The sequence below is a fragment of the Ovis aries genome, chromosome 22 (genome assembly GCF_016772045.2).
Source record: "Ovis aries strain OAR_USU_Benz2616 breed Rambouillet chromosome 22, ARS-UI_Ramb_v3.0, whole genome shotgun sequence".
Lineage (NCBI taxonomy): Eukaryota > Metazoa > Chordata > Mammalia > Artiodactyla > Bovidae > Ovis > Ovis aries.
Window position 1 is genome coordinate 15,880,121 of NC_056075.1, and position 123,418 is coordinate 16,003,538.

The following is a 123,418-nucleotide window of genomic DNA, read 5'->3' on the forward strand; positions in this document are numbered from 1 at the left end:
AAATAATGAAATTCATAGACTCAAAGAACTGAATGATGTTTGCTAAATCCTAGAGAGTAAGACAAAGGGGCAGTTGTTAATCAACAGATATAAGATTTCAGTAACACAAGGTGAGGGCTTCCTTGCTGGCTGAGCTGGTAAAGAATTGCCTGTCAATGCAAGAGACGCAAGAAGCACGGGTTTGATCCCCTGAAGAAGGAAATGGCAACCTTCTCCAGTACTCTTGCCTGGAAAATTCTATGGACAGAGAAGCCTGGCAGGCTATAGTCCATGGAGTCTCAAAGAGTTGGACATGACTGAGCACGCATGCACACAATGCAAGATGAGTATGTTCTAGATTTCTACTGTACAGAAGTGTGTCTGTAGTTACCAGTACTGCATTGTACCTTTAAAAATGAGTTGTAAGGTTATATCTCGTGTTAAATGTTCTTACCACAATAAAACAATTTAAAAAGTGCACACAAGAAGAAATATAGTCCAAACAGGTATTTATCTATTAAATGAACTGAATCAATAATTATTATATTTCAGATGAGAAAATCCAAGACTTTGGTTCACAGGTGAATTCTATGACATATTCAAGGAAGAATTTATACCAATTGTCTATAATCTCTTCCAGAATATAGTAGTAAAGGAAATTCTTACTAAATCATTTTATGAGGTTACTCTAATTCCAAAATCAGACATTGCAGACATTACATTCCAAAAGACATTACAGAAGAGGAAAAGTATGGACCAATATTCCTCATAAACTTAGATGCGAGAAGTCTCAGCATAATATTAGCAAATCAAATCCAACAGTGTAGAAAAGGAATTGTATGCTGGATCCAAGTAAGATATATTTGAGGTAAGGAAGATATGAAATCAATTAATGCATCTTATATGAGAATCAATGTACCCCATCACATCAACAGTAAAGAGAAGTCCCATGATTGTATATTGATAGATGTATAAAAAATCATCTGAGAACATCTAAAACCCACTTGCGATTTAAAAACTCTAAGCAGACCAAGAATGGAGGAGCAGCTTCCTCAACTTGATAAAGAAAATTTACAGAAATTCACAACTAACATCATTGTTAATGGTGAGAGATTGGAAGCTTTCCTGCTAAGATAGGTATGAGGCATGATGACCCCTCTAATTATTCCCATTTAGTATTGAACTGCGGAGAAGGCAATGGCACCCCGTTCCAGTACTCTTGCCTGGAAAATCCCATGGACGGAGGAGCCTGGTGGGCTGCAGTCCATGGGGTCGCTAAGAGTCAGACATGCCTGAGCGACTTTACTTTCACTTTTCACTTTCATGCATTGGAGAAGGAAATGGCAACCCACTCCAGTGTTCTTGCCTGGAGAATCTCAGGAACCGGGGAGCCTGGTGGGCTGCCGTCTGTGTGGTCGCACAGAGTCGGACACGACTGAAGCGACTTAGCAGCAGCAGCAGCAGCAGCAGTATTGAACTGGAAGACCTACCTAAATGCAGTAAGAAAACAAGAAATAACATTTGCACAGATTGGGAAGGAAGAAATGAAACTATCTTTGTTTGACAATAGTGTGATTATCTATGTAGAAAATCCCAAAGAATGAAAAAACAACTAAGAAGCAATTTTAGCACGTTCCCATGTACAATAGGGAACAAGCGATAGTCAGTTGCTTTCCTTTTTTAGTGAGTTAGTAAAGTCGCTCAGTCGTGCCTGACTCTTTGCGACCCCATGGATAGTAGCCTGCACCAAGCTCCACCGTCCATGGGATTTTCAAGGCAAGAGGGCTGGAGTGGGTTGCCATTTCCTTTTTCCTATATGCTAGCAATGGACATGAACTTGGGCAAACTCTGGGAGATAGTGAGGGACATGGAGGCTTGGCATGCTGCAGTTCATTGGGTTGGGGAGTTAGACATGACTTCGTGACTGAACAACAACAATATTAGCAATGAACAATTGGAATTTGACATTAAAAACACACTATTATCTACATTAAAATAAAACTTAAGTACTTAGAAATCTGACAAAATTTGCATAAGTTCTATTTGAGGGAAACTCTAAAACTCTGGTGAAGAAAACTAAAAAGATTTTTTAAAAATGGAAATTTCACATCTATAAACAGGAAGTTTTGATAATGTTTAGATTTCAGTTCTCCCCAGTTTAGTCTATAGATTTAATGTGATCCCGATCAAAATCTCAGCATGATTTTTTTAAGATATTGACAGTAAGATTCTTAAGTGTATATGAAGAGGTTAAAGACCCAGAATAGTCAACACGATATTGAAAAAGGAAAACAAAGTCAGAGCACTGACTGTCTCTGATTTCAGGACTCATTGCAAAGCTACCATGATCAAGACAGAGTGGTATTGATGAAAACAGAGACAAATGATTTAATGGAAAAAAGAGTCCAGGAATATTAATAGGTAGATGGATATAGTCAATTGATCTTTGACAAAGGAGCAAAGCAATTCAATGGAGAAGGCTAGTCTTTTCAATAAATGCTTCTGCAATTACTAAATGTTCTCTCACTCACACACATGCACACACACAAGTTATCTTATAACCTTCACAAATGTTAATTCAAATGAATCATAGACCTATGTGTAAAATGCAAAACTATAAAACTTACCGAAGATAATATAAGAAGACATACTAGATGTTCTTGATTTTGACAATGATTTTTATGTGTATCACTACAGGTAGAATCCATGGAAAGAAAAGAATAATTTGAATTGCATTAAAATTAGCCACTTCTGCTCTACTGAATGTTCTGTCAATAGAAACCATTGAGTGGGAAAATTATTTGCAAAAGATGTATCTGATGAAGGATCATAATCCAAAATGCACAAAGAACTTTTAAAACTCAACAATCAGAAATATAACAACCTGATTTTAAAATGGGCAAATCAGAAATAGACTCACAGAAAACAAACCAAATGGGAAAGGATGTGGTGGAGGGATAAATCAGTAGTTTGAGATTAGCAGCTCCAAACTAATATATCTGTATAAAACAGATAAATAATGAGGTCCTACTGTATAGCACAGGGAATTATTTTCAATACCCTGTAACCATAATGGGAAAGTATATGAAAAAGATATATGTCTCTCTCTGAAACATTTTGCTGTACACCAGAAACTAACACAACATTGTTTATCAACTATAATTCAATAAAAATAAAATATTAGGACCCACCCTAAAAATGGCAAGAATATATAGACATGGCAAATAAGCATGTGAAAAATGCTCAACATCATATATCATTAGATACTTGTAGAGGAAAACAGCAATGAGATACCACTACAGAATGGCCAAAGTCCAGACCATTGACAAAACCAAATATTGGCAAGAATGTGGAGCAACAGGGACTCTCAGTCATTGTTGGTGGGAGTGCAAAATGGTACAGCCACTTTGCAAGACAGTTGCAGATTTCTTAGAAAACTAAACACATGTTTACCATATGATTCATCAATCACATTCCTTGATATACCAATGACTTGAAAACTTACGTTCACATAAAAACCTGCACATGAATGTTTATAGTTGTTTTATTTATAATTACCATAAAATAAATTCTATTACTTAAAAAGAAAGATGTGCATCCACAATTATAGCTGAAATAAGGTTTGTATTGCTGAGCAGAGTGGGCACTTTGTTGTTCAGTCGCTAATTTGTGTCTGACTCTGTGACTCTGTGAACTTCAGCCACACACTCATTTCTCAAAAAATAAAAACAGCTGCTCTAAAACAAGTGATTGAACTTATTTCATCCGATATAAGCTGGCTTGTCTTTTAGAACATAGGGCTGTGTGAGGTAGGTAACATTACTGCTTCTTTTTGTAGGAAATAAAGGTTACACTGAGTCTTGTTCAGTTGCTAAGTTGTGTCCAACTCTTTCTGACACCATGGACTGCAGCATGCCAGGCTTTCCTGTCCTCCATCTCCAGGAGTTTGCTCAAACTCATGTCCATTGAGTCAGTGATGCCATCCAATCATCCAATGACTTTCTCGAGTATGAAGGTTACAAAATTGAACTTGTATGACTCTGATTTTAATGAACTGGTGCAGTAATCATTAACTCACTTGATATATCTGGAAAGTCATTGACTAGGATGAGTCACAGAATATTGAATCATGGTACATATGCAGTAAGTGTGGTGACCCTGGTGAACTGAGTGTTTGCTTACAAGGAGGCAGGCCTGACTCAGGAGATGTGAATTCCAGGCTTAGCTCTACAACCTGCAGGTGCTGTTTTATCTTTGGGAAAGGTAATTGAGAGAATCATAAGAGATAAAATGGTGTTAAATTCTTTGTTACATGAACTGATGTAAACCTGAGGAATAAAGTATTTTGTAATTAGGTCTTGACAAACACTTATTTGTTTCTTACTAAAAGAGCTTAGGAATAACTTCACTAATCGGTTCTGAACAAATATGATGATATGTTGTAGAACTCCTGTTTGTGAAGCATTGTCATTACTGTTCTAGTGTTAACCTTTCCGGTGATATTTAGATCTTCATGACCACTAACTGCCATCTCCTCTTCGGGTCTACATGTACTGGTACTGTGGGTCTGTTTAATGAAGTCTCTGCCTCCCATTCCCCACCAAATCCATACCTATTGTTCTGTGTACAATCTCCCTTCCCTGCTCTTGATGACAGATTGAAATTATAATGGAGTAATCAGAGTTCAGACATACAGAAATGGAGTCAGGCAGCTGTTGAGAATCTGGTCTCAGATGTGTCTTTACACCACTGAGAACCTGACATTTCTTTGACCTGTCCTAGATCCAAGGACAGGTCTAGCCCTATTCAGAGCAACACCTGCCAGCTGCATTCTTGTAGTCTTAAGGTCACCCCTTTCAACTGTGCAGCCATTTTGGACCCCGGTTTATCCATACTTAATAGGAACCCTTACTTGCCAGATCCAATTATACTTTTTAAAACACTTATGTAATTTTGAAGGTTTTGCCCTTATAAGCCTCACCTATTTTGTAGTCCAGTGGGGCACCATTCAACTGCTTCGTGAGTCTGTCTCATGCCACAGTCTTACCAAACCCCCAATAAACATCATTTTATTTCAGTCAGGTCTTTTCTAAAATTTTGGTTAACACTGTGTATACTCCATTTCATTTTTTTCTTATTCTGATAAAAACAGGCTTCAAAAGGCAACAGAAGTAGTTGTATCTCAAGGCAACTGGGAGGCATGAGCCATAATTTCTCAAGCCTTCCCCACTAAATTCTTAGAGATTGGGTCTTCCCTCAGTTGCCTGAGTAAGTTTTACCTCTTTGTTGAGGAACAGGAAAGAACCTCTATTTTTGATTTCTTCTCTTGAGAATTTGTGACTCTTTCCCCTTGGAGTTCAGGGACATCTGTTTATTGTGAAGCCTGTTATTTTGTGAACAATCAACTGTATATTCAGAGTAGCATGTAGGGGGTTTGATTTTGTTTTTCTGAAATTATTCTTGAGGCAGCTGTGGTATATATGAGAGAGCATCACAGTGGGCATCAGAAGGTCTCAGTTTAAATCCTAGTCTTATTAATTATTAAGTTGGTGCAAAAGTAAATTTGTCATTTGATACTGGAATAAATTCTTAAATGTGGGGAATCAAACCTGGGTCTCCTGCATTGCAGGCAGATTCCTTACATCTGAGCCACCAGGGGAGCCCCTGTTATGTTATACGTCATTTTAATGCACATTTCTTGCTTTGTGTTTTTGCCAATGACTTATCACTTGTGTTTATTTTATTTTCATTTTAGACTAGGGAAATGATGTTAGAGAAAAAGCAAATTCGAATGATTTTCTCATTTGAGTTCAAAATGGGTGGCAAAGCAGCAGAGACGACTCACAACATCAACAACGCATTTGGCCTAGGACCTGCTAATGAACATACAGTGCAGTGGTGGTTTGAGAAGTTTTGCAAAGGAGACAAGAGCCTTGAAGATGAAGAGCACAGTGGCCAGCCATCAGAAGTTGACAATGACCAACTAAGAGGATCATCAAAGCTGATCCTCTTAAAACTACACAGGAGGTTGCTGAAGAACTGAACATTGACCATACTATGGTCATTTGGCATTTGAAGCAAATTGGAAAGGTGAAAAAGCTCTATAATTGGGTGCCTCATGAGCTGAGAAAAAAAAACTGTCGTTTTGAAGTGTCATCTTCTCTTATTCTGTTCTGTTCCTTTCTATTTATATTCACTCAGTCATGACCAACTCTTTGCAACCCCATGGACTGTATGTATCCCACCAGACTCATATGTCCATGGAATTCTCTAGGCAAGAATACTGACTGGAGTGGGTTGCCATTTCCTTTTCTAGGGGATCTTCCTGACCTTGGGATTGAACCTGGCTCTCCTGCACTGTGGGTGAATTCTTTACCATTTTAGCCATCAGAACTACACAACAGTAGTGAAACATTCCTTGATCAGATTGTGACATGCAATGAGAAGTGGATTTTATATGAGAATTGGCAATGACCAGCTCAGTGGTTGGACCATGCAGAAGCTCCAAAACACTTCCTAAAGCCAAACTTACACCAAAAAAAGGTCACGGTCACTGTATGGTGGTCTGCTGATCCACTACAGCTTTCTGAATCCCAGCGAAACCATTGCATCTGAGAAGTATGTTAAGCAAATCAATGAGATGCACTCAAAACTGCAACTCCCTCGGCCGGCATTGGTCGACAGAAAGGGCCAGTTCACCACAGCAATGCCTGACCACGTGTTGCACAACGAACACTTCAAAAGTTAAACAAATTGGGTTGTGAAGTTTTACCTCATCCGCCATATTCACCTGACCTGTTGCCAACTGACTATTGCTTCTTCAAGTGTTTGGACAGCTTTTTTCAAGGAAAACACTTCCACAACCAGCAGGATGCAGAAAATGCTTTCCAAGAGTTCGGTGAACCTCAAAGCATGGATTTTTATGCTACAGGAATAAACAAACTTATTTCTCATTGGCAAAAAATGTGCTGATCGTAATGTTTTCTAAATAAAGATGTGTTTGAGGTTAGTTATAAGGATTTAAAATTCATGGTCCAAAACCACAGTTATGTTTGCACCAACTCCTTGGAAGGAAAGTTATGAGCAACCTAGATAGCATATTTAAAAGCAGAGACATTACTTTGCCAACAAAGGTCCATCTAGTCAAGGCTATAGTTTTTCCAGTAGTCATGTATGGATGTGAGAATTGGACTGTGAAGAAAGCTGAGTGCCAGAGAATTGATGCTTTTGAACTGTGGTGTTGGAGAAGACTCTTGAGGGTCCCTTGGACTGCAAGGAGATCCAACCAGCCCATCCTAAAGGAGATCAGTCCTGACTGTTCTTTGGAAGGAATGATGCTAAAGCTGAAACTCCAGTACTTTGGCCACCTCATGCAAAGAGTTGACTCATTGGAAAAGACTCTGATGCTGGGAGGGATTGGGGGCAGGAAGAAAAGGGGATGGCAGAGGATGAGATGGCTGGATGGCATCACCGACTCAATGGACGTGGGTTTGGGTGAACTCTGGGAGTTGGTGATGGACAGGGAGGCTTGGTGTGCTGCAATTCATGGGTTCACAAAGAGTCGGACACGCCTGAGAGACTGACTGAACTGAACTGAATATGACCTTTATGACACTGGCTGTTTCTAATCACCCAGAATCTTCCTTTCCCACACTGAGAATTATAAAATTACCATCTCTACCTTCCAATGTTTAATTTTTGGTGGAGTAGACTTGAGTTTTCAAGATAAAAGTCATGTACATTTATTTATATAATTACTTGATATATCTTTGGTCTTTTGAGATGTTTGAATTATCTTAATATTAATGACAAATTCCAAGAATGGTGATCTGGTTGAAATCCAAGAGGTATTTGTTTGGGGTTTGTTATGACTGCAGCCCAGGAGACACAGATCCAAGAAGCATTTAAATTGTGTTCTACCAGACTACAACCTGGGGAAATTTATAAATGCAAAAAACTGCAAAGGTACATAAATTTCTTGTGAAGAATTAGAATTGTTTGTATACTTATGGCTGATGCATGTTGATATATGGCAGAAACCAACACAATATTGAAAAGCAGTTATCTTTCAATTAAGACTAAATTAAAAAAAGAATTAGAATTGTAGATGACAAGATGTAAGGATACTTGTCAGCAAGAATTTTTTTGGGGGGTGTTCAAAATGGTTACATAGTTGTGAAGGGGGTGGAGAACTTTGAAAATACAAAATTGTAGCAAGCACCTGGTAGCAGATGCTGTTTTGAAATGATTGGTGGAGTCCTTGAGTTTGACATAGTTGGCAATTCAAGTTCTCAGTAATGCAGGAACTTATCTAAACACACACCTAATGACTGCGTGGCTTCATTATGGATGCCTGAACCACAGTTACTGCATTTTGATTTGTAAATGCTCTTAAATATGTCATCATTACCTATTTTATGTATAGGCAAATGTAATATCAGTAAGTACATTAAAATATTTTAAAATCTTTCAAATTCAAGGACAGAATATTCCAGTGTTGGAATAGTATTACAAAATAAACATTAAAAAATAAAATTAAAAATGCATAAGAAGAGACATTACTTTGCTAACAAAGGTCCATCTAGTCAAAGCTATGGTTTTTCCAGTAGTCATGTATGGATGTGAGAGTTAGACTATAAAGAAAGCTGAGTGCCAAAGAATCGATGCTTTTGAACTGTGGTACTGGAGAAGACTCTTGAGAGTTCCTTGGACTGCAAGGAGATCAACACAGTCAATCCTAAAGGAAATCAGTCCTGAATATTCATTGGAAGGACTGATACTGAAGCTGAAACTCCAGTACTTTGGTCACTTGATGTGAAGAACTGACTCATTGGAAAAGACCCTGATGCTAGGAAAGACTGAAGGCAGGAGGAGAAGGGGAGGACAGAGGATGAGATCTTTGGGTGGCATCACTGACTTGATGGACTTGAGTTTGAGGAAGGTCCAGGAGCTGGGATGGACAGGGAAGTCTGGCGTGCTGTAGTCCACGAGGTCACAGAGTCAGACAGGACTGGGCGACTGAACTGAACTGAACTGAAGATAAACTGATTGTCCTCAGTGTGAGATATCTCCAACTGGTCACTGATTTGAATTCACAGTTAGGAGCCCCCCCCTTTTTTTTTTCAATTAGCCATAACTGGACCCAATCCCAGGGCATCCCAGGTGGTACTAGTGGTAAAGAACTGTTCTGCCCATGCAGGAGACATTAGAGATGTGGATTTGATCCCTGAGTTGGGAAGATCTCCTGGAGGAGGGCCTGGCAATCCACTCCAGTATTCTTGCCTGGAGAATTCCCTGAACAGAGGAGCCTAATGGGTTACAGTCCATAGGTCACAAAGAGTCAGGTATGAGTGAACCGACTTGGCATGCACACACGGGCCCAATCCCAGTACAGCTAAACCAGCTAGACTGGAATTTCCAGAGTGATCATTGGACACAGAGAAAACAAGATTAAAGCACAATTTATTTTTATCATTGGGGCAAAGTCTACTCAGAATAGAGTGCAAAGTGGATGTAATTAATTGGTCTTTTTATATCAGGGAGGCCCAAGTTGAATTAGCAGGGACTGTCATAAAAGCTTTAGGTTTCAGGCTCACAGTCATCTGAGCGAGAAGAGAAGGCGCCAATGGATCTGGCTGTGGTCCTGGTGCTCTGTCTCTCCTGCCTGCTTCTCCTCTCGCTATGGAAACAGAGCTCTGGGAAAGGGAAGCTCCCCCCAGGCCCCACTCCTCTCCCAATTCTTGGAAATATCTTTCAGCTAGATGTTAAGAATATCAGCAAATCTTTAACCAGTGTAAGTAGATTTTATGCTTCTCCAGGGTCTTGCAAATGGTAAGTAAGTTAAGCCTAATTATGAACCTAATACATATATTTCTATGGGCACAGTCAAAATATGTAAATGTGAAGCAAATTACTTCCTGTAAATTTTGACACTTTTCTTGCCTTTTCAGGTATATCATTGTCATAAATAGAAGAAAAAGGAATGTGTTTTGCGAGTAGAGAAACACTTAGCTCTTTGTATGGTAAAATGAAAATAATAAAGTATTAAAAGCTGGGAGTGTTGCCTCCCTCCTTTGTTTCACAGCCATTTGCTATGATTTGGGGCTGATTTTTGGCATTTTGTGATTCGAGATTTTCTTCCAGAAGTCATATACTACGTAAGCCGCGTGTTTTGTCCAGAGTCAGGAAAATATAACTTTTTTGCAAAAGGGCATTGTGCCTGATGTAGAGGAATTGACCTGGGATCAAGACAAGCATGAGTGATTGAAAGAAAGAAGTCATCACTCAGAATTCTGCAGGAAGCTGCTGTCTGTACCCTGTGAATCCTGCAGGGTGCAAGATGCTGTTCTTCCATGAGATGCAGTCTCTCCAAGCACTGTCTCTACGGTGTTTCCTCTCTTTCTGTATTAGCCATACCAGTGGATTTCAAACGAGGCTGGGAATTACTGGAATTTATTTTTTGAAATGATAAATTTCTAGTATTCATCATAGGGCTATAGAATCAGAATGCTGTGTGAGTGATTCTGAAACAGTCAGTTGGCTGACGGTTTAAAGCTGGGCCTTGAGGACTGCTACATTCCTCTCAAGGATCAGAGGGTGATTATGAAGATCTTCAAACAGGAATCCTCCATATATTAGCCCTGGGATGCTGGAAATATACCAGAATTCCCCTACCTTAGTTTCCTTATTTATAGTGGGGCAAATGAACCTGCTGAAAGTGCTGATTTGAGGATTAATTATAATCTGTGTACCAGTTATTTGGACCATTATCCAGGATCTCAGGTCATCCATAAGTGGAATCTGTAACATCACCATCATACTTATGAATTGAATTAAGAAATATTTTAAGCTATGTGGCAGAATAAAAACATAATAGAACAATGATAACACATTTTGTATCAGGCACAATATTTATCAAGTATTGACTTCTTTTGCTATTACATGCATTTCCATTCCCAGCTCTCAAAAGTCTACGGACCTGTGTTTACTGTGTATTTTGGAATGAAGCCCACGGTAGTTTTGCATGGATATGAAGCAGTGAAGGAGGCTCTGATTGATTTGGGAGAGGAGTTTTCTGGAAGAGGCAGTTTCCCAGTGATTCAAAGAACTGTTAAGGGATATGGTAGGTGTGTATTTGCACATGTTCAGCTTTAATAATGGGTAGGGGTGGTCAGGGTGAAAAACGGGAATTTCAGGAGCCCCCCAGCAGAGCTTGCTTGTCTCAGTGTCCCAAGTGTCAGTTCACTCCTCCTTCCCTAGGGCCTCCCTCCTATTCTGTTTCCCCTCCCATCAGGAATCGTATTCAGCAACGGGAAAACATGGAAGGAGACCCGGCGCTTCTCGCTCATGACGCTGCGGAATTTCGGGATGGGGAAGAGGAGCATCGAGGACCGCGTTCAAGAGGAAGCGCGCTGCCTGGTGGAGGAGCTGCGGAAAACCAACGGTGGGTGATTCTGTGCTCTGTAAACTCTGACCTTAGCAGTCTTCTCTCTCTCTCCGGTGATGCCCTTGGCAACATTTCGGGGCAGCCACATCTTTCCTATGGGTGGTGGTTGTCAGTCTTCAGATGAAGTGGGGAGGGTGTGAAGCACAGACAGCCAGGGGCCTTTTGTGTGTCTGTGATTGTCATGTGTGTCATAGGATTGTCCCATGATGGTACACACAGTGTGGGTATAAATGTGCTTTAATAATGCTCTATCCTGAGGTTTGTGTTCAGTTCAGAAACCACAAAGTATAGTTTTGAGTCTTTTCCTGAAAAAAAAAAAAAGAACAATGTCTTTCCTGTAGCATTAAAGTGGGTTTTCTATTCCAGAGCGTTTTACCAGGGAATACTTGTTAATTGGACAGGGTGAGAATAACACTTATGGGGGTGTCACACTTATGGTGAGAATGACACTCATGAAACAGTGACATTTATGTTCATTTAATTGGACAATTTTTATACATACAGCCTCACAGATATGTCTGAGAGTCACTTCAGGGCCCAAGGCTACAATTCTAGCAAATAGTAATGACATTTAGGGATTTTAATCGTTTAGGTATGTCTTAATGCAGTTCTCAATTATGACTTCATTTAAATGTAACACTTAAAAAAATAACTTTACTGTGTATTTACCTTTACCGCATATTTGAGCTTTCTCCATTGTAATATTCCCATTTCTAGTTGCGGCTTTTTCTTTTCTCTTAGAGAAGTCTCTTTACTATTTCCTGTAAAACTGATTTGGTGATGCTGAAGTCTTTTAGCTCTTGCTTGTCTGTAAAATTGGTTGTCTTTATCGAATCTGATTGAGAAACTTGTGAGTAGAGCATTCTTGATTGTTGATTTTTTTCTTTCAATCCCTTACATTTTTTTTTTTTAAGTATGTCATGCCACTTTCTTCTGGCCTGCAGAATTTCTGTTGAAAAGTCAGCTGATTGTGTAATGGGAGTTTCCTTAATTTTAACTTATTAAATTTCCCTTGCAGCTTTTAATCTCTCTTTAACTGTCTGACATTTTAATTACAATGCATCTTGGTCTGTTGCTTTTTGGGTAGACCTGTTCAGGACTCTGTGTTTCCTGGACTTGGTTGTCTGTTACTGATCCCAGGTTAGGGAAGTTTTTAGCTATTTTGTCTTCAGATGTGTTCTCTGACCCTTTATCTTTCTCTTCTTCTCTTGGAACCTCTATAATGTGAGTGTATGATTGCTGGTGTCAGAGTCTCTTAAACTGCCCTCATTTCTTTTCATCCTATTTTCTGTTCCTTGTCAGTGATTTCTGCTACTCTTTCACCTCAGTGATCCATTCCTCTGTTTCATTTAGTCTATTCTTGATTCCTTCTAGTGTATTTTTCATGTCAGTTATTATATTCTTCATCTCTGTTTGGTTGTTCTTTATATTTTTCAATTCTTTCTTAAAATCTACTAACTTCTTGCTTAGTGTATCCATTCTTCTCCAAAGTTCTTTGATCATCTTTTTTTTTTCCATTTGAGTCATGTGGCATGTGGGATCTTAGTTCCCTGACCAGGGATCAAACCTGTACCTTCTACAGTGGAAACACAGTTTCTTAACCACTGGATCACCAGAGAATCCCTGATCATCTTATTGATCATTACCCTGAACTCTTTCTTGAGTAGATTATATATCTCCACTCCACTTTGGAACATGTTCTTCTGTTGCTCCATTTTTTCTCCCTAACTTGCTATTTTTATTTCTGTATATCTGGTAGGTTGGTTATAATTCCTGACCTTGGAGAAATAATGTTTTTTAGGATACGTCCAATGTGTCCCAACAACACACTGCCCACTCATCATTAGAGCTATATTGATCAGGATTTCCCGCATGTGGACTGTGTTTGTCTTTCTGTTGTGGGCTGACTACTGTAGGCAACCTTGTAGTCCTGGTTGACCTTGGTCAGATTGGTTGACTGTTCCTGCCTTGTACAGAGGCTGCCAGTTGCTGGTTGGCTGTGCTGTCCCAAGAAGTGGCCAATTGTGGAACCCTGGGGCATTCCAGAGGTAGTGCTGGTTCACTAGTGGGTGAGTCAGGGTTCATGAGATCCTAGGATTGGTGCCTGACCACTGGAAGGTAAAGCCACGTGCTGGATCACATGCTGGCCCAGGCGAGCAGAGCCAGATTCTGGAATCTGCCTAAGGGGCCCAAGGATCCCAGAGTTGGAATGGGACCATTGGTTGGTGAGACTGGTTCCTGACACAGCAGGCTGTGGGTTCTGGGGGAATTCAGAAGCTTGTGTTGGCCTGCTGGTTGTTGAGGCTGGGGCAACAGGAAAGGTGCTGGCCTTTTATAATTGGGTGGGTTGGGTCCAAAATCTACAGTGCTCTGGGGCTGGTGTCTGTCCACCAGTGGGTGAGGCTGGTGCTGAGCCTAGGCGGGTCTGAAGTCCAGCAGGTTGGCACTGGCCTGATGATAACTGGGCTGGTCCATAGACTGTAGGCCTGTGGGAGTCCTGTGACTGGTGTCCACTCACGTTGCAAAAGGCTGGTCACAAGGCTAGGGCAGGCCTACTCGTTGGCAGAGCCAGGGCCTAGCTGGTGCTATTGTATGTATGTGTAGTCAGTTGTGTCCAACTCTTTGCAATCCCATAGACTGTAGCCCACCAGGCTCCTCCATCCATGGAATTTTCTAGGCAAGAATACTGAAGTGGGTTGCCATTTCCTTCTGCAGGGAATCTTCCTGACCCAGGGATCAAACCTGTGTCTCTTGCATCACCTGCATTGGTAGGTTCCTTACCAGCTAAGCCACCATTAACCTACTGGTATGTGGACTGGGTCTGCATGCTGTGGGGCTGTCATTGTCCGGGGGCTCTTATCCACATGCTAATGGTGAGGCTTGTCTGACAAGAGCAGGCTTGCTGGTGGGTAGGGCTGGGGATTCTGGCACTGGTGCCTGACCAGTGGTGTTTGAGCTGAGTCCTTTGCTCTCTGATTGTAGGGCCCTGGGATTCCTGGGTCTGGTGCTTGTGCAGTGCTGTTTAGAGCTGAGTCCTGGTCCTCTGGTGGACAGGGCTGTGTACAGGGGTGGTTGTGAGGTCAGAGAATCTTAAGGCAGCCGCTCTGCTGGTGGGTAGCTGCTTGGCCTTGGGCAAGTCCTGGTGCCTACAGGCTCTTGGGAGGTAGGAGGGGGCTGGGTCATGATGCTAAGCCAGAGGGAAGATTCCAAAATGGCACTTGCCAGCACCAGTGTCCATGTGGCAGAACAAACTCCCCAAAATGGCTCCTGCCAGTATTTATGGTCCCAGGGTGAGCCCCAGGTGCCTCCGACCTCTCTGGGAGGCTCTTCGAGATCAGCAGGTAGGTCTGACCCAGGCTTCTTTCAAATGAATGCTTCTATGCTGGGTACAGAGCATGTGAGATTTTGTATGTCCTCTTCATGAGTGGAGTTTCTATTTCCTCAGCCCCCTGGGGCAGCTGAAAGTAAGCCCCGCTGACCTTCAAAGCCAAACATTCCAGGATTCATCTTCCTATTGCAGGACCATCAGGCTGGGGAGCCCAGTGTGGGGCTCAGAAAACTCACTTCTTGAGGCAGTCTCTGCAATTGTAATTTTTCTTGCCTTTGTGCTGTGCTTATGTGGGAGTGTGGTACTTTACTTCACCCCTCCTACTCATCTCCTTGTGGTTTCTTCTTTATATCTTTATTTGTTGAAGATCTTTTCTGGTGGGTTCTGGTTTTTTTTCATCGATGAAACCAGAAAAAAACCTTTTTTCTGTATATTGTTATAGTTTGGGGATGTCCATGAGAGGAGGTGAGGATCTTCCTGCTCTGCCATCTATGCCAATCTCCTCCCACATTACTTTATCTGTAATTGTTGATGGACCTTTAGAATGTTTCAGGGGAGTGCAGCTATCTCTTTAAGATCCTGATTCAGCTATTTTGTGTGAAAACTCAAAAGTGGGATTGCTGGGTAATATGGTAAATTTCTTTTTATTGTTTGAGGAATGGCCATACTGTTTTTCATAGTAAATCATGGACATTCTATCAAGTATACATAGGGTTCAATTTCTCAACTCCCTCATCAACACTTGTTATTTTCTTCCTCTCTCTCTCCTTCCCTCCCTCCTTCCTCCCTTTCTTTCTTTCTTTTTTGATAATGGCCGGATTGTGAGGTGCTACCTCTTGCTTTTGATTTTCATTTTCTAATGTGTAGTTTAAACTCAGACAGTTCTGGTTTTTTTTTTTTTCTTTTTTGTAATGCAAATACCTGATGTCAGCTGTGATTGCCAAGGCATCAGTTTCCAAACAGCATCCGTTTCAAAGGTGGTTATCTGAAATAAACACAAGCTAGCCAGGAGACTAAAAAGCTCTTCCCACTGAACCTCCTTTGTTCTTGGATGATTTCAATGACAAGCGTTTGGCTACTTGTTTTTCTCACTTTCAGTGCTTTGTATTTCCACTTTCTATGTTCTAAATTCACCCATAATGAGCCCTCGAAACCCTGTGCCCTGAACTTTACCCCAGTGAGAGCAGAACTCCGGGCCACTGTGTGAGCTGTCACTCTCTGTCACTCCACTCACAACCTCACAGTGTGTTCCCACGTGTGTTGGCAATATCCAGGTCTTGTTGGTAATAAAGTTCTATGTTTCAAAGTTTCCTGATGACTTTTGCTGAAGGACTTCTTGCAGTCATAAAAAGAATCACAAGGTCTAGTTTATCTATACCTTTGGTTATTGATAGGCTGAGACCAGCACAAAACATGATGATTAACTTAATACTTCCATGTGATTTTCTGTTGCTGCTCAGTGTTCTGTTGTTTTAACGTTATGAACCCTTTTTAGCATTTCTTCTAAGACATGTCTTTGTTGTTGTTGTTATTTAGTTGCTAAGTCATGTCCAGCTCTTTTGAGACCCCATGGACTATAGCCCACCAGGCTCCTCTGTCCATGGGATTTCCCAGGCAAGAATACTGGAGTGGGTCGCCATTTCCTTCTCCAGGGGATCTTCCCAATGCAGGGACTGAACATGCATCTCATGCATTGGCAGGAGGGTTCTTTACCCCTGAGACACCAGGGAAACCCTGTCATGTCTAGTGTGGATTAACTCCCTCAGCTTTTGTTTATTTGAGAAAGTGATTATTTGTCTTTTATTTTTGAAAAATTGTCTTGTCAGATAGAGTATTCTTGGTTGATAGCTTTTTTCTTTCCACGTTTTGAGTATATCATCCCATTGCTTTCTGGCCTGCAATGTTTTTGCTTAGAAATCGGTTGTTAGTATTATGATGGTTCTACTGTATCTGACATATCACTTGTCTTGCTGCTATCAAAATTCTCTCCTTGTCTCTGATTTTGACAATTTGAGTATAATGTATCTCAGTGTGAATTTCTTTTGTTCATCCTAGTTAGAATGTATTGGCCTTCTAGAATCTGTGTCAGTTTTTCACTCAGATGTAGGAAGTTTTTGCCATTATTTCTTCAAATAAGCTTTCTCTCTCTCTTTTCCAACAATGTGTATATGGATCCCCTTGTTGATATCCCGTAAGTCCCTTGTATTTTCTTTATTCTTTTAAATATTTTTTTTTCCTTTTGTTCTTCTGAGTAATAGCAAATGACCTACCTTTGAGCAAAAATTTTATGTGACTTATTGTATTCTTCAACTTGACAGATTTCAGTTGTTTTTAAGAAATATATTCTGTTTCTTGATATTCTCATTTGTTCATGCATCATTTCCTTGAGTTTGTGGAACATCTGTGTCACTTTTTTTTTTTTTTTTTTTGGCCTCACTGTGAGGCATGTGAGATCTTAGTTCCCAGACCAGGGATCAAACCAGTGACCTTGCATTGGAAGCACAACATCTTAACTACTGGACCACTAGGAAAGTCCCTGCATCACTTTCTGATAAAAACTTTGTTTAGATAAATGATATTACTCCATTCCTTTAGGATCAGTTTCTGGGATTTATTTTGTACATTGTTTGAGCCATTTTTCCTGCTTCTTTGTATGTTTCATGACTTTATGTTTAGATTCATTAACTTGAAAAAATAGCTACCTCTTCCAGATTTTATGGATCAGCTTTATATAGAGCAAAAACACTTAGCAAGCATCTTGGCTGGAGATTCTGGGGCCTTCTGAAACCTGTTTTTTTTTTTTTTTTTTGGTGGCCGCAACTACTGTGGGCTTGTGTGTAGAATTTCATGACTAGGAAAGCTTGCCAAGCTCATTCTCAGGAGCTAGTCCTCTCTTGCCCTCTTTGTTATCTGTTTGCACACTGAAAGCTCTGTGGTTCAACAGAAGCAAGCTCTTCCACCCTCCCTTTCTCAGTGGCATCCAAAATCTGTAGGCTCCCCTTCAATGCCCTGAATCAGGTTAGACAGTTACCAGTCCTTTGAGTTGCCTTCCAAAAAAACCAGGACACTGGATGAAACTCCACTCCTCTCCCCCCATTAGTGGATGAGCCTCAAGTAGTGCACCTTCTTTAGACTGTGTCAGGCCATGCTGGTCACAGCAAATCACTTCTCTCACCCTCTATTCTCAGTGATTCCAGACATCCAGACTATGCCAGTTCTGTCAGCACTTCAAGTGAGGCAGGACAGAAGCCGCTTCTTCAAGCAGCCCACTACAGCACTGAATGCATGCTTCATCCATCTCTTTCCTGGGTTAATCACAACCTGGGGCATTCTTTTGCCTCATCATTGAGGTTTGGGGGCGGGAGGTGTTGATGCAGGTGAAGTGATATTGCACTTCTTATCAGTTTTATTGTATCTGTTTTCAGCTTCGTAGTGGCCTATGGTATTGTGACTTCTTAAAAGTTTCTTAAAGTCTCATAAAGAAATTTTAATCCACATATCATTGCTAAACCAGTGTTTCTATGGGGAAAGGAAGGCTGGGACTTCCTCTTACACCATCATTCTGATGTCACTCCTTACTGTATTTTGATTCAAGTAATCTTTAATCACATCTATTTATGTGAATATTGTATCTCTCTATTGTGAATTTAAAAAAAAGTTAATTTATTTATTTGACTGCGTCAGGCCTTAGTTGTGGCACGCAGAATCTTCACTGTGTCATGTGAAATCTCACTGAAGCACAAGGGCTGCCCCAGGGCCTTTGGAATCTTAGCTCCCCAACCAGGGATCGAACCTGGATTCCTTGCATTACAAAGCAGATTCTTAACCACTGGACCACAAGGGAAGTCCCAGAATTTTCTTTGATTGTTTGATTGCACCAATTTTATTTTATAGATCTCCTACCAAAAAAGAAAACTTTTCTTCTAGTATAATTTCGTCATTGGAAATATAATAAACTTGATGTAAATGATGAAAAATTTAAATTTATCAAAGTTTAATATTCTGTTGGGTAAACAGAAGACTAGCCCAGAGGTCTACATAATGCAGCCTTGCTTAAATTAATTAATTTTTATGGTTATTGGAAATGAAGGTCATTTATTTCTTAAGCAAGGAAATTTTTTTAACATTGAAATGACACATAAAGAAATTCCATTTACCAATTAACCTTTTCTGGTTTCACTTATCTGGGATTTATGTTTGATATAAAAATTATATTTTATATTTACTTTGGACAAAAAAATCCAGTTCATAATAATTGTTCACTCATATTAGTTTTTCTTTTGCTACAGCATGGATTCTTCCTGCTTTTACACATTTGCTTTTTCACGTACATGAAGTCTACAATCTCTCTCTCTTTGGCTTCCTCATTGCTGATTCTACACATGACTCTTTCAACTATTCATTATATAAAAAACATTTTGAGGTCCCTAACTGTTCTCATTTTCCTATGTCACGTGTTTATGATACTCAGCACTGATAATGTTAGTAATTAAATGATACAAAAATGGTCTTTTCGGTGTTCTCATCATTCACCCTTCAAATTAACAGATGCCTTAGGTAAAAAAACATAAGAAAAGGCAGTGAATATGAATTGAATTTATTTTAAATTTTTTGGCTGTGCCATATGGTGTGTGAGATCTTAGTTCCCTGACAAAGGATCCCACGTGCACCCCCTGAAGTGGAAGCATGGAGTCTTAACCACTGGACAGCCAGGAAGGTCCCTGGATTGATTAAAAAAAATTATTTAAACACCATTTGCAGCAACATGGATGGACTTAGAGATTATCATACTAAATAAAGTCAGTCAGAACGACAAAGACAAATATCACATGATATCAGTTGTATGTGGAATCTGAAATGTGACACAAATGAATATATCTGTGAAAAACACAGACTCACAGACATAAAGAATAGACTTGTAGTTTCCAGCAGTGGGGGAGGGAAGGATTGGAGGTTTAGATTAGCAGAGGTAAACTATTATAAATATAATGGATAAACAACAGGGTACTACTGTCTTGAACAGGGAACTATATTAAATATCTTGTGATAAACCATAATGGAAAAAAAATAGAAAAATATATATATATGTATAACTGATACACTTTTCTGTACAGTAGAAATTAGCAATGTAAATAAACTATACATCAATACAATTTAAAGATAAATAAATAGATAAACCTTCTTTAAATAGGTTAACATGGTCTTTCAGATTAAGGTAAAAGTGATGTGTCAATTTTTGCATTTTGAATATTTTGCTGTTAAGGGATTTGTACAAGAAATATTGATTTAAAGTTTCTAACAGTTTATGTGTTGTTTCAGAGATAAAGTGTTTCACTCGTATGTTTTGGTGATGTGTTTAAATGTTTGTTATTCTTCAGGGTTGCCCTGTGATCCCACTTTCATCCTGGGCTGTGCTCCCTGCAATGTGATCTGCTCCATTATTTTTCAGAACCGTTTTGATTATAAAGATCAGAGTTTTCTAAATCTAATGAAAACAGTAAATGAAAATATCAAGATTTTGGGCTCTCCATGGATGCAGGTGAGTCCAGTGGCTTTTCTTCTGGAGGAATCATTTATTCTCTTTTCCCCGTGAGGTCCAGATCTCTATACACCAAGCTGTGGGGTGAAAGTGTGAAGAGCACAACCCTGCCCAGAGCTTAGCATCACGGAGTGCTCATCTGGGGCTGCTGGCTGAGCCCTTTAATGTTAGACAGGAAAAAACATACCCACAATTCAGTCCTGTTGACACTGTTCAGTGGTTTTTCTACCAATTTTCAAAGCCCAGTTACTATAAACTACTTTGGTAACATCCCCAAAGCATGCCCACACCAGTAGAAGGACTTCCAGGCCCTTATGGAAAGGCTTCCATTACTCACAAGTCTTGTCATTCAGTCTCCACCTAGTTACTACTTCACCATCTTAGTTGGCAGAAATACCTGCATTTAGGAAGGAGGAGAATATCTCCTTTGAGTGAAAGAGTGCTGCCAGGAAACACTGACTAGGTTAGGACTGTTTGATGCTTCAGTTGGCATCCTAACTGACAAGGTAATTGCTTTGGGGATGACAAAAAAAATGGGATTTTTTTTTTTTAAATTTTGGTGTAAGAAACACAAGCCAACATTACAGGTGTATCCTATACTGAGCTGACATGTTCTGCCTTCTGCCTAAAAGACAGTGGTGTGACCTTACAGTGGTCACTTAAGTGCTCTGGTGCTTAGTTACTTTAGCCCTAAAATGTTGAGTTTCATGGTGTCTTTAGGACCATTTCTGGAGAAGGAAATGGCAACCCACTCCAGTCCTCTTGCCTGGAAAATCCCATGGATGGAGGAGCCTGGTGGGCTACAGTCCATGGGGTCACAAAGAGTCGGACACGACTGAACGACTTCACTTTCACTTTCTTCACTTAGGAGCCTTTCAGTCCTATTAATAAAATACTTATTTTATGTTTGGGTCTATGAGACAGAGGTAGAAACATCAGGGACCAGCTCTGTGCTCTGTATCAGGCTGTGCAAACTCTCTTAACCTCTGTTGTTATCTACAAAATGTGAGTCATTGTCCTTTGTGCAAACCCTTATTTCATGGTTGTAGAGAAGAACTGATGTAAAAACCAGGGAGAATTGATGTAAAGATGTTTTCTTACTGGAAACATGATATGTAGGTATAGAAATGATTATTATTTTTGATTTCTGACCAGAATTTTCTCCTTGAAATACTTCTATCAGCATAGAAAAGTATGTTATTTGTATACTAAAAATACTCTTCAACATTTAGAGACCATATTTATTTTAATATTTATACTACAGTTTCCAACCAGGACTTGGCATGTAAGTTTTAGCTATTTATTTAATAAAACATAGTTTTCTCTTCTAGGTCCTCAATATTTTCCCTGTGCTCCTTGATTTTTTCCCATGGAGTTATAAAAAATTTTCTACAAATATTGCTTATGTAAAAAATTATGTTTTGGAGAAAACAAGGGAACACCAAGCATCCCTGGATATTAACAATCCTCGAGACTTTATTGATTGCTTCCTGATCAAGATGGAGCAGGTAATAGGTTAAAGACAGATGAATTATTTGATTACTTGTGCATTTTATAGATCATTGAATCTTCTGTATTTACCAGGGATGTTTCAGTGGTCTGGCAAGCAATGCTGACGAGCATTTTTAGTACTTGTATGCATGAATCTATGCTAACCATTAAGAAGATGTAATATTTGGTCATTAAATAAGTGAAATACCTTGATTTTGCTCTTTGGGTGCTAATTATCTACCCAAGGAAGAACAGAATGATGTCATAGGTGAATTGGACACTGATAACAACTAGTTAAAAGTAACAAAATATCATGGTATAATATGATGATGAACATGATCATAGCACACAGTGTAAAGGGAATAAAGAAGAATAACTAGATCTAACTGGGCTTCCTGCTTGGCTGGTAGTTGCAAATAGATCAACATACTTGCATCGAAGGACAAGGGGGGGAATATGAGATGGATGGATGATGTATGTATGATGCTGTTTTCATAGGCATGTGATGGCAAAGAGTAGGTGTGTGGACAGAAGAAGCCTTAATTGAGTGTAAAGTAAATGGATTAGCAAAGATATGGAGTTGTACGATTGTGAGCATGAACCCTGCACCATGTGTTGGAAAGACCATTTTTCCCACGTGAATTATCTTGGCAACCTTGTCAGAAATCAACTGACTCATAATTTGAGCATTTGTGCAATCTGGCATCTGTTTCAGTAATCTAAATGCCAGTTTCTACATCAGTGGCATATCATCTGGACATCTTAATTACTAGTTTTGTAATTAGTTTTGAGGTTGAGTAGTGTGAGACCTCTAATTTTTGTCACTTCATAAGATTGTTTTGGTTTTTCTGTGCCACTTAAATTTAGGATAAATTTGTCAGTTTATGCAAAGAAATCAGTGGTGATTTTTATAGAGATTGTGTGAAATCTTTAGGCCAATTTATGGAATAATGTTATTTGAAAAGTTAAGGTGAAATTCACATCAATTCAGTTCAGTCACTTAGGCATGTCTGATTCTTTGTGTCCCCATGGACTGTAGCACACCAGGCTTCCCTGTCCATCACCTACTCCCAGAGCCTACTCAAACTCATGTCCATTGAGTCAGTGATGCCATTCAACCATCTCATCCTCTGTGATCCCCTTCTCCCGCCTTCAATTTTTCCCAGCATCAGGCTCTTTTCCAATGAGTCAGTTTTTCAAATCACGTGGCCAAAGTATTGGAGCTTCAGCTTTAGCATCAGTCCTTCCAATGAATATTCAGGACTGTTTTCCTTTAGGATGTACTGGTTGGATCTCTTTGCAGTCCAAGGGACTCTCAAGAGTCTTCTCCAACACACAGTTCAAATGCATCAATTCTTTAGCACTCAGTTTTCTTTATGGTCCAACTCTCACATCTGTACATGACTCCTGGAAAAACCATAGCTTTGACTAGATGGACATTTGCTGGCAAAGGAATGTCTCTGCTTTTTAATATGCTGTCTAGGTTGGTCATAGCTTTTCTTCCAAGGAGCAAGCGTCTTTTAATTTCATGGCTGTAGTCACCATCTACTGTGATTTTGGAACCCAAGAAAATGAAGTTTCTCACTGTTTCCATTGTTTCCCCATCTATTTGCCAGGAAGTGATGGGACCGGATGCCATGATCTTCATTTTTTGAGTGTTGAGTTTTAAGCCAACTTTTTCACTCCCCTCTTTCACTTTCATCATGAGATTCTTTAGTTCCTCTTCTTTTCTGCTATAAGGATGGTGTCATCTGTGTATATGAGGTTATTGGTATTTCTGCTGGCAGTCTTGATTCCAGCTTGTGCTTCATCCAGCCTGGCATTACATGTGATGTACTCTGCATATAAGTTAAATAAGCAGGGTGACAATATACAGCATTGACGTACTCCTTTCCCAATTTGGAACCAGTCTGTTGTTCTGTGTCTGGTTCTAACTGTTGCTTCTTGACCTGTATACTGATTTCTCAGGAGGCAGGTCAGGTGGTCTGGTATTCCCACCTCTTGAAGAATTTTCCACCAACTGTGTGATCCACACAGTCAAAGGATTTGGTATAGTCAATAAGGCAGAAGTAGAGGTTTTTCTGGAACCCTCTTGCTTTTTTGTGATCCAACGGATATTGAGTATTTGCTCTCTAGTTCCTCTGCCTTTTCTAAATCCACTTGAACATCTGGAAGATCTTGCTTCAGGTACTGTTGAAGCCTAGCTTGGAGAATTTTGATCATTACTTTGCTAATGTGTAAGATGAGTGCAAATGTGTGGTAGTTTGAACATTCTTTGGCATTGCCTTTCTTTGGGATTGGAATGAAAACTGACTTTTCTAGTCCTGTGGCCACTGCTGAGTTTCCCAAATTTGCTGGCACATTGAGTGCAACACTGTAAGAGCATCATCTTTTAAAACATGAAATAGATCAGCTGGAATTCCATCACCTCTGCTAGCTTTGTTCGTAGTGATGCTTCCTAAGGCTTGCCTCACTTTGGACTCCATGATGTCTGGCTCGAGGTGAGTGATCACACCATCATGGTTGTCTGGGTCATTAAGATCTTTTCTGTATAATTCTTCTGTGTATTCTTGCCACCCTTTCTTAGTATCTTCTGCATGCCATACAATTAAGAGTGTACATTTTGGTCGTATTTAATGCATTCACAATGTTGTGTGATCACCAGTTCTTGTTTCAAAACTTTCTCATCACTGTACAGAAGTATATAATGTCTATTAAATGATTGCTGTTCATTCTCTCCACCCCATCATGTGTCAACTTAATCTGCTTTATGTCTCTATGATTTGCCTTTTATGGATTCATTGTATAAAAGGACTCATAAATCACCCCTTCTGTTTCTGGCTTCTTTTCACTCCAAAAATTAAGTTTTGGAGTATTTTCTAAGTTGTAATATGTATGAGCACTTTGTTTTTTTCATTTATGGCTGAATAATATTCAATTGTATGTGTGTACTATAATTTTTTATGCATCCACATAATGGTCAACATTTGTGTTGTTTTTGTTTGGGTGTTCTGAAAGATACTGCTACTAATATTTGTGCACAAATTTCTTCATGGGCACATTTACCTTTTTGTTTGATATTTTCCTTGGAGTGGAATTGAGAAGACATATGATATTAGTAATTTTATGTCTAACATTTGAGCAATAGCCAGACTTTCCAACAGTGGCTGCAGCATTTCTATTCCCGCCAGCAATGTATAGAGTTCCTATTTTCCCACATAATTGCCAGTACTTACTTTCTAATTTCTAACACTATTAAAGCTTGCTTAGGTAATGTGAAATTGTATCTGGTTGTGACTATATTTTGTGTTTCCTTAATGAACAGTGACATTGAATATCTTTTCTTGTTTGGAGAAATATTATCTAAGTCCTTTGCCTTTTTAAAACTGGGTTCCTTGTCATTGTTGTTGAGCTGTTTTTCCAACATATTGGTTGTCATTTCACATCTTTCATTATGCTTTTGATACATTAACATTTTAATTTTATTGAAATATGATATATATTAGACAGATACATATGTACACACATATGAATCAGCCATAGATATATATATGTCTCCGCCCTCTTGAACTTCCCACCTCCTACCCCATCCCACCCCTCCAGGTTGTCAGAAAGCACTGGCCAGTGTGTTAATTTGATACATGTACATATTATAGAGTGATTACCACACTAAGGGAAGTTGCTCGGTCGTATCTGACTCTTTGCGACCCATGGACTGTAGCCCACCACATTCCTCCATCCATGGGATTTTCCAGGCAAGAACACTGGATTGGGTTGCCATTTCCTTCTCCAGGGGATCTTCCCAACCCAGGAATCGAACCTGGGTCTCCCGCATTGTAGGCAGATGCTTTACCGTCTGAGCCATCAGGGTTACCACACTAGCATTGGGTTAAGTCCTCTATCTACTCACATAATTACTATTTCCTTTTTTTATGGTGAGGACATTTAACACTTTATTCTGTTAGTAACTTTCAAGTGTATAATACAGTATTATTAGCTATAATCACCATAATGTACATTAGATCACCTCAAACATATTCATCTCACACCTGGAGATTTTTATCCTTTGACCAATTATCTCTCTATTTCTCTTGGTACTCCCACTCCAACTCCTGATAGTTGCTATTCTGCTCTCTTTTTCTGTGAGTTTCTTTGAGTTAGACATTAAATATATGATGTGTGTGTATCGTATTTAAATTTTTCATCTATTTTGAGTTAAATTTTTTATATGGCGTGAGACAGGGTCCATTCAACGTCACTGTTCATTAAGGAAACAAACACAAACACAGGGTCATGTCCTGTGTTTTTCCTGCACCTCATTATTCCTGCACCATTTCACTGTCAGTGTAACTATCTCATAGTAACAAAATAATTCTAATTCTTCCCTTCCATCCCTTAATAGCATGCTGTCATTCCTTCCACCTGTATATAAGCATATATATATTTATATATGATGTTTTCATAAGCATTACTCCATCGAATACATTGTTGTTATTTTGAACTTTTAGCTGTTAAATCAGTTATGAATAAGGAAAAGAAAACTTTTTTATGTTTATGCATTCTTTTCTTTGTAATTCTTTATTTCTTTATGTAGATGTGGTTTTGATTGATATGATTTTCCTTCTCTCAAAAGAATTTCTTTTAACACGTCTAGCAAGATAGTCATGCTGGTAACAGATTACTTCTTTGTTTTTTTGATCTGAGCAGTTCTTCCTTTCTTTTTCTGTGGAAACATCATTTTGCAGGGTACACAGTCTTGGTTTGTGGTTTCTTTTTCTCAACACTTCAAATATTTCACTCCACTCTCTTCTTACTTATAAGGTATGTGAGGTAAAGTCAGAATACTTCTCATCCTTTTTCCTCTTAAGCAAGGCACTTTTTACTTTTGGCTTTTTAAGAATTTTAAACTTACCTTTGGCTTTTCGTAGTTTGAAAATATATGTCTAGAGTAGGATTTGTTTTTGTTTTTTGGCAATATTTTAATCAGTGTTCTTTGAGTTTCTTAGATCTGTAGTTTGGTGTATGATACTAATTTGGGGGAAATTCTGATTCATTATTGTCTCAAATATTTTTTCTACTTCTTTTCCTCTTACTTTTCCTTCTGGCTTTCCCAATATGAGTATGTTACACATTTTGAACTTGTCTCATAGCCCTTAGGTTTGCTTTTTCCTTTTTCTGTCTCTCTTTTTAAAGTCTCTTTCTCTGTGTCTTAGAGGTTTCTACGGTGGTATCCTCAAGTTCATAGATTATTTCTTCACTGTGTCTAGTGTAATACTAAGCCTGTCTCCTACTATTATTATAGAACTCTTCATTTATCCTTTCAATTATTTCAATGTTTGCTTCATTTATTTTGTGGCTCTGTTGTTTGGTGCACATAGGTGATGCTGTTATTGTTGTTGCTTAGTAGCTACATCCTGTCCAACTCTTTTGTGACCCTATGGGCTGTAGCCCGTTATGCTTCTTTGTTCATGGGATGTCCCAAGTGAGAATACTGGAGTGGGTTGCCATTTTCTTCTACATAGGATCTTCCCAACCCAGGGATTGAACTTGCAGGCAGGTTCTTTACTGCTGAGCCACTGGAGAAGCACACATATAGATGTGTAATTTATAGCATCTTGAAGAATTCACCTTTGTTGATCCAGTAAAAAAACACTCCATTCTCATTTGTTCCATTTAATTTCTTTTTGATTAAAATCTAACTTTTTTCTAACATTCCTGCTGTATTTGGTGACTCACTGCTTGCAAAATCTTTTTTTCTCTTTTTCATTCAACATATTTGTATCTTTCAGTCTTAAGTGGGTTTCTTATAGACAATATGCAGTTTTTAATTGAAAAGAATTGACATAAAATATGTTATAGATGTACAACATAGTGATTCAATAAATGTATATATTGCAAGATGATTAGCATAATAAATGTAGTTACCATTCATTCACACATGGTTATAGGTTTTCTTTCTTGTAATGAGAACTTTTAGGATTTACTTTCTTAGAAACTTTCAGAGATACAATACAGTATAAACTATAGTCATCATGCTGTGTAGTAGTTACCCATGATTTATTTATTTTATAACTGGAATTTTGTACCTTTTGAGTTCTTTTATTCATCTTGACCACTCCCCATCTCTGGCAGCCAATGTGTTCTCTGTATTTATGAGATCAGATTTTTAAAATATTTCACATGTAAGTTTGATCATATGGTAGTTATCTTTGTATCTGATATGTTTCATTTACTGTGATAACTTCAAGGGCCATCCTTCATGATATCACAGGTGTTAGGATTTTCTTCTTTTGCATGCCTGAATTATATTCTATACATGCATGGATATATTATGGATATATAATAGCTTATATATACAGTTTAAAATTTTGTTCTTTAAATATATGTCTTAAATTGTGAGTTTTAGTCAAAGTGACTAATCACTTTAATTAATTTTGAAGGATTAGTTTAATATTAATGGTTTTATTTCTGTTCTGCTGTTTTTTGCTTTAATGCATTTTATGATTGCTGTTTCTCAATTTTTCCATTATAGTCATATTTTTTGTTTGATCACTTTTGCAGGCACTTTTTTAATGCCCTCTTCAATTTTTTTGTGTTATTTTTCAATTGATTTCTTAGTACTTATAATGGGGATTACTGTTAACATCCTAAATGTATAGCAGTCCAGTATAAATTGCTTCCACAGTAGCTTCAAATTGCATATGTTAACTCTGCTCCCAACCAATGTCATCTCCCTTTATTTTGTTGATGTTGTAAATTTCACCTTTATATCTTTTCTACCTAGAACAGCTATTTCTAATGATTTTTATTCAATTTTTTATTAAATAATATAGAAGAGTTTTTATACTAGGATACAATAATATTAGCTTTAGTATTTACTTACCTTATTATTTTTAACAAAAATATTTATTTGTCATTCTGGGTTTGAATTATCATGTAATACATTTTTATTTTAAACTGAAAGGTGATTCCCTTTAGCATTTCTTGTAGACCCCGTCTTTTAAAAAAGAACCCCTTAAGTTTTATTTTGGAGATGTCTTCTATCACCTATTTTGTGGACAGATAGTTGTGCCAGATATAGAGTTTTTGGTTGACATTTTTACACTGAGGGCTTAATATCTTTCCATTGATTTATGGTTCCCACAGTTTCTGGAGAAAAATGATACATTATGCTATTGTGGGTCCTTTGTACATGATGAGTCACTTCTCCCTTGATGCTTCAAACATTCTCTAGTTTTGGGTTTTGATACGTCTTGCTCTGGGTCTTTTTGGCTTCAATATTCTTGGAGTTTGTTTAGCTTCTTTTATTCATACATTCATGTATTTCACCAAATTTTGGAAGTTTTCAGCCATTCTTTTTTCAAATATTTATCTTTTATTTCTTCTCTCTTTCCTGGGGCTCCCATTAAGTGGATGTTGGTATACTTGTTTGAGTTCCAGTTGTGTCTCAGGCTCTGTTCATTTTTCTTTCTTCCTTTTTCTTCCTGATATTCACAGGAAATTTCTGTTCTGGCTTCACGTTTGATGTTTTATTTTTGGGCTTCCTCCAGTCTGCTGTTGAAAAATTCTGGTAATTTTTTTTGCTGTTGTTAATTTCAGGTATTGTACTTTTCAGCTCTGAAGTTTCTCTTTGGTTCCTTTGTATAATACTTTTCTTATTATTCCCCACTTGTTTATATATTTTCCTGATTTGCTTTAGTTCTTGTATGTGGTATTCTTCAGCTCTTTGAGCTGGTTTAAGACATGAATTTTAAAGTTTTTATTGAGTAAATCCAATATGTCTGGGGTTCATCAGGAATGATTTGTGTCAATTTGTTTTTTACCTGTTAATGGGTCATGTTTACCTGCTTTTGGTATGCTTACTAATTTTTAAAAAATCAAATCATTCCTAGGAAAAACACAATCATCAGTCAGAATATACATTTGAAAACCTGACAATCGCTGTATCTGATTTGTTTGGAGCTGGGACAGAGACAACGAGCACCACGCTGAGATATGGACTCCTCCTCCTGCTGAAGCACCCAGAGGTCACAGGTATGATAACATGGTGGGCAGGGTGATTTCAGGAAAGATATTGGAAAGAGACTAGGAGTGCTTTCCACCTTGTTTCTCTTATGGTGGTCATTTAGTCTCTAAGTCGTGTCCAACTCTTGAGACCCCATGGACTATAGCCTGCTGGGCTCCTCTGTCCATGGGATTTCCCAGACTAGAATACTGGAGTGGTTTGCCACTTCCTTCTCCAGGGGATCTTCCTGACCCAGGGATCAAGCCCAGTCTCCTGCATTGCAGGCAATCCCTTGGATTGCAGGCAGATTCTTTCGAGCCACCAGGGAAGCCCTTAAATCTCTGTTTGAGCACCTTAATGTTTTTCAGATGTAGTGACGGGAAAGTAATGGGACATTTTTACATAATATAGCAGGATGACAGCAGTGAAGACACTGAAAGGTAGAGAAATCAACACAGCAGCATCTGGATTTCATGGGAGGTCATGTGTAGCAGGCATACCCAGCATGAGTTGGCTTGCAGTTGTATAATGGCTTTCTTATGGAAAGATCACTCTGGAGTTTCCTTATTCTGAAAATGCAGCGTTCTAAAGCCAGGGCACAGAAAATGGAAATTCTGCTTATTGAAACATGAATGGAAATCCTGGAAATTTTGTGAGATTGCCTTATGAAATTTTCAGTGTTATGAGTGCTTAAAAAAGTTATATTGACAAGGAATTGGTTTAAGATGTGCATATAAAGGAATTTTATTTGTAAGGAAGTTTATTTCCAGGAAAATATTTCTTACCAAAATAATAATTTGGTAGTGGTGGGGGTTGGGGTCAATAATTTTATCCTTTGCAAATAACTTTTTGTTAGAAATTAACCTTTAAAGAGTTAACAGCTGTGAACAGCAGTTTAGAAATACATATGATCTTCTGTTGTGTTAGGATTTCAGTAAAATGACCATAGCCTGTTAACAGGCCAGAGTTAGCTTTTTGAAACTGGAGAGGCAGATAACACATCTTCAACAAATTTTTGAAACACAGAGTATATTGAGAGGTGACAGTGAAGTCAGACAGAGAATGAAGTTATGGCCTACATGTCAGAAGAGAAAGTTGTATAATGAGAGTCATTTGTGTCCTTACCATCCTGTAAGTTTCAGTATTTAGAAGTACCAAAAATCAAAGAGGAGAGAGGGAGAAATAGGCTGATAAACGTAGCTGTCCCAGTCACGACCCTTTCAGTTCAGTTCAGTTCAGTTGCTCAGTCGTGTCTGACTTTTTGCGACCCCATGAACTGCAGCACGCCAGGCCTCCCTATCCATCACCAACTCCTGGAGTCTACCCAAACCCATGTCCATTGAGTCGGTGATGCCATCCAACCATCTCATCCTCTGTCGTCCCCTTCTCCTCTTGCTCTCAATCTTTCCCAGCATCACGGTCTTTTCAAAAGAGTCAGCTTTTTGCATCAGGTGGCCAAAGTATTGGAGTTTCAGCTTTAGCATCAGTCCTTCCAATGAACATCCAGGACTGATCTCCTTTAGGATGGACTGGTTGGATCTCCTTACAGTCCAAGGACTCTCAAGAGTCTTCTCCAACACAACAGTTCAAAGGCATCAATTCTTCAGTGCTCAGCTTTCTTCATAGTCCAACTCTCACATCCATACATGACCGCAGGAAAAACCATAGCCTTGTCTAGACAGACCTTTGTTGACAAAGCAATGTCTCTGCTTTTTAATATGCTGTCTAGGTTGGTTATAATGTTCCTTCCAAGGAGCAAGCATCTTTTATTTCATGGCTGCAGTCCCCATCTGCAGTGATTTTGGAGCCCAGAAAAATAAAGTCAGCCACTGTTTCCGCTGTTTCCCCATCTATTTGCCAGGAAGTGATGGGACCAGATGCCATCTTAGTTTCCTGGATGTTGAGCTTTAAGCCAACTTTTTCACTCTCCTCTTTCACTTTCATCAAGAGGCTCCTTAGTTCTTCACTTTCTGCCATAAGGGTGGTATCATCTGCATATCTGAGGTTATTGATATTTCTCCCAGCAATTTTGATTCCAACTTGTGCTTCTTCCAGCCCAGTGTTTCTCATGATGTACTCTGCATAGAAGTTAAATAAGCAGGGTGACAATATACAGTGTTGACATACTCCTTTTCCTATTTGGAACCAGTCTGTTGTTCCATGTCCAGTTCTAACTGTTGCTTCCTGACCTACATACAGGTTTCTCAAGAGGCAGGTCAGGTGGTCTGGTATTCCCATCTCTCACAGAATTTTCCACAGTTTATTGTGATCCACACAGTCAAAGGCTTTGGCATAGTCAATAAAGCAGAAATAAATGTATTTCTGGAACTCTCTTGCTTTTTCCATGATCCAGCGGATGTTGGCAATTTGATCTCTGGTTCCTCTGCCTTTTCTAAAACCAGCTTGAAAATCAGGAAGTTCACAGTTCATGTATTGCTGAAGCCTGGCTTGGAGAATTTTGAGCATTACTTTAGTAGCGTGTGAGATGAGTGCAATTGTGTGGTAGTTTGAGCATTCTTGAGCATTCTTTGGCATTGCCTTTCTTTGGGATTGGAATGAAAACTGACTTTTCCAGTCCTGTGACCACTGCTGAGTTTTCCAAATTTGCTGGCATATTGAGTGCAGCACTTTCACAGCATCATTTTTCAAGATTTGAGATAGCATGACCCTTTGACAGCTCCTTTTATCAGGTCATTCTTTCCCCAGTAGGATGAGAGGAGCTTTTTGCCTAGAGAAACTGAAACTAAGAGGCTTTACACTTAGGATACTGGTCAGAGACAGGGGCAAAGAGTGAGGTCACAACTTGGAGGAAAGGTTAGGGAAAAATCCTCTTTTCTTGAATTCAGGGACTTTTACCTCCTTTCTCCATCCTGCTTTCTGAATTTGAGCAGCCAGAGAAAAACTCCCGAGAGTGAGCACTGTGGAGAAAAGACCTCCAAATTTTACCATGCAGATAGAAAATTCTCTCGACATGTCTAGCAGAGTGAATGAAATAAAAATTTCCACCCATGACACAGGTCATGAAATTTCAGAACACCAGAATAAAAGAGAAAATAAAAAAAACTTTCAGAGAGATGTAGCATGTCATAGATAAAGGATTAGAGTTCACTAAGGCATCAGAATTCAAGTCAACTATCAGACTTTCATATTCAAATACCTGAAGTCATGTCAGAGGAAGTCATGGGCTTCAGGAATCTTGAGAACTCTTGAAGCAGAAAAAGTGTCAGGGCTGTTGCTAGATAGCAGGCCTGGTAAATGTCCACTTCTAAGTGGATCAGGTGGATAAAGCAGGTATGAAGGGAGATGCCAAGAACAAAAGACAAAAGGTGATGGATTGTTTGTGGCTTCCGAATAGTAGGGAAATTATTATTAGGAGTTTGAAACATCTACCTCAGTATTTGGAAAGAATCCTAAATCAGGGTACGGAGTTTTATGAACTGAATTAAAGAAACATAGTAAGGTCCAAGAAAGTACCAAAAGGAAGCATAATCATAGTTTTCTTAAGAGTGAGCATTGTTTATTTAGTCAGAATGATGTTAAAATGAATGTTTTAAGAGCTAAAAATTATGGTGTAAATATATTGAAAGTGGAGTAAGGGGATTTGTGTGTGTGTTTTGTATGAGGTGACTGTAGAGATGTAAATTCTCAACCCTCATACCAGGAAATCAGATATTGTTTAAAAATCTGTACGTAAAAAATAGAAGCAGGGTCATTGATTAGAAATAGGACAAAAATTTCAGAAGAAACCACTAGAATGTTGAAAGTGACAGCATTTGGCAATTGGAGGAAGAGAGCAGCACTGCATATTGCACACATATAATACCCAAATGCACGCAAACACATATAACTTACCTTTTCAGTCCACATATTATTTTGATATAACATTAATAGATTCTTGTTTTTTTCCCTCCAACGACTTTAGTTTCTTGACCTTGTGTTGTGTTTTTATTTTCAAACATTTTATCATTTCTGCTTCTATTATTGTGTATGCTAACATATAAGTCTGTTTAGCTATATCTTAAGTCTAGCTTGTCAGAGACTTACATGTATTTGTATTATGGCAATTCTCTCTCCATGTCGAGGTGCATTTCTGAGCATATAACTTAACTGTATAATGCTGTTGGGATGCCTTCATGAAGCATCATATATCCCTGAATTGCTGTGCAAATGTGGTGTGCATTTTTTTCTTCTTCAGTCTTGCTTATCTCTTATCAGCTAAGATCCAGGAAGAGATTGACCACGTGATTGGCAGACACCGGAGCCCCTGCATGCAGGACAGGACCCGCATGCCCTACATGGATGCTGTGGTGCATGAGATCCAGAGATACATTGACCTGGCTCCCACGAGTGTACCTCATGCTGTGAACTGTGACGTAAAATTCAGAAACTACCTCATCCCCAAGGTAACATTGGTTTCTCTTATATTGACCTCGGTGGTACTGAAGTTCCCATTTTAGAGAGTTTGTGTGCCATCCTCTATGAAAGCAAGACAAAAGAAGTATAAGTAATCATTTGTGTGCAGGCTTGATGAATTGTGTGTTTTTTTCCAGTTTAGTCTGTAAGCTTTATAACAGATTTGACAGCTAGCAGTGCAAGACTTCCAAATTTTCTGTTTCTTTTATTTGGTTTGATGAAAGTTAACTGTTTACATTTCCAATGAATCCTTTTTTTCCCCTTAGGTGCTTATTGTTGTTTCAAAATGCCTTTTCCACTTTGCTATCTGGATTGAAAATATAACTGATTTTATCATTTTAATAACTTTATATGAAGCAATCTTGCCAAATTTAAAATCAGTGTTTAAAATTTCCCTCTAGATTAACTGCAGTTTCTCTATACATTGTCATGCTGTCTGGGCTAATAACTTTCTTTTAACCTTGTTTTCATTTCTTATCTCAGTAGAATGGCAGTTAACATTTTACTATTGATAATGATTTTTATGTACATTTTGCTACATACTTTTTAAAGAATCAGAGTAGAAAATATGTTCTCATTTTTAATGCTATTTTTAGCTGTGTACATGTATATATATTTTTTCAAATCAATATCTGTACTTATTGGTATGGTTGTATACATTGACCTCACTTTTCCCACTGAATATACCTATTATAAATATATATATACACACACACATATATATATATATATATATGCAGTTGGATTTCTTTTGCTATATTCTGTTCAAGACTTTACTGATTATGGTATGAGATTTTTGGTTTACAACTTTTCTTCCTCAACATTTTTTCATTGGATTTCTGTTTTAAAAATCATGCTGGCATGATATAATTAGGTGAGAAATGTTTCATAGTGTGGGTATATATTTATTGTTTTCCTCACTTCTACCTTTGGCCACTTAGTTGTGTCTTTGAAATGCTTAGTTACTTTTGGTTAAATACCAATTTTTACAAATGAAAAAATGCAGAGTTCAGATGTTATTTATTTTCTTCCAGAAAGGGTCTATCCCTCTCCTCCTTGGCAGATGGAATGATGTAACCTCTCCCATTTTGAGTATTTTGAGTAAAATTTGAACACTGACAGAGACTAATATTAACTTTAGGAGTCAGCTTTCCTCTTTGAGGTACTCCAAACTTTGGAATATTGAGACAAATTTTTGTCTTAGCAGATTTCTCATGCTCTCTAACACAGAATATCTGTATATGTTCAGACTTTCTAGTTGTGTGCTGAAAACTTCTCTTATCTACTTGAAGCCAAGACATAGTATTATTAAAATTATAAAATGATATAACTAAAATTTATATTTTATTGAGGAAAGAAAGCAATGAGATTCTTAAGGTACAAGTACTAGTGCCAATCCTTGGAGAAGACAGAATTGATGATTTTACTAGATTGTGAGACTTGTCTCAGTGATTGCAGTTTTGATACAAGGGTTAGAACTTCAAGTCTACTACTTTTTTTAACCAAAGGACATACTGAGAGAAGACTTTTCTTTTGTGACGTTGGGGTCTAAGGTAATAATTGATCAAGCTTGTTTCTCTTCTTATTTCTACGTATGTGGGAAACACTGTACTAGAATGGAGTGGCCCATCTCTCACATCCACTGTATTAGGAAATGACCATTATATTGTCATACGTCTATTACCAAATACTGGGGATGACCATCCCCTTCTGCATAGTCCTCCCAGTGTAGAAACATAAATAGTGAGTTTCATTCTTGTTTAGTCACTAAGTCACATCCAGTTCTTTGTGACCCCATGGCCTGCAGCACAGCAAGCTCTGCCATCCCTCACTCCTTACGGTTTCCTTAACTTCATGCCCATTAAGTCGGTGATGCTGTCTAACCATCTCATCCTCTGCTGCCCTCTTCTGCTTCTGCCTTCAATCTTTCCCAGCATCAAGGTCTTTTCCAATAAGATTATTAGGAGGCTGATTCTGTTACACCTTTTTACCAATCATGTAAGTGATTAGTTTTATCCAAGGCTGGAGCCACTGGGCTAACTGGGAGAATGCTCTAAGATAGGAGTGTTACAGTATTTATGTCATACTTCAAAGTGTAAGTATTTCAGAATTTGAAGCTTTGAAGTGTTTGATGCCTTTTGTATCCTTTTGTACACTTCTGCTGTTGTAGCATGGAAGCAGTCAAGGACATATTAAACAAACAACAATAGCTATATCCCTGTCTTTTTGGAAGCAGAAATTTAGATTGTATATAATTCCCATGTGTCACAAAGTGTCTTCCTTGATTATTTTGCATTTTTTGTTTACATGTAAATTTTTTTTTAATTTTTATTTTTACTTTATTTTACTTTACAATACTGTATTGGTTTTGCCATACATTGACATGAATCTACCACGGGTGTACATGCGATCCCAAACATGAACCCCCTCCCACCTCCCTCCCCACAACATCCCTCTGGGTCATCCCCATGCACCAGCCCCAAGCATGCTGTATCCTGCATCGGACATAGACTGGTGATTTGATTCTTACATGATAGTATACATGTTTCAATGACATTCTCCCAAATCATCCGACCCTCTCTCTCTCCTTCTGAGTCCAAAAGTCCGCTATACACATCTGTGTCTTTTTTGCTGTCTTGCATACAGGGTCGTCATTGCCATCTTTCTAAATTCCATATATATGTGTTAGTATTTTGCATTTAAAATACTTAGGTCATTGTTTGTACTAAGACCATATTTGCACATAGGTTGATATTTGTTAGTATGTAAGACTGTCTAAAAGAACATTTTGCAATGCTGTAAGATTGATGTGTGGGATTGTTTTGTTTGTTTGTTTATCTAAAGAAGGTTTCCCAGTACAGAGTCTGAAAGATTTACCCTTATAAACTTCATAATTTTAGTGCTTACATTTAGATGATGGTTCATGCAGGTAATTTTTACTTATGACAAAGAGTAATGATTATGCTTCTTTTATTTCTCTATGAAATATGCATTTGTTTGAGCAGAGCAGCATTTGCTGAAAGTATTGCCTTTTGTACCTTTTTTGTTATCTTAAATGTTTTATTTATTTCTTATATAAACACAAACAAGGGAATAATAAAGAGTTGTATACCTTTTATATGATAACCTTAGGGGATGGAAGATTTCCCCAAGTTTGCATTAATTATTTTTTAAACATAGAACATTAAAAACATGTTCATATGTATGTTATACGTGAATTTGTATATTTACCTGCTTTTGCAGTGTTGAGAGATAATCAATAAACAATCTATAATAGGAATAGAAAAGAGTTTTATTTGAGCCAAACTGAGGATTATAGCCCAAAAGACAACCTCTCAGGTAACTCTGAGGAACTGCTCTGGAAAGGTATGGTTTATCCACACAGTTGTATACCTTGTCAGAGCAAAGAATACAAGGAAGCCAGAGATACATTCTTATAAGGTTTCAAGAAAACATTATCAACATATGCACAGCGAGTTGGTATGGCCTTGGCACCTGAGAAAGGAGTCTTCTCGTTGCAAGAGTTTCAACATTGGTGTCCCAGAAAGGAGGCATTTAATCTTTATTTTTAATATGGACATTCTTTATTTCTGTTTGATTCACATTTTCTTAATAATTAGTGTGTATGTTTGATAGGCCACAAACAGGATGTTCTAGTTAGCATAAAATTTAAGTTAAATTCAAGTTTATAAGCTAGAACGACTTCTCCATACCTCAGTATGTAAAAATTTCTTCCACAATATTCATTTATCAATCTATCCATCTACTTTTCTACACTTCTCTATTTCAGTATGTGTAGCTCAAAATAGCAATTTTTGTATACAGAACAATAATAGCAATTATACTGAAGAGTTATCATTGATAGAATAATATTATCTAGTGTACAGCCTATATTAAAAATTTCCTAATTTTTCTGGAATAAACTTTATGGCTTTTTTTCTTTGAAAATCAGTGTCCAGCCTGGAAACAAGATTATAATTTGAATATCTTTTCCTTGGTCTCCCTGTTCTCTCCTGTTACTAGTTTTGTTTGCCCTCTTTGTTTTCTTTTAGTACATTTTAACTCTGTGAAGGGAGAAGGCGATGGCACACCACTCCAGTACTCTTGCCTGGAAAATCCCATGGACGGAGGAGCCTGGCAGGCTGCAGTCCATGGGGTCGCTGAGAGTCGGGCACGACTGAGCGACTTCACTTTCACTTTTCACTTTCTTGCATTGGAGAAGGAAATGGCAACCCACTCCAGTGTTCTTGCCTGGAGAATCCCAGGGATGGGGGAGCCTGGTGGGCTGCCGTCTATGGGGTCACACAGAGTTGGACACGATTGAAGCGACTTAGCAGCAGCAGCAGCAGCAACTCTGTGAAGAGTACAATTTAATAGTCCTGTGAAATATACCTCAGGCTGGTTTTGTGTGATTGTTTTCTGGACATAGATTCCAGTTACGATTTCAACTATATGGGTGCTTTGTATTTCCCACTGAAATTCACTGGGGAGGTGAAGGTACATATATGAGTTATCCCATTATTGATTATGCAGTGTTGGTCACATGATAAAGTGGTATCTGCCAGATTACTCCATGACACAGGTCCTTTTTTCACATTTAATTGATAAAAGATTACCTGGTACTTTATAGATTTGTATCTTTCTTCTCAATCATTTACTCAACAGTTTTCGTGTTAATAGATGAAACTTGCTTAAACTAATGATCATAAGCTGAATTGCTGTGAAATGATTTTGTGAATTTTACAGTCCTTTCTGTGTTTCAAATCTAGGATTAATCTATGATGAAGTCTGCCCTATATTTTAAAATAAAGACAAACAATCTGCATGTCAATGGTAACCAATAATATTTGTTACTGTACTTACATTGTTATTATAGAAGGGGTTATTTTGTATTAGATCAAATGCCTGTTTGCAAAAACCATACAAACAGATAATTTGAGATATTTCAAGCACAATAGAGACTTCCATATTAAACCATAATCCACATATGAGATGAGTAAAAATTGAAATGATAAAGCAGCTGGTGGGGGCAGATACCATGTCCTACTGCGGTGATTAGCAGAATGGATTCATAAGTTCTAGGACCCATGTACTGAGTATTTCAGATGCTGCCAGTGTTCATTTTGGCAGCATCACCACCACTAGTCTTAAACTTATCCTTATTACTTGTTCTGTCTGACTCAAAATGCCACTGACCTTCTTTGAACCAAAATTAATCATCTATTGATCCTAAGATTGGACTAAGTGATTTTCAGCAGTTCTAGCTCTGTGACTTCTTCATAGTTTAGTTTATCTTCATCTGTTCTTTCCAGGGCACAGATATATTAACATCACTGACTTCTGTGCTATATGATGACAAAGAATTCCCCAACCCAGAGGTATTTGACCCTGGCCACTTCCTGGATGAGAATGGCAACTTTAGGAAGAGTGACTATTTCATGGCTTTCTCAGCAGGTAACACACATTTATTTTTTTCATTGCTTCAGGTGGACAAGTTTCCCTTGTGGCTCAGTGGGTAAATAATCCACCTACAATGAGGGAGACCAGGGTTCAATCCCTGGTTTGGGAAGATCCCCTGGAGAAGGGAAAGACTACCTACTCCAGTATTCTGGCCTAGAGAATTCCATGGACAGCACATGGGTTGCGAAGAGTCAGACACTACTGAGTGACTTTCACTTTCAGTGGACAAGGTGCCTTTGGGCATCCTTTGGAACTTCCATAGTGCACACTCTGGGCTTGGTCAAAATGCTCTTTTTCCATAATGAGACACTTTCCCTCCCTATGAGACATCCTCATTTTTGGAGTGGATTATTGGAGCTTTGGAGAGGTGACCCAGTTCTTTCTAATTCAGAAATAAAATTTAAGCTACATTCTGAAAATACAAGAGAAGTGCATCTTAGACAAAAGTAACTCTGTGTTATAAAGCTTTAAAACTTCAAGGTCGATGTAGATTTGATATACTTCCAGCAGAGAATAGAGGTTGTATAGAATGGAAAGAAAGACATTGGACCATCACCAGAAACAAAATACAACCAATATATGAGTATTTCTGGGAAAAAAAATTGATGGAACCTTGAAAATGTCAAAATGGAGTTATAATACACTTAATGAAGTATGCGGTATAGTGCTGATAACTCAATAAATATCTGCTGAGAGAAGGATACCTGTTAAGATTAGATGTTAGATGGATAGCATGAGTGTCTACCCTTTGTCCATCTGTCTATCTAACCATTTGCCTTCCATCCATCCATTCAAACATTCAACAAAAAGTTACTGCATAGTCTGTTTCTGGCAGCCAGAAACACAGTGTTCAAGGAGTATGTACTCTCTATGTTTGTTATTTTCAGGAAAACGGGTTTGTGTGGGAGAGGGCCTGGCCCGCATGGAGCTGTTTTTATTCCTGACCACAATTTTACAGAAATTTACCTTGAAATCTCTGGTTGACCCAAAGGACATCGACACCACCCCAGCTGTTACTGGAATAGCTAATGTGCCACCTCCTTACCAGGTCTGCTTCATTCCTGTATGAAGAATGCTAGATTATACAGTTTTCTCAGTGGTATTGTCTTTAACTCCCTTTCATGGGAGCATTGTTCACCAGTGTCATGTTAATCTTTCCTGAGAACACATCTCTGACCTCTTCTCATTCCCTGTGCAATTTCACTACAGAAATATATCTGCTATTCTCCCTATCCTGTAACATTTGTATTGCCCATCACATATGCTGATACATATCTAATATTAAGTAGTAGTGTGTACTTAGTTCCATGTACTCAGTATAAAGTAATGCACGATGATTAGTGTGTGCCAATGAGACCTATTTCTCCAGTACATGTTTCTAATAAAAAAGCAGAATCTGATGAGCCACTTCTCAGTCTTTCCTTCTTTTGTGCATAGTGCAAGTAAGAAAGGAAAAAAAGGCAAAGATGTCATGCTGGGCATTATAGTGATATACACAGAGGAGGACAGAGGGAATGAGAGCAGAAAATCTCCCTTGAATGCTTGTAATGTACTTATTTGAGATTTGGTTTAAATCCTGTAAGGAATATTGAGATCAGTGATAGTGAACAATTAAAAGTCAGACACAGAAAACTACAATTAAAAATCAGAACAGAAATCAATGAGATTGTGTATAAGAAATCACCTATAGCCAATCTCTCTCCAAAACGAGAGAGAACATAAATTTCACCAGTTGTAATTAAAAGAGGGACCATCTCTTTGATGCCATGGGTTTTGAAAGCATAATGGAGTATTATGAACAGCAGAAATAGAGAATGCTAAAATTTGTATGTAACCAAAAAGACCCTTGAAGAGCCAAAGCAATCCTGAGAAAGAAGAACAAAGCCAGAGGCATTATACTTTCTGATCTCAAACTATACAATGAAGCTATTGGACTGGCAAAAAATGTTGTGAAAATATTTATACTACCCAAAGCAATCTATGTATTTAATGTAATCCCTATCAAAATACCCTTGAAATTTTCCACAGCACTGTAACAATTTTAAGCTTCATGTAGAACAACAAAAGACCATGAATTGCCAAAGCACTCTTGAGAAAAAAGAATGAAGCTCCCAGATTTCAAACTATACTACAAGGCTACAGTAATCAAAATAGCATGGTATGGCATAAGCACAGACAGAGCAATGGAAAAGAACAGAGAGCTCAGAAATAAACTCAGGCACATGTGGTCAATTAACCTATGACAAAGGAGGCAAGTATATACAATAGTGAAAAGACAGTATCTTCCATAAGTGGTACTGGGAAAACGTGGCACTACATGTAAATAATGAAATTAGAACATTTACTTACACCATACACAAAAGAAACTTTAAAATTGATGAGAGACCTAAATGTAAGACCAGAAACAATGAAACCCAAAGAAGAAAACATAGAACACTCTTTGACATAAATTATAGCAATATTCTTTTTTTGGATTGGTCTCATAAGGCAAAAGAAATAAAAGCAAAAATGAACAAATGAACTGAATTAAACATAAAAACTTCATACAACAAAAGATGTCATCAGAAAAAAGACAACCTTCAGAGTTAGAGAAAATATTTACAAATAATATGACCAATAGGGGTTAATATCCAAAATACATAAACAACTCATACAACTCAATATCAAACAAGCAATTCTTTTAAAATGGTAGAAGATATGAATAGACTTTTTAAAGAAATGTCTTTCTGCAATACTGATGGCTACCAGGCACATGAAAAGATGTTCGACATTGCTAATCATCAGTTCCGTTCAGTTCAGTGCAGTCACTCAGTCATGTCCGACTCTTTGTGACCTCATGAATCACAGCATGCCAGGCCTCCCTGTCCATCACCAACTCCCGGAGTCTACCCAAACCCATGTCCATTGAGTCGGTGATGCCATCCAGCCTTCTCATCCTCTGTTGTCCCCTTCTCCTCTTGCCCCCAATCCCTCCCAGCATCAGGGTCTTTTCCAATAAGTCAACTCTTCGCATGAGGTGGCCAGCGTATTGGAGTTTCAGCTTTGGCATCAGTCCTTCCAATGAACACCCAGGACTGATCTCCTTTAGGATGGACTGGTTGGATCTCCTTGCAGTCCAAGGAACTCTCAAGAGTCTTCTCCAACACCACTGTTCAAAAGCATCAATTCTTCGGCACTCAGCTTTCTTCACAGTCCAACTCTCACATCCATACAAGACCACTGGAAAAACCATAACCTTGACTAGATGGACCTTTGTTGGCAAAGTAATGTCTCTGCTTTTGAATATGCTGTGTAGGCTGGTTCTAACTTTCCTTCCAAGGAGTGCCTTTTAATTTCATGGCTGCAATCACTATCTGCAGTTATTTTGGAGCCCCCCCCCCCCAAATAGTCTGACACTGTTTCCCCTGTTTCCCCATCTATTTGCCATGAAGTGATGGGACCAGATGCTATGATCTTCGTTTTCTGAATGTTGAGCTTTAAGCCAACTTTTTCACTCTCCTCCTCCACTTTCATCAAGAGGCTTTTAGTTCCTCTTCACTTTCTTCCATAAGGATGGTGTCATCTGCATATCTGAGGTTATTGATATTTCTCCCAGCAATCTTGATTCCAGCTTGTGCTTCTTCCAGCCCAGTGTTTCTCATGATGTACTCTGCATAGAAGTTAAATAAGCAGGGTGACAATATACAATCTTGAGGTACTCCTTTTCCCATTTGGAACCAGTCTTTTGTTCCATGTCCAGTTCTAACTGTTTCTTCCTGACCTGCTAATCATCAGAAAAATGCAAATCAGAATGACAATGAGAAATCACCTCACACCTGTCAAAATGGCTATCATCAAAAAGACTACAAAGAACAAGTGTTGGAGAGAGGAAGAGAAAAGAGAGAACTCTTGTACACTATTGGTGGGAACACAAAGTGGTGCAGGCACTATGGAAAACAGTAAGGAGTGTGCTTAAAAACTAATAATAGAACTACCATATGATCCAGCAATTCCACCCCTGGGTATATAGCCAAGGAAAATGAAAACAGTAATTCAAAGAGATACATGCAGCCCAGTGTTCATAGAAGCACTACTTATAAGTCAAGTCATAGAAGCAACCCAGGATCCATTAACAGACAGAAAAGAAGATGTAGTATAAACATACAATGGACTATTACTCAGGCATAGAAAGAATGAAATTCTGCCAATTGCAGGATGGTGAATGTTCCTAAAGAATAGTATGCTTACTGAAATAAGTTAGAGAAAGAAAAATACTATATGATAGCACTTATATGTGAAATCAAAAAGAATTATACAAATTTAGATTTGAGATTTCAAGGTAAAGTCATGTACTTTTACTTATATAGTTGGTTTTATATGTCTTTGGTTGTTTAAAAGGTTTAAATTTTATTATTGTTAATTATGAATTCCCAGAATGGAGATCTGGTTGAAATCATGAAGTGTTTATTTGGGATTTGTTTGGACTGCTGCTCAGGACACACAGATCCAAAAAACACTTAAACTGTATTCTTCCAGACTACAAAATGTGAAACTTTATAAAGGCAAAAATGGAAAATTGTTTCAAGAATTAGGATTGGATATTTTGTAATAATTGTTAAGGGAAAGTAACCTTTAAAAATTGTACAAAAACTTAAGAATTTTAAAGAGTAAGTATTTTGAGACTAGAAAAATAATCTTGGATTGCCTGGCACACCCAGTGGAATCACAAGAGTCCCTGAAGGAGGAGGTCAAGGGGATCAAAGAGCTTTGAAGATGCTGTGCTCCTGACCTTGACAAAGGAGGAGGTGGTCATGAGCCAAGGAATGCAGGTAGCCTCTAGAAACTGGAAAAGATAAGGAAATGGATTCTCCTGAGAGCCTCCAGGAGGAATGCAGCCCTGTCAACACCTTAATTTTCAGACTTGTGACCTCTAGAATTGTAATATAATAAATTAGTGTTATTTTGAGCCAGAAAAAAATATGAGGATTGGAGACGGCAAGATGTAAAGATTCTTGTTAAGCGAGGATTGGTTGTGTTTGAAATGATTGAATAGTTGTGAAGCAGGCAGTTTTGAAACTACAAACTTGCAGTTAACAGCTACTAGTCTATATCATTTTGAAAATGGCTAGTGGAGTACTTGAGTTTGACACAGTTCAGAATTGAAATAGTCAGTGATGCAGGAACATGTCTGAAATTACATCCACAATGATTTCCCACAGTTACTCCATGTTTATTTCCTTAAATATGTCATCATTTTGAAGGCAAAAGAAGAGGGCAGAAGAGGGTGAGATGTTTAGATAGCATTACCAACTTAATGGACATGAACTTGAGCAAACTCCTAGAGATAATGGAGGACAGGGAGTCCCGGTGTGCTATAGTTCATGGAGTTGAAAAGAGTCAGACATGACTTAGCGACTGAACAACCACAACTGTAATGTTGGGTTTCTGTGGTAGCTCAGTGGTAAAGAATCCACCTGCCAATGCAGGAGAGGCGGGTTCGATCCCTGGGTCAGGAAGATCCCTTGGAAGAGGAAATGGCAACCCACTTTAGTATTCTTACCTGGAGAATCCCATGGACACAAAAGCCTGGCAGGCTACAGTCCATGGAGTTCCAAGAGTTGGACACGACTTAGTGACTAAACCACCACCACCAGTGGCTTGCAAACAGTAAGTAAATTGCGCTCAACTAAAAAATAATAAATATTTTTATGGGCAAACTGTTAACATAAGTCACATTACTTCTATAAACTTTGATATTTCTCTTGCTTTTTAACTGTCACTGTCATAAATAGAGAAGCAATGTGCTTTTTGAGTAGAGGAACACAGCTTTTTGTATGACAGAATCAAAATAATAAAGTGTCTAAAGTGTGAGTGTTGCTTCCCTTCTTTGTTTCACAACAATTTGCTATGATTTGGGGCTGAAGGTAATTGGTAAATGAAATGGTTGGTGATAAAAAATTTCCTTGCAAAAGATGTGCACTATATAAGCTGTGTGTTTTGTTCAGACAGCCGTGAAAATAGAACTTTTCTGAAGAATCACATTGTGCTTGGCATTAAGGAAATAGCTCTGCATGCATCAGTGAAAGAAGTCATTAGTTAGAGTCCAGCTGGCAGCAGCAGCATTCACTGGGATTCTGGAGGAAGCTGCCATCTGCACCTTGTGGATGGTGCAGGGTGCAAAATGTTGCTCTTCTGTGGGATGCAGCATTCCTGGCACTGCCTCCATGATGCTTCCTTTCTTTCTGTGTTAGCGACACCAGTGGATCTCAAACTAGGCTGGGCATTAGAATTATTTGAACTTATTTTTTAAAATACAGAATTGTAGTATATTTAGTATTTTGTAATGGCCTATAATGAAACAGAATTTGAAAAAATAATATATGTCATATATATATAATTGAATCAATTTGCAGTACTCTTGAGACTAGTTGTTGTAGTTTTACAACACAGTATTATAAATCAACCATACTTCAAAATATAATCATAGTATTCATCATGCATGCATGCATGCTAGGTCAGTTCAGGCATATCCAACTGTTTGCAACCCTGTGGACTAGGGAATCAGAATTCTCATGGAAAGAATTCTATATGTAACTCTGAAGCAGTCAGCCGGCTATTCGTTTAACGGTGGGCTTTGATGATTGATATATTGCTCAAGAATCAAAAGTTGAACAAGAAGAGTTTCAAATATGAATCCTCTGTCTAGTCACTGTCGGGATTGGAAATTAATTGCTATTCCTTGACCTCAGTTTCCTTATTTATAAGTGGGGCAAATAAATCTGCTGAAGGTGCTGATATGAGGATTAATTGTAATCTCTGTACCAGTTACTTGGGCCTTTGCCTGGCATTGCAGTTCATTCATTAGTGGAAGCTGGAGCAATCACCATCATATTTATGTATTAAATTCAGGAACATTTTATGCTGTATGTAGCAGAATCAAAGCATAATTGTAGGATGATATTACATTTTGCATCGGGCACATTATAAAATCACATATAGACTTCTTTGGCTATTACAAGCATCTCCATTCCCAGCTCTCAAAAATCTGTGGCCCTGTATTCACTGTGTATTTTAGCATGAAACCCATGGTGGTCTTGCATGGATATGAAGCCCTGCAGGAAGCACTGATTGATCTGGGAGAGGAGTTTTCTGGAAGATACATTTTCCCAGTGAATGACAAAACTAGAAAAGGACATGGTAGGTGTGCATGTGCGCATGCTCTGCGTTGGCAATAGAGGTGAAACTGAAAGTCGCTCGGTCGTGTCCAACTCTTTGTGACCCCATGGACTGCAGAGTTCATGGAATTCTTTAGGCCAGAATATCGGAGTGGGTAGCCTTTCCCTTCTCCAGGGGGTCTTCCCAACCCAGGGATCGAACCCAGGTCTTCTGCATTGCAGGTGGATACTTTACCAGCTGAGCCACAAGGGAAGCCCAAGAATACTGGAGTGGGTAACCTATCACTTCTCCAGTGGATCTTCCCAACCCAGGGATTGAACCCTGGTCTCCCACATTGCAGGTGGATTCTTTACCAACTGAGCTATCAGGGAAGCTCCAGGCAATAGGGGTTGGGAGGATGGAAAAGAGGAATTTGAGGAGCATTCCATCAGAGTTTGATCCACCAGAAAGGCTGCCCACTGTCAGGTCACTCCTCTTTCCCTGCTAGTTTCTGTTTCTTTTCCTGGTGTAGGAATCATTTTCAGCAATGGGAAGAATTGGAAAGAGACCCAGTACTTCTCCCTCATGATCCTGCAGAATTTTGGGATGGGGAAGAGGAACATTGAGAACCGTGTTCAAGAGGAAGCGTGCTGCCTTGTGGAGGAGTTGAGAAAAACCAATGGTGGGTGATGCTGTATTCTGTAACTATGACCTTACACTGCTCTCTTCTCCAGTGACGCCCTTGGAAACATTTCAGGAGTGGCCACATCTTTCCTATGGATCATGATTGCAGCCCTTCTTTGGAAGGGAGGGGTGTGAAGAAGAGGAAGCCAAGGGAGCTTTTGTGTAGCCATGCTGATTGTCGTACACTCATGGTTGTGCACACAGTGTGGGTTTAGAGGTAATATACTTATACTTTCTCCTGAACTTTGTTTTCACCATCAGAAATCACAAAGAATAGTTTTAAATCATTTCCTGAAAAACTCAGAGAACAATATTTTTCATTGCATAAATATGGGTTGTCTATTTCAGAGCCTTTCAATAGGGAATACTTGTTAACTTGACAGGGTGGGAATGACCTCCACATACTCTTATGGAGCATGAACAAATGTCATGTCATATATTTATATGTTCAGCCTCACAGAAATGGCTGAGAGTATGTGCAGGGCCCAAAGCTACACTTCTGACTGATAGAATTGTTCTAGCCACACTTGCTAGAAAATATCAGCATTTCTTATTGAAAGGTTGCTACTGCAAACTGTGTGTTAGGCCAGGATTCATGACCTCCAGAGGAGAACTTTGACCTGGGGTCAGACAAGGCTTGACTACTTGGAGCTTTTGAATAGCAGAGTTTTAGAGATAGGGAAAGTATAATAGAGATAGGGAAAGTATAATAGAGATAGGGAAAGCTTCTGACATAGACATCAGAAGGGGACAGAAAGAGTGCCCCCTTGCAAGTTTTTAGCAAGGTGTTTTATGCGGGAGGAGAAGGAGACGACAGAGATTGAGATGGTTGGATGGCATCACTGACTCAATGGACGTGAGTTTTAGTGAACTGCAGGAGTTGGTGATGGACAGGGAGGCCTTGAGTGCTGCAGTCCATGGGGTGACAAAGGGATGGACATGATTGAGCAACTGAACTGAACTGAGCTGAACTGAACTGACTTTATGCCTGTTAGAAAGCTATTAATCAGATAAGAGAGACACCTCAAGGCTGAGGGAGTTTCACCAGACCCCTCTTCCACAGTATGCATTTTTGACATAGGATGGCACGATGTGTGTCATCATCCCTCAGCCATAAAACAATTGACAGGAATACTAGCTTGTTGAGCCATTATCAGCCCAAGGTTTGAGAAAAGAAAAAAAATTAGTCTTAGGCAGAACCATTTTGAAGAAAGGCAGATTCCAAAACATAGTTTCTCTAACATAGCTTAAGAAAATCATTTCCATAAGAAAAAAGCATCAGTTAGCTCAAGGCAGAACCAGGTGTGCCAACACAGAATTAGAAGAAGCCTCTTTTAATTTTGTGTCAGTCAGTCAGTCAGTCAGTTCAGTCACTCAGTCGTGTCCGACTCTGCAACCCCATGAACTGCAGCACGTCAGGCCTCCCTGTCCAACTCCCGGAGTTTACTCAGACTCACGTCCATTGGGTTGGTGATGTCATCCAACCATCTCATCTTCCACTGTCCCCTTCTATTCCTGCCTTCAATCTTTCCCAGCATCAGGATCTTTTCAAATGACTCAGTTCTTCGCATCAGGCAGCCAAAGTATTGGGGTTTCAGCTTCAGCATCAGTCCTTTCAATGAACATTCAGGACTGATTTCCTTTAGGATGGACTGGTTGGATCTGCTTGCAGTCCAAGGGACTCTCAAGGGTCTTCTCCAACACCACAGTTCAAAAGCATCAATTCTTTGGGGCTCAGCTTTCTTTATAGTCCAACTCTCATATCTATACATGACTATTGGAAAAACCATAAATTTGACTAGGTGGACTTTTGTCCACCTAAAAAGCAATGTCTCTGCTTTTTAATATGCTGTCTAGGTTGGTCATAAGTTTTCTTCCAAGGAAAAAGCATCTTTTAATTTCATGGCTGCAATCACCATCTACAGTGATTTTGAAGCCCCCCCCCCCCCCCCCCACACACAAAAGTCTGTCACTGTTTCCACATCTATTTGCCATGAAGTGATGGGACCAGATACCATGATCTTAGTTTTCTGGATGTTGTGTAGAGAGGGGAAAAACGTTCACCATTTGTAATTTATTTCTTCCTGCCACTTGGGGTCCTCTGGTCTTCCTACCTGTTGCGAAAGTGAAAGTCACTCAGTCATGTCCAATTCTTGGCTATCCCATGGACTATGCAGTCCATGGCATTCTCCAGCCCAGAATACTGAAGTGGGTAGCCTTTCCCTTCTCCAGGGGATCTTCTCAACCTAGGGATTGAACCCAGGTCTCCCACATTGCAGGTGGATTCTTTACCACTGAGCCACAAGGGAAGCCCAAGAATACTGGAGTGGGTAGCCTGTCCCTTCTCCAGAGGATCTTCCCAACCCAGGAATTGAACTGGGGTCTCCTGCATTGCAAGTGGATTCTTTACCAACTGAGCTTTGAGGGAAGTTACCCTCTCATTTCCTGTTTTCAGTACTCACTGCATTGATTTATATGTTTTGAATAAATATTTGCTATGTCATAATTCTCCAAAAATATCATTATAAAATGTTTTATTTAACTAGATTTCAACATTACCAACACCTGCTTACCTGTCTTCTCTAAATCCAATTTGATTCTCTTTTCAACTTGCAAACATTGCCCCATATTTACTGAATTTTGGTAACAAATATGTGGGAAGTATTATTTACTTCCCACACCAGATGTAATAACCTGTAAAGTGTTTGTCACATTGAGTCTAATTTTAAGCTTATATTACGAATTCCACTATTTGAAAATTCTTTATTCTGTATTAAGTGAAACAAAAGACACCAGATCAGATTTTACCTGTGACTCACATATAGATAAAGAAATATCCATGGCTTTTCCAAGTTACCTCTGCCAGTCTAGCTAAAATAAATGTTGTTTTAAGACTTAGAGCCCTGGGATATCTAAAGGAGCCTGGCATAGAAGCTACAAGCTACATGTTTCTTTAATCTATGTCCTACAATTTCTTCCCAACACCTTTCAAAAATTTATAGTAAAAAACACCTGAGATCTGCCATCTTAACAAGTTATTAAGTGAATACTACAGTACTGAATATTGCTAACTATAATCATACTGCTATACAGCTGGTCTCTAGAACTTTTCATCTTTTCATGCAATAAGAAAAGAAAAAGAAATAGTTATAGAGATTTGGAAGGAAGAAATAAAGCTATTTTTGTTTGACAATAATGTGATTATGTAAGTAGAAAATCTCGAAGAATTAAAAAACATCTAAGAAGCAATTTTAGCATGGTTTCAGTACTTGTTAGAGAACAGGCAATAATCAATTGCTTTCCTATTATGCTAGAAATGGACATGGACTTGGGCAAACTCTGGGAGATGGTGAGGGACAGGGAGCCTTGGTGTGCTGCAGTCCATGGGGTCACAAAGAGTCGGACACGACTGAGCAACTGAACAACAACAGCAATCACATTTCAGGTGTACAAAAATGGGAGTCAGGGGGCCATTGAGAATCTGGCCAAAGAACTGTCTCTGCACCATTTAGAACTTGAAGTTTCTTTTACCTGTATCAGACCCAGGGAGAGGATCAGCCCTATTCAGAGACCCAGCGAGAGGATCAGCCCTATTCAGAGACCCAGGGAGAGGATCAGCCCTATTCAGAGCAACACCTGCCAGTTGCACTCAGTCTCAAGGTTTCCACTTTCAACTCTGCAACCATTTTGGACCCCAGTTGATCCATGCTTAATGGGAACCCTTACTTGCCAGGTCCAATTATACTTCTTAACAGACAACTTATGGAATTTTATAGGTTTTGCCTTCATAAGCCTCCCTCATTTTGTAGTCTGATGGAAGAACTGTTCAACTGCTTCTTGAATCTATGTCTCTCAGGCTGCAGTTCTAAGAAACCCCTCAGAAACATGTTTAATTTCAATCAGGTCTTTTCTCAAATTTTGATTAACACTGTGCATACTTCATTCCATTATATCTGACAGAAGCAGAAGATATTAAGAAGAGGTGGCAAGAATACATGGAAGAACTGTACAAAAAGACCTTCATGACCCAGATAATCGTGATGGTGTGATCACTCATCTAGAGCTAGACATCTTGGAATGTGAAGTCAAGTGGGCCTTAGAAAGCATCACTATGAACAAAGCTAGTGGAGGTGATGGAATACCAGTTGAGCTATTTCAAATCCTGAACGATGATGCTGTGAAAGTGCTGCACTCAATATGCCAGCAAGTTTGGAAAACTCAGCAGTGGCCACAGGGCTGGAAAAGGTCAGTTTTCATTCCAGTTCCAAAGAAAGGCAATGCCAAAGAATGCTCAAACTACCACACAATTGCACTCATCTCACATGCTAGTAAAGTAATGCTCAAAATTCTCCAAGCCAGGCTTCAGCAATACGTGAACCGTGAACTCCCTGATGTTCAAGCTGGTTTTAGAAAAGGCGGAGGAACCAGAGATCAAATTGCCAACATCCGCTGGATCATGGAAAAAGCAAGAGAGTTCCAGAAAAACATCTATTTCTGCTTTATTGACTATGCCAAAGCCTTTGACTGTGTGGATCACAATCAACTGTGGAATATTCTGAAAGAGATGGAAATACCAGACCACCTAACCTGCCTCTTGAGAAATCTATATGCATGTCAGGAAGCAACAGTTAGAACTGGACATAGAACAACAGACTGGTTCCAAATAGGAAAAGGAGTACATCAAGGCTGTATATTGTCACCCTGCTTATTTAACTTCTATGCAGAGTACATCATGAGAAATGCTGGACTGGAAGAAGCACAAGCTGTAATCAAGATTGCCGGGAGAAATATTAATAACCTCAGATATGCAGATGACACCACCCTTATGGCAGAAAGTGAAGAGGAGCTAAAAAGCCTCTTGATGAATGTGAAAGAAGAGAATGAAAAAGTTGGCTTAAAGCTCAACATTCAGAAAACAAAGATCATGGCATCTGGTCCCATCACTTCATGGGAAATAGATGGGGAAACAGTGGAAACAGTGTCAGACTTTATTTTTGGGGGGCTCCAAAATCACTGCAGATGGTGACTGCAGCCATGAAATTAAAAGACGCTTACTCCTTGGAAGAAAAGTTATGACCAACCTTGATAGTATATTCAAAAGCAGAGACATTACTTTGCTGACTAAGGTCCGCCTAGTCAAGGCTTTGGTTTTTCTTGTGGTCATGTATGGATGTGAGAGTTGGACTGTGAAGAAGGCTGAGCGCCGAAGAATTGATGCTTTTGAACTGTGGTGTTGGAGAAGACTCTTGAGGGTCCCTTGGACTGCAAGGAGATCCAACCAGTCCATTCTGAAGATCAACCCTGGGATTTCTTTTGGAAGGAATGATGCTAGAGCTGAAGCTCCAGTACTTTGGACACCTCATGAGAAGAGTTGACTCATTGGAAAAAACTCTGATGCTGGGAGGGATTGTGGGCAGGAGGAGAAGGGGATGACCCAGGATGAGATGGCTGGATGGCATCATGGACTCGATGGACGTGAGTCTGAGGGAACTCTGGGAGATGGTGATGGACAGGGAGGCCTGGTGTGCTGCGATTCATGCAGTCGCAAAGAGTTGGACACGACTGAGAGACTGAACTGAACTGAGCTGAAAGACAGACTTCAAAAGGCAACAGAAAGGTTGTGTCTCATGGCAACTGGGAGGTTTAAGCCATAATTTCTCAAGCCTTCCACCTAAATTCTTGAGATTGGCTCTTCCCTCAGTTACTTGAGCAAGTTTTACCTGTTTGGTGATGGAGAGGGGGAGAATCCCTAATTTTGGTTTATTTCCTTGAGAATCTGTGACCTTTTTTTCCTTGGAGTCCAGGGATATCTATTTATTGTGAAGCCTGTTACTTTGTGAACCATCAGTTGGGTACATATTCAGAGTAATATTTTAGGGGTTTCGTTTTGTTTTTCTGAAATTATTCCTGAGGCACTGTGGTATATATGAGAGAGCATCACAGTGGGCATCAGAAGATCTCAGTTTGAATCCTAGTCTTATTAATTATGAGCTATATGACATTGGACATTTCTGTTCACCCAGAATCTTCCTTTCTCTCATTTGAAAGATACAAAATTACAGTCTCTACCTTCCAATGTTTATTTTGGTTGGCTAGACATGGGATTTCAAGGTAAAAGTCATATACATTTAATTATATACTTATATCTTTGGTTATTCAAGATGTTTGAATTAGGTTAGTGTTAACCAAGAATTCCAAGAATGTAGATTTGGTTGAAATCAAGAGGTGTTTGTTTGGGGTTTGTTAGGACTGTTGCCAGGAGACAGAGATCCAAGAAGCACTTAAATTGTGTTGCTTCAGACTACAAAATGGGGAAATTTATAAAGGCAAAAAACCACAGGGATAGATAAATGTTTTGCTAGGAATTAGAACTGTAGATGACAAGATGTAAGAGTGCTTGTAAGCAAGAATTGGATGGGTTCAAAACAGTTACATTGTTGTGAAGGGGGTGGAAAACTTTGAAAATACAAAATTGCAGCAAGCACCTGCTAGCAGATATTGTTTTGAAATGGTTGATGGAGTCCTTGGTTTGCCACAGTTGGGAATTCAAGTTCTCAGTAATGCAAGAACATGTCTGAACACACCCGTGATGACTGTGCGGCTTCATTTTGGAGGCCTTGTTATAGCCACGTGTTCCGGGAAACAAACTCACTCAGAAGGACAATGCAGATAGTGGAGTGCAGTTTATTACACTGGTGGGCCCAAGGCAGAGTCTCCTCTTAGCCAAGGACCCTGACCAGCATTTGTGAAAATCTTTTATACCCCATGTGTATGCACCTGAACCCACCACCCCAATTTCCTTGAAATTTACATAAAACAAAGGAAGGGTAAATACAATCACAGTAACCCCATCATTCATGTGTTAGGTGTTCAAACAGTTAATAATCAATAAGCCTGCGGTTACATCCTGATAGATAGGGGAAGAATTTATGACCTGTCCGGAGGCAGGGGTGATTAGAGTATGTTTTCTCTTAGGTGATGAGTAACCTGGATGTGATCTTCAAAATTCCCCTGTCCAGAGGGGGCATTATCCTTCTATTGCAGTTTCCATAGGCACTAAGCACAGAGTTCAGAGTCCGTTGGAGAGGTGGCCGAGCATAATCAGCATGAACAGGCCTAAGATGGGGTCCAGCTCTGTCTGTTTCCTCCTTGAGCCTGAACCATAGTTACTGTATTTTGATTTTTAAATGATCTTAAATATATCACCATTAAGTATTTTATACATAGGCAAAAGTAATATGAGTATAGTACATTGAAATATTTTAAAATCTTTCATTTTCAAGGACAGAGTATCCTAGTGTTGGGTATAGTATTACAAGATAAGCATTCAAAAGCCAAAAAGGCATATTGGTTGTCCTCAGAGTCAAATATTCCCAACTGGTCACTGATTTGAATTCAGAGTTATGAGCCCTTTTTGGCATAAAATTATTTCTTCCCATAGTTCTCAATCCCAGCTGCACAGTGGGACTTCTCCCACTCACTAGACCCAATCCCAGCACAGGTAAACCAGCCTACCTGCAATTTCCAGAGTGATCATTGGACAGAGAGAAAACAAAGCTAAAGCACAGTTTATTTCTATCATTGGAGCAGTCTGCTCAGAATAGAGAGCAAAGTGAATATAAGTGCATGGTCTGTTTATATCAGAGAGGCACAGGTTGAATTAGCAGGGACTGTTATAAAAGCTTTAGGTTTCAGGCTCACAGTCATCTGAGTGAGAAGAGAAGGCGCCAGTGGATCTGGCTGTGGTCCTGGTGCTCTGCCTCTCCTGCCTGCTTCTCCTCTCACTCTGGAAACAGAGCTCTGGGAAAGGGAAGCTCCTGCCGGGCCCCACTCCTCTCCTGATTCTTGGAAACATCCTACAATTAGATGTTAAAAACATCAGCAAATCCTTAAACAGTGTAAGTAGGTTTTCTGCTTCTCCAGTGTCTTGCACACAGTAAATTAAGCCTGATTATAAAACTAATGGGGCCTCCCTGGCGGCTCAGTGAGAGCCACCCTCTCCTCCCTGGTGCCTGCCAAGTAGGAGATCCAGGTTTGATCCTGGGTTGGGAAGATCCCCTGGAGAAAGAAACAACAACCCATTCCAATATTCTTGCTGGGAAATCCTACATTTCACTAGAGGCACACTGTCAAAATAGGTCAGTGTGAAGCAAATTACTTCCTGTGAATTTGACACTTTTCTTGCCTTTCAGCTATGTCATTATTGTAAGTAGAGGAAAACAATAATATGTTTTGTGTGTGTTTAGCTCTTTGTATGGTAGAATCAAAGTAATAAAGTATTAAAAATTGAGAATATTGCTCCCTTCTTTGTTACACAGGCATTTGCTGTGATTTGGGGCTTATTAAAAGTTGAGAATGTTGCTTCCCTTCTTTGTTACACGGACATTTGCTGCTATTTGGGGCTGAAGATAAAAAATGAAATGTTTTGTGATTTGAGATTTTCTTCCAGAAGTCATATTCTATATAAGCCAGGTGTTTTGTTCAGATGATCAGGAAAACAGAACTTTTCTGAAAAAGGCCATTGTGCCTGATATAAGGAGTTGACTTGGGATCAGGATGAGCATGAGTGATTGAAGGAAAGAAGTCATCAGTCAGGATTTTGCAGCCAGATGCCATCTATACCCTGTGAATGCTGCAAGATGAAAGCTGTTGTTCTTCCATGAGATGCTATATGGCCAGGCACTGCCTCTATGATGTTGTCTGTCTGTATTAGTAATACCAGTGGATCTCAAACTAGGCTGGAAATTATCTGAATTTATATTTTAAAATTACAGATTTCTAGTATTCATCACAGGGCTACAGAATCAGAATTCTAATGACTGCTGTCATTAGCTGATTCTGAAGCAGTCAGTTGGGTTTTGGTCCAAAGGTGGGCCTTAATTATTGCTATGTTTCTCATCAAGGATCAGAATGTGAATAAGAAGAGTTTCAGATTTGAATCCTGTGTATATAGTAGCCCTGGGACACTGGACGTGAAATAAAATTCCCTGACCTCAGTTTCCTTGTTTATAAGTGGGGCAAATAAACCTGTTGAAAGTGCTGATATGAGGATTAATCATAATCTGTGTACCAGTTACTTGAGCTGTGGCCCAGCATCTCCATCCATCAGTGGGAAGTGTAACAATCTCTATCATATGTATGTATTAAATTCAGAAATATTTTAGGCTATATGGCAGAATAAAAACATAATAGTCAGATAATAATACATTCTACATCGGGCACAATGTATTATCAAATATTGAGTTCTTCGCTATTACATGCATTTCCATTCCCAGCTCTCAGAGGTCTACAGCCCTGTGTTCACTGTGTACTTTGGCATGAAGCCCATGGTGGTCTTACATGGATATGAAGCGGTGAAAGAAGCTCTGATTGATGTGGGAGAGGAATTTTCTGGAAGAGGCAGTTTCCGAGTGCTTGAAAGAACTACTAAAATTGATGGTAGGTGTGTATTTGCACATGGTCAGCATTGGTAATGGGTAGGGGAGGTCCATCTGTGAGCCTCCCAAGTGTCGGCTCACTCCTCCTTCCCTAGAACTTCCCTCCTAGTTTCTGCTTTCCTTCCTGGTAGGAATCATTTTCAGCATTGGAAGGAGATAGAAGGAGACCCAGCGCCTCACCCTCACAACCCTGCAGAATTTCGGGATGGGGAAGAGGAGCACTGAGGACCATGTTCAAGAGGAAGCCCACTGCCTGGTGGAGGAGTTGAGAAGACCCAACGGTGGTGTTATGCTCCAAGCCCGTATCTCCGAACCGACCGAGAGAGCAAGTCCACCACAGTATTGCAAACGCAAGAAGGGAGTTTGTTTATTCCTAGCGTGCTAGGGCCCAAGTCTCATCCCACACAAGGGAATCTGACAAGAGCCGCGAACAAAGGAGTATGGCGGCTTATATACAGGCAGTTCTTTGTCTCAGTTACAGGAGTAGCTGGCGTTACATGATTGGCCAGGCAGGATGAGCGCATATCCTGTCTCTTTCTGGTAAACATGACTCAGGTCCTAGAGACCGTCGTTTGGTCCCTAACATTCCCCCCTGTCCTTAGATCATATAAAGGAATCTTCCTCTCGGTCCTGAGACACAGTTTGATATTGTTGTCGAAGCACAAACAGCTGTACGGTATTTATGCGTTCCTTTACAAAGGCTACAAGTCTATTGATAATGCATGGGCCAAAGGTAAGCATTAGTAAAAGTACTAACAGGGGTCCTAGCAAGGTGGAGATTAAGGTAATCAGCCAAGGGGACTGTTGAAACCAAGATTCAAACCATCCCTGTTGAGCCTCACGTTCTCGTTTATGTTGGGCTAGTCCTTCTCTCACTTTGGCCATAGATTCTCTAACTATTCCTGTATGATCCGCATAGAAACAGCACTCTTCTCCTAGGGCAGCACAGAGTCCCCCTTGTTGCAGGAAGAGCAGATCTAATCCCCTCCTGTTTTGCAGAACTACTTCAGATAGAGAAATTAGAGATGATTTTAAATGACTAATAGATTGCTCTATACGGGTAATGTCTTCATCTATGGCCGCTCTCAGGGAGTTAAATCCTTGGCCTTGCAGGGACAGAGCTGTTATTCCGGTTCCAGCCCCGGCTATTCCAAGACCAAACATAGTTGCTATGGTTATGGCGGTAAGAGGTTCCCTCTTAACTTTATAAGTTCTTTTTGGAGGATTTAGAGTTAATTTTGGGGCCCAATAATCATATATTGCTTTCTCTGGTCGGTACAGAATCTTTGGCATGACAGCCACCATAACACAGAATTCTTCTTTGGGGTCAAAGATTGAGCTATGCAGGCATGGAGTTAGCCCCGTGTGTGAACAGACCCACAATCCCCTCATTTGAGGTATTAACCATTTAGCTACAGGCAAATCATCAGGCTCGACGACATGCACACAAAGTGGAGACTTTGCTGGTAACACCGTGCCCATGCATAAGCCCTTTCCCCATACCTCGTTCATCGTCAGACCCACCTTTCAGTCCCCCCAATGACACTGAGGAGGATCGGTGCTGTTGGCCAAGTCATAAGAGGCATTGAGGCCTACTGCTTCGTAATAAGGGGGAATTAAGTTGTAACATAACCAACAAGATTTAGTTGCCTCAGGATGGGTCTGATTCAGGGTGGCATAAGCTGCCCTAATCAGCTTCCATAGGGGATCGATTTCAGCGAGTGCTTCTGCTTCGGGACTCACTGCCAAAGATGTTGGCATGGAAGTCGTTAGGCGGGGGGTTACAGCCAGCTTTTCTACTTTGTTGGGCCCGATACTGTGTACAAGAATTGGCTCTAAGACCTGGCTCACTACTATAATCCCTTTCCCATCAACCCCAAACCCTCCTGATTCCCTCGTCTGTAGCCCCCAAGATAGGCCAGAGATCCAGGTCCCCTCTTTTTTGCTTTTTTCTGGATTGAACCTTATTCTGACTTGTGCATAATTGCAACTTTCACAGCTAAAAGTTGGATCTCCAAGGACCCTAGGGAGGGGCTTAGTGAATGAAAAATTAAGTAAATCTCGATTTCTTACTTCCCAGCGCTGAGGTCCATCATTAGAAGTAACACAATCCCAAGTTTTACAATAAGAGTCTTGTGCCCCCCCCCACACACACAGGTCTTCCAGTCATGCCTGGGTGCGCCTGGGCATGCCCAGAACCCTTGTTCTCTGAGATAACCCCTAGCCCAAGGCACATTTACCATCGGCTTAAGGTCAAAGTACAAGTCTGGCCACCATGTGTTTGGTGGATGTATTGTGGTAGTGGAGTTTAGCACCTCTGGTGTTAGTCCATTTTGCAGCTTCCAGGTGATTTTGACGGGTTGATGCGGGTTCACGCTGGCAACTCCGGAGCAGAGTAACTGGGTCATCCACAAGAGGGCCCAGCCGAGTTGTCCTGGTCCTGTTGGCGCCTTCGAAGCTTTAGCCTCAAGGGGTTGGACGGGTGCAGAGATGCTTCCCATTCTTTCTTAGCGTCTTCTTGCTCTGCTGAAGCAGCTGGGCGTATGTGGTTGCAATGCACCCAAGGCCCGATACCGTCAACCTTTAGGGCAGTTGGGGTGGTAAGAAGAACAACATAAGGACCCTTCCATTTGGGTTCTAGTGCCTTGGTTTGGTGCCTTTTGACCCATACCCAGTATCCTGGGCCAATGTCATGTGAGGGAATAGTTCCCTTATTTTGACCCACATGTATTTCCCGGAGCAGTTTCCAGACACGAGAGTGCACCTTGCTTAAGGCCATCAAGGCCTCTTGGAGTTGCCCCAACGTGGGAGGCAGTAGTTTCTTCCCTTCAAATATTGGACATACGGGGGAGGTCTCCCATACAGAATCTCAAATGGGGTCAGATTAAGTTGATAAGGAGTATTACGCGCACGGAAGAGGGCGAAGGGAAGGAGGGTCACCCAGTCCCCGCCAGTCTCTATAGCCAGTTTAGTTAAAGTTTCTTTTAGAGTCCGATTCATTCTTTCTACTTGCCCTGAGCTCTGTGGACTGTATTCACAATGTAACTTCCATTTAGTCCCCAGGGCTAGGGCAAGGCTCTGAACTATTTGACTCACAAAGGCAGGTCCATTATCAGAGCTGATGGTCACTGGCAGGCCAAACCTGGGAACTATTTTTTCTAAAATCTTTTTTGCCACTATCATCGCGGTTTCTCCCTTTGTAGGAAAAGCTTCTACCCACCCTGAGAAGGTATCCACCAACACTAACAAGTACTGGTAACCATACTTGCCTGGCCCTACCTCGGTGAAATCTATTTCCCAGTGTTGCCCTGGTCCTTCTCCCCGATACCTCAGTCCTGCATGTTGTCCTTTCCCTGGCCTCATCTGTTGACATGCCTTACAAGCATGCACTATGTTCTTTACAGTTGTCTGGTGCTGGGGAAATCGCAGGCGCGCAGTTTGAAAGAGCATCAGAGTCTTCTTTTCTCCCAGATGAGTAGACAAGTGCAAATGCTCACATAGTTGCCGTCCCAACTGAGCAGGGAGTATCAAGTAACCGTCTGAGTCTCGGTACCATCCATCTTTATCTTTTTGAAGGTTGGTGTGTTCTTGGATCCAAGCAAGGTCTGTGGATGAATACTCAGGGGTTGGGGGCAAAGTTTCCATACCTGGAGGTGGAAGTCTGATCGCCAACACAGGGGTGATGAAATCTTTATCAGCTACTTTTCGAGCTGCCAGGTCTGCGGCACGATTCCCTTGTGCCATGGGGCTGTCACCCTTCTGATGTCCAGGTACGTGTACTATTGACACAGCCCGAGGCATCTGTACAGCCTCTAAAAGTCTACGGATTTCAGGCAAGTTTTTAATTTCTTTTCCTTCAGCTGTCAAAAACCCCCATTCCCAATATATCAGGCCCTGGATGTGTACTGTGCCAAAAGCATAGCGACTGTCAGTGAAAATAGTTATTCTTTTTCCTTTGGCTCTCTCTAATGCTTGAATCAGGGCAATTAACTCTGACTTTTGTGCTGAGGTATCCGGGGGAAGGGCCTCTGCCCATATCGTCCGTCCAGAGTCATCTACTACTGCGGCTCCTGCCCGTCTCTGTCCATCTTTTACATAACTGCTGCCATCTGTGAACCATCTTAGCTCACTGTTATCCAGTGGAGTATCGGTTAAGTCCTTTCGCATTGCTGTTACCCCGGCCAGTATCTCATCACAATCATGGAGGGGGCTATTTCCCCCTGGATTGGGCAAAAGAGTGGCCGGATTTAGAGTGCAGGGTGTTTGGAAATGAATCCGTGGGGTGTCAAGTAGCAAGGCCTGGTAGTGCGTCAAGCGGGCATTAGAAATCCATTTACCTGGGGGTTGCTTTAAAACTCTCTCTATGGTATGAGGAGTGTAGACCAAGAGTCTCTATCCATAAGTCAGTTTATCAGCATTGTGGACTAAGAGCGCGGTGGCCACGATGATACAGAGGCAAGGTGGCCATCCGGCTGCCACTGGGTCCAGTCTCTTGGAAAGGTAAGCTACAGGTCGCTTCCATGGTCCCCATCTCTGTGTTAGTACCCCTTTTCTTATCCCCCGCTTTTCATCTACAAATAATTGGAAAGGCTTAGATGGATCAGGGAGGGCAAGGGCAGGAGCCTCTAGCAAGGCTCGCCTGAGCTCTTGGAAGGCCTCTTTCATTGGCTCAGTCCATTTCCAGTCCTTGTTTTCTTTGGTCCCCTCATATAGGGGCCTGGCCTTTTCTGCAAACCCCAAGATCCATAACCGGCAATATCCCACCGTTCCCAGAAATTCTCTCACTTGTCTAGGGTTAGCCAGCTCAGGGATCTGGAGGATGGTTTCTTTCATAGCCTGTGTTAGCCACCTCTGGCCCTGTTTTATCTTATAACCGAGGTATGTAACCTCTTGCTTGGCAATCTGGGCCTTTCTGGCACTAGCCCAGTAACCTAAAGTCCCCAAGGTTTGGAGAAGGTCACCTGTTGCCTCTTGGCACTCTTTTTCTGTAGCCGCCGCCAGCATAAGGTCATCAACATATTGTAATAAAACAATGGTAGGGTGTTCAACCTGATACTCACGGAGGTCTTCGTCCAGGGCCTCATTAAATAACGTGGGCGAGTTTTTGAAACCCTGTGGTAAGCGAGTCCATGTCAGCTGCACAGGGGTCTGACCACCGTCTTCCTGCCATTCGAAGGCAAAGATCTCTTGGCTTGTGGGGGCAAGAGGCAAACTAAAATAGGCATCTTTTAAATCTAAAACAGTGTACCAAAAGTAGTTTGGAGGCAAGTTGCTTAGCAATGTATAAGGGTTAGGAACCATAGGATGAATATCATTCACCCGTTTGTTGACTTCTCGTAGATCTTGAACCTGTCTAAAATCAGTTCCCCCAGGCTTTTTCACAGGCAACAGGAGAGTGTTCCATGGGGACCGGCACCTTTTCAGGACCCCAGCGTCTATGAGGCGTTGTATATGAGGAGTAATTCCTTGTCGAGCCTCCTGACTCATGGAATACTGTCGTACCCTCACCGGGGAAGCACTGGCTTTCAGTTCCACAATGATAGGGGGCCTCTGTTTGGCTAGTCCCATTCCTGCAGTTTCAGCCCAGGCCTGAGGGTATCTTTGAACCCATGGTTGCACTTCGGGGCTTATTGTCGCTGGAGCCTCTGGCAAGTAGAGTCTGTATTCATCTTTTAATGCCAGAGACAAGACCTGAAGAGGATGCCCGGTCCCATCTAAAACCGACACTTGTCCGTGGTCGAAATGAATTTGGGCATTTACTTTAGACAATAAATCCCTTCCCAACAAGGGCGCTGGACACTCAGGTATCACCAGAAAAGAATGGGTCACCTGGTGGGCCCCCAAGTTCACATGCTGTTTTGTAGTCCATCCATATCGTTTAGTCCCGGTTGCTCCCTGCACCCAGCTACTTTTCTTAGACATGGGTCCATCTTTTTGGTTTAAGACTGAGTATTGGGCTCCCGTGTCCACCATGAAGCCAACCGGTTTCCCCTCCACATTTATAGTTACCCAGGACTCAGGGAGGGGCTTCGAGCCCTGACCCCCCTAGTCGCTATCTTCACCCGCGTAGAGGATGTGACTGTCTGGAGAGGGAGTCTCGTTTTTGGGGTTCTTGGGCTCCTCTTTTAGATTTTTCTTGGGGCATTTATCTTTCCAATGTCCAAACTCTTTACAAAACGCACATTGTTTTTTCTCAAGCTTACACCTTGCCGTTTTTTCTTCAGTTTTTGAGTCCAATTTTTTCCCTTTCTGGAACCTATTTTTGTTTTCAACCCCAGCAAAAAATATCTGGGCCAGCTCTTTTTGATTTTTACGGTTTTCTTCAGCTCTACATTCTCTTTCTTCTCTTCTAATGCGGTCCTCTCTCTCTTCTGGGGTCTCTCTATGATTAAAAACCCTCTCGGCTGCCCTCACTAGATCTTGCAAGGATTGTTCATTTAACCTCTCTATCTTTTGTAATTTTTTCTAATATCAGGGGCTTCTTGATTTACAAATGCTAACATAACTGCTGCTCGTGACTCATCTGCCTGTGGGTCCATAGGGGTATACTGTCTAAAAGCTTCCATTATCCTTTCAAGGAAGGCTGCTGGACTCTCATTTGGTTCCTGCCTCACTGAATTTATTTTGGCCAAATTAGTTGGCTTTCTGGCGGCCGCTCTAAGGCCGGCCATAAGAGTCTGACGGTATACCCGGAGACACTCCCTACCTTCAGCGCATTCGAAGTCCCAGTTGGGTCGCACCAAGGGGAACCCCTCCTCAATGAGGTTAGGCTGTATTGTGGGCCTCCCATCCACCCCTGGCACATTCTTTCGAGCTTCCGACAGGATCCACTCTTGCTCTTCTGTAGTGAAAAGCACCTGTAACAGTTGCTGACAATCATCCCAAGTGGGATTATGAGTAAAAAGGATAGACTCTAACAGATCAATAAGACCCTGTGGTTTTTCAGAGAAGGAGGGAGTCTGGGTTTTCCAATTGTACAAATCACTAGTGGAAAAGGGCCAATACTGATATGTCCGCTCTCCACCCTCTCTGGCTGGTCCCCCCCGGACCGGAAATGCGTGAACAGTGGAGGAGGGGACTTCTGGGTCTTCTTCCGCTACATTGGCCATTTCTCTTGTTTTTCCCCCAAGTTCCCTGGGCGGGGCCCCCTTCTCTGGGATGAGCTGAAGGCTTGGTTCTCCTCCTGGCTTCTCCCGATGAAACCTGTGAAAGCAAGGGCGGATGTGGATCCGCATACGGGGGTGGGAACAATTCGGTCTCCAGATCTATCAGATTAGGATACAGAGAAGATTCCTGGAATACTGGCTTTGGTCGATTTTCGTCCTTTTTTTCTTCTTTTTCTTCAGAAGCCTTCATTACTAATACCTGTGAGCTTGGTGAGGTTGGAGTTGGGGAAGAGGGACGGGGAGGTTTAGGAGGAGCGAGAACAAAGGGTTTAAGCCATTCCGGCGGGTTCCTCACTAGATCCTGCCAGACCAGAATGTAGGGAGTCTGATCTGGGTGCCCGGCAGGACTAGGAGTAAACACCCTCTCTTTAACTGCCTGGATAATTTGGGGATTGAAGGTTCCCTCTTGTGGCCATCCGACGTCAAAGGTGGGCCACTCGACAGAACAGAACGTCACCAGTTTGCTCTTCTTTACCAGTAACGAAAGATTCTGAGCTCTAGACTTGAAATCAGAGAAGTGGTTAATCATAAGAGATAAAGGAGTAGAAGCTGTTTGTCCCATGATCACAGAAAAGTACACTGGGAGCCAACAGAGCACACAAAGAGCAGCGCAGACACCACAAATAGACAAACAGATAACAAACACAAGGCGGCCACCGACAATGCACTCAATCTTACCTGCATGTTCACAGAGCCAGCTGCCTACCCAGCACTAAACCAGGCCCAAGCCTTATGCCGACGTAATCCAGTATCAGAGCCAGCTGCCTCCCCAGCACGAAACTAGGCCCCGGCCTTACGCTGACTTGCCTCTGCACTTTACAGCCAGATGCCTCCCCAGTAAGATACTAGGCCCCGGACTTAATCTGGGTTTCTGCAACGTTAGCACCGGTGCTCAGAGCTCTTATCTCCTAATGAGGTTACTCCCTTCTACCAGGAGAGTTGTCCTCCCTGGTGGGACAGAGATCCTGGACGAGCCCCCAGATGTTATGCTCCGAGCCCGTATCTCCGAACCGACCGAGAGAGCAAGTCCACCACAGTATTGCAAACGCAAGAAGGGAGTTTGTTTATTCCTAGCACGCTAGGGCCCAAGTCTCATCCCACACAAGGGAATCTGACAAGAGCCGCGAACAAAGGAGTATGGCGGCTTATATACAGGCAGTTCTTTGTCTCAGTTACAGGAGTAGCTGGCGTTACATGATTGGCCAGGCAGGATGAGCGCATATCCTGTCTCTTTCTGGTAAACATGACTCAGGTCCTAGAGACCGTTGTTTGGTCCCTAACAGGTGGGTGATTCTGTGTTCTGTTAACTCTGACCTTAGCAGTCTTCTCTCTCTCCAGTGATGCCCTTGGCAACATTTCGGGGCAGCCACATCTTTCCTATGGGTGGTGGTTGTCAGTCTTCAGATGAAGAGGGGGGAGATGGTGTGAAGCACAGACAGCCAGGGGGGCTTATGTGTATCTGTGATTGTCATGTGTGTCATATGATTGTCCCATGATGGTACACACAGTGTGGGTATAAATGTGCTTTAATAATGCTCTATCCTGAGGTTTGTGTTCAATTCAGAAATCACAAAGGATAATTTTGAGTCATTTCCTAAAAGAGTTAGAGAACAATATCTTTTCTATAGCAACTGGACATGATGGGAATGATCCTTATGGGTCATGAAACAGTGATATTTGTTATCATTTAATTGGACAGTTTTTATATGTACAGCCTCAAAGACATGTCTGAGAGTCACTTCAGGGCCCAGGCCTATCATTCTGGCAAATAGTAATGACATCTAGGGGTCTATTTTTGGGGGCTCCAAAATCACTGCAGATGGTGACTGGAGCCATGAAATTAAAAGACGCTTACTCCTTGGAAGAAAAGTGATGACCAACCTAGAGAGCATATTCAAAAACAGAGATATTACTTTGCCGACTAAGGTCCATCTAGTCAAGGCTACGGTTTTTCTTGTGGTCGTGTATGGATGTGAGAGTTGGACTGTGAAGAAGGCTGAGCGCCGAAGAATTGATGCTTTTGAGCTGTGGTGTTGGAGAAGACTCTTGAGAGTCCCTTGGACTGCAAGGAGATCCAACCAGTCCATTCTGAAGGAGATCAGCCCTGGGATTTCTTTGGAAGGAATGATGCTAAAGCTGAAACTCCAGTACTTTGGCCACCTCATGCGAAGAGTTGACTCATTGGAAAGGACTCTGATGCTGGGAGGGATTGGGGGCAGGAGGAGAAGGGGACGACAGAGGATGGGATGGCTGGGTGGCATCACTGACTCGATGGACGTGAGTCTGAGTGAACTCTGGGAGCTGGTGATGGACAGGGAGGCCTGGCGTGCTGTGATTCATGGAGTCGCAAAGAGTCGGACACGACTGAGTGACTGAACTAACTAACTAACTAGGGGTTTTAATCATTTACGTATATCTTATTGCAGTTCTCAATTATGGCTTCTCTGTAAATTCAGCACTTTAAAAAATAACTTTACTGTATGTTTGCCTTTGGCAGTGAGCTTTTTCCATTGTAATTTTCCTGTTTCTAGTTGTGGCCTTTCCCTTTTCCTTAGAAAAATCTCTGCTATTTCTTGTAAAGCTGGTTTGGTGGTGCTGAAATTGTATAGCCTTTGCTTATCTGTGAAATTTTTGAGTCTTTATAAATCTGGTAGAGTATTTTTGGATGTGGGTTCTTTCTTTTCATCACGTTAAAAAAATTTGAGTGTATCATGCTGCTTTCTTCTAGCTTGAAGAATTTCTGTTGAAAAGTCAGCTGATAGTGTAATGAGATTGGTGTAAGGTACAAGTACTAATACCAATCTTTGGAGAAGACAGAATTGATGATTTTACAAAGAGATTATGGGATTTGTCTCAGTAATCACAAATTTGATACAAGAGTTAGTACTTCAAGTCCACTTTTTTTTTTTTTTTTAACCAAAGGACATGCTGAGAGAATACTTTTCTTTTGTAACATTGGACTCTAAGGTAGTCATTAATCAAACTGGTTTCTCCTCTTATTTCTAAGTATATGAGAAACAATGTACTAGAAATCAAAATGGAATGGCCCATCTCACACATCCACTATATTTGGAAATAACCATTATATTGTCATACATCTATTCCCAGTAGACGCATGACCCTTCCAGTGTAGAAACATAAATATTGGGCTTTGTTGTTCAATTGCTAAGACATGCCTGACTCTGCAATCCCATGGACTATAGCATGCCAAGCTCCTGTGTCTTCCACTGTCTTCCAATTTTCTTGAATTCGTGTCCATTAAGTTGGTGTTGCTATCTAACCATCTCATTCTCTGCCACCCATTCTCTTTTGCCTTCAGTCTTTCCATCATCAGGGTCTTTTCCAATGAGAATATTGGGAGGCTGATTCTGTTACATGTTTTTATGAATTAGATGAGTGATTAGTTTTATCCAAGGCTGGAGCTACTGAACTAACTGGAGAGAATGGTCTAAGACAGGAGTTGGTAAACTTTTTCTGTATTATTCCAGAGTGTAAGTATTTCAGAACTTGAAGCCTTGAAGTGTCTGATGCTTTTTGTATGTTTTCGTACACTTCTGCTATTATAGCTTGGAAGCAGTCAAGGACATATTAAACAAACAAAAAGGGCTATATTACAAGTCTTTATGGAAGAAGAAACTTAGATTGCATAGAATCCCCATGTGTCAAAAAATATTATTCTTCCTTGATTACTTTCCATTTAAAATGCTTTGTCATTGTCTGTACAAAGGCTATATTTGTACATGGGTTGATATTTGTTAGTATGTAAGACTGTCTAAAAGAATGTTTTGCAATGCTGTGAGATTGATTTGTTAAATTTTTTTTCTTTTTAGTTTATATAAAGAACATTTTCCAGCACAGAGATTCTTCTGAGGTATGTAAGGAGACATCAGAATGATTCTTCTTATTGTTCTTTAATAAGTAAGATGCTCTTTTCCTCTTTTTTTCAGAATTTTAAATTTATTTATTTATTTTGGTAATTTGAAAATATATGTCTAGGTGCAGGAGCTTTTTGATTATGTTTTGCTTTTTTGATATATATTTTGTTAATGTTCCTTAAATTTTCTTAATTGGTGGTTTAGTATGTAATATTAATTTGAGGGAAATTCTCAGTCATTATTGTTTCAAATATTTCTTCTGTTCCTTTATCTCTTTTTTCTCTATTGCCAATCACGAATATGTTACACATTTTGAACTTGTCTCATAGTCCTTGGATATGCTTTTTTTTTTCTCTTTTTTAAAGGTCTTTGGTCTCTTTGCATTGGTGGTTTTTGTTGAAATTTCCTCAAGATTCTTTCTTCAGCTATGTCCAGTTTACCGAGAAGCCCATCAAAGGCTTTCTTTATTTCTGTTACAGTGTATTTATCTCTAGCATTTCTCTTTGATTCATTCTTAGGATTTCTATCTCTTTCCTTACATTCCCCATCTGTTCTTGCATGGTTTCTACTTTATCCATTAAATCCATGAGCAGAAGAATATAATCTTATGTTCTAATCTGATAATTCCACATCCCTGTCATGTCTGGTTTTGATGCTTGCTCTCTCAAATTCTGGTTTTTGCCTTCTGGTATGCCTTGTAATTTCTCGTGGAATGGTGAACATGATGTGCTTGGTGAAAGGAACTGTTACAAATAGTCATTTAGTAAGGTGATGGTGACATGGGAGGAGGGGAAACATTCTATTGTCCTATGAATCGGTCTCATACATTAAATGAAATTTTGCCTCTGGACTGTGAGCTTTACATGTGTTTTTCTCCTTCCTTAGGTGGGAGACAATAGGTTTAGTAGACTAGAGTTGAATATTTTTCTTCCCTCACATGGAATGCTAGAGCTGACTGGATTGAGTATTTCCTTTTCCTTCAGTCAGTTAGGCTCTGATAATACCCCAGCAGGTGAGGCTATTGATTTAGCTAGTTTCTGTTGAGGGCAAGGTTTGTTAAGAATAGAGTGCTCTGATATATTTTAAAAACACTCCTTTTGCCCTTCCCCTGCTGGAAGCATAAAGGATTTTTTTCTCCAGTTATACTTTGAGAACTTGCTAAAACTCCTAGAGATAAATCTCAAAAAAATTTGATGGCCCCTGGAAGATGGGGTCACCCTGTCTCTCAAAGTTGTTCATGCTAACCCTTGAGTGATTTATCTATTACAATTCAGATTTTTCCTTCCCTGATACTTGTTCTCATGGTTCTTTTCACTCACTGAAGCTCCTTTTGGTAAGTCTGACTCCCTGTATTCCCCTGTCAACCTCTCCAATCTAGGGGGCATTGGTGTTCCCTTTGTGCTCAACACTCTTAAGAGTCTTTGAAAAATTTATTTTTCAGTCTGCTCAGCTTTTTAATTGTTTTTAGGAATGGAGTTGAAGCTTCCAAGGTCTTTACATGTAGAACTATCAGATTCATTTTTCTACATTTATAAATTTGTGAATTTTTAATTTTTCATTCTGCTATTGATGTTTAGGGGATTCTCAGGTGGCTCAAACCATAGAGTCTGCCTGCAATGCAGGAGACCCAGGTTCAATCCCTGGGTCAGGAAGATTCCCCTGGAGAAAGAAATGCAACCCACTCCATTATTCTTGCCTGGAGAATCCCATGGACAGAGGAATTTGGCGGGCCATGGGGTTGCAAAGAGTCAGACATGACTTCATTTTCTTTCTTTCCTCTATTAATGTTTAGCCTCATTTTACTGTGGTCAGAGAAGATAAGTTGTATCATTTTTTTAATCTTTTTGAGTTTGTTGAGAATTGTTTATGATCTAACATGTGGAGAATGTGGTATGTACACTGGAGAAGCATGTATATTCTGCTGTTGTTGACTGAAGTTTTCCTTCTATGTCTGTGAGTATAGTTGATTCTAGTGTTCAAGTTTTTATGTTTGCTCACCAATCTTTTGTCTAGTAGTACTATACATTATTGAAAGTTGGATATTGAAGTCTTGCATGATTACTGTAGAACTCTGCATTTATCTTATTGGGTCTTTCAATGTTTGCTTCATATATTTTGGGGGCTCTGTTGCTTGATGAATACATATTTATAATCATATAACTTCTTGATGAATTCACCTTTTTAGTCAGTATAAAGGATCCCATTCTTATTTTTTCTCTTTAAACTATTTTTGATAATTTTTTTCTAATATCAATATAGCCAGTCTAGCTTTATTTGGCTACTCATAGCTTACAAAATCTCTTTCCTTCTTTCTCATTCAATATATTTGTATTTTAGCATCTCAAGTGAGTTTCTTTTACAACATACAGGGTTTTTTTGTTGAGAATAGTTGACCTGTAACATGTACAGTCATATAACAATTAGTTATAGCTGTACCATATAATGATTCCATATTATACAAAATGATTACTACAATATGTATAATTAACATTTATTACCACACATAGTTTTAGATTTTTTGCTTATAAATCTTAGGATTTACTCTCAGCAATTCAAATAGGCAGTATGTTATTAACTACAGTCATCATGCTGTGTATTACATCACCAGGACTTATTTATTTTATAACTGGACATTTGTACCTTTGATTCCCTTCATTCATTTTGACCTCTTCTCCCTTCGCTGGTAGCTACCAATGTGTTCTCTCTGAGATCAAGTTTTTAGAATATTTCACGTATAAATTTGATCACATGGTATTTGTCTTTCTGTATCTAATTTATTTTACTTAGCATAATAAATACAAGGCCCATCCATCTTGTCACAGATTGCAGGATTTCCTTCTTTTATATATGTAGTGAAATATTTCTATACACAGTTTAAAATTTTATTCCTTCAATATCTGTCTTAAATTGTGAGTTTCAATCAAAGAGATCAGTAATACTAAGGATTTATTTCTGCCCTATAATTTTTTCCTCTAATGTATTTTTAAGTTTTGCTTCTCAATTCCTTCAGTATAGCCTTATTTTTGTTTGATCAACTTTTTTCTAGTGTACCTTTTTAATTTCCATTCAAATTTTTTGTGTATTTTAAAATTAACGTTTCAGTACTTATAAAAGAGATTATTGTTGCCATTCTAAATTCATAACAATTCAGTGTGAACTGATTCCTCAGTAGCTTCAAATCACATACAGTAACTCTGCTCCAATTCAACTTCACCCCCTTATTTCATTGGTGTACAAAATTATATCTCTATATTTTGTACCTAGAATCATCTATTTATAATGATTTTTAAAATAAACTTTTACATAATTTAGAAAATGAAATGAGGCTTTTCTGCTAGAATACAATAGAAGCAGTGACAGATTTCTTCTTCTTGGTATCTAAAATCACTGGATGGTGACTGCAGCCATGAAAGCTATGACCAACCTAGATAGCATATTAAAAAGCCGAGCCATTACTTTGCCATGTAGTCAAGGCTATGGTTTTTCCAGTAGTCATGTATGGACATGACAGATGGACAATAAAGAAGGCAGAGTGCTGGAGAATTGATGCTTTCTAACTGTGGTGCTGGAGAAGGCTCTTGAGAGTTTTTTGGATAGCAAGGAGATCAAGCCAGTCAATCTTAAAGGAAATCAACTCTGAATATTCATTGGAAGGACTGATGATGAACCCAAAGCTCCAGTACTTCGGCCACCTCATTGGAAAAGACCCTGATGCTGGGAAATAGTGACAGCAGAAGGAAAGAAGGGTCACAGAGGATAAGATGATTGGAGGATGAATCATCTCAGAGGATAAATGGTATCACTGATTTAGTACACACGAACTTGTGCAAATTCCAGGAGATGGTGAAAGAGAGGGAAGCCTGGTGTACTGCAGTCCTTGGAGTCCCAAAGAGTCGGAAACGACTTGGTGACTGAACAACAACGATAGTGGTTTTTGCTTTTCTATTTGCCTACATGCTTATTTTTAACAAGGAACTTTATCAATCTGGCTTTGAATTATCATCTTCTATCTTTGGTTTTGTTAACCAGGAACACTTTAGCCTTTATTTTAGGGTGTCCTATATCTCCTATTTTATGGAGGGATAGTTTTGCCACATACAAAAGTCTTGGTGGACATAATTACCTTCAAGATTTAAAATATATCTTTCCACTGATTTTTGGCCTCTACAGTTTCTGTGGAAAACATGAAATGTTATCATATTGATGATCCTTTGTATATGACAAGTTACTATTCTCTTGATGCTTTGAACATTCTCTCCTTTGCTTTGGCTTTTGACAGTTTTATTAAAATATGCCTTACTGTGAGTCTGTTTGGTTTTATCTTTCTTGGAGTTTGTTTAGCTTTTTGAATTTATAGATTCATGTACTTTGCAAAATTTTGGAAGTTTTCAGTCATTCTTATTTCAAATACTTATTCCTTCCCGATCTCTCTTCTGGGACTTTATAAAGTGGATGTTAGTACAATTGATTGAGTTCCATGGGTCCTTTAGGATCTATTAATTTTTCTTTATTATTTTTTCTTTCTGATAACCACACTGCAAATTTTTATTCTTTCTTCAGGCTTGCTGTTTCTTTCTTGAGTTTCCCATTGTCTACTATTCAAACTTTGGTAAATTTAAAAATTTGGTTTTTTAGCTGTTAGTGGTCCATGCTTCTTCCTTTTTTGTATACTTTGTAACTTTTTAATTAAATTATTTCTAGGAAAAGCACAATCAAGAACTGGCATATACTGTTGAAAACTTGGCAAACACTATATTGGATTTGTTTATAGCTGGGACAGAGACGACAAGCACCACACTGAGATATGGGCTCCTCCTCCTGCTGAAACACCCTGAGGTCACAGGGTGACCTGCCAAAACACCACAGGTCACATGGTGGGCAGGGTGATTTCAGAAGAGATGAGAGAAAGATGCTTGAATGTATTCCACCTTGTTTCTCTCAGGAGACTATTTAAGTCTCTGAGCAGCTTCATTGTTTTCAAATTTAATGACGGGATAGTAATGTGACATCTTTACATAATATAAGAAGACGACTAAGAGAAGTGAAGACTCTGTGAATGGTAAGAACATCAACACAGCAGCATCTGAATTTCATGGGAGGTCATGTGTAGCAGGCATGGCCAGCATCAATTGACCTGGAGCTGCATATTGGTTTTATTATGGAAATGTAACTGTGATGTACCTTCATTCTGAAAATGCGATGTTCCAAACACCAGTGTCTGAGGACTACTCAGTTCAATCCTAGTTTGGAGAGCCAAGATCCTACGTGCTGTGGAGGGTTGCTAAAAATAAAAACAAAACAAAACAAAAAAATAAAGCCAGTGTTGGGGAAATGGAAATGCTCCTTATTGAAGCATAACTAGAAATCATAGAACTTTAATGAAGCTGCCTGATATAATTTCCACAGTCTAAGAGGTTCTCTAAAGAGTTAGATTGACAATAAATTGGCTTAAGATATTTATGTAAAGAAATTGTACTAGTCCATTTGTTCCTTTTCAGAAAAGTGGTTATTGCTAAAAAAAAATGCGTTTTGAGGAGCCAAGAATTTTATCTTTCACAAGAACTTTTTGTTGGAAATTAATTTTTAAAGGCTTATGGTTACGCATCATGGTTTAGAAACATACATTACCTTGATTAGTGTCAGACTAGCCCTGAAATGATTATATCATAAAAGAATTAGCCTTTTAAAGTTGGAAAAGAGGAGGTAAAGAAGCAGCCAACAAATATTCAACAAATTTCTGAAACACAGAGGGCATACTGAGGGGTGACAATGAAGACAGTAGAGAGGATGGAGTAGTTGTTCAATCACCAACTTGTGTCCAGCTCTTTGCAACTCCATGGACTGCAGCATGTCAGGCTACCCTGTCCTTCAGTATCTCCCAGAGTTTGTTCAAATTCATATCCATCGAGTCCGTGATGCTATCTACCCATCCCATCTTCTGCTGCTCCTCTCTCTTTTTGGCCTCAATCTTTCCCAGCATCAGGGTCTTTTCCAATGAGTTGGCTCTTCGCATCAGGTAGCCAGAGTATTGAAGCTTCAGCTTCAGCATCAGTCCTTCCTTTTAATATTCAGGGTTGATTTCCTTTAGGGTTAACTGGTTATATCTCCTTGTAGAGTCCCTTGGACTCTCAAGAGTCTTCTCCAGCGCCACAATTCAAAACCGTCAGTTCTTCAGTGTTCAGCCTTCTTTATGGTCCAACTCTCACCTCCATACGTGACTACTGGAAAGGACATACCTTTGACTATATAGAATTTTGTCGGCAATGTGATGTCATTTGGTTTGTCATAGTTTGTCATAGTTTTCTTTCCAAGAAGCAAGTGTCTTTTAATTTCGTGGGTGCAGTCACCATCTGCAGTGATTTTGGAGCCTAAGAAAATAAAATCTGTCACTACTTTCACTTTTCCCCCTTCTATTTGCCATGAAGTGATGGGACTGGATTCCATGATCTTAGTTTTTTGAAGGTTGAGTTTTAAGCTGACGTTATCACTCTCCCCTTTCACCCTCATCAAGAAGTTCTTCAGCTCCTCCTCACTTTCAACCATGAGAGTGGTATCATCAAATGAGGAGAAGTCATTTATGTTCTTTTAGTCCTTAAGTTTCTGAATTTAGAAGTACCTAGTTTCAAAAAAGATGGAGGGAGACAAAGGCTGATAAAAGTAGCTCTCCCAGCCATGAGTCTTTGATAACTCTTTTTATCAGGTAACTTTGATTCTCCAATAGGATGAGAGAGGTTTACTATCTAGAGAAATGGAATCTAACAGGCCCTACACTCAGGACGCTTGGCAGAGACAGGGGAAAAGAGTGAGGTCACAGCGTAGAGGAAAGATTAGGGAAGAATCCACATCTTGATTTCAAAGATTCTTAGTTCCTTTCTCCATTCTGCTTCTTGAAATTCAGCTGCCAGAGAAAAACTCCAGAGAGTGAGCACTCTGGAGAAAAGACCTCCAAGTTTTGCCACCTAGACAGAAAATTATTTTAACATGTCTCACAGAGTGAATGAAATAAAAACATCCTTCCCAAGACGCAGGGTCATGAAATTTCAGAACACCGGGATGAAAGAGAAAATCACAAAAACTTTCTGAGAGATGTAGCAGATCACAGATATTAGAGTTCACAACAGCATCAGAATTCAAGAGTAACTATCAAACTGAGCATTAATTTTTAAAGGGTGTTTTCTGTCTTGTATGCTTGTCACAGTTTTTATCCACTCTTTTCCCTTTCTCATCCAGATGCCTGAGTCATGTCGAGGAAGTCATGGGCTCCAGGGATTTGAAAAGCTCATGAAGGAGAGTGAAAGTGTCAGGGCTATTGCTACATAGCAAGCCTGGAAAATATCCACATCTAAATGGATTAGGTGGATAAAGAAGGTGTGAGGGGAGACACCAAGAGCAAAAGAGAGGTGATGGAGTATCTGTGGTTTCTGCATAATAAGTAAATTATTATTAGGAGTTTGAAACATCTGCTTCCATGTTAGAAAATAATCCTAAATCAAGATACAGAATTGTTTGAATTGAACTAAAATAATATGGTTAGGTCCAAGAAAGTACCAAAAAGGAACATAATCATAATTGTCTTACCAGGAAGCAATGTTTATTTAGTCAGAATGCTGTTAGAGTGAATATTCTAACAGCCAAAAATTGTGATGTAAATATATTTGGGAAATGGACTACGGGGATTTGTGTGTGTGTTTGTGTGTGTGAGTGTGTGAAATTGTATGAGTGTGGGATGGAGATGTAAATTCTCAACTCTCATGCCAGGACATCAGATTATTGTTTTACAATTTGCAAGTTAAAAATAGAAACAAAGAGTCATTATTTAGAAATAGGACGTGAATTTCAGAAGAAACTGCTAAAATGCTCAAGGTGGTGGCATTTGGCAATAGGAGGATAAAGTGATTACCATTGTAAACTATTCATGCAAAATACACAAATACAATAAAACACATATAAGTTAAATTTTAACCTGTATCATTTTGATATAAAATTAATATTTTATTCTTGTTTGTTTTTTGAAGGACAATATTTTTAAATTAATTTATTTTAAATGGAGGCTTATTACTTTACAATATTGTGGTGGTTTTTGCCATACAATGACATGAATCAGCCACAGTCTTACATGTGTCTCACATCACAACCACCTCCCCCCCCCCACCTCCCTCCCCAATCCATCCCTCTGGGTTGTCCCACTGCACCGGCTTTGAGTGCCCTGTTTCGTGCTTCAAACTTGGACTGGTGATCTATTTCACATATAGTAATATACATGTTTCAATGCTATTCTCTCAAATCTTCCCACCCTCACCTTCCCCCAGAGTCCTAAAGTTCTTTACATCTGTGTCTTTTTTGCTGTCTCGCATACAGGGTTATCATTACCATCTTTCTAAATTCCATATATATGCGTTAGTATACTGTATTGGTGTTTTTCTTTCTGACTTACTTCACTCTGAATAATAGGCTCCAGTTTCATCCACCTCATTAGAACTGATTCAAATGTGTTCTTTTTAATGGCTGAGTAATACTCCATTGTGTATATGCACAACAACTTTCTTATCCATTCGTCTGCCAATGTAATTTTTTGACTTTATGTTCTGTTTATACTTGAAACATTCCACCATTTGTCTTTGTTTTATCATGTATGCTAATATAGAGATATGTATAGATGTATCTTAAGCCAGGCTTGTAAGAGACTTATATGTGTCTGTACCCTCTCTATGTTTAGGTTTGTTTGTGGTCTTGTAGTTTACATGTATAATGATGTTGAAAGTGAAAGAAAGTGTTAGTCATTCAATTGTGTCCCTTTGCGACCCCATGGGCTGTAGCCCACCATGCTCCTCTGTCCATAGGATTTTCCAGGAAGGAATGCTAGAGTGAGTAGCCCATTTCCTGCTCCATGGCATCTTCCCAAACCAGGGATAGAACCCAGGTCTCCTACATTGCAGGCAGATTCTTTAACATCTGAACCACTAGGGCAGTCCATAATGCTGTTGGGACACCTTCATAATGCCTCATGTATCCCTGAATTGGTATGGAATACGGGTGTGCATTTTCCTCTTTCTCCATCCTTCTTACTTATCTCTTATCAGCTAAGGTCCAGGGAGAGATTGACCGAGTCATTGGCAGACACCGGAGCCCCTGCATGCAGGACAGGAGCCACATGCCCTACACGGATGCCGTGATCCATGAGATCCAGCGATACATTGATCTGATCCCCACCAGTCTTCCCCATGCAGTGACCCATGACATTAAATTCAGAAACTACCTCATCCCCAAGGTAAGACTGGTTTCTCTTATACTGACCTCATTGGTTTCATAGTTCCTATTTACAGAGTATGGGTGAAACCCTCGATGAACACAAGGTGAGAGAAAAAATAGTCTTGTGTGTGGTGGCTTGATGGGTTGTGTGTTGTTTCCAGCTTAACCTGTAAAACTTTGTGACAGATTTTGACAGGTAGCAGTGCAAGACTTCCGCATTTTTTGTTTCTTTTATATTGTTTGTCTAACCATAGCTGTCCACATTTCCAACTGAATGTTAGTATCAATTTGTCCATTTACCAAAATACTCTGCAGGGATTTTCTTTTAAAATGGTGACATTTTAGATCAATTTAGAAAGACTGAATATCATGATATGAACATGATATAGTCTCCCTGCTTTAAAGGGCTTTCTGTAGTGTTTTTCAATAATTTATTCCAGGCATTGGCTTGAATATTTTGGGGATAGTTTTCCCAAGGTGGTTATTGTAGTTATAAATTTTTAAATGCCTTTTCCATTTTTATATCTAATATCAAAATATAACTTATTTTATCATTTTTATGACCTTATATATAGCAAACTTGCTAAATTTAAAATCATTTCTGAAAATTTCTCTCTAGTTAATTGCAATTTCTATATAAATTATCCTGCTATCTGGGTTAATATCTTTGTATCATCCTTTATTTATTTCTGATCTGAAGGAGAGTTGAGATTAACATATCACTATTGGGAATGATGTTTTATGGACCTTTTGTTGTTGTTTTTTTTTTTTTAATCAAATTAGCAAAGTTTGCCTGGTGGCCTAGTGGTAAAATAATCCTGTTACCAGTACAGGAGATGCAGGAAAACCAGTTCAATCTCTGGGTCAGAAAGCTCCCGTGGAGAAGGAAATGGCAACCCACTCCAGTATTCTTGCCTGGAAAACCCTGCCACAGGAGCCTGGTGGGCTACAGTCCATGGGGACAAAAAGTGTTGGACGTGACTGAGCTGGAGCATGGACAGCATATATTTGGTAGACCATACCAGGTTGTTTTAGTTAATGCAGAATTCAGGTTAAATCATTGATAAGCCAGAATGATTTTACTATATTGCAGTATGTGAAAATTTCTTCAATTAATAACACTTATGTATCCATATCCAACCATCCATCAAAGCCTCCTTACTTCAGTATGCAGGCCTCAATAACAGTGATTATTGTATACAGAGGAATAATAGCATGTGTACACAGGTGTTATCACTGAAACAATGATATTATCTAATACACTGGTTAAGCTTAAAATATCCCAATTTTCTTGGAATAACTTTTCTATTTTTTTTTCCTTTGTAAATGAGGTGAGGGTCCATACTATCACTTATTCCATTATTATTTGTTATGCAGTGCTGCTCACATGATAAAGTGGTATTTGCCAGATTGCTCCAGAGCAGAGGTCCTTTTTTTTACATTTAATACACCAAAATCTATTGCATGGTACATTAGGGCTTTGAGAGTATAGTGTTTCTTAATCATTTACCCAACAGTTTTAGCTTTGCTAGCAAAACTTGTTTAAACTGATGATACTAACCTGATTGATATGAAATGATTTTTTTAGTTTTATCATTCTTCCTGTGTTTCAAATCTAGGATTAATCTGTGATGACATCTACTGTATTTTTGTTAAATAATTTTTATTTATTTATTTATTTATTTTTGGCTGTGTTGGGTCTTTTTTGCTACACATGGGCTTTACTCGAGTTGTGGCGAGTGGGGGTTCATCTTCATTGCAGTGCATGGGCTTCCCATTTTGCATGACTTCTATTGTGGAGCATGTGCTCTAGGGCCCAAGGGCTTCACCAGTTGTGGCGATTTGGCTCAATAGTTGTGGTTCCCAGGTTCTAGAGCACAGGTTCAGTAGTTTGGTGCCTTGGCTTATCTGCTCCACAGCATGTGGGATCTTCTTGGACAGGGTTGAACCTGTGTCTCCTGCATTGGCAAGTGGATTCTTTACCAATGAGCTACCAGAGAAGCCCTACCATAAATTTTTAAATAAGTACAGATTGTCTACATGGCAAGGGTAAACACTAATATTTGTTACCATACTTATTATCACAGAAAATCATATATCCATTTATAAAAACACTGTGAACAGGTAACTCCAGATCTCTCTAGCTCAATAGGGACTTCCATTTTAAACCATAATCCAAATATGAGATAAGTGAGAATTGAAATGATAAAGTATCTGGTGGGAACAGACACTAGTATCCAAATATGGTGATTAGCAGATTGGATTCATAAGGTCTGACACCCTAGGACCCAGATACCAAGGTTTTCAGATGCTGTTGAAGTTCACTTTAGCAGCATCACTGCCACTAGTCTTAAAGTTATCCTTGTTTTTATATGTTCTGTCTGCATCAAAATACCACTGCCTTTCTTTGGAGTTAGGATTCCTTATTATTAATCCTTAGAATGGACTAAATGATTTGCAGCATTTCTTCTAGCTTCCTGACTTCTCCATAGTTTAGTTTATCTTCATCTGTTCTTTCCAGGGCACAAATATATTAACATCACTGACTTCTGTGCTACATGATGGCAAAGAATTCCCCAACCCTGAGGTATTTGATCCTGGCCACTTCCTGGATGAGAGTGGCAACTTTAGAAAGAGTGACTATTTCATGGCTTTCTCTACAGGTAATAATTTTTTTTCCCCTCAATCCTTTAGAGGACAAGATACCTTCTAAGGATCAGTTGGGAGTTACATAGTAATCCTGTGGGGCTGGTAGAAATGCTTTCTCCATGATGAGGGACAGTAATCCCAATGCCCACGCATTTTCCCTCCCCATGAGACATCGTCATTATTGGGCTAGATTACTGGAGCTTTGGAGAGGTGACCCAGTTATTTCAAACCTAGAAATAAAACTTGAGCTGGAACCTGAAAATGTAAGAGAACCATATCTTAGCCAAAAAGAACCGTGTGTTATAAAACCTCAAGGTGTGTTGGAGGCTGATGAAGAGTAGGTATACTTAGTGCAGAGAAGAGACGCTGTGAAGAATGGAAAGAAACATGTGGGACTACTAAATTAGGATCAGAAAATGTAGCCAGTATATGTGACTTTCTAGAAAAAGATGGATAGAAACTTGAAAATATGAAATTGTGGCTATAATATGTGAATAATTTAATAAAGTGTTTGGAATAGTCAGTAAATATTTGTTGAAAGAGTGATATTTTATTTGCTATGGTAAGATGTCAGGTGGATAGCATATGTGTCCACCTTTTGTCCATCAGTCTCCCTAGTCATCCTGCTTTCCATCCATCCATTCAAACATTCATCAAATGGCTAAGTAAATAATCTCCCCACTCCAGTACTCTAGCCTGGAAAATCCCATGGACGAAGGAGCCTGGTAGTCTGCAGTCCATGGGGTCGCTAAGAGTCGCACATGACTGAGCAACTTCACTTTGACTTTTCACTTTCATGCATTGGAGAAGGAAATGGCAACCCACTCCAATATTCTTGCCTAGAGAATCCCAGGGATTGGGGGGGGGGGTGCTGGTGGGCTGCCATCTATGGGGTCGCACAGAGTCAGACACGACTGAAGCAACTTAGCAGCAGCAGCAGCAACAGCCAGAAAGACAGAGTTCAAGGAATATGTACTCTCTGTGTTTGTTATTTTCAGGAAAATGTATTTGTTTGGGAAAGGGCCTGGCCCACATGGAGCTGTTTTTATTCCTGACCACAATTTTACAAAAATTTAACTTGAAATCTGTGGTTGACCCAAAGGACCTCGACATCACCCCAGTTGTCAATGGGTTAGTTTCTTTGCCACCGTTTTACCGGCTTTGTTTAATTCCTGTGTGAAGAATGTTATATCATCTGGCTTCTTCAGTGATGTTGTCTTCAACTCCCTCTCATCTGCGGCATCATTCACCTGCTTCCCCTCATCTTCCTGGAGACTGCCTGCTCTGACCTCTCTTCATTCATTGTGCAATTTCACTGCAGAAATGTATCTGCTGTTCTTCATACTCTGTAACATCTGTATTGGGTTCCAGATAATGCACATAATTATCTGATGTTGAATAGTTCTACATGCATAGGACTATATACTCTAGCCAAATAAAACAAGATTACTCTCTGTACAATGCAGAGCTATTTCTGCTATGCCTGTTTCTAATAAAACACATATCTTGGTAAGCCATAATGAAGCTTTCCTTCTTTTGTGCATATTGCAGATAAGGGAGGAAAGAAAAAAGAGGCAAAGATGTCACATGGTCCTCATATGCACAGAGAAAGACAGAGGGAATGAGAGTAGAAAAGCTCCCTTGGCAGCATGTTACCATGAGTTACTTGAGGTTTGGACTTGAAAGTGAAAGAAATTGTTTTCAGGAGCATCTTCATCCTATAGGGATTATGGAGATCACTGAGTGTTGTTTAGTTGCTCAGTAATGTCCAGCTCTTTGCAACTCCATGGACTGTGGCCCAGGCGCCTCTGTCCATGGGATATCTCAGCCAGGAATACTGGAGTGAGTTGCCATTTCCTTCTCCAGGGGTTCTTCCCCACCCAGGGATTGAACCCTGATATCCTACTTTGGCAGGCAGATTCTTTACTGCCATGTCACAAGGGAAGCTCAAAGTCAAAGTAAGCCAGGAAAACTACAATTGAAAATCAGAATAGAAATCAATGAGATTGTATAAAGGAAATCACTAGATAGAATCAAAGAAACCAATGCTAGTTCTTTGAAAATTTGAATATAATTGATATATCTGTAGCTAGATTACCCTCAAAAACATGATGGACATGAGTTTGAGTAGGTTCAGGCAGTTGGTGATGGACAGGGAAGCCTGGTGTGCTGCAGTCCGTGGGGTTGCAAAGAGTCAGACCTGAATGAGTGACTGAACTGAAATGAACTGAACTGAATCCTCAAAAAGCTATAAGACAGAAATTACAGAAGTTATCATTGAAATGGGAAGTCATCTCTTTAATGCCATGCACATAAAAAAGATAAGGAAAGAGTATTCTGAATGGCTCTATGTCCACCAATTTGATGTCTTAATTGAAACGGGTCAATTTCTTAAGTACACAGTCTGACAAAATGTACACAAGGAATAACATCTGTAATGTGACGTTATAGGAAGTGCTAAACTACACTTTCCCCTGTGGCCATATTGATTCAAAGCAACATGAACAAATTCTTTTTGTAAAAAAAAAAAACAATCTGGAAACCAGTAGAAAGATTTATGTTCTCTTAGTGAGTGTGAATTCAGCTACATCAAAACCAGAAGGAAAGACAAGGACAGAGGCTCACAAGTTCAACAGCAAATTAGAAGGACTATACATCATAGCTATTCAGGATTTATCCCTGTCATGAAGGACTGCTTCAACATACAAAATTCAGTGTGATATACAACATTGCCACAACAAAGAATAAAAATCACATGATTTTTCTCAACAGATGTAGTAAAAGCATTTGACAGCCTTCAACAAGCTTTCATTACAAAAAACCTCAACAGACTAGGAATAATAAGTCCATATGAAGACCAGTACTTAGAATCATAGACTTCAAAAAGCTGAAAACTCTTTCTCTAAGCTCTGGAGCAAGGAAGGATGTCCACTCTCACCACTGATACATGACATCATATTAGAAATCATGGTTAGAGAAATTAGAAAAAGAAGTAAAAGGCATTCAAATCAGAAGGAAGAGCTAGTATTATATCTGTTCACAGATGACATGCTCTTATATGAAGAAAACCATAAAGATTCCGTGGTAAAATCCTGGTAAGAACTAATAAATGAAACACTTTATAACACCATACACAAAAATAAACTCAAAATGGATTAAAGATCTAAATGTAAGACCAGAAAGTATAAAACTCCTAGAGGAGAACATAGGCAAAACACTCTCCGACATACATCACAGCAGGATCCTCTATGACCCACCTCCCAGAATACTGGAAATAAAAGCAAAAATAAACAAATGGGACCTAATTAAAACTGAAAGCTTCTGCACAACAAAGGAAACTCTAAGCAAGGTGAAAAGACAGCCTTCAGAATGGGAGAAAATAATAGCAAATGAAGCAACTGACAAACAACTAGTCTCGAAAATATACAAGTAATTCCTGCAGCTCAATTCCAGAAAAATAAATGACCCAATCAAAAAATGGGCCAAAGAACTAAATAGACATTTCTCCAGAGAAGACATATAGATGGCTAACAAACACATGAAAAGATGCTCAACATCACTCATTATCAGAGAAATGCAAATCAAGACCACAATGAGGTACCATTTCACACCGCTCAGAATGGCTGCTATCCAAAAGTCTACAAGCAATAAATGCTGGAGAGGGTGTGGAGAAAAGGGAACCCTCTTACACTGTTGGTGGGAATGCAAACTAGTACAGCCACTATGGAGAACAGTGTGGAGATTCCTTCAAAAACTGGAAATAGAACTGCCTTATGACCCGACCCAGCTATCCCACTGCTGGGCATACACACCGAGGAAACCAGAATTGAAAGAGACACATATACCCCAATGTTCATCATAGCACTGTTTATAATAGCCAGGACATGGAAGCAACCTAGATGTCCATCAGCAGATGAATGGATAAGAAAGCTGTGGTACATATACACAATGGAGTATTATTCAGCTGTTAAAAAGAATACATTTGAATCAGTTCAAATGAGGTGGATGAAACTGGAGCCGATTATACAGAGTGAAGTAAGCCAGAATGAAAAACACCAATAAAGTATACTAATGCATATATATTGTATTTAGAAAAATGGTAACAATAACCCTGTATGCAAGATAGCAAAAGATACATAGATGTATAGAACAGTCTTTTGGACACTGTGGGAGAGGGGGAGGGTGGGATAATTTGGAAGAATGGCATTGAAACATGTATATTATCATATATGAAATGAGTCACCAGTCCAGGCTCAATGCATGATACTGGATGCTTGGGGCTGGTGCACTGAGACCACCCAGAGGGATGGTACGGGGAGGGAAGAGGGAGGGAAGTTCAGGATGGGGAACACGTGTGTACCTGTGGTGGATACATGTTGATGTATGGCAAAACCAATACAATATTGTAAAGTAGTTTCCCCAGTGGGGAAAAACAGGCTCTTCTACGAATAATGCTGGAAAAATAGGTACTCGTGCAAAAGAATAAAATTGGACCCTTATTTTACACCAGAGAGAAAAGTCAACTAAAAATAAATTAAAGACTAAATATAAGACCTGAAACTATAAAACTTTAGAAGATAAGATAGGGTATGATCTCCATGACACTGATTCTGACAATGATTTCATGCTTATGACACAGGCAGCAAAACAAGTGGGACAATAAAAACAAAAATCTACACAGAAAGCAAAACAGTCAAAAGGTTAAAAGACAACATACAGAACAGGAGAAAAATATCTGCAAGTCATATCTGATAAGAGGTTAATCCCCAAAATATATAGAAACACTTAAAACTCAATAGTAAAAGTTAGAAAACTTGTTACCCCAATTTAAATATGGGCAAAAGGCTAGAAGGGCCATACCTCTAAAGAAAAACAAGAATGGCAAGCAGGTGTATGAAAAAGTGCTCAACATCCATAATCTTCAGAGAATGAAAATCAGAACCACAATGAGATAGCTCCTTACATCTGTTAGGCTAAATATTATAAGAAAGAAAAAAGTGTTGGCAAGGATTTGAAGAAAATGAAATCCTTGTATGCTGTTGGTGAAAAGACAAAATGGTGCAGCTTCTATGGAAAACAGAAGAGAGGTAAATAAAAAAACTAAGAATGAAATTACCACATGACCTAGCAATCCCATTTTGGACTATTTAGTAAAAGAAGTAAAATCATGATGCTAAGGAGATATTACACACCCATGTTCAAGCTGGCATTATTCACTCTAGACAGATGTGGAAAATCCTCAATGTCCATCAGCGAATGGATGGAAGAAAAGTGGTATTTAACAAATGAATGTGTCTGCAAAGCTGAAACAGACTCACAGACATATTAAACAAACTAATGGTTTTCAAAGGGGACAGGGAAGTGGGCATGGATAATTTGTTGGTTGGGGTTAAGAGATATAAACTAGTACAAATAAAATATGTAAGCAACAAGAATATATTGTGTGGGCTTTCTGGTGGCTCAGCGGTAAAAAGCTGACTGCGATGCAGGAGAAATGGGTTGGATCCTCAGGTGGGGACTATCCACTGGAGAAGGAAATGGCAACCCACTCCAGTATTCTTGCCTGAAAAATAACATGAACAGAAGAGCCTGGTGACCTACAGTCTCAAGGCTGTAACCTTGGATGTGACTTAGCAACTAAACAGCAACCATAATAGAATGTATGACATAAGGGGTTAAACTTTAGTAAACCGTGGACTTTGGTTGATATTGATGTGTCAGAGTTGGTTCATTGAAACAAATGCACCACACTGGTGAGGGTTATTGATAGGAGGGGCTTTGTGGGTATAGGATGAGATATGTGGGAATTGAATACATGTTGCCCAGTTTTGTGTGAACCTAGAACTTCTTCAAAAATAACTTATTATTTTAAAGAAAAATATACAAAAATAGTTTTAGAATAGCTCCATTCTACAACTCTTGCCAAGACAAGGTGCATTCCTCTTTGGTTGTGGAGGCTTTAATGCTGATGCACTCCTGGTCATTTGGACATCAATCGGAATTCCATTAGATGTGTGATATTGCTAAACTGAGAGTCAAAAATGCTGAATTCTCAGATAAGGTCTTGTACTGATGAATTGGTGATAGTTAAACTCACTAAGCAGAGAAGGCAATGGCACCCCACTCCAGTACTCTTGCCTGGAAAATCCCATGGATGGAGGAGCCTGGTAGGCTGCAGTCCATGGGGTCGCTAAGAGTCAGACACGATTGAGCAACTTCACTTTCACTGTTCACTTTCATGCATTGGAGAAGGAAGTGGCAACCCACTCCAGTGTTCTTGCCTGGAGAATCCCAGGGCCGGGGGAGCCTGATGTCTATGGGGTCGCACAGAGTCGGACACGACTGAAGTGACTTAGCAGCAGCAGCAGCAGCAGCAAACTCACTAAGACATACATTGTTCACTTGAAAAATTAAAGATCAGATAAGCTGATCTCAGATTTGCAATTATTTGTCATTCTTTCATTCCATATAAAGAAGAGCCTTTCAGAAACCTTAGCAGGAAGACGGAGGTACAGAGCAAGGCACTCCTTACTCAAGGAATGAAATAGTTGCTAAAGGAGCATGACTGAGCTTATTTTATTCAGAATAAACTGCTGTGGTTCTATTAGTGTGAGAGGCAAACGAGTTGTTCATTTTTGTTCAGTTGCTAAGTCTCATATAACTAGTTGCAACCCTATGGACTATAGCATGCCAGGCTTTGCTATCCTTCACTATCTCCTGGAGTTTGAACAAACTCATGTCCATTGAGTCAATGACATCCAAGCACCTCATCCTCTGTCACCCACTTCTCCTGACCTCAAGCTTTCCCAGTATCAGGGGTTTATTCCAATGAGTTGGCTCTTCCCCTCTGGTGGCCAAAGTGTTGGAGGATCAGTACTTCCCATGAATATTCAGGGTTGATTTCTTTGGAATTGACTGGTCTGATCTCCTTGCAGTCCAAGGGACTCTTCTCCAGCATCACAGTTTGAAAGAATCATTTCTTCGGCGCTCACACTTCTTTATGGTCCAATTCTCAAATCCATACATGACTATGGGAAAAGCCATAGCTTTGACTAGACAGACCTTTTTAGAGAAGTGATGTCTCTGCTTTTTTAATATGTTGTCTAGGTTTGTCATAGCTTTCCTTCCAAGGAGCAAGCATCTTTTATGACTTGAGTCACCATCCACATTGACTTTGGAGCCCAAGAAAATATTATCTGCCACTGTTTCCACTTCCCCCCATCTATTTGCCATGAAATGATTGGATTGGATGCTATGATCTTAGTTTTTTGAATGTTGAATTTTAAGCCAGTCTCTTCACTCTCCTCTTTCACCATCATCTAGAGACTCTTTAATTTTTCTTTACTTTCTGTCATTAAAGAAGTATCATCTGTGTATCTGAGGCTATTGATATTTCTACAGCAATCTTGATTCCAGCTTGTGATTTCATCCAGTTTGGTATTTCATATGATGTCCTCAGCAGAGACGTTAAATAAGCAGGGTGACAGTGTACAGCCTTGACACATTCCTTTTCCAATTTTCAAAATATAGCAGCAATGTACTTTGTGAGTATATTTTATGGAAAGTGAGATACAATGCTATTATTAAGGGGAGAGAGACCTTAGATATACTTTGTTACAAGGTACTTGTGCTTCATATGAAATAGTACTGGATTATTTTAAAATGGACCTGAATTAATTGCATATTGAGAACTCTGGGGAAACCATCAAAAAGAAGTAATAAAACAGGTGTAAGTAATAAGAAAATTGAGAAGATGAGAGGTGTCAGCTGCATGGTAACTTAAAATGGTCCTCCTTTCTCTTCCCTCTTTAATAACAACCAATTAGAGATCTTTGCCAGCAAAGGTCCATTTGTGCATGTATGTGTGCTAAGTCATTTCAGTCGTGTCAAACTCTGTGAGACCCTGTGGACTCTAACTCGCCAGGCTCCTGTGTCCATGGGATTCTCCAGGCAAGAATACTGGAGTAGATTGCCATGCCCTACTCCAGGGGATCTTCCTGACCCAGAGATCGAACCTGCATCTTTTATGTCTCCTGCACTGGCAGGTGGGTTCTTTACCACTAGCACCACCTGAGAAGCCCCAAGGTCCCTATAATCAAAAATATGGTTTTTCCAGTAGTCATGTATGGATGTGAGACTGGGCCATAAAGAAGGCTGAGCACTGAAAAATTGATGCTTTCAAACCGTGGTGCTAGAGAAGACTCTTGAGAATCCCTTGGACAGCAAAGAGGTCATACCAGTCAATTCTAAAGGAAATCAGCCCTGAATATTCAGGGGAAGGACTGATGCTGAAGCTGAAGCTCCAATACTTTGGCCACCTGATGTGAAGAGCTGACTCATTGGAAAAGACCCTGATACTATGAAAGACTGAGTGCAAAATGAGAAGGTGGCAGCAGCAGAAGAGATGGTTAGATAGTATCACCGACTCAATGCCCATGAATTTTAGCAACTCCAGGAGATAGTGGACTGGCATGATGCAGTCCGTGGGTTCAAAAGAGTCAGACAACACTGAACAGCTGAACAATAACAATTGGAGATTTATCCATGAGTAAAATGCTTCAGTGGAAGCAGTGGGGCCACCTGTGCACCTGAAAATGGACAGACAGATCTCAGTAAGGGCTGAAGATGCAAAGGGGTTGGTGAAATTGCCCCATTACCCCTTCCTGCCATCAGGGTAGAAACATGGAGAGTGATGACCTTGGCAGATATCCACACATGAGAGGGAATTTCTAGAAGTCTAGCATGTCTGATGGACAAATCCAGTGTAGCATCAGAGCAAGAAGGATATGAATTTAGATGCAGTGGAGAGAGAACACCACAGACCCCTCCCCTCACCCCACTACCAGGGACTGAGCTGTGTGCTGGCAGCATCCTCTCCTGTGGAGGAGATGGAAAGCAGTGAGTGAGTGCCTGATCACCTTAGTTGAGTGGGTTGCAGCTGGAGAAACTCATTTCTTTCTAGCAGCAACCAGAGTGCTACAGCAGGCCCCCCATGACTGGGCCAGAGAGGAGAAAGTGAATGCAGTAGATAAGAATTTCAGAGGACGTTAGGGGTGATGTAGTCCTGCTGACCCTCTTTATGACTCCAGCAGGGAGTCTGTTCACAAGCCTCTGCTATTTTCTGGAAGGCAGAAAAGAAGTTTCTAGCAGCAAGTTTGGTTAGTTTTAAGAAGAGAAAACTCAAAAGATTAAGAATTCTGCTATAAAAGAGAGCAAGGAAGAGTGTGTGTTTTTCAGTAGAAAACCTAAGAAACAGCATCACCAATAGCAGCACCAATGATCTATACCACCATCTGAAGACAACCAGTTAAGATTATGTGATATTGAGTGGTTTGCCTTGGAAATGAATGAAGATCATCCTGTTGTTTTTGAGATTGCACCCAAGTACAGCGTTTTGAACTGTTTCATTGACTATGAGGGCTACTCTATTCCTTCTAAGGGATTCTTACCTACAGTACTAGATATAATGGCTCAGTTCAGTTCAGTCGCTCAGTCGTGTCCGACTCTTTGCAACCCTATGAATCGCAGCCCGCCAGGCCTCCCTGTCCAACACCAACTCCCAGAGTTCACTCAGACGCACGTCCATCGAGTCAGTGATGCCATCCAGCGATCTCATCCTCTGTCGTCTCCTTCTCCTCCTGCCCCCAATCCCTCCCAGCATCACAGTCTTTTCCAGTGAGTCAACTCTTCACATGAGGTGGCCAAAGTACTGGAGTTTCAGCTTTAGCGTCATTTCTTCCAAAGAAATCCCTGGGCTTATCTCCCTCAGAATGGACTGGTTGGATCTCCTTGCAGTCCAAGGGACTCTCAAGAGTCTAGATATAATGGTAATCGGCATTAAATTCACCCATTCCTGCCCATTTCAGTTCATGATATCGAAAATGTTGATATTCACTCTTGCCATCTCCTGCTTTTCCACATCCAATTTACCTTGATTCGTGGACCTAACATTCCAGGTTTCTATGCAGTTTTATTTTTTATAACATCACACTTTACTTTCACCACCAGACACATCCACAACTGGGTGTCATTTCTGCTTTGGCCCAGCCTCTTCATTTCTTCTGGCACTGTTTATCCACCCTTCCCCATTGGATATTGGATATCTACTGACCTGGGGGGGGCTCATTTTCTGGTCTTTCTTATGATGAGGGTGAAAGAGAGTAAAAAAGCTGGCTTAAAACTTAACATTCAAAAAACTAAGATCATGGCATCTGGTCCCATCACTTCATGGCAAATAGATGAGGAAAAATTGAAAACAGGGCAGATTTTATTTTCTTGAGTTCCAAAATCACTGTGGACAGTGACTGCAGCCACAAAATTAAAAGATGCTTGCTCCTTGGAAGGAAAGCTATGACAAACCTGGACAGCATATTCAAAAGCAGAAACATCACTTCTCTAAAAAGCTCTGTCTAGTCAAAGCTGTGGTTTTTCCACTAGTCATGTACAGATGTGAGAGTTGGACCATCAAGAAGGCTGAGTGCCAAAGAATTAATGCTTTCAAATTGTGATGCTGGAGAAGACTCTTGAGAGTCCCTTGGACAGCAAAGACATCAAACCAGTCAATCCTGAAGGAAATCAACCCTGAATATTCATTGGAAGAACTGATGCTGAAACTGAGGGACTGAACAACAACTATTATTGTAGAACTCTCTGTTTATCGTTTTAGGTCTTTCATTATTTGCCTTATATATTTTGGGGCTCTGTTGCTAAGTATATATACCTGTATAATTGTATTGCTTCTTGAGGATTTACTTTTTTTATCCAATATAGAGCATTTCCCTGGAGGAGGAAATGGCAACCCAGTCTAATATTCTTGCTTAGACAATCCCATGGGCATGAACTGGGTGGGCTACGATCCATAGGTCACAAAGAGTTGTACATGACTGAAGTGACTTAGCATGCAAAACATTTCATTCTTATTATTTCTTTTAAACTGTTAATTATTAAAAACCATTTCTTCTTAACCTTAGTATGGTCATTCCTGCTTTATTTGGCTATTCATTAATGCCAAAATCTCTTTTTCTCTTTCTCATTCGACATATTTTTGTCTTGTGTTTTAAAAAGTGAGTTTTGAATTGACAAAATGCAGTTATTTTATTTATTTATTTTTTTAGAACATTTTCTTTACTCTCAAGAGAAACTCCATACCTATTAGCAGTCATTCTCCATTTCCCCCCAACACCCAACCCTATGAAAAGGGCTGTTGTTTTCATTTTAGTTGCTGAGTCATGTTTCATGACCCTACGGACTGTAGCCTGCCAGGCTCCCTCTGTCCTTGGAATTCTCCAGGCAAGAATACTAGAGTTATTTTAAATTGAGAGTGATTGACATGACTTTAATTTCAGGTGTACAACATAATGATTCAGTAAAAGGCGATATTGCAAAATGATTACCAAAATAAGTATAGTTAATATCCATTGAAACACATAGTTTTAATTTTTTCTTGTCATGGAACTCTTAAGATTTACTTTCCTAGCAACTTTCAAATATATAATACAGTATTATTTACAGTCATCATGTAGTAAAGTATATCTGCAACACATTTTTATTTATTTATTTACTTTACAATACTGTATTGGTTTGCAATACATCAACATGAATCCACCACAGGTGTACATAAGTTCCCACTCCTGAACACCCCTCCTACCTCCCTCCCCATACCATCCGTCTGGGTTATCCCAATGCAGCAGCCCCAAGCATCCTGTATCCTGCATCCAACCTAGACTGGCGATTCGTTCCTTACATGATAATATACATGTTTCAATTCCACTCTCCTAAATCATCCCGCCCTCTCCCTCTCCCACAGAGTCAAAAATTCTGTTCTGTACATCTGCGTGTCTTTTGCTGTCTCGCATACAGGGTTATCATTACCATTTTTCTAAATTCCATATATATGTGTTAGTATACTGTATTGGTGTTTTTCTTTCTGGCTTACTTCACTCTGTATAATCGGCTCCAGTTTCATCCACCTCATTAGAACTGATTCAAATGTATTCTTCTTAATGGCTGAGTAATACTCCATTGTGTATATGTACCACAGCTTTCTTATCCATTCATCTGCTGATGGACATCTAGGTTGCTTCCATGTCCTGGCTATTATAAACAGTGCTATGATGAACATTGGGGTACACGTGTCTCTTTCAATTCTGGTTTCCTCGGTGTGTATGCCCAGCAGGGGGTTGCAGGGTCATAAGGCAGTTCTATTTCCAGTTTTTGAAGGAATCTCCACACTGTTCTCCATAGTGGCTGTACTAGTTTGCATTCCCACCAACAGTGTAAGAGGGTTCCCTTTTCTCCACACCCTCTCCAGCATTTATTGCTTGTAGACTTTTGGATAGCAGCCATTCTGAGTGGTGTGAAATGGTACCTCATTGTGGTCTTGATTTGCATTTCTCTGATAATGAGTGATGTTGAGCATCTTTTCATGTGTTTGTTAGCCATCTATATGTCTTCTCTGGAGAAATGTCTATTTAGTTCTTTGGCCCATTTTTTGATTGGGTCATTTATTTTTCTGGAATTGAGCTGCAGGAATTACTTGTATATTTTCGAGACTAGTTGTTTGTCAGTTGCTTCATTTGCTATTATTTTCTCCCATTCTGAAGGCTGTCTTTTCACCTTGCTTAGAGTTTCCTTTGTTGTGCAGAAGCTTTCAGTTTTAATTAGGTCCCATTTGTTTATTTTTGCTTTTATTTCCAGTATTCTGGGAGGTGGGTCATAGAGGATCCTGCTGTGATGTATGTTGGAGAGTGTTTTGCCTATGTTCTCCTCTAGGAGTTTTATAGCTTTTGGTCTTACATTTAGATCTTTAATCCATTTTGAGTTTATTTTTGAGTATGGTGTTAGAAAGTGTTCTAGTTTCATTCTTTTACAAGTGGTTGTCCAGTTTTCCCAGCACCACTTGTTAAAGAGACTGTCTTTAATCCATTGTATATTCTTGCCTCCTTTGTCAATGATAAGGTGTCCATAGGTGTGTGGATTTATCTCTGGGCTTTCTATTTTCTTCCATTGATCTGTATTTCTGTCTTTGTGCCAGTACCATACTGTCTTGATGACTGTAGCTTTGTAGTAGAGCCTCAAGTCAGGCAGGTTGATTCCTCCAGTTCCATTCTTCTTTCTCACGATTGCTTGGCTCTTCGAGTTTTTTTGTGTTCCCATACAAATCTTGAAATTATTTGTTCTAGCTCTGTGAAAAATACCGTTGGTAGCTTGATAGGGATTGCATTGAATCTGTGGATTGCTTTGGGTAGTATACTCATTTTCACTATATTGATGTTTCTGATCCATGAACATGGTATATTCTCCATCTATTAGTGTCCTCTTTGATTTCTTTCACCAGTGTTTTATAGTTTTCTATATATAAGTCTTTAGTTTCTTTAGGTAGATATATTCCTGTGTATTTTGTTCTTTTCGTTGCAATGGTGAATGGAATTGTTTCCTTAAGTTCTCTATTTTCTCATTATTACTGTATAGGAATGCAAGGAATTTCTCTGTGTTGATTTTGTATCCTGCAACTTCACTATATTCATTGATTAGCTCTAGTAATTTTCTGGTGGAGTCTTTAGGGTTTTCTATGTAGAGGATCATGTCATCTGCAAACAGTGAGAGTTTTACTTCTTTTCCAATTTGGATTCCTTTTATTTCTTTTTCTGCTCTGATTACTGTAGCCAAAACTTCCCAAACTATGTTGAATAGTAGCAGTGAGAGTGGGCACCCTTGTCTTGTTCCTGACTTTAGGGAAATGCTTTCAATTTTTCACCATTGAGGATAATGTTTGCTGTGGGTTTGTCATATATAGCTTTTATTATGTTGAGGTAATTTCCTTCTATTCCCGCTTTCTGGAGAATTTTTATCATAAATGGATGTTGAATTTTGTGAAAGGCTTTCTCTGCATCTATTGAGATAATCATATGGTGTTTATGTTTCAGTTTGTTAATATGGTGAATTACATTGATTGATTTGTGGATATTGAAGAATTCTTGCATCCTTGGGATAAAGCCCGCTTGGTCATGGTGTATGATCTTTTTAATGTGCTGTTGGTTTCTGATTGCTAGAATTTTGTTAAGGGTTTTTGCATCTATGTTCATCAGTGATATTGGCCTGTAGTTTTTTTTTTTTTTTTTTTTTTGTGGCATGATTGTCTGGTTTTGGTATTAGGGTGATGGTGGGCTCATAGAATGAGTTTGGAAGTTTACCTTCCTCTGCAATTTTCTGGAAGAGGTTGAGTAGGATAGGTACTAGCTCTTCTTGAAATTTTTGGTAGAATTCAGCTGTGAAGCCTCCTGGACCTGGGCTTTTGTTTGCTGGAAGATTTCTGATTACAGTTTCAATTTCTGTGCTTGTGATTGTCTGTTAAGATTTTCTATTTCTTCCTAGTTCAGCTTTGAAAAGTTGTACTTTTCTCAGAATTTGTCCATTTCTTCAAGTTGTCCATTTTATTGGCATATAATTGCTGATAGTAGTCTCCTATGATCATTTCTATTTCTGTGTTGTCTATTGTGATCTCTCCATTTTCATTTCTAGTTTTATTGATTTGATTTTTCTTCCTTTGTTTATTAATGTTTCTGGCTAATGGTTTGTCAATTTTATGTATCCTTTGAAAGAACCAACTTTTGGCTTTGTTGATTTTTTCTATGGTCTCTTTTGTTTCTTTTGCATTTATTTCTGCCATACCTTTTAAGATTTATTTCCTTCTACTAACCTTGGGATTCTTCATTTCTTCCTTTTCTAGTTGCTATAGGTGTAGTGTTAGGTTATTTATTCGACTTTTTTCTTCTTTCTTGAGGTATGCCTGTGTTGCTATGAACCTTCTCCTTAGCACTGCTTTTACAGTGTCCCACAGGTTTTGGGTTGTTGTGTTTTCATTTTCATTTGTTTCCATGCATATTTTGATTTCTTTCTTAATTTCTTCTGTGATTTGTTGGTTATTCAGAGGCGTGTTGTTCAGCCTCCATATGTTGGAATTTTTATAGTTTTTCTCCTGTAATTGAGATCTAATGTTACTGCACTGTGTTCAGAAAAGATGCTTGGAGTGATTTCTTTCTTTTTTTTTTTTTTAAATTTACCAAGGCTAGATTTATGTCCCAGGATGTGATCTGTCCTGGAGAAGGTTCTGTGTGCACTTGAGAAATAGATGAAATTCATTGTTTTGGGGTGAAATGTCCTATAAATATCTATTAGGTCTAGCTGGTCTATTGTGTCATTAAAGTTTGTGTTTCCTTGTTAATTTTCTGTTTAGTCGATCTATCCATAGGTGTGAGTGGAGTATTAAAGTCTCCCACTATTATTGTGTTCTTGTTAATTTCCCCTTTCATACTTGTTAGCATTTGTCTTACATATTGTGGTGCTCTTATATTTATAATTGTTATATCTTCTTCATGGATTGATCCTTTGATCATTATGCAGTGTCCTTCTTTGTCTCTTTTCACAGCCTTTGTTTTAAAGTCTATTTTATCTGATATGAGTATTGCTACTCCTGCTTTCTTTTGGTCTCTGTTTGCGAGAAATATCTTTTTCCAGCCCTTCACTTTCAGTCTGTATGTGTCCCTTGTTTCGAGGTGGGTGTCTTGTAGACAACATATATAGGGGTCTCGTTTTTGTATCCATTCAGCCAGTCTTTGTCTTTTGGTTGGGGCATTCAACCCATTTATGTTTAAGGTAATTGCTGGTAAGTATGATCCCGTTGCCATTTACTTTATTGTTTTGGGTTCGAGTTTATACACTCTTTTTGTGTTTCCTGTCTAGAGAAGATGCTTTAGCATTTGTTGGAGAGCTGGTTTGATGGTGCTGAATTCTCTCAGCTTTTGCTTGTCTGTAAAGCTTTTGATTTCTCCTTCATATTTGAATGAGATCCTTGCTGGGTGCAGTAATCTCGGCTGTAGCTTATTTACTTTCATCACTTTAAGTATGTCCTGCCATTCCCTCCTGGCCTGAAGAGTTTCTACTGAAAGATCAGCTGTTATCCTTATGGGAATCCGCTTGTGTTATTTGTTGTTTTTCCCTTGCTGCTGTTACTATTGGTTCTTTGTGTTTGATCTTTGTTAATTTGATTAATATGTGTCTTGGGGTGTTTCGCCTTGCATTTATCCTGTTTGGGACTCTCTGGGTTTCTTGGACTGAGGTGGTTATTTCCCTCCCCATTTTAGGGAAGTTTTCAACTATTATCTCAACTATTTTCTCATGGTTTTTCTTTTTGTCTTCTTCTTCTGAGACTCCTATGATTCGAATGTTGGGGCGTTTAACATTGTCCCAGAACTCTCTGAGATTGTCCTCATTTCTTTTCATTCGTTTTCTTTTTTCCTCTCTGATTCATTTATTTCTACCATCCTATTTTCTACTTCACTAATCCTATCTTCTGCCTCCGTTATTCTACTATTTGTTCCCTCCAGAGTGTTTTTGATCTCATTTATTGCATTATTCATTATATATTGACTCTTTTTTATTTCTTCTAGGTCCTTGTTAAACTTTTCTTGCATCTTCTCAATCCTTGTATCCAGGCTATTTATCTGTGATTCCATTTTGATTTCACAATTTTGGATCATTTTCACTATCATTATTTGGAATTCTTTATCAGGTAGATTCCCTATCTCTACCTCTTTTGTTTGATTTGGTGGACATTTATCCTGTTCCTTTACCTGCTGGGTATTCCTATGTCTCTTCATCCTGTTTATATTGCTGCATTTGGGGTGGCCTCTCTGTATTGTGGCAGTTTGTGGAGTTCTATTTATTGTGGAGTTTCCTCACTGTGCACGGGGTTGTACGGGTGGCTTGTCAAGGTTTCCTGGTTAGGGAAGCTTGTGTCAGCGTGCTGGTGGGTGGAGCTGGATTTCTTGTCTCTGGAGTGCAATGAAGTGTCCTGTAATGAGTTATGAGATGTCAATGGGTGTGGAGTGACTTTGGGCAGCCTATATATTGAATCTCAGGGCTGTGTTCTTGTGTTGCTGGATAATTTGTGTTCTATATCTTGCTTTGGAACTTGTTGGCCCTTGGGTGGTGCTTGGTTTCAGTGTAGGTATGGAGGTGTTTGATGAGGTCCTGTTGATTAATGTTCCCTGGATTCAGGAGTTGTCTGGTGTTCTCAGGATTTGGACTTAACCCTCTGCTTCTGGTTTTCAGTCTTATTTTCCCAGTAGCCTTAAGACTTCTCCATCTATACAGCACTGTTGATAGAACGTCTAGGTTAATAATGAAAAGTTTCTCCACAGTGAGGGACACCCAGAGAGGTTCACAGAGTTACATGGAGTAGAGAAGAGGGAGGAGGGAGTTAGAGGTGACCCGAATGAGATGAGGCAAAATCAAAAGAGGAGAGAGCAAGCTAGCCAGTAATCACTTCCTTATGTGCACTCCATAGTCTGGAATGGCCAGAGATGTTCACAGAGTTATACAGAGAAGAGAAGAGGGAGGAAAGAGACAGTGGTGGCCAGGAGGATAAAGGGGAGAATCAAAAGGAGAGAGACAGATCCAGCCAGTAATCAGTTCCCTAAGTGTTCTCCACAGCCCAGAACACACAAAGAGATTCACAGAGTTGGATAGAGAAGAGAAGGGGGAAGGAGGAGTTAGAGGCGACCTGATGGAGAAAAAGAAGAGACCAAAGGGAGAGAGAGCAGTCAAGCCAGCAATCTCGCTCCCAAGTTAAAATGGGTACTGATGATTGGGTTCTTAAAGTTACAAAATTGATAACAAATGCAAAAAAGCAAAGATTAAAAATCTAGAGTAGAGGTCGGATTTTCAAAAATACAATATTAAAGCAAAAGGAAAAAACCAAAGTCACAAAAATTGTTTAAAAAATATAGATATGAAGTTTGCTTTTAAAAATAGGGTCTCTCTCTCTCTCTCTTTTTTTTTTTTTTGCAAAGTAATGGTTATAAAAATAAAAATTAAAGGAGTAATAGAGGACTTAAAAATGTTTTAAAAAGAATGATCATTAAAAATAGTAAAAATATATCTAGGACTTTCTCTGGTGTTGTTGTTGGCAGTGTGTGGCAGTTCATTTTTGCATAGTTCCTTGGTTCAGCTTGTTTCTGAAGATCTATAGGCCTCTTCCTATGTAGTCGGTACTAACGACAGGGTTTTACTCTATTGCACCTGTCACTTCCAAAGCAGTTCCTTCTGTTTATTTTAGCTTCTGTTTGCTGGTCTCTTCAGTGTCTAATTTCTGCCCTGACACAAGGGGGCGGTGGTGGACACTTTTTTAGGCTCACTTGTTCAGTCGTGCTGTGGGGAGGGAGGGACACTGCAAACAAATAACACTGGCATGTTCTTGCAGTGCCTCAGCCACACTGGGCCTGTCCCTGCTCACGGCGCGTGTGCCCTCCCTGCCCACACTGCTCAGGCTCTAGTTGCTCTGCCGGGAACTGTCCGAGGCCGGCCCTGGGCTGCATGCACCTCCCAGGTCTAAGCCGCTCAGGTTCAGGCACTCAGGTAGTCCTCAGAGGCGCAGACTCGGTTGGGCCTGTGTTTTGTGCCCTTCCCAGGTCCAAGCAGCTCAGGTGATCAGGTGTTTGGCGAGCACAGTTGCTGCAACTTATCACCTCCCCCATCCCTACCACTCAGTTTTCTGGGTGTACATCCAGTGCACCTTCTCAGGCACATGTTGACTGTCCAGGATCCCAAGAAGTCTTAGTTAGCAAAGAAGCCTGCTTGCAGTTTGGTAGATAATGCTTCTCTGGGGCCGCGATTACCCCCTTCTGGCTCTGGCTGCTTTTCACCGGAGGGGGATGATCTGCAGCTGGCTATCTCTGTTCAGTCCTTTGTTCTATGAGCAGGCCTGGTGATGTCTTACATTAGGGCTTTTTGCGTAGCTCTAGTCAGTCCTTTGTTCTGTGAGCGGACCTGACTGTGTCTTAGATTAGGGCTTTTAGCATGGTAGCTATCCCACAGTTTGGTTTGCTAGCTCAAATTAGTTCCCTCAGATTGCCCTTGGGGCATTCAGGCCCGGCCCTTACTCTAAGCAATGCAGCCCGTGCCTCCCTGCCCAGCCCCCGCTTGCTAGTGGTGGGTGCAGGCATCTGTGCTGCTTCTCTGCTGGAGGAGTTACCATTGGGCACGTAATCTGTGGGGTTTAATTATTTATTTATTTTCCTCCCAGTTATGTTGCCCTCTGTGGTTCCAAGGCTCACCACAGACTCAGCAGTGAGAGTGTTTCCTGGTGTTTGGAAACTTCTCTCTTTTTAAGACTCCCTTCCCAAGATGATCTCTACCTCTTTTGTTTCTCTTTTTGTCTTTTATATTTTTTCCTACCTCCTTTCAAAGACAATGGGCTGCTTTTCTGGGTGCATGATGTCCTCTGCCGGTATTCCAAAGTTGTTTTTGCAGAATTTACTCATCGTTTAAATGTTCTTTTGATGAATTTGTGGGGGAGAAAGTGGTCTCCCTGTCCTATTCCTCCACCATCTTAGGACCGCCACCTAAAATGGGAATTATTGTTAACCTCTCTTAAAATATATATATATATATATATATATATATATATATATATTTATTTATTTATTTATTTATTTAGGTTGCACTGGGTTTTCATTGCTTTGTGTGAACTTTCTCTACTTGTGGTGAGTGGGAACTACTCTTTGTTGTGATATGTGGTCTTCGCATTGTGACAGTTTCTCTTGCTGCATAGCACAGGCTCTAGGTGTGTGGGATTCATTAGTTTCAGCATGCAGGGTCAGTAGTTGTGGCACACGAGCTTAGTTGCTCTGATTCATGTGGAATCTCCCCTGACCAGGGATCAAACCCATGTTCCCTGCACTGGCAGCTGAATTTTTAACCACTAGACCACCAGGGGAGTCCTGTTAACTTTTTAAATTTAGAAAAACCCAGTATGAATTGTTTTCACTGTAGCTTCTAATTGTATATTTTAATTCTGATCCCATCCAATTTCATTCCACTTTATTTCATTGGTATCACAGAATACATCTGTATATGATTTTTTTTCTAGAATAATGTATCTCTAATGATTATTTTTATGCATTTTTCTTTTAAATAAGATAGAAAATTAAAAGAAGGTTTTATATTAGAATATGATACTATTAACTTTTATATATACCTACATGGTTATTTTTAACAAGGAACTTAGTTTGGGTTTGAATTATCATCTAGTGGCTTTTGCTTTTAACTGTGAAGATGATTACCATTAGCATTTCTTGTAGGATCGATCTATTAATCAGGAACCCCCTTAGCTTTTATTTTGGGAATGTCTTATGTCTTCGATTTTCTGGAGGGATAGTTGTGCTAGGCATAGACTTCTTGGTTGATATTTTCACATCCAGGATTTAAACTATATCTTTCCACTGATTTCTGGTCTCCATAGTTTGTATGGAAAATGAACTGTTATCCTATTATGATTCCTTTGTATATGATGAAGCATTTCTCTGTTGATGCTTTAGACTTTCTCCCTTTTGCCTTGGCTTTTGACAAAATGATTAAAATGTGCCTTGCTGTGAGTCTATTTGGGTTTATAATTCTTGAAGCTTATTTAACTTCTTGGATTCATAGATTCATTTATTTCACCAAATTTTGAAAGTTTTTAGCCATTCTTTTACTTTTTTTTAATAAAGATTTTTTTGATGTGGATAATTTTTAAAGGATATTTAATTTGTTACAACATTGCTTCTGTTTTGTGGGGCTTTTTGGTTTTGTTTTTTGGCTGGGAGGCATGTGGAATCTTAGCTACCTGATCAGGGATTGAACCCTCACTCTCTGCATCAGAAGGCGAAGTCTTAACCACTAGACCAACAGGGAAGTTGCCATTCTTTTTTAAAATATTCATTTTCTATTCTTTTGCTCTCTCTTTTCTCATATTCCCATTAAATGGATGTTGGTACACTTGATTGAATTCCATATGTCTCTTCAGTTCAGTTCAGTTCAGTTGCTCAGTCATGTCCAACTCTTTACGACCCCATGGACTGCAGCATGACAGGCCTCCCTGTCCATCTCCAACTCCCAGAGCCTAACCAACCTCATGTCCATTGAGTTGGTGATGCCATCCAACCATCTCATCCTCTGCCGTCCCCTTCTCTTCCTGCCCTCAATCTTTCCCAGCATCAGGGTCTTTTCAGAGGAGTCAGCTCTTCGCATCAGGTGGCCAAAGTATTGGAGTTTCAGCTTCAACATCAGTCCTTCCAATGAACACCCAGAACTTATCTCCTTTAGGATGTACTGGTTGGATCTCCTGGCAGTCCAAGGGACTCTCAAGAGTCTTCTCCAACACCACAGCTCAAAAGCATCTTTTCTTCAGCAATCAGCTTTCTTTATGGTCCAACTCTCACATCCATACACGACTACTGGAAAAACCTTAGGCTTGACTAGACAGATCTTTGTTGGCAAAGTAATGTCTCTGCTTTTTAACATGCTGTCTACGTTGATCATAACTTTCCTTCCAAGGAGTAAGCGTCTTTTAATTTCATGTCTGCAATCACCACTGCTGAGTTTTCCAAATTTGCTGACATATTGAGTGCAGCACTTTCACAGCATCATCATTTAGGATTTGAAATAGCTCAACTGGGATTCCATCACCTCCACTAGCTTTGTTAATAGTGATGCTTTCTAAGGCCCACTTGACTTCACATTCCAGGATGTCTGGCTCTAGGTGAGTGATAACACCATCGTGATTATCTGGATCTTGAAGATCTTTTTTGTATAGTTCTGTGTATTTTTGCCTCCCCTTCTTATTATCTTCTGCTTTTGTCAGGTCCACACCATTTCTGTCCTATATTGAGCCCATCTTTGCATGAAATGTTCCCTTGGTATCTCTAATTTTCTTGAAGAGATCTCTGATATTTCCATCTTTTGTTTTCATCTATTTCTTTGCTTTGATCATTGAGGAAGGCTTTCTTATCTCTCCTTGCTATTCTTTGGAACTCTGCATTCAAATGGGAATATCTTTCCTTTTCTCCTTTGCTTTTCACTTCTCTTCTTTTCACAGCTATTTGTAAGGCCTCCTCAGACAAACATTTTGCCTTTTTGCATTTCTTTTCCATGGGGATGGTCTTGATCCCTGTCTCCTGTGCAATGTCACGAACCTCATTACATAGTTCATCAGGCACTCTATCAGATCTAGTCCCTTAAATCTATTTCTCACTTCCACTGTATAATCATAAGGGATTTGATTTAGTTCCTACCTGAATGGTCTAATGGTTTTCCGTACTGTCTTCAATTTAAGTCTGAATTTGGCAATAAGGAGTTCATGATCTGAGCCACAGAAAGCTCCCAGTATTGTTTTTGCTGCCTGTATAGAGCTTCTCCATCTTTGGTTGCAAAGAATATAATCAATCTAATTTCTGTGTTGGCCATCTGGTGATGTCCATGTGTAGAGTCTTCTCTTGTGTTGTTGGAAGAGGGTGTTTGCTATGACCAGTGTGTTCTCTTGGCAAAACTCTATTAGTCTTTGCCCTGCTTCATTTCATATTCCAAGGCCAAATTTGCCTGTTACTCCAGGTGTTTCTTCACTTCTTACTTTTGCATTCCAGTCCCCTATAATGAAAAGGACATCTTTTTTAGGTGTTAGTTCTAAAAGGTGTTGTAGGTCTTCATAGAACTGTTTAACTTCAGCTTCTTTAGTGTTACTGGTTGGGGCATAGACTTGGATTACTGTGATATTGAATGGTTTGCCTTGGAAATGAACAGAGATCATTCTGTCATTTTGAGATTGCATCCAAGTACTGCATTTCGGACTCTTTTGTTGACCATGATGGCTGCTCCATTTCTTCTAAGGGATTGCTGCCCGCAGTAGTAGATATAATGGTCATCTGAGTTAAATTCACCCATTCCAGTCCATTTTAGTGTGCTGATTCCTAGAATGTTGATGTTCACTCTTGCCATCTCTTGTTTGACCACTTCCAATTTGCCTTGATTCATGGACCTGACATTCCAGGTTCCTATGCAATATTGCTCTTTACAGCATCAGACCTTGCTTCTATCACCAGTCACATCCACAGCTAGGAATTGTTTTTGCTTTTGCTCCATCCCTTCATTCTTCCTGGAGTTATTTGTCCACTGATCTCCAGTAGCATATTGGGCACCTACTGACCTGGGGGAGATTCTCTTTCAGTATCCTATCATTTTGCCTTTTCCTACTTTTCATGGGGTTCTTGAGGCAAGAAGTGGTTTGCCATTCCCTTCTCCAGTGTATCACATTCTGTCAGACCTCTCCACCATGACCCGCCCATCTTAGGTGGCCCTACAGGCATAGCTTAGTTTCATTGAGTTATACAAGGCTGTGGTCCTAGTGTGAGGATATGTGTTAGCTCTTCTCTAACTTTTTGGTAGAATTCTTCTATGAAGCCATTTGGTCCTGGACTTTTGATTTCATGTTACAGTTTCAATTTCCCTGCTTGTGATGGGTCTGTTAAGATTTTCTATTTCTTCCTGGTTCACTTTTGGAAATTTATACTTTTCTAAGAATTTTTCATTTCTTCCAAGTTGTCCATTTTATTGGCATATAGTGCTGATAGTAGTCTCTTATGATACTTTGTATTTTTGTGTTTTCTATTGTGATTTGTCCATTTTCATTTCTAATTTTGTTGATTTGTTTCTTCTCCCTTTTTTTCTTGATGAGTCTGGCTAATGGTTTGTCTATTTTATTTATCTTCTCAAGGAACCAGCTTTTAGCTTTGTTGATTTTTGCTATGGTGTCTTTTGTTTCTTTTACATTTATTTCTGTCCTAATTTTTATGATTTCTTTTCTTTTACTAATCCTGGGGTTCTTCATTTCTTCTTTTTCTAGTTCCTTTTGGTGTAAGGCTAGGTTATTTATTTCATTATTCTTTTGTTTCTTGAGGTAAGCATGTATTGCTATGAACCTTCCCCTTAGCACTGCTTTTACTGAATCCCTTAGGTTTGGGGTTGCTGTATTTTCATTTTCATTTGTTTCTATGCATATTTTGATTTCTTTTTTGATTTCTTCTGTGTTGGTTATTCAGAAGCACGTTGTTCAGCCTCCATTTGTTTGTATTTGTAATAGTTTCTTTTCCTGTAGTTGACATCTAATGTTACCGCATTGTGATCAGAAAAGATGCTTGGAATGATTTCAATTTTTTTTGAATTTGCCAAGGCTAGATTTATGGCCAAGGATGTAATCTATCCTGGAGAAGGTTCCGTGTGCACTTGAGAAAAAAGGTGAAATTCATTGTTTTGGGGTGACATGTCCTATAGATATCAATTAGGTTTAACTGGTCCATTGTATCATTTAAAGTTTGTGTTTCCTTGCTAATTTTCTGTTTAGTTTATCTATCCATAGGTGTGAGTGGGGTATTAAAGTCTCCCACTATTATTGTGTTACTGTTAATTTCCCCTTTCGTACCTGTTTCATTTGCCTTACATATTGCGGTGCTCCTATGTTGGGTGCAAATATATTTATAATTGTTGTATCTTCTTCTTGGATTGATCCTTTGATCATTATGTAGTGTCCTTCCTTGTCTCTTTTCACAGCCTTTGTTTTAAAGTCTATTTTATCTGATATGAGTATTGCCACTCCTGCTTTCTTTGGGTCTCCATTTGCGTGGTATATCTTTTTCCAGCCCTTCACTTTCAGTCTGTATGTGTCCCTTGTTTTGAAGTGGGTCTCTTGTAGACAGCATATATAGGGGCCTTGTTTTGTATCCATTCAGCCAGTCTTTGTCTTTTGGTTTGGGCATTCGACCTATTTATGTTTAAGGTAATTATTGATAAGTATGATCCCATTGCCACTCACTTTTTTTTTTGGAGTTCGAGTTTATACACCTTTTCTCTGTTTCCTGTGTAGAGAAGATCCTTTAGCATTTGTTGAAGAGCTGGTTTGGTGGTGCTAAATTCTCTCAGCTTTTGCTTGTCTGTAAAGCTTTTGATTTCTCCTTCATATTTGAATGAGATCCTTGCTGGGTACAGTAATCTCGGCTGTAGGTTTTTCTCTTTCATCTCTTTAACTATGTCCTGCCATTCCCTCCTGGCCTGAAGAGTTTCTACTGAAAGATCAGCTGTTATCCTTATGGGAATCCGCTTGTGTTATTTGTTGTTTTTCCCTTGCTGCTTTTAATATTTGATCTTCGTGTTTGATCTTTGTTAATTTGATTAATATGTGTCTTGGGGTGTTTTGCCTTGGATTTATCCTATTTGGGACTCTCTGAGTTTCTTGGACTTGGGTGGCTATTTCCTTCCCCATTTTAGGGAAGTTTTCAACTATTATCTCCTCAAGTATTTTCTCATGGTCTTTCTTTTTGTCTTCTTCTGGGACTCCTGATTTGAATGTTTGGGCATTTGACATTGTCTTAGAGGTCTCTAAGGATGTCTTCATTTCTTTTAATTCTTTTTTTTTTTCTTTTTTCCTCTCTGCTTCATTTATTTCCACCATTCTATCTTCTGCCTCACTTATCCTATCTTCTGCCTCAGTTATTCTACTGTTGGTTCCCTCCAGAGTGCTTTTGATCTCAGTTACTGCATTATTCATTATTGAGAGATTCTTTTTAAAAATTTCTTCTAGGTCCTTGTTAAACATTTCTTGCATCTTCTCAATCCTTGTCTCCAGACTATTTATCTGTAACTCCATTTTATTTTCAAGATTTTGGATCATTTTTACTATCATTATTCTGAATTCTTTTCCAGGTAGACTCCCTATCTCCTCCTCTTTTGTTTGGCTTAGTGGGCATTTATCATGTTCCCCTACCTGCTGAATATTTCTCTTCCTTTTCATCTTGTTTATATTGCTGTGTTTGGGATGGCCTTTCTGTATGCTGGAAGTTTGTGGTTCCTCTTTATTGTGGAGATTGCACCCTGTGGATGAGGTTGGACGAGTGGCTTGTCAAGGTTTCCTGGTTAGGGAAGCTTGCATCAGTGTTCTGGTGGGTAGAGCTGTATCGCTTCTCTCTGGAGTGCAACGAAGTGTCCAGTAGTGGGTTCTGAGGTGTCTGGGTTTTATGTGACTTTTGGCCACCTGTATTTTAAATGTCAGGGTTATGTTCCTGCATTGCTGGGGAATTAGTTTGGTATGTCTTGCTCTAAAACTTGTTGGCTCTTGGGTGGAGCTTGATTTCAGTGTAGGTATGGAGCCTTTTGGAAATGCTCCTATTGATTAAGGTTCGCCAGAGTCAGGAGTTTTCAGAATTGAAACATGTACCCCAATGTTCATTGCAGCACTGTTTATAATAGCCAGGACATGGAAACAACCTAGATGTCCATCAGCAGATGAATGGATAAGAAAGCTGTGGTACATATACACAATGGAGTATTATTCAGCTGTTAAAAAGAATACATTTGAATCAGTTCTGATGAGATGGATGAAACTGGAGCCGATTATACAGAGTGAAGTAAGCCAGAAAGAAAAACACCAATACAGTATACTAACACATATATATGGAATTTAGAAAAATGGCAATGACGACCCTGTATACAAGACAGCAAAAAAGACACAGATGTGTATAACGGATTTTTGGACTCAGAGGGAGAGGGAGAGGGAGAGGGAGAGGGTGGGATGATTTGGGGGAATGGCATTGTAACATGTATACTATCATGTAAGGATCAAATTGCCAGTCTATGTCTGACGCAGGATACAGCATGCTTGGGGCTGGTGCATGGGGATGACCCAGAGAGATGTTATGGGAGGGAGGTGGGAGGGGGTTCATGTTTGGGAACGCATGCACACCTGTCGTGGAGTCATGTCAATGTATGACAAAACCAGTACAGTATTGTAAAGTAAAATAAAGTAAAAATAAAAATTAAAAAAAAAAGAAAATTAAAGGAACAATAAAGAACCTAAAAATAAAAAAAATTTCAAAATGATAATAACAAAACATATCTAGGAATTTCTCTGGAGCTGTTGAAGGCAGTGTGGGGTCAGTTCAGTTTCAGATAGCTCCTTGTTCCAGCTTATACTTCTTCTCAAGGTCTATAGGCCCCTTCCAATGCTTGCTGCTGCTGCTAAGTTGCTTCAGTCATGTCCAACTCTGTGTAACCCCATAGACAGCAGCCCACCAGGATCCCCCATTCCTGGGATTCTCCAGGCAAGAACACTGGAGTGGGTTGCCATTTCCTTCTCCAGTGCATGAAAGTGAAAAGTGAAAGTGAAGTCTCTCAGTCGTGTCCGACTCTTAGAGACCCCATGGACTGTGGCCTACCAGGCTCCTCCATCCATGGGATTTTTCAGGCAAGAGTACTGGAGTGGGGTGCCATTGCCCTCTCTGCTTCCAATGCTTAGTCAGTGCTAACTACAGTGCTTTAATCTGTTGCACCTGTCACCTCCAGAGCGGCCCCCTCTTTGTGTATCTTGGCTTCCTCTGTTTGCAAGTCTCTACAGTGTATATTTTCTGCTCTGACACAAGGGGGCGCAGAGGCCACTTATTTAGCCTCACTTGTTCCATTGTGATGTGGAGAGGGAGGAACACTGCAAACAAACATCACTGGCACGTGCGGGCAGTGTTTGCAGTGTATGAACCACACTGAGTTTGCCCAGCTCTCGGGGTGTGTGCTTTCTTGGTCTACACTGCTCAGGCTCCAGGTTGCTCTGCAGGAGAACTGTCCAAAGCGGGCCCTGGGATTCACACACTTTCCAGGTCTAAGCTGCTCAGGTCCAGGTTCTTGGGTACTCCACAAAGGCACAGACTCAGTTGGGCCTGCGTTTTGTGCCCTTCCCATGTCCAAGCCATTCAGGTGACCAAGTGCTTGGCAAACACACTGTCCCAGGTGGTCTGTGCATCTTAATCACCTCCCTAGTCCTGGCCACTTGGTATCCTGGGTGCACCACAAAGGCACCATCTCAAATATGCTGTGTGTCTCCTCTGGTGAGCTGATCTCAGGCTGCGACCCTCCTGGCAGATGTCAACCATCCAGGATCCCAGGAAGACTTGGTTAGCGACTGGAAGCCCGTTCACAGTTTGGTGGCTAACAGTTTGGCCATCTCTGGGGCCGAGATTGCCCCTCGCCTTCAGGCTCTGGCGGTTGCTAGTGGGGGCGGGGGGTGGGGCGCGGTGGTGGGCTCGTCTGCAGCCAGCTAGCTGTCTCCTTTGGTATTCGCTCAATCCTTTGTTCTGTGAGCAGGCCAGGCTGTGCCTTAGGTTAGAGCTTTTTGCGGTAAGTTTTTCTCCCCCCCCCCTTTTTTCCCCTCTCTCTGGTTATCTTACAGTTTGGGTGGCTATCTCACGTTAGCTCCCTCAGATTGTCCCCAGGGCGTTCAGGCCCAGTCCTTACCCTAAGCATGCAACCCTTGCCTCTCTGTTCAGCCCCGCTTGCTGGTGGTGGATGCAAGTGTCTGGGGCTACTTTTCTGCTGGGAGTTTTGGTTAGGCATGTATTCTGTGGGTTTTTTTTTTAATTTATTTTTTTTTCCCCTTCCAGCTATGTTGCCCTCTGAGATTCCAAAACTCCCCACAGACCCGCAGGTGAGAGGGTTTCCTGGTGTTTGGATACTTCTCCTCCTTCACAACTCCCTCCCCAGGATGTCCCTAACTCTTGTCTATCTTTTTGTCTTTTCTATTTTGTCCTATCTTCTTTCAAAGAGAATGGGCTGCCTTTCTGGGTGCCTGGTGTCCTCTGCCAGTGTTCAGAAGTTGTTTTGTGGAATTTGCTCAGCATTCAGATGATCTTTTGATGAATTTGTGGGGGAGAAAGTGGTCTCTCTGTCCTATTCCTCCGCCATCTTAGGACTTCCCCAACCTCCCCCATTTTAGGAGTTTTATGGTCATATTTATATCTTTAATCCATTTTGAGTTTATTTTTGTATGTTTTCTCATGATATATTGGAAGATAACATAACAACTTCTTTTTCGTTATTTTTAATCGATTTAATAGAATAGTCTATTTGAAAATATAGCAGCAATGTATTTTGTGAATATATCTTAGGAAAAGTGAGATAATGAAAAAAAAAATGATACAAGTAAGGGGAGAGAAGTCGTAGACATATTCTGTTACAAGGTACTTGTACTCCCTATAAAACAGTATTGAGTTATTTTAAAGTGGATTTGGATTAATTGTAAATGTATATTGAAAATTCTAGCATGCGTGCACATGGGCTGTCGCTTCAGTTATGTCTGACTGTTTGTGACCACATGGACTGTAGCCTGCCTGGCTCCTCTGTCCATGAGATTCTCTGGGAAAGACTATTGGAGTGGGTTGCCCTCCTCCAGGGAACCTTCCTGATCCAGGGATCAAACCCACATCCCTTAAGTCTCCTGCATTGGCAGGTGGTTTCTTTACCACTGGACCACTAGGGGAGCCCTAGGGAAACCATCAACAAAGAAGTAATAAAGCAGGTATAAGTAATCAGAAAAGACAGAGGATGAAAGATGTCAGCATCGTAGTGACTTAAAATGTTCCTCCTTTCTCTCCCCACTTTAACAACAACCATTTAAAGATCTATCCATGAATAAAATACATCAGTAGGAACTGTGGGGCCACCTGTGCCCCTGAAAATAGACAGACCTCAGTAAGGGCTGGCAATGCAAAGGAGTCAGTGAAACTGCCCCATTGCCCCTTGCTGACATCAGGGTAAAAACATGGAGAGTGCTGACTTTGGCAGATATCCACAGATGAGAGGGAATTTCTAGAAGTCTAGTGTGTCTGAGGGACAATTCCAACCTTGCATCAGAGCAAGAAGGATATGAGTTTAGATGCACTGAAGAGAGAAGAACTCCATCAAACACCCCTCCCTTTGCCCCATTGCCAGAGATTGAGCTGTGTGGTGGCAGCGTCCTCTCCTGGGGAGAAGGTGGAAAGCAGTGAGTGAGTATCTGGCCACCTTAGTTATGTGGGATGCAGCTAAAGAAACTCATTTCTTTCCAGCAGCAACCAGAGTACTACAGCAGGACTCCCATGACCAGGGGAAGAAAAGCAGATAATTTCAGAGGATATTACGGGGGACACAGTCCTGCTGACTGTTCATGACTTCAGCAGGGAGTGTGCCCACAAGCTTCTGGTAATGCCTCGCATTGAGGGTCTCCCCACAAGGTCTGCAGGCACTACCACTGGCTGGAGTGCTAAATCCAGTACTTGCACACTATAGTTGCATACTAATGTCTGTTGTCTATTGTAGTGGTGTGGGCAGAACTAGCAATCAGAGCACTCTCAGAAAATCAGACCAGAGTGTGTTGGACAAGTGAGAAACTATAAAATGAAGCTTTAGTCCTATCTTCTGGAAAACATAAAAGAGGTTTCCACCAGCAAGTCTGGTTAGTTTTAAGAACAAGAGAAAACATAGAAGATTAAGAATTCTGCCATAAGAGAGAGCAAAGAAAGAATGTGAGTTTTCAGTACAAAACCTAGGACACCTCAGATAGAGTAACACCAATAAATAATACCACCATCTGTAGGCAACCAGTTAAGATTTAAGAAGGTGTCTGCTACTTCAAATATGAAAGCAACAAAAGAAAACTACAAGAACATGATAAATGAAGGCAACAGACCATTGCCAAAAGAAATCAGTGATTCTCTAACAACTACGGAGAAGGCACTGGCGACCCACTCCGATACTCTTGCCTGGAAAATCCCATGGATGGAGGAGCCTGGTAGGCTGCAGTCCATGGGGTCGCTAAGAGTCAGACACGACTGAGTGACTTCACTTTCACTTTTCACTTTCGTTCATTGGAGAAGGAAATGGCAACCACTCCAGTGTTCTTGCCTGGAGAATCCCAGGGACGGGAGAGTCTGTTGTGCTGCCATCCATGGGGTCGGACTTCACTGATGCGACTTAGCAGCAGCAGCAGCTAACAACTGAGCACAAATTCATGGACTATTATGATCTAGTCACTAAAGAATTCAGTATAGCTTTTTGGAAAACAGCAAATAGAATTCAGGAATATATGAGAAGATTTATAGCTTAGGACCAAGTGGGATTTACTTTATGTATGTAAGATTGATCCATCATTTGGATCAATTAAGGTTCAATAGCAACAGGTTAAAGAAGAGAAATCAACATGATCATAATCATAGATGTAGAAAACAATTTGGCAAAATCAAAGTCATTCAGGATAAAAATTCTCTGGAAAGCAGGAATAAGGAGGGAACTTCCTTGACTTGATAAACAGAAGGACACTTACATGCAAACAAACAAACAAAAAAAAGGTCTACACACAAATGTTATATACTTTACAAAAATTAACTCAACAATAGATCATAGAACTCAATGTAGAATGCAAAACTTTTAAAAGACAACATGAGGAGAACATCTGATTACTTTGAGTTTGGTGATTATCTTTTAAATACATCATTAAAATCGTCATCCATTAAAGAATTGATAACTTGGATTTCATTAAAGTTAAAAACTTCTGCTTTGTGAAATACACAGCCAAGGGAATAATACGATAAGCAACAGACTGGGATAGAATGTTTGCCTAATGCATATGTGATTTGTAGTTGTTCTGGGACATGCCAGGCTTTCCTGTCCTTCACTATCTCCCAGAGTTTGCTCAAACTCATGTCCACTGAGTCAATGATGTGATTCAACCATCGCATTCTCTGTTTCACTCTTCTCCTGTCCTGAGTCTTTCCGTGCATCATGGTCTTTTGCAGTGAGTTGGCTCTTCACATCAGGTGGCCAAAGTATTGAAGCTTCAGCTTCAGCATCAGTCCTTCCAATGAGCATTCAGGGTTGATTTCCTTTAGGATTGATTGGTTTTATCTCCTTGCAGTCCAAGGGACTCTCAAGAGTTTTCTACAGCAAGACAGTTCGAAAGCATCAATTCTTTGGCCCTCAGCTTTCTTTATGATTCACCTCTCACATCCCTACATGACTACTGGAAAAACCATAGCTTTGACTAGATGGACCTTTGTCAGCAAAGTGATGTCTTTGCTTTTTAATATGCTACCTAGGTTTATAACAGCTTTTCTTCCAAGGAGCAAGCATCTTGGTGGCTTGCTTGGTGGCTGCAGTCACCATCTGCAGTGATTTTGGAGACCAAGAAAATAAAGTCTGTCAGTTTCCTTTTGGCATGGCATCCGCTGATGCCATGATCTTCATTTCTTGAATGTTGAGTTTTAAGCCAACGTTTTCACTCTCCTCTTTCACCTTCATCAAGAGGCCATTTAGTTCTTCTTCACTTTCTGCCATTAGGGTGGGGACATCTGCATATCTGAGGTTATTGATTTTTCTTCAGGCAATCTTGATTCCAGTTTGTGATTAATCCAGCCCAGCATTTCCCATGATGTATTCTGCATATAAGTTAAATAAGCAGGGTGACAATCTACAGCCTTGTCATACTTCTTTCCCAATTTTGAACCAATCAGTTGTTTCAAGTCTAGCTTTAACTGTTGCTTCTTGACTCGCATACAGGTTCCTTTGGAGATAGGTAAGCTGTTCTGGTATTCACATTTCTTTAAGAATTTTCCAATTTGTTGTGATCCACACAGTCAAAGGCTTTACAGAAATAGATGTTTTTCTGGAATTCCCTTGCTTACTTGCACATGAACATTTATAGTTGCTTTATTCATAAATGTGTGTGTATGAGCAAAATGATATTTATGTTTATTCATTAGCAAAGTGGTTATAGTTACCTTATTCATAAGTTTATGTCAAAACTTGGAAATACCCAAGAAATACTTCAATTGGTGAATGTATAAACAAACTGTGATACATCAGTGCAATGGAATACTGTTCACTCATAGAAAGAAACGTGGTATCAAGCCAGGAAAAGATATGCTGAATGTTACTAACTGAAAGAAACCTATTGTTCAATTCTATAATGTTCTAGAAAAGGGAAAACTTTGGAGAAAATTAAAAATCAGTGGTTATCAGGGTCTTGGGTAGATGGATGGATGAAGAGATGAAGTACAGACAGTTTCTAAAGGAGTGAAACTGTTCTGTATGATTTTAGTGGTGAATACATGTCATTACACAGTGGTCAAAATCCATAGAAGTCTCAAAATTAAGAGTGAATCCTAATGTTATTTATGGATTTTTGGTTTATAATGTATCGATGTTGTTTCACCAATAGTGACAAATATACAACCCTGGTGAGGGTTGTTGGTGATAGCAGAGACTGTATTGGGTGGGGGGAGGTGTGGTGTGAGAACTATGTACATTCTGGTTAGTTTTGTTGTGAACCTAAACTGTTCCAAAAAAGAAATTATATTAATAAAAAACATCCTTAATCCACAACTCTAGTCAAATTAGTCTAACTGGTTTTCATTAGTCTGTGACAGTGGAGGGCTTGATGTTGATGACCTCCTGATCATTGGAAAAGCAATGAGTATGCTATTTGATGTGAAGTGCCAGCCAATGAACTGAAAGTTGGGAAACGGGTTTGTAAGACAAGGTCTTGTACTAACACAGTGATGACACTTTATCTCACTGTCACCAATTGCTCTTTAGGAAAAATAAAGATTAGACTAATCTCAGAGATTCCTTATATTTCTAAGTTACATTTGACTCTTTCATTCCATAAAAAGAAATGAGCTTCAACAGAGGGGAAGAGGGACAGAACAAGGACAATATTTCCCCAAAGAATAAAATGATTGCTCTAGAGAAAGTGACCAAATTTGTTTGATCCAAAATAAACTTGTGTACATCTTTTACAGTATAGAGCTGTGTGAATTAGGCAGCAAGTTACTGATTCTCTTTGTCCTAAGTAAATATTACACAGAGTCTCAGAGTCAGTAAAGTTTAAAGAAGTTCATATACACAGCTAAATTTTTCTGACCCTCATTTTATTCAACTGATGCTGCAATTATTAACCAAATTGATATATTTGGAAAGTCATTACTGGAATGAATAACAAAATACTGAGTCATAGTACATAATCAGTAAATGCAGTGCACCTGGAGGACTGAATGTTTGCTTAGAGAGAAGCATGAGTGTCTCAGGAAGAGGTAATTGAAAGAATCCAAAGAATTATCACTGATATGCCAATTCTCAGTTACATGAGGAATAAAACATGAATCCATGTAAACATTAGGAACAAAACATTTTATTATTAGGTCTTGACAGAAACTTATTTTTTTCTTTACTAAAAGTACTTAGAAATAAATACACTTATCACCGTAAACTAATATGAAGTTATCTTTGTAGAACATATGTTTGTAAAGTACCAGCATTTGTGATCTAGTGATGTTTACCATCCCAGTGATATTTAGATCTTCATGACCACTAACTATCCTCTCCTGTTCATGTCTGGTAGTTCTGTGCTGAGCATCTGTTTAATGAAATCCTTACCTCCCATCCTCTACTGAATCCACACCTGTTGTTCTATGTAAAATCTCCCTCCCTTGCTCTTGATGACAAATTGATATTATAAAGGAATAATTACAGTTCAGACATACAAAAATGGAGTCAGTGGGCTTTTGGGGATGTGGTCTTGGGTGTGTCTTTGTATCACTGAGAACTTGGCATTTCTTTGACCTGATCCAAACCCAAGGACAGGACAAGCCCTATTCAGAACAATGCATACCAGCTGCATCTTTGTATTCTCAAGGTCTCCCTTTTAAATTCTGCAACCATTTGAGACACCAACCAATACTTACTCAGGACACTTCTTTCCACTGTCAATTATACTTCTTGATAAACAACTCAAGTGACTAACTGTAACCTTGCAATCTTCACACTTATAAGCTTCCCCTATTTTGTCCAGGGTCAAGTATTTCTTGTGTCTTTGTCTCCTAGGGTACAGTACTAACAAACCTCCAATAAACATTTTTTTTTTTAAATTTCAATCAGGTCTTCATTTTCTAGAATTTTGGTTAACACTGCGCATACTTCATTCTATTATCTCTGACAAAGAGAGACTTCAAAAGAACAGAAGCAATTGTGTGTCTGAAGGCAGCTAGGAGGGTTGAGCCATAGTTTTTCAAAGTTTCCGCACTAAAATCTTGAGATTGGCTCTTTCCTTAGTACCTGAGCAAGTTTCACCTCTGCAGTGATGGAGAGGGGGAGAATTCCTATCTTTTATTTACTCTCTTGAGAATCTATGACCCTTTAATCCTTGGAGTCAAGAGGCATCTATTTAATATGCAGTCTAGTTTTTTGTGAACAGTCAGTGGGGTGTACATTCAGAGTAACATGTTTGGAGATGATTGAAGAAATTATCATGAATTGAGATACAGGGAAGTCATTCTACTTACACATGATTTAACCTGAATTTTATGATAACTTGAAGAGCCTGTCTTATGGCTTTAGGTTATCATATGTTGTACATCTACTTTAACCATTAATGAAAAGAAGATAAAATTCAGAAGTAAAGAATGTTCACTTTGAAAATAGGGGTAAAATGCCTCCCTTCCTATGGTACTCATACTAGTAGTCCATTGAAGACAAGGTTTCCTTCTCAGATGCCGAGGTCACACTAACTCATTGTGTACATGCTAATCTGTCTCTTTTCAAATCTTGAAGGTATGTACCCCTGTCATGTTTGATGTATGACCTTTCCTCTGTTGAGATATAAAACTGTGATGAAACCATCCTTGTCTGGAGCAGTTTCTCAAGGCTACTGAGAGACTGTCTCCTGGGCTATAGTTCTCAGTTTGACTCAGATAATACTCTTTTCTATTCTGTATTATGGGCTTCCCTTGTGGCTCAGCTGTTAAAGAATCTGCCTGCAATGTGGGAGACCTGGGTTCGATCTCTGGGTTGGGAAGAGCCCTTGGAGAAGGGAAAGGCTACCCACTCTAGTATTCTGGCCTAGAGAATTCCAAGGACTGTATAGTCCATGGGGTCACAAAGAGTTGGACATGATTGAATGACTTTCACTTTCACTTTCATTCTTTATCATAGACTGCTTATTGCTTGTTTATTATTATGAACTGCCCAGGTTGGCAGGTGCCCAAAATGCTACTGAGAATTGTGGAGAAATAACTCCTGAAAGAATGAAGGGATGAAGCCAAAGCAAAAACAATTCCCAGTTGTGGATGTGACTTGTGATGAAAGTGAAGTTTGATGCTGTAAGGAACAATAATTTATGCATAGGAACTGGGATTGTTAGAACCATGAATGAAGGTAAATTGGAAGTGGTCAAACAGGAGATGGCAAGAGTGAACATCGATATTTTAGAAATTAGTGAACTGAAATGGACTGGAATAGGTGAATTTAATTCAGATTTACATTATATCTACTCCTGTCAGCAAGAATCCCTCAGACAAAATGGAGTAGACCTCATAGACAACAAAAGAGTCCGAAAAGCAGTCCAGTTCAGTTCTTGCTCAGTCGTGTTCGATTCTTAGCGACCCCATGAACCGCAACATGCCAGGCCTCCCAGTCCATCACCAAATCATGGAGTTTACCCAACCTCATGTCCATTGAATTGGTGATGCCATCCAACCAACTCATCCTCTGCCGACCCTTCTCCTCCTGCCCTCGATCTTTCCCAGCATCAGCATCTTTTCAAATGAGTGAGCTCTTCTCATCAGGTGGCCAAAGTATTGGAGTTTCTGCATCAACATCAGTCCTTACAGTGAACACCTGGAACTGATCTTTAGGATGGACTGGTTGGTTCTCCTTGTAGTCCAAGGGACTCTCAAGAGCCTTCTCCAACACCACAGTTTAAAAGCATCAATTCTTCTGCGCTCAGTTTTCTTTATAGTCCAACTCTAACATACATACATGACCACTGGAAAAACTATAGCCTTGACTAGACAGAACTTTAGGAATGTCTTTGCTTTTTAATATGCTCTCTAGATTGGTCATAACTTTCCTTCCAAGGAGTATGTGTCTTTTAATTTCAGGACTGCATCAACATCTGCAGTGATTTTGGAGCCCAAGAAAATAAAGTCTGCCACTGTTTCCATTGTTTCCCCATCTATTTGCAATGAAGTGATGGGACCAGATGCCATGATCTTAGTTTTCTGAATGTCGAGTTTTAAGGCCAACATTTTTACTCTCCTCTTTCACTTTCATCAAGAGGCTCTTTAGATCTTCTTCACTTTCTGCCATAAGGGTGGTGTCATCTGCATATCTGAAGTTATTGGTAGTCCTCTGGCAATCTTGATTCCAGCTTGTGCTTCTTCTAGCCCAGCGTTTCTCGTGATGTACTCTGCATAGAAGTTAAATAAGCAGAGTGACAATATACAGCCTTGACGTACTCCTTTTCCTATTTGGAACCAGTCTTTTGTTCCATGTCCAGTTCTAACTGTTGCTTCCTGACCTGCATATAGGTTTCTCAAGAGGCAGGTCAGGTGGTCTGTATTCCCATCTCTTTAAGAATTTTCCACAGTTGATTGTGATCCACACAGTCAAGGGCTTTGACATAGTCAATAAAGCAGAAGTAGATGTTTTTCTGGAACTCTCTTGCTTTTTCAATGATCCAGCAGATGTTGGCAATTTGATCTCTGGTTCCTTTGCCTTTTCTAAAACCAACTTGAACATCTGGAAGTTCACAGTTCACGTGTTGCTGAAGCCTGGCTTGGAGAATTTTGAGCATTACTTTACTAGTGTGTGAGATGAGTGTAATTGTGCAGTAGTTTGAAAATTCTTTGGCACTGCCTTTCTCTGGGATTGGAACTAAAACTGAGCCTTTCTAGTCCTGTGACCACTGCTGACTTTTCCAAATTTGCTGACATATTGAGTGCAGTACTTTCACAGCATCATCTTTTAGGACTTGAAATAGCTCAACTGGAATTCCATCACCTCCACTAGCTTTGTTCATACTGATGCTTTCTAAAGTCCACTTGACTTCACATTCCAGGATGTCTGGCTCCAGGTGAGTGATCACATCGTTGTGGTTATCTGGGTGCAGTCTCAGAAATGAGAGAATGATATCTGTCCATTTCCAAGGCAACATTCAATATTACTGTAATCCAAGTCTATGCCCCACCACTAATTCTGAAGAAGCTGAAGTTGAATGGTTTTATGATGACCTAAAAAACCTTCTAGAACTAACACCAAAAAATGATGTCTTTTCACCATAGGGGACTGGAATGCAAAAGTAGAAAGTCAAGAGATATCTAAAGTAACAGGCAAGTTTGGCAAGGTAGCACAAAATGAAGCAGGGCAAAGGCTAATAGAGTTTTGCCAAGAGGATGCACTAGTCATACCAAACCCTCTTCTAATAACACAAGAGACGACTCTTCACATGGATATCACCAGATGGTCAATACTGAAATTAGATTGATTATATTCTTTGCAGCCAAAAACAAGAAACTCTATACAGTCAGCAAAAGCAAGACCAGGTGCTGGCTGCAGGTCAGATCATGAACTCCTAGTCACAAAATTCAGACTTAAAGTGAAAAAAAGTAGGGTAGGTATGAACTACCTACCCTAGTTCATTTAGGTATGAACTAAATCGAATCTCTTATGATTATACAGACGAAGTGACAAGTAGATTCAAGGGATTAGATCTTCAGAGTGCCTGAAGAACTAGGGATGGAGGTTTATGACAATGTATAGGAAGCTGTGATCAAGACCATACCCAAGAAAAAGAAATTCTAAGAAGCAATATGGTTTTCTGCGGAGGCCTTACAAAGAGCTGAGAAAAGAAGAGAAGTGAAAGGCAAGGGAGAAAAGGAAAGATATACTCATCTGAGTGCAGAGTTCCAAAGAATAGTAAGGAGAGACAAGAAAGCCTTTCTTAGTGATAAATGTAAAGAAATAGAAGAAAGCAATAGAATGGAGAAGACTAGAGATCTCCTCGAGAAAATTAGTGATACCAAGGGAATATTTCAGGTGAAGATGGGCACAATAAAGGACAGAAATAGTATGGACACAACAAAAGCAGAAGATAGTAAGAAGAGATGGCAAGAATACACAGAAGAACTGTACAAAAAAGATCTTCATGACCCAGATAACCATGATGGTGTCATCACTCACCTAGAGCCAGATGTCCTGGAATGTGAAGTCAAGTGGGCCTTAGGAAGCATCAGTACAAACAAAACTAGTGGAGGTGATGGAATCCCAGTTGAGCTATTTCAAATCCTAAAAGGTGACACTGTTAAAGCACTGCACTCAATATACCAGCAAATTTGGAAAACTCCACAGTGGCTACAGGGCTGGAAAAGATGAGTTTTCATTCCAATCCCAAAGAAAGGCAATGCCAAAGAATATTCAAACTACTGCACAATTGCACTCATCTCACACGCTAGCAAGGTAATGCTCAAAATTCTCCAAGTCAGGCTTCAACAGTACATGAACCAAGAACTTCCAGCTCTTCAAGCTGGGTTTAGAAAAGGCAGAGGAACCAGAGATCAAATTGCCAACATGCATTGGTACATAAAAGAAGCAAGAGCATTCCAGAAAATCATCTACTTCTGCTTTATTGACTATGCCAAAGCCTTTGACTGTGTGGATCACAATAAACTGTGGAAAATTCTTCAAGAGATGGGAATACCAAACCATCTGACCAGCCTTAAGAAATCTGTATGCAGGTCAAGAAGGAACAGTTAGAATCAGACATGGAACAATGAACTGGTTCAAAATTGGGAAAGGAGTATGTCAAGGCTCTATATTATCACCCTTCTTATTTAACTTATATGCAGAGTACATCATGCCAAATGCTGGACTGCATGAAGCACAAGCTGAAATCAAGATTGCTGGGAGAAATATCAATAACCTCAGAAAAGCAGATGACACCATCCTTATGGCAGAAAGTGAAGAGAACCTAAAGAGCTTCTTGATGAAAGTAAAAGAGGAGAGTAAAAACCTGGCTTAAAACTCAATATTCAAAACACTAAGATCATGGCATCTGGTCCCATCACTTCATGTCAAATAGATGGGGAAACAATGGAAACAGTGACAAAATTTATTTTGGGGGGCCTCCAAAATCAATGCTGATGGTGACTGCAGCCATGAAATTCAAAGACGCTTTCTCCTTGGATGAAAAGTTATGACCAACCTAGACAGCATATTAAAAGTAGAGACATTACTTTGCCAACAAAAGTCTGTCTAATCAAGGCTATGATTTTTTCAGTGGTCATGAATGGATGTGAGAGATGGACCATAAAGAAAGTGGAACTTTGAAAAATTGATGCTTTTGAACTGTGGTGTTAGAGAAGACACTTCAGAGTCCTTTGGGCTGCAAGGCATCAAACCAGTTAATCCCAAAGGCAATCAGTCCTGAATATTCACTGGAAGGACTGATGCTGAATCTGAAACTCCAATACTTTGGACACCTGATGCGAAGAACTGACTCATTGGAAAAGAGCCTGATGCTGGAAAAGATTGAAGGCAGGAGGAGAAGGGCATGGCAATCAGATGGCTGGATGGCATCACCAACTTGATGGACATGAGTTTGAGTAAGCTCCAGGAGTTGGTGATGGACAGGGAAGCCTAGTGTGCTGCAGGCCATTTGGTTGCAAAGAGTCAGACATGACTGAGCAACTAAATTGAACTAAATTGATTGTTTGTGTTGGCAGCAGTTTAGTTTGGTTTTACTAAAGTTTTTCTTCTTTGGTAATAATTGAGTGCAAGAAATGGGCACAAGAAGATCTCAGTTTCAATCCTAGTTTTATTAAATATAGCTGTGTGACCCTGGAAATCTCTCCTGCTCTCCCAGAGGCTTCATTTCCCTCATTTGAAAAATATGAAATAATAATCTCTGCTTTCCAGTGTTTATTTATTTTTTTTAGAGGAAAAGGGAAGATTTAATGATAAGAGGTATGTAAATTTAGTTGGTTAATTACTCAATTTGTGTTTGGTAATTTAAGATGTTTGAATTATGTTAGTGTTAACCAAGAATTACAAGAACAGAAACCTGGTTGAAATAAAGATGTGTCTAATTGAGTTTTATTAAGACTGCAGCCCAGGGGACACAGTTTCAAGAAGCACTTGAATTGAGTCCCACCAGATTACCAAATGGGAGAAGCTTATAAAGGCAAAAAACTGCACAGCTACATAAATTGTTTGTCAGAATTATGATTGGTGGGAATTCCCTGGTGGTCTAGTTGTTAGGTCTCCATACTTCCACTGCAGAGGGCACAGGTTCCATTCCTGGTCAAGGATCTAAGATCCTGCGTACCTCACAACTTGGCAAAAAACAAAACAAAACAAAAAACACCTGGAAAAAAAAATACAATTGGAGCTCACAGAAAATAAGGTGCTTTTGTTAAGAAAAAAATCTGGTTGAGACTTGGAATGATTACTTACTTGTGAGATTGGAGGGATTGGGATCTTTTGCACAGCAAAGCTAATCATAAACAAAACAAAGACAACCCATAAAATAGGAGAAAATATTTGCAAAGAAAGTAACTGACAAGTGATTAATCTCTAAAATATACAAACAGCTCATGCAGCTCAATATAAAAAAAAAATCCAAAAATGGGCACAAGATCTAAATGGACATTACTCCAAAGAAGACATACAGAAGGCCAAAGAACACATGAAGAGATACTCAATATCACTAGTTATTAGAGAAATGCAAATCAAAACTGTCATAAAGTGTCACTTCACACTGGTAAGAAGGGCCACTATCAAAAATCTACAAACAATAAATGCTGGAGAGGATGGAAAGAAAAGAGAACCCTCTTATACAGTATGGAGGTTTCTTAAAATCTAAAAATAAAGCTGTCATATGATCAAGCAGTCCCACTCCTGGGCATATACTCATATAAAATAATTCAAAAAACAAAACAAAACAAAAAACAAAAAAAACATGCACCCCAATATTCACTGCAGCACTCTTTACAGTTGCCAGGACATGGAATCTACCTAAATGTCCATCAACAGGGGAATGGATAAAAAGGATGTGATACATATATACAATATAATTATTACTCAGCCATAGAAAGAACAAAATAATTCCACGTGCAACAACATAGATGGGCAGGGGCAATGGTAGCAGCTGTCCTGGGAGGTGCCTCTTGACAAGTGCCCACTTGAGAGGTTGCTATTAACCCTATCATTCAGTTCAGTTCAGTTCAGTTGCTCAGTCATGTCTGACTCTTTGTGAGCCCATGGACTGCAAGCACCTGGGCTCCCTGTCCATTACCAATACCCGGAGTTTACTCAAACTCATGTCCATTGAGTTAGTGATGCCATCCAATCATCTGATCTTCCGTCATCCTCTTCTGCTCCTGCCTTCAATCTTTCCCAGCATCAGGATCTTTTCAAATCAGTCATTTCTTCACATGAAGTGGCCGAAGTATTGGAGTTTCAGCTTCAGCATCAGTCCTTCCAATGAATGTTCAGGACTGATTTCCTTTAGGATGGACTGGTTAGATCTCCTTGCTGTCCAAGTAACTCCCAAGAGACTTCTCCAATACCACAGTTCAAAAGCATCAATTCTTCTGTGCTCAGCTTTCTTTATAGTCCAGCTTTCACATCCATACGTGACTACTGGAAAAACCATAGCTTTGACTAGATCGACCTTTGTTGGCAAGGTAATGTCTCTGCTTTTTAACATGCTGTCTAGATAGGTCATAACTTTTCTTCCATGGAGCAAGCATCTTTGAATTTCATAGCTGCCATCACCATCTGCAGTGATTTTGGAGCCTCTCCCCCAAAATAAATTTTGTCACTGTTTCCATTGTTTCCCTATTCATTTGCCAAAAAGTGATGGGACCGGATGCCATGATCTTAGTTTTCTGAATGTTGAGTTTTAAGCCAACTTTTTCACTCTCCTCTTTCACTTTCATTAAGAGGCTCTTTAGTTCTTCTTCACTTTCTGCTGTAAGGGTGGTGTCATCTGCATGTCTGAGGTTGTTGATTTTTCTTCAGGCAGTCTTGATTCCAGCTTGTGATTCATCGAGTCTGGCATTTCTCATGATGTACTCTGCATGTAGGCTAAATAAGCAAGGTGACAATATACAGCCTTGATGTACTCCTTTTCCTATTAGGAACCAGTCTGTTGCTCCATGTCCAGTTCTAACTGTTGTATCTTGACATGCATACAGATTTCTCAGGAGGCAGATAAGGTGGTCTGATATTCCCATCTCTTTCAGAATTCTCCATAGTTTATTGTGATTGACACAGTCAAAGGCTTTGGCATAGTCAATAATCAGAAGTAGATTTTTTCTGGAACTCTGTTGCTTTTTCAGTGATCCAATGGATGTTGGCAATTTGATCTCTGGTGCCTCTGCCTTTTCTAAATCCAGTGTGAACAGCTGGAAGTTCAGGGTTCATGTGCCTTTGAAGCCTGGCTTGGAGAATTTTGAGCATTACTTTGCTAGCATGTGAACTGAGTGCAATTGTGTGGTAGTTTGAGCATTCTTTGGCATTGCCTTTCTTTGGTATTGGAATGAAAACTGACCTTTTCTGGTCCTGTGGCCACTGCTGAGTTTTCCAAATTTGCTGGCATATTGAGTGCAACACTATCACAGTATCATCTTTTAGGATTTGAAATAGCTCAACTGGAATTCCATCACCTCCACTAGCTTTGTTCATAGTGATGCTTCTTAAGGCCCACTTGACTTCGCATTCCAGGAGGTCTGGGTCTAGTGAGTGATCACACCATCATGGTTATCTCGGTCATGAAGAGCTGTTCTATATAGTTATTCTGTGTATTCTTGCCATCTCTTCTTAATATCTTCTGCTTCTTTGGGTCTATACCATTTCTGTACTTTATTTTGCCTATCTTTGCATGAAGTGTTTCCTTGGTAGTCTCTAATTTTCTTGAAGAGATCTTTGGTCTTTCCCATCCTATTGTTTTCCTCTGTTTCTTTGCATTGATCACTGAGGAAGGCTTTCTTTTTTTTTGGGGGGGGGGGGCTCTGTCCCAAAGTAATGTATTGAAGTCCCTCTCTCATTTTCATACTCATATTT

General features: G+C 39.7%; 2 protein-coding genes across 4 annotated transcripts; both read left to right on the forward strand.

The window, feature by feature from the left end:
* The first annotated feature begins 9,575 nt into the window (after positions 1–9,575).
* On the forward strand, positions 9,576–55,769 carry LOC101106641 (cytochrome P450 2C19-like). 3 transcript variants are annotated; one of them, XM_060405034.1, is made up of 10 exons: positions 9,576–9,772; positions 10,939–11,101; positions 11,273–11,422; positions 20,132–20,292; positions 21,624–21,800; positions 29,676–29,817; positions 34,004–34,191; positions 39,514–39,655; positions 47,328–47,477; positions 51,440–55,769. In XM_060405034.1, exons 1-10 carry the CDS (start codon positions 9,605–9,607, stop codon positions 51,526–51,528), a joined length of 1,530 nt encoding a protein of 509 aa, XP_060261017.1. In that variant the 5' UTR covers positions 9,576–9,604; the 3' UTR covers positions 51,529–55,769. The 3 variants fall into 3 exon arrangements, with proteins under 3 accessions (XP_060261017.1, XP_004020098.2, XP_027816130.2); XM_004020049.5 differs by lacking the exons at positions 47,328–47,477; positions 51,440–55,769 and adding an exon at positions 40,549–41,061; XM_027960329.3 differs by lacking the exons at positions 9,576–9,772; positions 47,328–47,477; positions 51,440–55,769 and adding an exon at positions 40,549–41,061 and having other exon boundaries at positions 10,995–11,105.
* A 9,695-nt stretch (positions 55,770–65,464) lies between these two features.
* LOC121816014 (cytochrome P450 2C42-like) lies at positions 65,465–81,375 on the forward strand. The gene is made up of 5 exons (XM_042238525.2): positions 65,465–68,000; positions 72,659–72,801; positions 75,188–77,225; positions 79,728–79,869; positions 80,854–81,375. The coding sequence occupies exons 3-5, from the start codon at positions 76,980–76,982 to the stop codon at positions 81,033–81,035; spliced, it is 570 nt and encodes a 189-aa protein (XP_042094459.1). The 5' UTR covers positions 65,465–68,000; positions 72,659–72,801; positions 75,188–76,979; the 3' UTR covers positions 81,036–81,375.
* The last annotated feature ends 42,043 nt before the right edge of the window (positions 81,376–123,418 follow it).

What these genes read in the sequence shown, in the direction of transcription:
- LOC121816014 (XM_042238525.2), top strand. Translation starts at nt 76,980, where the DNA reads ATGGAATACGGGTGTGCATTTTCCTCTTTCTCCATCCTTCTTACTTAT. An exon ending in GAAACTACCTCATCCCCAAG is followed by an intron (nt 77,226 to 79,727) that starts GTAAGACTGGTT and finishes TGTTCTTTCCAG; the next exon opens with GGCACAAATATATTAACATC. An exon ending in TTTCATGGCTTTCTCTACAG is followed by an intron (nt 79,870 to 80,853) that starts GTAATAATTTTT and finishes TGTTATTTTCAG; the next exon opens with GAAAATGTATTTGTTTGGGA.
- LOC101106641 (XM_060405034.1), top strand. Translation starts at nt 9,605, where the DNA reads ATGGATCTGGCTGTGGTCCTGGTGCTCTGTCTCTCCTGCCTGCTTCTC. An exon ending in GAAGCACCCAGAGGTCACAG is followed by an intron (nt 29,818 to 34,003) that starts GTATGATAACAT and finishes ATCTCTTATCAG; the next exon opens with CTAAGATCCAGGAAGAGATT. An exon ending in TTTCATGGCTTTCTCAGCAG is followed by an intron (nt 39,656 to 47,327) that starts GTAACACACATT and finishes TTCCTGGTGTAG; the next exon opens with GAATCATTTTCAGCAATGGG.